Source organism: Heptranchias perlo, chromosome 38, assembly GCF_035084215.1.
Source record: "Heptranchias perlo isolate sHepPer1 chromosome 38, sHepPer1.hap1, whole genome shotgun sequence".
Lineage (NCBI taxonomy): Eukaryota > Metazoa > Chordata > Chondrichthyes > Hexanchiformes > Hexanchidae > Heptranchias > Heptranchias perlo.
Genome location: NC_090362.1, coordinates 7871862 through 7974831, shown reverse-complemented (window position 1 = coordinate 7974831; position 102970 = coordinate 7871862). Strand labels below are relative to the sequence as shown.

Sequence of the window (102970 nt, the reverse complement as noted above, 5' to 3'; positions counted from 1 at the left end):
TGACCCTGGTGATTAGTGACAGGAAAGCCGCCCTGGTGAGGATTGGGTACTGCTCAATCAACGCTTTTCAGCAGGTGATTGTTCAGAACGAACTTGCATTTATATAGCGCCTTTCACGACCTCGGGACATCCCAAAGCCCTTCACAGCCAATGAAGTACTTTTGAAGGGTAGTCACTGTTGCAATGTAGGAAACGCAGCAGCCAATTTGTGCACAGCAAGATCCCACAGACAGTGATGTGATTATCTGTTTTAGTGATGTTGGTTGAGGGATAAATATCGGCCAGGACACCGGGGAGGACTCCCCTGCTCTTCTTCGAAATAGCGCCATGGGATCCTTTATGTCCACCTGAGAGGGCAGACGGGGCCTCGTTTAATGTCATATTGTTGAATCAGTGTACTGAGCGGATACAATCGATGGGCCTTGTGTCACTGATTGTTTTAATAGTCCAGAAGATAAGGCAGGCCATCTATAACAATGAATAAATGACCAAGACTGCAAGGCTTCTGGTTTCTTTCTCGTTTTTAATTTCAAGTTTTTGTACAATAAATTAACCTGCCGAAGCAGTCCTGTAAACAGCAACGTAATACTGCACAACCAAACAGCCATAGGAAAGACGACACTCAGCAAAGCAACAAGGAACTAAAGTAGTTACTAATGAAACACAGCTAAATGCATCAAGAAAAGGGCCTCTCTCTCACCGGAAACCCTAGGGAACAGAGGAGGAATCAGGATTTCATTACTGTCTGTATGTCGCCGTTACCTCATTGCAGCTGTACGATATCACGACTGTGGGATTATCTCTGTGGTTTCACTTGATCCGTTTGCTGAGAAGGTTCACTGGCACCTGATGTGACAATCACTTAATATCTGCACCGTGTTTGTGGGGACCGCTGTAACACCAGCTCGGTGACGGTACGAATGGAGAAAGAATGTTACTCTGGTGATTAACACCAGTGACACTCGTGTGCACAGTGGGCCTCTCTTGGTCCCTAAATAAAACAGCACTGCACTGCCATCGATCAGATGTCCTGTACTCCTTGTCAGTGAGTGACGGCACTGCCATTGGCACAGGTAATAAATACACAGTGGGGATGGCGCCAGCGCAACACGGGATCAAGGAGCTCGTTAATACCACGTGTGTCATGCAGTAAGCGGACATGGAAAATTCAATCACCTGCTCACTAGGCCACATATCACTTCCCAGTGTCAGTAACCCAAGGAGGCATGAAACTGTCCCCGTCCTGCTTGGGACTCCTTCCCTCGAGCTTCCGATCTTTTCTTCCCTCCCCATTTTGTTTGGAGGGGGGGGGGGGGGGGGGGAAACGCTAAGATTCCGTGGGCGTTCCAGCAAAATCCCACCCTGAGTTCAGGAAAAGTCACAAACTCGGTCAGTACCTGAATCCGCTGGGTCCCTGACACTGGGGTGAGGATTTTTGGGAGGGGCTTTTGTGGGAAGGGGTTGGGGGGAGGAAACTCACACCTCCCCCTACATGGTCACTGATGTAAGAGGGGGCAGGGACTCCTGCACCCCGGCCCTCAGTTGGGACCCGGCGAAGGGTTGGCGCAAGTATGTTTGGTCGTGCCAGGTTTACATACCAATGCAGGGAGGGGAAATGTGGGGCCCACCTGGAGATCTAGGCAGAGTTCGGGGACTGAACCCCTAATATCGAGGGATGGAATTCATTATTTATTTTTACAGTAGCCTATTCCTCTTTTGCTGGGGGGGGGGGGCAAGGAGATACAGAAATTCCCCCCACCCCCAACATCTAACCAGACTTCCTGGACACTGAGTGTGTGGGGGCATCACAGATGTGCCCCAATCTGTTGAAGAACCACTACCCATGGCCCATCCACCTCACCACCCGGAAGTGGCAGGGATGGAGGCTACAGACGGGCACATTCCACCCCCCCGCAAATTTTCTCGGCCTTTATTAGGATCTCTTCACAATCTGTAAATTAAAGCTGGGCCTTTCAGGAGTGAAATCAGGAAGCACTTTTTCACACAAAGGGAAGTGGAAATGTGGAATTCTCTCCCTAAAAGCCGATGTGATGTTGGGACAATTGAAATTTTGAGATCGACATAATTTATGAGGTGAGGGTATCAAGGGAGATGGAGCTAAGACGGGTAAATGGAGTTGAGGTACAGTTTGGCCATGATCGAGTTGAATGGTGGAGCAGGCCCGAGGGGCTGAATGGCCACCCCCTGTTCCTCATGTTTCCTTGCTCTGGTTAGAAGGTGAAGTACAATTTTGGATGAATAAAAAGACAATGTAGAAACCATCGTATAGGGTGTGCAGATGCCATGTTTGAGAATTTGTACTACAGTGTACGACATGAAAACCAGTGCACAGTCTTACTCTTTTTGCAGAAGGAACTTATACTCGACCGTTAAACGTTTGGCCAATTCCCCGGTTTCATTTGCAATTCATCTTTGTAACAACCAGCTCCGTGCAATAAAACTTTCAATTAAAAAGTGTTACTAAAAGTCCTACTTGTCAAGAGCTTAAATATTTTGTTCGGAGGGATATTCTGCTCGCACGTTATGTGCTTCTGAAGAACTTCGCACGAGTTAAATAAAATCAAATTAAAAGAGAACAGAATAAAAATTTGCAGTCTTTCACAGAGATTGGATAAGAACAGTGTGGGATATTTGTCAGGTATTTTCATAGTGTTCTATACTCCGATAACGATCTATAGATTAAAAATAGTGCATCTGCACACATTTCCTGCCAACTTTTTCCATTATATCATTCCCTATTTTCCACATTTATGATGGTAATTGCCTTTGCAAACTTGTCATGTTATATTTCCACGGACCCTCTGGTGGAGGCTGCAGTGCCCCCGCTGGTGGGAGGGTGTAATTACAGAGTGACATGTTTACATAGGCAGCTTCCATCACCAATGAAGACAGGAATTTACAATGGAAACATAAAAATGACAGAATGTATGACTGTAAAATGGGGACTAAGTTACATCTACATGGCTTAGTCCAATTATCCCCACTCACCAACCCCACTTCATCTGAACACTTTGGTTTTGACTCCCTTTGTGCAATGCCACAGCTGATTGACTGGTATTTTATTAAAAGCAGTGAGTTAGGGTCTTCTGGTTGTCTGATTGGACAATTTGCCCTGCTCTCATCTAGAAATCTATTTAGTCCCTGGGAACGCCACAATTTTAAAATTCTCATCCTTGTTTTCAAATCCCTCCATGGCCTCGCCCCTCCCAATCTCTCTAACCTTCTCTAGCCCTACAATCCTCAGAGATCTCTGCGCTCCTCCAATTCTGGCCTCTTGCGCATTCCCGATTTTAATCGCTCCACCATTGGCGGCCGTACCTTCAGCTGCCTGGGCCCTAAGCTCCGGAATTCCCTCTCTAAACCGCTCCACCTCTCTACCTCTCTCTCCTCCTTTAAGACGCTCCTTAAAGCCTACCTCATTGACCAAGCTTTTGGTCACCTGACCTATGTAGCTCGGTGTAAAATGGTGTGTGATAACCCTCCCCTGCGAAGTGCTTACTACGTTAAAGGCGCTATATAAATGCAAGTTGTTGAATCATGTGATCCATAATTCCATTATTATAATGATCTTATTGGTCAGTGGGAGCCACATGGCTGAGTATCATCAGTCAAGTGAATGCCAGGGACCAATCCTGACTTTCCTGCTCCCTGTAGGCCTCTTGGCCTCTCTCCCAGCCCACCCCCAGGCAGGCCTCTTGCCCAGGTTCAGGGCCTGCCCCACAGCTTTCCCTGATGGCACTAGCCTGCAGCCTCCACCCAAACCTACCTCCCCCTGCATCCGGTCCCAGCACCCACCCGGACCTACGCTCACTGATTCTCCCATTACCCTGCCTCTTCGATGGGTCTCTCCCCACTGGGTCCCTCCTAGAGGGAGTGGGTGTTTCCTGTCACGGAGCAGTTCAGATGGCCGCCTAGCGCCAGCAATCCAAGGAGGCATCTCGGGGGGATAGGCACATGCCCATGATAGCTCCTGGCTCCTGTCCAAGTATAGGCTGCTGCTGGAGAATAACAAGGCATCACCCGAGGAATTCTCAAGCTGAGAGGAAATTGAGAAATGATCATCTCAAAAAACAGATTCCCTCAATAAATGCAGCAACATTTTTATAAATTGCTGCTGCAAAAACTATTAAAACATTTTGAGCCTACAGCGACATACAGTATTTTCAGGTCACTAGGCAACAGTTAATGAGTTTGAGGCTCTGCTTTGCTGACAGTGTAGACTCAGTTTGATATGTATTGCTGGGAACCAGCGTTCAGTTGTGCATCAAATATCCCTCTGACTGAAAATGTTCAATTGGAAAGTGCAGCATTTCATGTAAAATTACTAATAATGATTAATTTTGAGCATCACAATTTCTGAACAATCACACTCCTACAGGCAGACCAGCCTAGCAGATTGATTAAGATGGGGGGGTGACTAAAAGCTTGGTTAAAGAGGTAGGTTTTAAGGAGGGTCTTAAAGGGAGAAAGAGAGGTGGAGAGGCAGTGGTTGAGGGAGGGAATTTCAAAACAAGTAAACACAAGTGATTAAAACCCAATAGAATTCACCTTGATCCCATTGCTGCTCGCTTCTCAAACAGAACCAGGTGGGGGGGTCAAATCCTGAGAGGGAAATTAAATGCTAGTCCAATTGAAACAGGGTCAAATTCTTAAATGGAGTGGGGACAGGACAAAGAATTGACTGCTCGTCTTTAAGCAGTTTCAGTGCTATGAATCCATCGCTCGTCTTCCCATCACTAAGTTACTCAGGGTCCCATCATGCAGTATAGAAGGGATACTGGAGAAGGTTCCCTTCTAACTGAGCGAATGTTTTCATTTTTGTGTCTGTTTTTCCTGCAGTCAGTGGTTTCTTGAGCGGCCGGGTGCTGCCCAGGGTTGCGGAGGTTGCAAGAGCTGAGAGGGAGGCCCCGTCGGATCGAGGGGCACGCGAGGTGGATCACTGGGTCAGTGCCAGCATTATGTCTTTCACCATCATTGTACCAATCACCATCTTCTCACAGTTTACAGTCAGCTGAGCGGCACCGCTCTCCTTGGTCACCACGGTAACGAGAACCAAAGCTCCGCCACTCACTGTCTGAGCGGCAAACCTAACGGCAAAGAGGAGACAAAGCAGGTCAGCCTAAGAAACGACAATTTGGTTTTGCATCAAATACCCCTCTGACTGAAAATGTTCAATTGGAAAGTGCAGCATTTATATTTAAATGTAAAACTACTAACAATGATTAATTTTGAGCTTTTAAATAATTACGGCTACTGCATATAGTTGCCGGTACTCAACACCAACTGTGCTTGTAGCCGCAGAGGTTTACAGCACACGAGGCCATTCAGCCCATTGTGTCTGTGCCAACTCTTTGCTAGAACGATCCAGCACTAATCCCACTCCCCTACACTCTGCGTCCTCCTCTGCCTCAACCACTCCCTGTGGGAAAAACTACATACCCCACCCTCACATAAACACCATCTAGAAAACTGCATTCATTATCGCTGATTGTTCTATTCAGTATAGGTCAGCAGGCAGCCCAGTTTTTGACCAACTAGGAGCTTGCATCATGAAGACTCGGGGTAATGCAGTAATTTATATCCCACGAATGGGCAAACCATTCTCACAGTGGAAAGAATTAATAGACCACCGTTATCAGTCTCACACTCCTGGAGGGCAAATTTCCATTGCTAAGGGGGCATCAGTGTACTGTTGTGATCAATCTCTCACTATTTGGGTATATTACCACCATACCACTGTTGTGACAGAGGCCAGGGCAGGACTGCTCTGCTGTAATTGATCCATGTTAATTTCCTGCGTCCATGCCATCTGATTCCGTTGGAAAGATTGGATGGTCATCTCTCTGCGGGTATCCCTTTCTAGTTTTCCCCTCTTAATGATGTTCGCTTCTAACCAGTTATAGAGTCATAGAGTCATAGAGTTATACAGCACGGATAGAGGCCCTTCGGCCCATCGTGTCCGCGCCGGCCATCAGGCCCTGTCTAATCTAATCCCATATTCCAGCATTTGGTCCGTAGCCTTGTATGCTATGGCATTTCAAGTGCTCATCCAAATGCTTCTTGAATGTTGTGAGGGTTCCTGCCTCCACAACCCTTTCAGGCAGTGAGTTCCAGACTCCAACCACCCTCTGGGTGAAAAAGTTCTCTCTCAAATCCCCTCTAAACCTCCCGCCTTTTACCTTGAATCTATGCCCCCTTGTTAAAGAACCCTCAACGAAGGGAAAAAGCTCCTTAGTATCCATCCGATCTGTGCCCCTCATAATTTTGTACAAGAGTACACAGTTGCTAAGAGCTGTGTAACGATAGATGGACTTTTCCCTTGTCCCTAGAAGGAAGGGCCTGGCCTCAGCCTTGAGCCTCCCCATATGTTACAGCCAGGATCAGGGATTTACCATGTGGTGACCTTGTGGTCCATGGAACATTATGGTGCAGCTTCACTGTCCAGCCAGCAAGCCACCTAGTTCTTTACTGATCTCCTGACTTAAACCTTCATCACCATTTTCGATCTGCCTACATCCAGAACATTTCTCGGCTCATTTGAAATCACCCCCCACAGGAAAACATGCTGTTAAAGTAAAACTTGGGCAACTGCGAGTTTGATTCAGGCCCCTCCGTTTACCTGTACTCATTGTCCAGTCCACAGGGCACGCGGCCAAGGTTAGCGGTGGACATCACCCGCTGGACAATGGCTTGGTCACTCCGGCACTTCTCCAGGAGGGTCAGTTTCTCGTTGATTTCATTCATTCCCATCAGTTTTCCTTTGAAGGGTCGCAGAAAGGAGGCAGATAGGTTAGGCCACTTGTAGAATGCCTGTATCTCAGCATCAATTCCCCCTCCCTCCCCATAACAAAAGAGGGATGCTTTCCTGCTAGAAAATTAAGTTAATGAAACTCAGGGCTGTTCTGGGTGAAGCTGAAATTCCTCAGCACGCTCTAAACAATCAAGGGAAAGTTTAGTATGTCACGTATATGCTCGCCATTGTCCTCTGTCTAGTTTGTCTAGTTATGCATTATTCCTTGGCTAGGAAGGACCAGGCCATTGCTGGTAGCACGGCCGAGTTTGGGGACTCACTGTGTTCCTGTGGTACAAGTTGCTGGAGAATCAATGTACCCACTAGATTTAGAGCCAGCGAGAAGGTCCAGCAGTGTAACTCGGTTGGTGCTGTACTTGCAATTGGGCAGCGATGGGTTCATATTTTGGTGGGATCTTGGTGGGATCTACCAGCCCAGTTCCGAATAGTTTGCCTGGTTCTCAATGAAGCTTGAAGACAGGGAAACACTTGCTTTCACTTCCGGGCAGGGAAGATTGTTTTATTGATTATTTATATCTGAGGGCGAGGCTATTTGTTTAAAGTATTCCCCATTGAATGTTCTTCCTGCATCTCCTGCGGCTGAGTGGGCAGATGGACAACCTGCTCCCAGGGATCCCTCAGTGTTCCTCTGTATGCAACCAATGCAAGGTGCACAAGAATGGCCCTAGAGAGTGTATCTGTGTGTCTCTCCCTCCATATTCCTTTCCCATGGTGGCCTGTGCCTGGTACCCCCCCCCTGCCACAATGGCTTGGCTGAGATTAGGAATGTCGCAGAAGCACAGGCATCAACCTGTACCCCCATCAGCTCTATGCTGCAGTACGATGGGTCTTCCAACCTGCTGTGCCACTGCACCGCCCTCCCCGATTCCACTCCTGAGGAGGTTGTAGGATGGTTACAGCACGGAAGGCGGCCATTCGGTCCGTCAAGCCCGTGCCGGCTCTCTGCAAGACCAATCCAGCTAGTCCCACTCCCCCACAGGCACATGGTTCTGAAGCAAGTGGTGTTGGGCTGCGGATGACAGACTGATGGCCAGGATTGTTCCAGTGCTCTGTTATTGATCCCATCTCCATTGGGCCACGGGCGTAGATGGGATCAATAATAGAGCACCGGAACAACCCTGGCCATCAGTCTGTCATCCGCAGCCCGACACCACTTGCTCCAGAACCATGTGCCTGTGGATTCAACTCCCAGCGATCAAGGCTGTCTGCCAGATCGATCGGCACTGCATTTTCCGTGCAGCTTGGTCCTTAAGGGCAGAGATTGCAAAGAATCTTACGCCCAGACCAAGGAGGTTAAGAAATGGGCACCGTGGACCATAATCTGGTAATGGTGGTTTTTGGATTTGGGGGGGGTGCAGGTAAGAGTTGCTGAAAAAAGAAATCAAACAACAAAGTGAGAAGATGAGCTGGTCTCACTCAATGAACTTTTCCTCTTTTTTTAATTCTTGGGTTCTCATCAAAAACAAACATCGGAGATCCGTGGGAGGGAACATTCCGTAAAGTAGATTCCTCCCTCCCGACCCTGGTTTTACAAACTTCACTGCTGTTTAAAGAGGCCGTTACGCCTGGGAAATGAGAACAGCCAAAGAGCCATGCATCATTTACCTCACCGTGACACATGCGCAAGCAATGCAATGACTTTTCCGTGATGCAGCAAAACACATCACCGCGTCCAAGTGTTTGTTAAACCAACCGGGAGAGAAAAAAAAGGGATGTTTGCCAAACACCACTGGATTAAAGAACAGAGCTTACCCTTTTAAGAAAGTATAAACATGGATCAGGTAATGCTCTACTACTATAAAGCACGGACATTACAGACAAACACAGCGGCGGTGTGAGAAGCAGCAATGTGCAGCAGGATTTACATCCACATGTTTACACGCTGAGCCTCATTGTGCATCTACTTACCGGCGCTGGTATTTAACAGCTGTTCTACGAGAGCAAGTGGGGAAACAAAGTGCAATGAGGTAAAAAAATATATATCGAACTGTGGAACGATATAAAGCAAGCCTCCGAAATCAGCCGTCGCCAAGGGCAGTACTCCAGATTGACGCGCAGCCCCCTGTTAATGCCAGGACTGCCTGTGCTGGGTTCTCAGCTCCGATCATATAGAATCATAGAATGATACAGCACAGAAGGAGGCCATTCAGCCCATCGTGAAAGAGCTATCCAATTAGTCCCACTCCTCTGCCCTTTCTCCATTGCCCTGCAAATATTTCCCCTTCAAGTATTTATCCAATTCCCTTTTGAAAGTTATTACTGAATCTGCTTCTGCCACCCCTTCACGCAGCGCATTCCAGATCATAACAACTCGCTGCCTAAAGAAGTTTCTCCTCATCTCGCCTCTGGTTCTTTTGCCAATTACCATAAATTTGTGTCCTCTGTTTACTGACTCTTCTGCCACTGGAAACAGTTTCTCCTTATTTACTCTATCAAAACCCTTCATGGTTTTGAACACCTCTATTAAATCTCCCCTGCTCCAAGGAGAACAACCCCAGCTTCTCTATATTTATATAAATAAATATAAATCTGTTTATATTTGATTTGAGGGCGAGGAATGCCAGTTCCCAGAGAATGGAATACTTTTCTGTATTCTAACAGTATTTAGCCGTCTCGGATCAAGTCTGGCAAGGTTCACATTAAGACCACAGCTTTTGCTAAACAGCCCCATCGATCATTTTCGGATAAGGCCATTTTCATGTTTCCCTCCTGTCCGATTGACGAGTATGTTCGTTGTGATTCGAACTGAATCCCAGCCTTGTTCAGTGGGCTCCAAAAACTGCCCAGATTTCACTTCAGATTCTACACCGCGAGATCAGAGTGAGAGCACCTTCGATCCCTTAGGCAAGAGTTCAAAGTCAGGCCCTGCGTCCTAGCCCATTGACTCCCCTTCAGAGACGGGAGGACCTTTGCCCTCACTGTGTGAGTTGAACTTCAGTCCTAAAGGTTAAAGGGCAGTGTTCTATCCCACTGCCTCACCCAGTACCCCCATCAATATTAAAGTGTCAGCCATGGCTCAGTGGTAGCCCTCTCGCCTCTGAATCAAAAAGTTGTGGGTTCAAGTCCCACTCCAGAGCTGTGAGCACACAACCTAGGCCGACACTACCAGTGCATTACTGAGGGAGTGCTGCACTGTCGGAGGTGCTGTCTTTCGCAGGAGACATTAAACCGAGTCTGTCCTCTCAGGTGGACATAAAAGATCCCAAGGCACTATTTTGATGAAGAGCAGGGGGAGTTCTCCACAGTGACCAGGCCAATATTTATCCCTCAACCAGCATCAATAAAAAAAAAATTATTTAGTCATTACCTCATTGCTGTTTGTGGGACCTTGCTGTGCGCAAATTGGCTGCTGTGTTTCCTACATTTACAACAGTGACGACACGTCAAGTGTACTTCATCGGTTGTGATGCGTTTTTGGACATCCTGAGGTCATGAAAGGCGCTATATAAACGCAAGTCTTTTTTTTTTCACTCCTGTGCAGCAGTGACTCGATTGTCTTACACGAGCTTTGCCTGGAGCAGTTATGGCCTGTCGTATTAACACCAGCCTGAGCCAGAGCGAGATCTCGCACCTCATCTCAAAACATTACCCGCTTGCTGCTCAGCTGGCCTAGAAAAATACTAATCGGACCAAATTACCATCGAGTCCGAGCAAGGGATAACTGGATGGGATCTATTCACTGGTGAGTAAAGAAATAAATCCTGCTCATTTACTGGCATCTCAGAGCTCTGAGCCATCAGGTTACAGGCTCGGAGGGTTTCCAAAGGCAACTTTGAAAATGGATTGATGTATTTTCTGCCAAAGGAGCGTATTAATCAACAGTGGAGGAAGGAAGTGATTAAAGAGCAAATTCCATCATCAGGACCTCTCAAGAAGCAATCGGTTATCAGGAATTATGATTAACAACCTCGAGTTGCGCCCCTCCCCCCCCCCCCCGTTACTTCTGTTGATTTGTTGGACAGTTTTATTTAAACACTCAGTGCTGATGTCTTCTTCAGAGCAATTGAAACCGTCAGTGCAATAGAGCTGAATGGACATGTACAATCGAAACGAAAATCAGTGAAACACTCTGGGTTCCCTCACATTACAGGATTCAGTCATTCCTTGCCAAATTCCCTCAGTTATGTCTTCAGCACTCGCTGTCTTTTTTTGCCCTCCTGTTAGGACCATGGGAACTGGTGGCGAAGAAAAGTCAAGGCCCATCTAGTTTGCCTTCTACCATCCAGGTAATCACATGATACAACGACAATGGAGTTGCTGACTAATCATAGCAATCAATCTCTCTCAATAAGTCTACAACAGACCCAGACACGAGGCGAGGTAAACCCCCCGTGGGGGAGAGCTTTGGGAACCAGAGGTCCAAAGTCACCTGTTCCTCCCAAGCCTGTTACACTCAGCACATGTCACGCCTCAAATTACTCATATAATGTGTCCCGAGTGTTATTGTCTGAAAGAAATCTCGCTCATTTATATTCGAATTAATCAATACTAACTGCTTCCGAGGCGGCCTGTTCCACAGATCAACCACTCGCTCACTGAAATGACGTTTCTGCAGGTTAATTTTGAATTTACCTCACTTCAGGCCGTGTTGAAAGTGAGACTCCCTCTTTTTAAGGAGAGCCCTGAGGGAAGGGACTCCCCTTCCCGGTCCTCAGGAAACACTGGCATCTCCTTTCAGCTCACCACTGGAGTGTGGCTGAGATTGGTAACAGCGTGCGACAGGTCATGGGGGGACATGACTCAATATCTAACCACCCTGCACTGAGGCTCCAAAAGCAGTGTGCCACAACACTGCCGTACCAGCCAAGCCACCGCTAATCTATATTACATTAAATGTGCTATGTATGCCACTCGCTCCTTATTTGGGCATTACCATTCCGTGTCACGGAGTCACGCTTGCAAATGCAAACATCTACCACTAGATGGAGCGTCAGAAGCAGCAGGTCCCCATACCTAAACCTACAGCTTCACTCATGCACTCTGAGGGAAACTCGCTCTGTCCTGATTTTCCGTGGGCAATGCCACGGGACATCCACATTAAAACTGTAACCTCGGCGGAAATCCTGGAGAAACGGTGCAAGTGGCCATTTTTGGCTGTTTCTTTTGCGGGAGGGTGCAGGGGGTTGCGGGGGGGGGAGATTTCTGCCGATCTATCTCTGGAGAATTCCTGCGGGAAATCCCAGATATGGGCGTCTAATTGGACAGACCCCATCCTTTAATAGTAAGAGTTTAAGGCGAAACATTGCCACATGGGGAAAACAATCGAGAGCGGATTTTCCTGGGTCTGTGCCCAGGCACACTAGATCATCTGGACCCAGCGATTATGGACAACCGGGTGGGTCAGAGCGCCCACCTGTAAGAGAACCCACTCGATCTTCTTGCGCTGACCCAGGAAAATCTCCCCATAAACGGAAATTACCTCTTAGAAATACCATGGAAAAAAAAAACTTAGAATCATAGAATCTTACAGCAGAGAAAGAGGCCATTTGGCCCATCATGCTGGTACCAGCTCTTTGAAAGAGCAATCCCATTAGTCCCACGCCCCGGCTCTTTCCCCATAGCCCTGCACTTTTTGTCCCATTTATACTTCTCTCCTTGGATTCGATCAGTATATAAGATGGCCCACATTGGGTATTCTAGTCAAAAGAAAAAATGACTTATCTTGTCCATCAATTAAACAAACGGCGGGAGTTTCCTCGGACGCTCCGCTGCAGTACGCTTGCCACAAGTGGGGCGGAAACCCCGTTTAACGAGATGGAGACGGGATTTCCGCCGCGCTTTCTGGCCGAGTTGGGGCGGCGGAGCAGGAGCTGCTCAGAGGAAATTCCGGATCGGGGGGTTTCCGGCAAAGAACCTCCGAGCAGATTGCCAGCCAGTGGGGTCAGTCGGGGCATCCCAAGAGCTGAAGGCTTCCTTTGGGGAATGCTGTAGACAAAACCCTTGCAATCCCTGTAACAACAAGACGTGTGTGTGTGTGTGAGTGTGAGTGTGTGTGTGAGTGTGTGAGTGTGTGTGTGTGTGTGAGTGTGTGAGTGTGAGTGTGTGAGTGTGTGAGTGTGAGTGTGTGTGTGTGAGTGTGTTGGAGGGGGCGGTACATTGGGACCACTGAGGTCCTCTAGGATTCCACGAGGGTAATTTTAACTTTGGACGTAAGTGTAAAACGGGCGGTGTCGAATTAGCTACAAGTTATACTTCTGTCCGATTTCCCCTTCCACTGACTGGAATTGAATGGAAGATCCAGGTGTGGTGTCTAAACAGGCGGCTAATTCTATATTGCTCGTTTTACACCATCGCCCAATTTAAAATTATCCCCGCCCACCCCCCCCCGCCATATGACTGAAAATGTTGAATATTGCACACTAGAGTTAGTTAGGTCGTGGTCGGGGGTGTCTCCTCTCTCCTTCACCCTCCCCACTTACTGACGAGCTGAGATAGACTCCCGTTTTATACGCTTTTACTTTGCATTGAGGTCAGATGGGGGTGGGGGCGGCAGGTGAAACGGACGGTCGATCTGATCGCGTCAGTTTCCCGCCGGGTGGGTTCGGTTGGAATAACCCCGTGGTGCCGTCCTTGGTCATTAATATAGACACAGGCAGGAGGAGGCTTTGCTGTAGGGGTGACCTGCCTGGAACCTAAAGTCAGTCCGCTCAAAACCCCTGGATCAGAAACAGTTTTAGCTTCACTTTGGATAAAGAAAGAAAAGAAAAATCCATGTGCACACATCCCATAATAGGTGCACAGCAGTATTCTCTGAGCTGCTGTGGTGCACAGAGTGAGTGGGGGGGTGAGGAGGGCATTTTTCCCCATTTTGCAGCGTTCCTGCTATCGTGGGGGTGACCGTGAGCGGGTGAGCTGCTTATTAGTGGCTAAAGTCACCGCAAGAAAGATTGGCACTCGTCAAACAAACCATTTAAAAACCGGGCCCTGGCAGTCGGGTTGGGAGGCGATCAAATCGGGATGTGGGTGTCATTGGCAAGGCTGGCATTTATTGCCCATCCCTAGTTGCCCTGGATACAATTGTGTGGCTTGCTAGGCCACTTTAGAGCGCAGTTAAGAGTTGATCACGTTGGTGTGGGACTGGGGTCATATATCAGACAGACAAGGTAAGAACGGCAGATTATGGCCAGTACCTCCGCAATTTCCACCCTTACTTCCCTCAGCATCCTAGGATGCATCCCACCCGGACTGGGTGACTTATCTACTGTGAGTACAGCCAGCCTTTCTGGTACCTCCTCTATCAATTTTTAGCCCATCCAGTATCTTAACTGCATCTTCCTTTACTGAGATTCTGGCAGCATCTTCTTCCTTGGTAAAGACAGATACAAAGTACTCATTTAGTACCTCGGCCTCTATCAGTACATCTCCTTTTTGGTCCCTGATCAGCCCCACCCCTCCTCTTACTACCCGTTTACTGTTTACATGCCTATCGAAGACTTTTGGATTCCCTTTTATGTTGGCTGCCAGTCTATTCTTGTACTCTCTCTTTGTCCCTCTTATTTCCTTTTTCACTTCCCTTCTGAACTTTCTATATTCAGCCTGGTTCTCACTTATGTCATCAACCTGACATCTGTCATACACCCCCTTTTTCTGCTTCATCTTACTCTCTTTCTCTTCTGTCATCCAGGGAGCTCTGGCTTTAGTTGCCCTATCCTACTCCCACATGGAAATGTATCTAGACTGTACCCAAATTATCTCCTCCTTAAAGGCCGCCCACTGTTCAATTACAGTTTTGCCTGCCAATCTTTGATTCCAATTTACCCGGGCCAAATCTGTTCTCATCCCATTGAAATTGGCCCTCCTCCAATTGAGTATTTTTACTTTAGAGTGGTCCATGTCCTTTTCCATAGCTATTCTAAACCTTATGATACTATGATCACTGTTCCCTAAATGTTCCCCCACTGACACTTGCTCCACTTGGCCCGCCTCATTCCCCAGAACCAAGTTCAGCAATGCCTCCTTCCTCATTGGGCCGGAAACGTACTGGTCAAGAAAGTTCTCCTGAACACATTTCAAAAATTCCTCCCCCTCTTTGCCCCTTATATTATTACTATCCCAGTCTATATTAGGATGTGGAGATGGACTGGGGTTGACAATTGTAAACAATTTTACAACACCAAGTTATAGTCCAACTATTTTATTTGAAAATCACAAGCTTTCGGAGGCTTCCTCCTTCCTCAGGTGAATGTGAGGAAGGAGGAAGCCTCCGAAAGCTTGGTGTTGTAAAATTGTTTACAATTATATTAGGATAGTTGAAGTCCCCCATGCAGCTATTGCACCTCTCTAATTTCCCTGCAAATTTGCTCCTCTGTATCCTTCCCACAAGTTGGTGGCCTATAGAATACACCCAGTAGTGTAATGGCACCGCTATTGTTTCTTAACTCTAACCAAATAGGTTCTGTCCTTGACCCCTCCAGGACATCCTCTCTCTCCAGCACTGCAATATTCTCCTTAATCAATACCACCACTCCCCCCCCCCTTTCTTCCCTATCTTTCCTGAACACCTTGTATCCAGGAATATTTAGTACCCAATCCTGCCCTTTTTTGAGCCAGGTCTCCATTATCACCACAACATCATAGTCCCATGTGCCTAACCGCACCTGCAGCTCTCCAACCTTGTCTACCACGCTTTGTGCGTTTACACACATGCACTGTAAACCCATTTTAGACTTTCTTGTACTCTCTCTTAGTCTGGTCCCATCTACTACTGTACTATTTCTTGCTCTAGTGCTATCTTTTATGACAATCCGACAGCTTCCTGGTCACTTTTACTGATACTGGTTTTTTATTAGCAGATTTTCTTCTAACTGAATTCAAATTCACAAAGTGCCGTGGAGGGAATCAAACTCACATTCTCTGGATTACTAGTCCAGGTCCCTGGATTACTAGTCCAGGTCCCTGGATTACTAGTCCAGGTCCCTGGATTACTAGTCCAGTAACGTGACAGTACTGATAAACTGATTGGTTGACTCAAGGAGTGGGGGGAGGGGAAACAATGGGGCAATGAAGTCAACGGGGAGTAATATTGGGCGGGGAGTAAAACTGGCCTTTCACCCGATCCTGTGGGCTTCCTGCTCGATGAGTTAAAATTAAAATGACCCTCAATGTGATAAATCCTGAGTTCAGGCAGACACAGTGTTAACACTCCCCACGGTTCAGACAACACAGTGTTAACACTCCCCACGGTTCAGACAACACAGTGTTAACACTCCCCATTGTTCAGACAACACAGTGCTAACACTCCCCATAGTTCAGACAACACAGTGTTAACACTCCCCATTGTTCAGACAACACAGTGTTAACACTCCCCATTGTTCAGACAACACAGTGTTAACACTCCCCATAGTTCAGACAACACAGTGTTAACACTCCCCATAGTTCAGACAACACAGTGTTAACACTCCCCACGGTTCAGACAACACAGTGTTAACACTCCCCATAGTTCAGACAACACAGTGTTAACACTCCCCATGGTTCAGACAACACAGTGTTAACACTCCCCATTGTTCAGACAGCACAGTGTTAACACTCCCCATAGTTCAGACAGCACAGTGTTAACACTCCCCATAGTTCAGACAACACAGTGTTAACACTCCCCATAGTTCAGACAACACAGTGTTAACACTCCCCATAGTTCAGACAACACAGTGTTAACACTCCCCATTGTTCAGACAGCACAGTGTTAACACTCCCCATAGTTCAGACAGCACAGTGTTAACACTCCCCATAGTTCAGACAACACAGTGTTAACACTCCCCATAGTTCAGACAACACAGTGTTAACACTCCCCATAGTTCAGACAACACAGTGTTAACACTCCCCATAGTTCAGACAACACAGTGTTAACACTCCCCATAGTTCAGACAACAGTGTTAACACTCCCCACGGTTCAGACAACGCAGTGTTAACACTCCCCATGGTTCAGACAACGCAGTGTTAACACTCCCCACGGTTCAGAAAACAGTGTTAACACTCCCCACGGTTCAGACAACACAGTGTTAACACTCCCCACGGTTCAGACAACACAGTGTTAACACTTCCCACGGTTCAGACAACGCAGTGTTAACACTCCCCACAGTTCAGACAACACAGTGTTAACACTCCCCACGGTTCAGACAACAGTGTTAACACTCCCCATAGTTCAGACAACACAGTGTTAACACTCCCCATAGTTCAGACAACACAGTGTTAACACTCCCCACAGTTCAGACAACACAGTGTTAACACTCCCCACGGTTCAGACAACAGTGTTAACACTCCCCATAGTTCAGACAACACAGTGTTAACACTCCCCACGGTTCAGACAACACAGTGTTAACACTCCCCACGGTTCAGACAGCACAGTGTTAACACTCCCCACGGTTCAGACAACACAGTGTTAACACTCCCCACGGTTCAGACAGCACAGTGTTAACACTCCCCACAGTTCAGACAACAGTGTTAACACTCCCCATAGTTCAGACAACGCAGTGTTAACACTCCCCATAGTTCAGACAACGCAGTGTTAACACTCCCCACGGTTCAGACAACACAGTGTTAACACTCCCCATAGTTCAGACAACGCAGTGTTAACACTCCCCACAGTTCAGACAACACAGTGTTAACACTCCCCATAGTTCAGACAACACAGTGTTAACACTCCCCATAGTTCAGACAACGCAGTGTTAACACTCCCCACAGTTCAGACAACACAGTGTTAACACTCCCCATAGTTCAGACAACACAGTGTTAACACTCCCCATAGTTCAGACAACAGTGTTAACACTCCCCATAGTTCAGACAACACAGTGTTAACACTCCCCATAGTTCAGACAACACAGTGTTAACACTCCCCACAGTTCAGACAACACAGTGTTAACACTCCCCACGGTTCAGACAACACAGTGTTAACACTCCCCATAGTTCAGACAACACAGTGTTAACACTCCCCACGGTTCAGACAACACAGTGTTAACACTCCCCATAGTTCAGACAACACAGTGTTAACACTCCCCATAGTTCAGACAACACAGTGTTAACACAATCCACAGTTCAGACAACACAGTGTTAACACTCCCCACAGTTCAGACAACACAGTGTTAACACTCCCCACGGTTCAGACAACACAGCGTTAACACAATCCACAGTTCAGACAACACAGCGTTAACACTCCCCATAGTTCAGACAACACAGTGTTAACACTCCCCACAGTTCAGACAACACAGTGTTAACACTCCCCATAGTTCAGACAACACAGTGTTAACACTCCCCATAGTTCAGACAACACAGTGTTAACACAATCCACAGTTCAGACAACACAGTGTTAACACTCCCCATAGTTCAGACAACACAGCGTTAACACTCCCCACGGTTCAGACAACACAGCGTTAACACAATCCACAGTTCAGACAACACAGTGTTAACACAATCCACAGTTCAGACAACACAGTGTTAACACTCCCCATAGTTCAGACAACACAGTGTTAACACTCCCCATAGTTCAGACAACACAGTGTTAACACAATCCACAGTTCAGACAACACAGTGTTAACACTCCCCATAGTTCAGACAACACAGCGTTAACACTCCCCATAGTTCAGACAACACAGCGTTAACACTCCCCACGGTTCAGACAACACAGCGTTAACACTCCCCACAGTTCAGACAACACAGTGTTAACACTCCCCACGGTTCAGACAGCGCAGTGTTAACACTCCCCACGGTTCAGACAACAGTGTTAACACTCCCCACGGTTCAGACAACACAGTGTTAACACTCCCCATAGTTCAGACAACAGTGTTAACACTCCCCATAGTTCAGACAACACAGTGTTAACACTCCCCATAGTTCAGACAACGCAGTGTTAACACTCCCCATGGTTCAGACAACAGTGTTAACACTCCCCATAGTTCAGACAACACAGTGTTAACACTCCCCATGGTTCAGACAACAGTGTTAACACTCCCCATAGTTCAGACAACACAGTGTTAACACTCCCCATAGTTCAGACAACAGTGTTAACACTCCCCATAGTTCAGACAACAGTGTTAACACTCCCCATAGTTCAGACAACAGTGTTAACACTCCCCATAGTTCAGACAACAGTGTTAACACTCCCCATAGTTCAGACAACAGTGTTAACACTCCCCATGGTTCAGACAACAGTGTTAACACTCCCCATAGTTCAGACAACACAGTGTTAACACTCCCCATAGTTCAGACAACAGTGTTAACACTCCCCATGGTTCAGACAACAGTGTTAACACTCCCCATAGTTCAGACAACACAGTGTTAACACTCCCCATAGTTCAGACAACAGTGTTAACACTCCCCGTAGTTCAGACAACACAGTGTTAACACTCCCCATAGTTCAGACAACAGTGTTAACACTCCCCACAGTTCAGACAACACAGTGTTAACACTCCCCACAGTTCAGACAACACAGTGTTAACACTCCCCATAGTTCAGACAACACAGTGTTAACACTCCCCACAGTTCAGACAACACAGTGTTAACACTCCCCATAGTTCAGACAACACAGTGTTAACACTCCCCATAGTTCAGACAACACAACGTTAACACTCCCCACGGTTCAGACAACACAGTGTTAACACAATCCACAGTTCAGACAACACAGCGTTAACACTCCCCATAGTTCAGACAACACAGCGTTAACACTCCCCATAGTTCAGACAACACAGTGTTAACACTCCCCATAGTTCAGACAACACAGTGTTAACACAATCCACAGTTCAGACAACACAGTGTTAACACTCCCCATAGTTCAGACAACACAGCGTTAACACTCCCCACGGTTCAGACAACACAGTGTTAACACAATCCACAGTTCAGACAACACAGTGTTAACACAATCCACGGTTCAGACAACACAGTGTTAACACTCCCCACGGTTCAGACAACTTAAATATAACAGTGGAGCTATTGGCAGCTAGTACCACAGTATAAACAGAATAGGGAAAGGGATCAATTCCTTATAGCGAGAGCACACATCTTAATTGTAAAAAGAACTAAATATCCAGAACAAACTGAAATGGCAGGCTGCAGTTTAACCGAAGACTTTGCTTGATAAAGTAGTGAGACTATCACTCACTAAATGTGTGCAGTGCAGCAATTACCATTGACCCATCGAGACTCCTCCTTCACAGTGATTTTCTGAGTGTTTCTATGGAGACACTCACCTTGCTCCTTTCTAAAAGAGTTCTCAGTCATGAAGACAGGCATCATCAGCTCTCCCACCGGCGGCTGGATCGACATATAAAACTGCCTAGTCTGGGAGCTGAAAAAGCACCAAAACAACACCACTCAATAGTGCAATTCCAGAACAGCCTCTACTGGCACCGAGTAAAGACTGTCGCGTTTTACTCTGGGCAAAGGTGGAGGGGGGAGTCACTATATCACCGATTACAGTGACAAAACTCAGAGCTCCCAGCACAGGAGATGTAACACAGACCTCTCTAAATATCACACCAGCTTCACGGCTCGGTCTCAGTCTCTCAATAAGAACATTTTTACACCTACACCAAGCATCTGTATTGGCTGAATCCTGCAGTGAACTTTACTCCTGTGGGATTGTCCAAATTTCTTTGCTATCCCAGGTATAGGACAATATTTGAATGCACTGCGCCACCTTGTCCGTCATTAAATATGTCCCGAGAGCAAAGTCAGTTTAGGGTCATCCTGGGGGAGTGACAGGCACTATATAAATGCAAGTTCTTTCTTTTAGCATGGCAAGTAGACTTTGCTTAAACATGGGCAATGCTGTATTAGGACTCAGCAAATAACTCTGCAATCATATAACCTGCTGTCTTGCATTTTCAATTACCCACTGGACTGCACTCTCGCCTCTGAGACAGAAGATTGTGGGGTTCAAGTCCCACTCCAGAGACTTGACTGCTGTACTTGCAGGAGATACATGTTCATCATCATCAACAACAACAACTTGCATTTATACAGCACCTTTAATGTAGTAAAACGTCCCAAGGCGCTTCACAGGAGTGAAATCAAACAAAATTTGACACTGAGCCACATAAGGAGATATTGGGACAGGTGATCAAAAGCTTGGTCAAAGAGGTAGGTTTTAAGGAGCATCTTAAAGGAGGAGAGAGAGAGGTTCAGGGAGGGATTTCCAGAGCTTAGGGCCCAGAAAGTTGAGGGCACGGCCGCCAATGACCCATTATACACACAGCCCAGTGCAGGGAACTGTACGATATCATAGAATCATAGAAGTTATAACATGGAAACAGGCCCTTCGGCCCAACATGTCCATGCCGCCCAGTTTATACCACTAAGCTAGTCCCAATTGCCTGCACTTGGCCCATATCCCTCTATACCCATCTTACCCATGTAACTGTCCAAATGCTTTTTAAAAGACAAAATTGTACCCGCCTCTACTACTGCCTCCGGCAGCTCGTTCCAGACACTCACCACCCTTTGAGTGAAAAAATTGCCCCTCTGGACCCTTTTGTATCTCTCCCCTCTCACCTTAAATCTATGCCCCCTCGTTATAGACTCCCCTACCTTTGGGAAAAGATTTTGACTATCGACCTTATCTATGCCCCTCATTATTTTATAGACTTCTATAAGATCACCCCTTAACCTCCTACTCTCCAGGGAAAAAAGTCCCAGTCTGTCTAACCTCTCCCTGTAAGTCAAACCATCAAGTCCCGGTAGCATCCTAGTAAATCTTTTCTGCACTCTTTCTAGTTTAATAATATCCTTTCTATAATAGGGTGACCAGAACTGTACACAGTACTCCAAGTGTGGCCTCACCAATGCCCTGTACAACTTCAACAAAACATCCCAACTCCTGCATTCAATGTTCTGACCAATGAAACCAAGCATGCCGAATGCCTTCTTCACTACCCTATCCACCTGTGACTCCACTTTCAAGGAGCTATGAATCTGTACTCCTAGATCTCTTTGTTCTATAACTCTCCCCAACGCCCTACCATTAACGGAGTAGGTCCTGGCCCGATTCGATCTACCAAAATGCATCACCTCACATTTATCTAAATTAAACTCCATCTGCCATTCATCGGCCCACTGGCCCAATTGATCAAGATCCCGTTGCAATCCCAGATAACCTTCTTCACTGTCCACAATGCCACCAATCTTGGTGCCATCTGCAAACTTACTAACCATGCCTCCTAAATTCTCATCCAAATCATTAATATAAATAACAAATAACAGCGGACCCAGCACCGATCCCTGAGGCACACCACTGGACACAGGCATCCAGTTTGAAAAACAACCCTCCACAACCACCCTCTGTCTTCTGTCGTCAAGCCAATTTTGTATCCAATTGGCTACCTCACCTTGGATCCCATGAGATTTAACCTTATGTAACAACCTACCATGCGGTACCTTGTCAAATGCTTTGCTGAAGTCCATGTAGACCACGTCTACTGCACAGCCCTCATCTATCTTCTTGGTTACCCCTTCAAAAAACTCAATCAAATTCGTGAGACATGATTTTCCTCTCACAAAACCATGCTGACTGTTCCTAATTAGTCCCTGCCTCTCCAAATGCCTGTAGATCCTGTCCCTCAGAATACCCTCTAACAACTTACCCACTACAGATGTCAGGCTCACTGGTCTGTAGTTCCCAGGCTTTTCCCTGCCGCCCTTCTTAAACAAAGGCACAACATTTGCTACCCTCCAATCTTCAGGCACCTCACCTGTAGCGGTGGATGATTCAAATATCTCTGCTAGGGGACCCGCAATTTCCTCCCTAACCTCCCATAACGTCCTGGGATACATTTCATCAGGTCCCGGAGATTTATCTACCTTGATGCGCGTTAAGACTTCCAGCACCTCCCTCTCTGTAATATGTACACTCCTCAAGACATCACTATTTATTTCCCCAAGTTCCCTAACATCCATGCCTTTCTCAACCGTAAATACCGATGTGAAATATTCATTCAGGATCTCACCCATTTCTTGTGGTTCCGCACATAGATGACCTTGTTGATCCTTAAGAGGCCCTACTCTCTCCCTAGTTACCCTTTTGCCCTTTATGTATTTGTAGAAGCTCTTTGGATTCACCTTTGCCTGATCTGCCAAAGCAATCTCATATCCCCTTTTTGCCCTCCTGATTTCTCTCTTAACTCTACTCCGGCAATCTCTATACTCTTCAAGGGATCCACTTGATCCCAGCTGCCTATGCATGTCATATGCCTCCTTCTTCTTTTTGACTAGTGCCTCAATCTCCCGAGTCATCCAAGGTTCCCTACTTCTACCAGCCTTGCCCTTCACTTTATAAGGAATGTGCTTACCCTGAACCCTGGTTAACACACTTTTGAAAGCCTCCCACTTACCAGACGTCCCTTTGCCTGCCAACAGACTCTCCCAATCAACTTCTGAAAGTTCCTGTCTAATACCATCAAATATGTTCTTTAACTAACCCCATGACCTGACTTTGTAAAGAATTACGCGCTGAATTCTAACACAACAACTTTCAGACTTCTCTTTGAAAGTTCTCTCATTTATTTTGTCTTCATTCCTAGCTTAGAAGTGGTTTTTTTTTGGCTATTCACAACAGTGCAAAATGAAAACGGAGATCTGTGAAGGGCCAGATGTGCAGCTCCGTGGATAATGACCATCTCAGTGACTGTCACTCACCACAGCTGGAAGTTGGCAGCTTGAGTGGAATCGCAGAAGTCGATGCCCAGCGTCTCCGCGACCACCTCACCAGGCACAAGAATCTCTGTGGACGTTGGAAAGAGAAACAGAGTCTCCTCAGGGTGGATAATACAAGAAAGAAAAAGAGACTTGCATTTATACAGTGCCTTTCACGACCTCAGGATGTCCCAAAGTGCTTTACAGCCAATGAAACACTTTTGAAGTGTAGTCACTGTTGTTACAGATACGATGGGCCAAAAGGCCTCCTTCTGTGCCGTGAATTTTCTATGTTTCCAATGTAGGAAATGTGGCAGCCAATTTGCGCACAGCAAGATCCCACTGTGATAATGACCAGATAACCTTTTTTAGTGATGTTGGATGAGGGGTAAATGTTGGCCAGGACACCAGGGAGAACTCCCCCGCTCTTCTACAAAATAGTGCCATGGGATCTTTTACGTCCACCTCAGAAGTCAGACGGGGCCTCGGTTTAACGCCTCATCTGCAAGGCGGCGCCTCCGACAGTGCAGCACTCCCTCAGTACTGGGAGTGTCAGCCCAGGTGATGTGCGCAAGCCTCTAGAGTGGGACTTGAACCCACGACCTTCTGTCTCAGAGGCGAGAGAGCTACCAACTGAGGTGCAGCTGAAGGTAAACTGCACTTGCAACAGTAAGAAAGGTAACTGGATTGTTGCAAACTATCCGTGTATCTTGAGGAAGGGAGAGCGTGGCCTTAGGTGGCAGAGGGAAGAATTAAAGAGCCTGCGCTCTCTTTCTCTGGAGTGGCAAACTCCTTTCACCCGGCCTGCACATCTTGTCATATTAAATTCACAAAGCCAGTTACGATGGTTTCATTGGGAGCTGAAACCGTTGGGAGTTGAAATGGTGCATTTAATCCGAGAAGGGAGAAGCAGAGGAGGCTGAATGAGCAGCTCAGCTGGGCCCTGGAGACCGAGGAAAGGCTGCTCACCGATGGGGGATTTAGGCCCACCAGGGAGCAGGCTTTTTACACCAATCGGTACTCCATCCCCCAGAGTCGTCTTGGTTTTCAAGCTTTGCGGGAGGTGAAGGGTGGGGGAGAAGGAAGGAAATGAAGACAGAGGGACACAAGGATGACACGGGGTGGTGAGGGGGGGGGGCAATGGTGGGGAGAAAGACGTGTGTCTGGACTGGTGAACAAGGATGAGGGCGAAGATGGTGGAAAGAGGGGGAACAGCTTGAATCTGTTTGGATTTGGAGGCTTGGAATGTTTGTATTTGGCGGCGGGGGGGGGGCAAGATTTTACTATATGGGGGAGTGTGGCTTTTTGTGTGTACGTTTGAATTCTCATGTATGGGGGCGTTTGAATTTTCTGTGCATTGGGCCTTGTATTTCTGTGACATCGTGTGGTCCACTCACTCGTTTCAACATGAGGATCTGGTCCAGCTCCAAACAGTTGGATGTCACTGCTCGAGCAGCTCTCAAGAGGAATCTTCCTCTACGCCGCAGTCAAACCCTACACCCCAATACTACTGGATGCTGCTTGAATCTGCCCGTGAGTTAGATAATTATTTTAAATGCAGTTGGCTGGAATTCCCAGTTACATTTAGAGAATGATACTGAGTGTTTATTTATAAAAAAAAACTCCATTCAGGAAAAATCTAAACGAATAAATCTATTGAAAAATGAACCTGCATTTATATAGCGCCTTTAATATGGTAAAACGTTCCAATTCGCTAGCAAACAAATTTGACACCGAGCCACATGAGGAGATATTAGGACAGGTGACCAAAAGCTCGGTCAAAGAGGTTTTAAGGAGCGTCTTAAAGGAGGAGAGATAGGTAGAGAGGCGGAGAGGTTTAGGGAGGAAATTCAGAGCTTAAGGCTGAGGCAGCTGAAGGCACGGCTGCCAATGGTTGAGCAAAGGAAATTGGGGATGAGCAAGAGGCCAGAATTGAGAGGTGCGCAACAGGGTTGTAGGTCTGGAGGAGGTTACAGAGATAGGGAGGGGCGAGGCCATGGGGGGGATTTGAAAACAAGGATGAGAATTTTAAAATTGAAATCAAGCGGATTAAAATTTTGTACAGTGGATTGGGCCAGAGGAAATGCAGCAACAGATTAGCTGTAGACAAGGTGCCCAGTGACGACTCCTTATGAGGGGGTGTTGTGCATCACAGGTGCCTATTGCTATATCAGTCCTGTTGGAACCACGGACAGGTGACCTCTGCAACAACGCAGCTTGGAGTTTTTACCTGATCGAAGTCAGGAAGAAACTTCAGAACATTTTCTTCCTGCAAGGTGTTACTCAAGGTGATTCACCTCCTTCAGGAGTTTGACTCATTTGGGAAGCTAATTCAGGTTGTACAAAGTCTGTTGGTTGGGGCTGGGCCCAGTGGGTTGAGTGGGCCTTTTGTGTTCTAGAATATCTTGGTGTTACATGAAAATGTCTGGTCATTGGAGAGTGAAGTGCTACACTTCCAAAGTATAACAAATGTCCTCAGCTTTCCCCGAGACTCTAGTAAAGCAAGCTCAGTGCAGGGCCTTGTAAATACACACATTTAGACTCATTAGATTTCCATCGACGACTCTGTCCCCCAAGTGAGTTGCAGATTTGAATCAACCTTTTTGGCCGTATATGTAACTTAATAGTGATGTCACAGCATCAGATATAATCATCGGCCATTACAAGGGGCTGAATTTCAAGCTTGTGTGAAGCACACGGTGGGTTTCAGGGATATTTTCTTAAGACTTCATTCACCGCTACCTTTTAAATCTGGAAAATGTAATCTGTGGCTTGACTAATCTGGGTAATCTTTGTATAGGTTGTACCGGTACCATTTCAGGGTAATCTGTCTTGTACTGCACAGACTCCGTCATAGTCATTTAGCTGTTACGTTTACATACAGAAATCTTTGAAAGTGGCAGGACAAGTTGAGAAGGGCTGTTAAAAAAGCATATGGGATCCTGGGCTTTATAAATAGAGGCATAGAGTACAAAAGCAAGGAAGTTATACTAAAACTTTATAAAACACTGGTTAGGCCTCAGGTGGAGTATTGTACCCAATTCTGGGCACCATACTTTAGGAAGGATGTCAAGGCCTTAGAGAGGGTGCAGAAGAGATTTACTAGAATGGTACCAGGGATGAAGGACTTCAGTTATATAGAGAAGCTGGGATTGTTCTCCTTGGAGTAGAGAAGGTTAAGGGGAGATTTAATAGAGACGTTCAAAGTTATGAAGGGTTTTGATAGAGTAAATAGGGAGAAACTGATTCCACAAGCACAAGGGTCGGTAACCAGAGGTCACAGATTTAAGGTAATTGGCAAAAGAGCATGAGGAGAATTTTTTTTTAAACGCAAAGAGTTGTTATGATCTGAAATGCACTGCTTGAAAGGGCGGTGGAAGCAGATTCAATAGTAACTTTCAAAAGGGAATTGGATAAATACTTGAAGGGGAGAAAATTTGCAGGGCTACGGGGAAAGAGCAGGGGGGAGTGGGACTAATTGGATAGCTCTTTCAAAGAGCCGGCACAGGCACGATGGGCCGAATGACCTCCTTCTGTGCTGTAAGATTCCACGAACTAAGAACTGTAATCGCCAAATGTGAGGCTTATCTATTCACTCGTGGATCTCCTGTAGTATTGGTCATTGTGAGTCAAAGGATAGACAATCTCCAATAGACTGGTGGACGACTTATCTCCAGGGTATCTGAAGGCACTGCAGGAGGCCTGGGAGGAACCTAGATTCTCAACCCCTCTGCCAGAGAATGGTTGTTGGTAAAGCGGAGGTGGGGAATTAATGAAGGGGGCTGGAAAGGATACTCAGAGAGGAGCTTAAATCGCCATTGCTCAGACTCTTACCAATCTCCTTGAATCCATGCATCCTCATTCCCGACAGGAGCTTGGTCTCGCTGATGCGGAGGTTCTTGACTTCCGTTTCGGAGTTGTTCGTGAACTGCATCCGGACAGAGACCATGGCCGGGTCTGGGCTGAACGGCCTCCTGTTGAAGTAGTACTCCACCGACAGCCCCTCCCCCGTGATGCGGTGCAGCAGCTCGTAGGTTTTGACTCCGCTGAGCGAGGGGCTCGACGCCTGAAACAGACGACAAGGACTAGCTCCTGAACGGGGCATCACATCGGGTCCGTCACACACTTACTGCTCTCGGGATTCCACTGGGGCAGCAAGGCTGACGGCAGACGATGCATTTGACACACACACACACACACACACCTAGATCAATGTCCACTCTACAGAATTACAAACATAGGAACAGGAGTGGGCCATTCAGCCCTGGAAGCCTGCTCCGCCATTCAATTAGATCAGGACTGATCTGCACCTCAACTCTATTTACCCGCCTTGGCTCCATATTCCCTTGATACCCTTACCCAACAAAAATCTGTCGATCTCAGTCTTGAAAGTTTCAATTGTCCCCCAACATCCACTGCCTTTTGGGGAGGGAGTTCCAAATTTCTACTGCCCCTTTGCGCGATAAAGTGCTTCCTGATTTCACTCCTGAACGGCCTGGCTGTAACTTTAAGGTTATGTCCCCGTGTCTGGATTCCCCCACCAGAGGAAATAGTTTCTCTGTGTCTGTGTGATCGAACCCTTGTATCATTTTAAACATCCTGATTAGATCACCCCACAACCTTGTGTAATTAGTCGCATCCCCTTAGGGTGGGGGCAGGGGAATTTACATTTTAAATATTCATTCACACGTCAAAGCAACACTGTACACAAGGAACATCTAGCGTTGCTATGGTTTTATTGACAGTTATTTGGGCAGATGAATTTCCAGTGGAAAACCCCAGAGGCACTGGCAACTGGTGGGGAGCCAGAGGAAGGGCTCCCCTCACCCCAAATTCAAATGGAATTCAGGCGGACAGGAAGATTGGCCTTAAAAAGAAAAATGCAAAAATAGTTACATGAAGGTTTCACCGCTCGGAGATTCGGCAGATCCTGCTTGTGAACATTCGAAGTTACATTAGCCACGTATCAGCCTAACCTCTCCCCCACTGAACCTCAGGGTACGATAACACTCACCTCAGAGGGTAGGGTAGTGTCGGACAACGTTAGCCCCTGAAGATCCAGATTGAGACTCTTGGACAACGTGTTGGGTGATGGGCTGGTCTGGAGGGCTGAGGGGCAGCTGACTGCGGAAGAGAAAAGGGGAGGGGCAGGGGGGTGAAAGAGAACCATTAATTCCGGATATCTTACGCGACAATGCAGTTGCGGAAATAGCCCTCATCGAACGTCAGTCTGCTCCAGTGCTGGCAAACTGAACGGGCGCCTCTTTGGACCTGCTCATTACGTAGCGATGTGTGTGGCTACTGCCACAGCAACTGTGATTCCTCGCACGCCAAGCTACTGATCTTGACAAGACCGCCAGCGGAATGCCACAGAGCACTAAACGATTCATAAGAACATAAGAAATAGGAGCAGGAGTAGGCCAATCGGCCCCTCGAGCCTGCTCCGCCATTCAATAAGATCATGGCTGATCTGATCCTAACCTCAAATCTAAATTCATGTCCAATTTCCTGCCCGCTCCCCGTAACCCCTAATTCCCTTTACTTCCAGGAAACTGTCTATTTCTGTTTTAAATTTATTTAATGATGTAGCTTCCACAGCTTCCTGGGGCAGCAAATTCCACAGACCCACCACCCTCTGAGTGAAGAAGTTTCTCCTCATCTCAGTTTTGAAAGAGCAGCCCCTTATTCTAAGATTATGCCCCCTAGTTCTAGTTTCACCCATCCTTGGGAACATCCTTACCGCATCCACCCGATCAAGCCCCTTCACAATCTTATATGTTTCAATAAGATCGCCTCTCATTCTTCTGAACTCCAATGAGTAGAGTCCCAATCTACTCAACCTCTCCTCATATGTCCGCCCCCTCATCCCCGGGATTAACCGAGTGAACCTTCTTTGTACTGCCTCGAGAGCAAGTATGTCTTTTCTTAAGTATGGAGACCAAAACTGTATGCAGTATTCCAGATTCCAACAGGGAGGGTCAATGGAGCTATTCTACTACAGCAGGCATCACAGATGAGCTAGACACTAGAATTGTAACAGAAGATCTTAATTTGCCCCACTGGCGGTCGCCATGTGTGAGCTGCATTGAGGATTAGGCCCACTGTTGCCCGAAAGACACTTGGGTCCCTGTGCGTTATTTTTTTTAAGCTGAGGAACCAGGACCGCGCACTGGGCTAGATTTCCGCCTTTTCCGCCCCGAGTGTTCAGCATCGCCTGACGGGGCGCAGGGAGGAAAGTCGGCAGGGGAGGGCCTCACCCGTGTTGCACAGCCCGCCCATTTTTAATTCTTCCACTGATGGGTGGAAAAATCAGGCAGATTCTATTCCTGACGTGCGATGCTACCCCCTCAATAGGGTAAGGAAAATATTTTTCTTTCCGTCTCCCCAGAGATCTTCGAGCCAGGAGGCTTCCCTCTCACACCGTCCCGTGGTCGGGATGACAGACAGGCCTCCTCCTACGTCACTATCAATCTGGCCACTAATGGGGGTACAACGGGGATTTGGAGTGATCTTTCTGCCTATTGCCTCTCCTGCTGTGAGGCAGCACATGGCCTGCGTTTGATGTAACTGCACATGGGAACTCCCAGTAATACTCTGCCACTGCTCCAACATTGGTGTATCTGAGACAACGCCCTGCACACGACTGAAAATCTAAATCTATATATGGCTCCAAGATGGCTCAATATATGGGCAAATCAAAGAAGTCAAGAGATCAAAATGTTAAAATGTATTAAAATTTTAAAAACAAATGTAAAGAGACATCCATAGCAAGAAGTCTCTATATTTTTACTGCATTAGTGAGCAAGAGTTAAGATCTTGGAACTGTCCAATGCTACTCAATGTTCCCCATACTATTATATTTCAGCACCAAGGACAGCTCCATCACAAAAATACCACAGCCCAGAGATGGGGGAGAGCTCCAGCCCAGAGAACGTGGCAATCAGCATGTTGGGATTAGCACTCGACTATCCAGAGGAAATTCTGGTGTAATCTGGGTTCAGACTCTCACCTCTGAATCGGAAGGTTGTGGGTTCAAGTCCCACTCCAGAGACTTGAGCACAAAATCCAGGCCGACGCTCCAGTGCAGCGCTGAGGGAGTGCGGCACCGTCGGAGGTGCCGTCGTTCGGACGAGACGTTAAACCAAAGCCCCGTCTGCCCTCTCAGGTGGATATTAAAGATCTCATGGCCACTATTCGAAGAAGGTCAGAGGAATTATCCCCGGTGTCCTGACCCTCAACCAACTTCACAAACAGATGATCTGGTCATTATCACATTGCTGTTTGTGGGAGCTTGCTGTGCACAAATTGGGTGCCACATTTCCGACATAACAACAGTGACCACACTTCAAAAAGTACTTCATTGGCTGTAAAGCGCTTTGGGACGTCCTGAGGTCTTGAAAAGCACGATATAAATGCAAATATTATTGTAAGGGAACACATCCAGTGCAGCCACATCATTTTCCAAAACCAAAATAATAAAATGTTTGAGAATTCTTGGAATCCTTTTGCAGAGTCCTGTACCTGGATCTTGTATTAACAGAACATCGAACGCTACAGCCCCATGGAGTTCTGTCCAAATCAAGTGAAGATATAGTTAAAAGCCACAGTAAGTATACCTAGTCTAGGCAGGATCTTACACTTCAGATTGAAACAATTCCTTCAAAATGGACAAACGACTTGCAGGAACCTGTGGCAAACCAAACATCACCATCTCACGGTCGGTCATAAGGGATGGGCAAGAAATGCAGCCTGGCCAGAGTTGGCCGCATCCCAGGAATAAATTAACGAACAGTCCCAAATCCTCTCTCAATAGCCTGGCAATCGATATGAATTTTTTCTATGTCCTGGGTGTATGAGAAGTGGAAAATGGTCTCGAGCTGATTACCAGTTCAGGCGTGAAACAAACAAGAGTTTTTGTGGGGCCAGTTAGAAGTATTCAGGCTCCAACTGGCCCCACAAAAATGTCCAAACCCCCCCTCCCCCCCCCCCCACTGCAATCCTGAAAACGGACCCTTTTTCTGAGCGGCCCTTTAAGGGCCTCTGGTTAAGCAGCTCTATGCCTGGCACCAATGGGTGGGGTATTTGTACATCACAGGTCCCCGGTTAGCATATCCCATCTGAAGCAGGCAGGTGCCTGAGCCACCCACTCAGAGGCTCCCAGGAAAGTGCCAGCGAACGGGAATGATGCTGGAATGGGGCGGGAAGTACAGAACGGCAATACTCGTGATGCTACCGCTCTGTTCCTGCCCCGGCGGAGAGACATAAAATCGGACACTTGGAGGGGGGAATTTTAACCCCCCCAGGACAGGCGGGGGGAGGAGAGTGGCAGAAAAGAGGGTTAAATTCTTAACAATCTGAAACAGGACCCCAGCCTGCCGCGAACGCACTCAGTTCCCGGTTTAACCGGACCGGGTTGGGGGATGGGCGAGTGACCTCTCGGGTCAGTAATTTAAGTATGTTAACGAGGCTGCGTCTCTCAGATTTTACCAGACTTTTACATTTAACAGCTGCGGGGCCGGGTTTCCAAAGGCTCGGGAAACCCGGCAGCTGAAGGGAGGCGAGAACTGCCGGATCCAGCAGCTAAATGCTGCTTGTGGGCCAGGAGGAGTGTTTCTCCCCCCACCGCAAGCTAATCTGCATTGATCGGCCTCCCTCCCTACGACTGGACGACCCCCGCCCACCTCAATATCGGACGACCTCCCTCCCCCTCCCGCCGCAATCAGCCGATCTCCTCTCCCTCCCGCGATCTCAAGGCTGACCCGTGATCTCTTCCCCCCCCCTCCCTGGCCTCCCCACAAATATCACAGAGTTTCAAAAGGAACGGGTTCAACAGAGACATTACGGAGTAATTTTACCCCCTTTATTAACTATTCTCTGAGCTACTGAATGCAAAAGACTCACAGTCGTCCAGGTCAAGGAGGGAGACCTCCTTCTGTTCGGCCTTGAGTCCTCTGGGACCTGGTTTAGTAGTGGAAGACTGAAAGAAAGGAGAAGAGCCATCAGTAATCTGCAAAAGGCCAATCGAAGCTTCAGGATTGGCCTGTCTCTGTTTACGATTCCTGCACCTCATTTTCAGTCACTGCTCCCTCCCGCATCATGCACCGCTCCTCAGCCTTTCCCAAAACTCGGGACTTGGACCTGATATTTTTTGACCAGACTCTAAGCCCAATTTGGATTGTCCAGTCTGAACACGCATCTAATTTCCAAAGATGCACTGTTAAACAGGGCTTGTGCCATTTACGATGCAACAGAGATGTTCACCTTGGGGCGGGGGGGCGGCGAGGGGGAGAGGGAGTCGGGGGGGGCGGCGAGGGGGAGAGGGAGTCGGGGGGGGGGGCGGCGAGAGGGAGAGTGTCGGGGGGGGGGGGCGAGGGCGAGAGAGTCGGGGGGGGCCGCGAGGGGGAGAGAGTCGGGGGGGCCGCGAGGGGGAGAGAGTCGGGGGGGGGGGTGAGGGGGAGAGGGAGTCGGGGGGGCGGCGAGGGGGAGAGGGAGTCGGGGGGGCGGCGAGAGGGAGAGTGTCGGGGGGGGGGGGGGCGAGGGCGAGAGAGTCGGGGGGGGCGGCGAGGGGGAGAGGGAGTCGGGGGGGGGGGGGTGAGGGGGAGAGGGAGTCGGGGGGGCGGCGAGGGGGAGAGGGAGTCGGGGGGGGGGGGGGGGCGAGGGCGAGAGAGTCGGGGGGGGCCGCGAGGGGGAGAGAGTCGGGGGGGGCCGCGAGGGGGAGAGAGTCGGGGGGGGGGGTGAGGGGGAGGGGGAAAGCTCACTGTGATGCTCTCTTGGCTTTTAAAAAGTCAAATGCTGCCAGGTTTTGAATCTGGCGGTTTCCTGGATTGTGAGTTTACCCCCTCCCTCCCCACACACACAAGGCCTATAGTAAAACTGGATGACACATGTGGGCAGATGTGTACGGATCGCCTCAAATCCAAATTAAATTTTGAAGGATAGGAATCAGAGGCGGGTAACCCAGTGTAAATGGACCCCACCCCAATGGCTGATCCCGCCCACACCAGATAATGGCATCTTTCTGCTGAATACTCTGCTGAATTCGGGGAACTCTGCTCTTCTCACCAGGCCCAACTCGAGTCAATTTGGAAAAACAGCCGAGAACAGCCAAGTTCCCCCAACCGTAATCTGTTGAAACTTTGGTGAAAATTAGGCTCTCAACCCTAAAAGCAAACTTTGAAAGCCATGACAAGTCTGAAGGGAGAAAGTTCTCCACTTGCAAGAACATCTTTGAAAGGGGTGGGGAGGGCACGAGGCCAATGGGAGAGGGGAAAATCTGGGCACGTGTGGTGGGCAGAGGGGGAGGGGGTGGGGGAGGGGACTTGGAGATCATTTTTTAAAAAAAATTTGCTCTTGGGATATGGGTGACACTAACAGGTAATATTTATTGCCCATCCCTAGTTGGACTGAGGGCACTAAGGGGGTAAATTTCCACAGGGAATCCCTCACTTGTCTGCTGTTTGCACAGTTTCCCTGGGGGTTTCCGATGTTTGGGGGTGAATTTCCACTCTTCCGCCAAAAGAGTCACCCAGGTGGGCAGGGCCTAGTTAAGGATACCATGCAGGACATTAGTGAACGAATTGGACGTTTAGAACAATCCGGCAACTTTCATGGTTTATTTTCTTTTCTGGTGCCAGCCCACAAAAGACCAGATTTATTGAGTTTAATTTCGTAGTTTGCCTCAGTGGGATTTGAACTCTCGACCTCTGGGTTGTGAGTCCAGTAGTATAGCCACCGGTTTAGTGCATCCTCCTAAAGCACACACTCAACTTGCTCACCTTCTTCCTGGTCTTTTTACCAGTGTCCGATTCAGAGTCTTCCTCTGACTCTGACTCCGATGAGCTGTTCTCGGATGAGCTGTCCTCGGAGGAGGAGGAGGAGGAGGAGGAATTCGATTCTCCCTCTTCTTTCCGCTGCTGCTTCTTCCTCGCTGCCTTTTCTTCGCCTTCACTTTGCCCACTGACAAACACAACAAGGTAAACACAGGTTACGCCTCTTCCAGTTACCCGATGTGAAACGGAAAGCAGTTTCTCAGTTCACACACACCCGAAGAGGTCACAGGGTTGAGTCCCAGCTCTACATTAGAGAGATCGGAGGAGCTCTCAAGAGTTCTGCAGTTTATCACAGCAGACAGACCAATCTTTAAACAACAACTTGCATTTATACAGCGCCTTTAATGTAGCAAAACGCCCCAAGGCCTTTCCCAGGAGCGTAATCAGACAAAATTTGACACCGAGCTACATAAGGGAGATATTAGGACAGAAAGCTTGGACAAAGAGGTAGGTTTTAAGGAGCATCTTAAAGGAGGAGAGAGGTAGAGAGGGAATCCCAGAGCTTAGGGCCTAAGCAGCTGGAAGCTACTTGAACAGACTTCCCCTGCAAGGTTCTCCCTGTGGGTAGAGGCTCCCCTGAAAATTTGAACTTTGGTGCCAAACCCATTTAACATCTTATTTGCCTTCAAGCGAGGTCCACACATGGCCTCCTCTGGTCCTCACCTAATCGAGCACCATAACGTGCAGAGCACTACCAATCGGGCAAGCAGGATTTTCCAGTCCACGCCTGGATTAGGACGATCGGCAAATCTCAATTTCCTCCAGGAATATCAGAGTGGATCGAGTGCCAGCTCCGGATAAACGGACAGAATGGGGGAAAAAAAAATCTACTCTAATGTAATTCCTCCAAATGGGACGGACTGGGCAGTGGTTTGGTCCATTGAAATTCGATAACATGGGTGCAAACGTGAAGTGATTTGGGAACTGAATTGAATTCTCGAGAGTGGAGTGATGGGAAGATGACTTTGGGAGGCCATTTGGTGCAGTGGAATTAGACGGCGTGGGAAGCAATCATAGGCTAGAAGTTACCATTGGACGCATGCTTAACTCATTCTTACAACCCTCCTCTGTCTGCTATTTTAATGCAGGTCAACTTGTTTATTTTAAATGGGTTAACACCTCAGCTACAAAAAAAAAAGACACAGCCTCACAAAACAGTGAGCTGAAAATAGAGACTCTACAATACACAACCTCACCTACCTGTCCTCGCTCTCATCTCTCCTCTTGCTCTTCTCCTTCCCTGCTTTCTTCTTTTTCTCCTTGTCCGACTTGGTCTCCTCGTCGCTCTCTTCTTCACTCCCCGAACCGGAGCCGCTCTCGCTTTCAATTTCACTCATGCTTTCAGACTCGCTGGCAGTCGGGGACTCTGCGAACAATAACGGCCGTTTGTTCAGAGGGCTCCCTTCTGGTAATCTGACGGCACGGTGCAACGCTGTGGGTCACGGAGGGGTATCGGGCCAACTCATGCCCAATAGAGTAGACTTTCCTTTTCATTGAGGACAACACCCAGGTGCAGGGAGCAGGACATGGGGAGGAGAATGGGGGGTAGGTGGAGGGGGGGGCAAGGGTTGGGGGGGGAAGAAGAGAGACCCTATTGTCTGGTCTGCACTCCCACAACACTGCCCGTTGACTTTTCTGGGTGTTCCTCCAATGAGTGGGAGTGGGGTTGCATCTGCAGCAAGTGCAAGCCCAGCGTTGAGGTGCTTAAAATGATAAAGGGATTTTAAAACATCGACACAGAGAAACTACTTCCACTGCCGGGGGAATCTAGAACAAGGTGCCCCAACCTTAAAACTAGAGCTTGGCCGTTCAGAAGTGAAATCTGGAAGCAGGGGAGGGCAATTCTGAAACTCTTTCCCCCCAAGAGGCCCTGGATCAATTGACATTTTCAAGACTGAGTGCGACAGAATCTTATTAGGTAAGGGTATCGAGGGATATGGGTCAACGGCGAGCAAATGGAATTGAGGTACAGATCAGCCATGATCTATTTCCAATGGACGGAAAATCCTGGTGAGTTCGTCAACTTTCATCACCGATTCCCGACCTGCACTCCCAGTGGGTGAAAATCCAGAGCTGGAATACGATTCATTCAATTGCCCCCATCGTGCAGAACTCCCCTCTGGTGTGACAATGATGAGTTTCCCTGCCTGAGACACCACGCATTCAAACCGTCTGCTTCTCGTGCCTCTCCCTGGAGGCGTGAAAACAGATGACCTCGATCCACCTGAAGCCACCGCGCGCGGCCCAGCTCTTCAGTGACAGCGCGACGTCTTTCAGTTGGACGTTGTATTTTGAAGTTGTCTCCTTTTTGGGGCTTGGTCAGGTTTTGGTCACAAAGGAGGTCCGTTCTACACGATGGATTGAATGGATCGTGTTCCAGCTCTGATTTTCACCCACTGGGAGTGCAGGTCGGGAATCGGTCATAGAAGTCGATGAACCCAACAGCATTTTCCACCCACTGGGATTAGATCATGGCTGATCTGCACCTCAACTCCACTTAACTCACTTTTGACCCCTAGCCCTTGATTTCCTTACCTAATGAAATTCACGGTCTCGAAAATTTCAATTGATCCAAAGCCTTTTTGGGGGAAGAGTTTTCCAGATTTCTACTACTCGTGTGAAAAAGTGTTTCCTAATTTCACTCCTGAATGGCCGAGCTCTAATTTGAAGATGATGCCCCCTGGGTTTTGTATAGAGACAGTGAACAGATTCACTGGGCTCTGGCCTGACGATCACCATTCTTGATGTCAGCAAACCCCTACGATGTGACGTCAGGAAGAGCCTGTCCTAAATGTTTGCTCCCTGGGTCCTTTTAACCAAAAGTCTTAAAGCATTTAAAACATCGTAACCCGGGTCAGCACTAGATTTCCTGAAATGGTCACTGGGCAGCAAGTGAGAATCACGGAAGCACAGAATGTCACAGCACAGAAACATGCCGTTCAGCCCATCAAATCTGTGCTGGTGTTTTTCTCCAGATGAGCCACCCAGTCTAATCCCACTCAGCTGCTCACGCCCCATACATTAGGAATGGGAGGAGGCCATTCAGCCCCTCAAGCCTGCTTCGCCATTCAATTAGATCATGGCTGACCTGCACCTCAACTCCATCCATCCACCTTTTCTCCTTGTCCATGGATACCTTACCTAATAAAAATCTAGCGCTCTCAATCACGAAAGCTCCAACCGTCTCCCAGCATCCCCAGCCTTTAGAGGAAGAATATTCCAGATTTCTACTACCTTTTGAACATAAATAGGAGCAGGAGTAGGCCATACAGCCCCTCAAGTCTGCTCCACCATTCAACGAGACCATGGCTGATCTTCGACCTCAACTCCACTTTCCTGCCCCATCCCCATAACCCTTTATTCCCCTATAGTCCAAAAATCTATCGATCTCAGCTTTGAATATACTCAAAGACTGAGTATCCACAGCCCTCTGGGGTAGAGAATTCCAAAGATTCACAACCCTCTGAGTGAAGAAATTCCTCCTCATCTCAGTCTTGAATGGCCGGCCCCTTATCCTGAGACTATGCTTTGTGTGAAAAGTACTTCCTGATTTCACTCCTGAATGGCCTAGCCCTAATTTAATTGTGTCCCCTCGTTCTTGATTTCCCGCATCAGAGGAAATAGTTTCTCTGTACCTACCCTGTCGAATCCTTTCAACATTTTAAACACCTCGGTCAGACCACCCCTCAATCTTCCACACCTTTCAATATTTCTCTTTATTAAGCAACTAATGAATTATTGTAATATTAAGCCCCGATCACAAACAGTTTAAGAGATTGCCATACAAAATAAATTACAACCAGTAGAGGGCGGGGGGGGGGGGGAGGGAGGGGTTAAACGATGACTTGCATCGAGCGCGAGTTACATCACAAGTTACTTACGACTGTCTGCAGATTCGGTCGGCTCAGACTCCCCCTCTGAATCAGAATAGAATGGTTTCTCCACCTTCTCTTTTCTTTTCTCTCTGCCACTGGGTTTCGTCCATTCTGGAACCTGGAAGGGGAGGAAATAAATAAATAATCAATCATTCACCCGAACAGCACAGAACGAGAAATGGAAAATCAAACTAAACTTCGGGCAGGGGCTTCAGGTCAGAATGCGATGGGAGGATTGGGAGACTGGCTTGTAATTGCTAAAGTCTGTGAGCTGCTATCCTCTATGCAGATAGGCACAGTCAGTATAAGATATACAAAGCATGGAAATGTAGGCTATATGATGCACTGAGAAAATTAAACAGAAACTGCAGTAAACTTGCTCATGATGTTTCCACATCAAACCTCATTTGGTTTATTTATACGCTATCGTTATTTAACGGAGCAGTGAGCTTCATCTTTGTTTGTTTTTAATGTCATTTTAACTGGCCCTCATTACTTCTGCAATATATGGGACTGGCTGATCTCCCATGGCATTGCTCGCTGTGAGTCAGAGGTCGAAGTGTGACTGGGAAAAGTGGTGAAGAAAGTGAGACACTAAGAGAGGAGGCTCTGCACGAAACGTTTTTAATAAACTGGAAGTAATTAAGTGGCTGCTTAAATTCACTCTCACACCAGCTGGTATCACTTCCCCCAGGAACAGGGGGTCTGCAGAAATCGTAACTGTACAGAGATGGCAGCAGAGATCTGTGCGATTCCCCAGTTACCTTATATATTTAATTTAATCTGTTAGAAGATGAGAAGGGTTTATGTCTCTGGTGGTAGAATCTGATTATTAACCCTCTGTAGAGGTAAAAATAACTAATTCTGCCCCTTTAAGAATTGACCTGCAATATGTCTCCCCCGCCCCCCTCCTCCATTTTGTACTAACAGAGCATCAAAATTAATTTTGAATTTGTGCGATTGTGTAAAACGGGTGTCAGCGAATCGACTGCCCGTTTTACACCGCTCCCTGATTTTTATTTCTATTTACTTCACTGGAAATAAAAACGGGGACGAGCGAAGAAACCTGCTAGTGACTCACGATCGCCCGCTTTACACTATCGCACAAAGTCACAATTACCACCCCCCCCCCCCCGACCCTGATATTTAGTGCAGCTGCACCGGTCGATCTGCCTGACATTTCACCCGTGCAGGAGGGCAATCTGTGGAAGGTGGGGAGGGGGACTGAACTCTGGAAAATCCAGTCCGAGGGGTTATGGGCCCGGCGCCCATATTCGTGAGACTGTTAAAACCATTAGAACTTTCCAGTTCTGCCAAATACATTGACGATTAAATGCTTAGTTCCCATGGCAACTGCAGGTGTTTGCAAGATGCGGCACTTTTGAGCCTGTGTTTTTGGTTATTATTTAATTAAAGTAAGAATACCCTTGAATAAATGATTTAGAGTGCAGGAATGAATACCCATCTCGGAGTGTAAATGGGACCATTTAAAGTAATAGCCATGTTCTCAATATGTCTGTCCAAAGGACTTACCAGCATGCAGGTAACAGGACACACAAATTGCACTAGGCCCCACACTCCCCTTCCCAGGACACATGCGTTAGCTTGGATACAAAGTGGTCAGCCCAACTCTGTACAGCTCGTTATAGTAACACTCAGCTCAGTACAGTACTAACTGATATGGTACAGTATTACCCAGTTCAGCACAATAACACCCAGCTTGAGTACAGCAACACCGAACATGGTATAGCTCAGATCAGCAATAACCGTCTCTCGGCAGTACTAACCAGTTGAGTATATAACCTCTTCCCTCCCCACCCAGCTGGTGTATTACAGCATTAGTCGACTCAGTAGACTAGCTCAATAAAATGTTAGCCAGTTTAGTTCAGGTACATGCCGCTAACTCAGACTTGCTTTCTTTCATCAGATGAGTTCCATGATTTTCTGTCAGTCAGACTTGTTCCCCTTTGTTTGGGAGCGGGTTGCCTGATTATCCTCTCAGTGATAGAAAGTGGCCTGGAGGAAACATTAGGGGGGGTTGGGGAGGAGGGTATATTACAAGGTAATAAAACTTCAAACAAAAGTTGGGTGATATACTGCACTGAGCCGGGCCTCACTGGAGTGAGCTATTGTAGTGAACGGTTCATGATTGGAATGACCTGCATCACACTGTGCTTAACTGGGTACTTACCTGATTGAGTTTGGTGATGTTAGATTGACCTGGTACACCTAGATGGTTGATGCTGGTCTAAGGCGGCCATTACCAGACCAAGCTGTACCTTATTGGAATAAGCTTGTTGAAACTGGAATGAACTGGGTGTAAGCTGTAAGATCCTGTGCTGAACTTGTTTTTGAGTTGTGCTGAGTGACACCAGGCTGAGCTGGGCATTGTTTTGACAAGGTGAGTAATATTGAACTGAGTTCAGTATTGCGACAAGGTGTGTAATAGTGAACTGAGCTGGGAGTTGTTGTGACAAGGTGAGTAATAGTGAACTGAGCTGGGAGTTGTTGTGACAAGGTGAGTAATAGTGAACTGAGCTGGGAGTTGTTGTGACAAGTTGAGTAATAGTGAACTGAGCTGGGAGTTGTTGTGACAAGGTGAGTAATAGTGAACTGAGCTGGGAGTTGTTGTGACAAGGTGAGTAATAGTGAACTGAGCTGGGAGTTGTTGTGACAAGGTGAGTAATAGTGAACTGAGCTGGGAGTTGTTGTGACAAGGTGAGTAATAGTGAACTGAGCTGGGAGTTGTTGTGACAGGGTGAGTAATGGTGAACCAAGTTGGACAATACTGGTGTAAGATGAATAATATGATACTGAGTTGGGGATCAACTGTACCAAGTAGGATGACGTCAGGCCAGGCTGTGTATTATTGCACTGAGCTGTGTGTTACTGAACCAAGCCGAACATTACAGGAGCAACCTGGGCATAACAGTACACAAGTTGGATTGGGTGTCTTAACCCAAATGTCAACATAGCAACACAGCATTATCAGGTCGGATGCAGATTGCGAAGAGCAGCTGTACGCGGAGATATCGATGAGTGAGGATGTGTGCACAAGACTTTTGAAAATGGACTGAAATGCTATGAGGTCTACCAGCCAAAGTGTGAACATTTTAACAAAATCAGTCTTTGATGTGTTTCGAATCAATCCCTTTTGACTTTGAGTCGTTACCTGGGAGCAGCTCTCCTCTTCAGTCTTTGACAGGGAGAAAATAAATCAATGAGGAGGTTTTGTATCGGTGAATTTACAGCCCTTCATTCGTGACTCTGTACTAAGTAAACACAGGGGGTCAAACAAACCAACGACTGACTTGAAACTCCCAGTATCGTTCACTTAGAGAACAGAACAAGTTGCGTCTAATTCCTTCATTGTAAAAAATATTTTCTTACCCTTTAGGGACAAAACGATTGGGTCCCTGCCCTGGTTTCACACCTGCCATAAAGGTTTGAGAGATTTTGTTTCAAGAGGATCACACAATATGAACACAAGAGACAGCGTCCCCAATGGATCCAAATAAATAAACACAAGACAACAGCAAATGCACAGTGCCAGGTGACCAATGGCCATTCTGCCGGTGAGGGAGATGAGTTTACATGCTTAGTGCCAACTTCTATTCCTGCCAGACCTGTTAAGGGGTGATCTCAAAACAAAAACCTACAGTTAAAACACTTTTCCTTCAGAGGGATGAGGTGTGTGGTTTTTTTTTGTTAGCCCAAAACTGGTAGAATTCTTATCTGATCCCCTCAGTTTGTTCTCACAAGGGCCAACTCTGAAGGACACTGAAGTTACCAGCAACGAGTGGTCCCACTGCTCTGCGGTTCTCCCACTGGGAGGGGGCTTAGCAAAGGCTGTTGAATGTGGACAACAGGGCAACCGATAAGAGTCAAAGCAAGTGAACAGGATAAAAGCTTTATGGCGGCATGGCGGTCAGGACTTGCGCAGCTAAGTGACGCGAGACTGAACGACACGCGATATGAGGGAGGGGATGGAAAGCTTTGTTTTGGAGCAGAAATAGTGACTGCTGCGGCCTAATTTGTCCCACCGTGGCCAATTTCATGGTATCTGTCCCACAGTTACAGGGTGCGCTAGACTCAACATTCAGGAACGCTCAACCAATACACCCTTTAAAAACTATAGCTCTTGCCCAATGACCAGCATAAGATTGTATAACATACTTTGCTGTATTGTGCTGTAGTGGTAGTTTGATGGGGCAGTGGGGGATTGTAATTTGAGCCCAGATAAAATGAGTTTCATCTGGAATCCAACACCAGTGTCTTGAACATCACCCCTTCCGTGCAGATGCTCGAGTGACTCAGTAACCGGCTGTCCCTGATGTAAAAGCACACAGCACTGCAAACAATGCACACCCACACCTCTTTCCAGTCTCCCAGCAATCCGATTCGCACCTCCGTCTCCGTGAACACTTCCTCCTGTGGGTAGCATTGCAGAGAACACTCCCAGTCAGACAACTACTTATCGGGCCTGCAATTCAGAGCCAACAAACTGCAGAGCAACAGCACTAGAATTACTGCCCCCCATCCACCCCCCCAACACTTCTCAGACTCGGGATGGTCACCACTAAGTCAAGTAATCTTTTTTGTCTTTACTTTGGCCAGTGTTGTGATTATTAATCTTGTTTCAGCCTAATTACCAATCTACGTTCCTTCGTTTTAGTCCAGGAATGTTGGGGGCAGGAGTCGGCCATTCAGTCCTTCGAGCCTGCTCCGCCATTCAATTAGATCATGGCTGATCTAGCAAGCCCAGCAACTGTCCAGGAAATGGATCACTTGGTTGTATTGATCCTCGTACCTTTGGCCTTTATTGTCACTGTCAACCCTCGGCATCACCTTAAATCACTCCGAATCACTGCTATCCCGACTTTCGTCCAAGTCCTAAGATGTCACTGCTGGGATTTGTCTGTGGAGCAGTGCCTCTATTTTTCTGGTACGACACAGTCAAAACCGATCGGGATCATACAGAAAATCTGATCAGGGAGGGGATGGAGCCATTTAGTCTATCACCCAGAGTACTTGAAGCCGAGACAGCAGACAGGAACAGTAATTGTATGGTATATTATGCAGAAGTTATGAAACGTCTTTATGCTTTAATAAATGTTGATCAACTTAAAAAAATAGAGGCGGAGCTCCTCCCTTAGATAGGGCGGCCTATGCAGTTTCGACAGCTAAACCGTTACAAACACATTCTAATATGGCCGGCATGTCGATCAATAATGTATTAATCTGCAATAATAACCGGCAGTATCTTCACCCCAGGTCCTTACATCCCCTACAGCCGGAATCCTGTCCACATAAAGCACTGGATAGGACAGAAACAATCATTAGGTATCGATGCTGCTGACTGGCTGGGGACTGGGGATGAACGGTTACTAAGAAGGGGCCTGTTCCACTTCTCCACAGAGACACTAGTGGGAACAGACAGGCTGAAGGGAATGTCAATTCGACTGAAGTTGCGTTGCCATCATCTCAGTAATAGAGAGCTTGCTCACTAATGCGATTGTGAAGGAGTTCTTTTTTTTTTACAAAAGTGAAACATTATTTATTTTTTTAAAATGTCCTTAATGACTTTGCTGTCTTGCCTCAGTAAATCAGTAAAAGGCCCAAAGCACCAAGGAAACCGATTTGATTTTTTCTCTTCCTGATGTTATACCAGTATTAACAGGTCGTTTTATTAATGTGGCTGTGCTCTCTTTGTGTATATATAATGGACAGAAGGTGAAGGACCAAACAGGTCCTTTCAGGGATCAATTAGGTCGAAATACTATAAAGGGGAAAATGGACTCTTCGCCAGAGCTGTCACCACCGGGAAATTGCTGAGTGCAAAATTTTCAGTCTCAAAGTTGGCACAAACACAGCTAATAGTATCAAACTGAGTCCCCTTTTTATTTTCTCCTAACTTCAATTAGGCCATAAAGTCTAAACTGTTGTTAAGTAAACACACAGTAAGGTCACCCAGAGTCTAATTGCAGACTGGGAGATCCTTATAAATTTCAGGCTCCAAGTCAATGGCTGGTTTTCGTCCTCATTTTGATAAAAGACTGTTTTTGCGTCTGTAACAAAACGTAACATCTAGGGTGTACTAGCTGCAAGACTTTTATATGTATTTATTTCTGTGCTGTTCTGGACTAGAGCCTGAAGTACATATCCGAGTGATCTAGGCCTGCCAATGTTTCAATCTAAATTCGCCATCCGGTTCCCGCTGATGCAGCCTGTCTGAGTCACTCACTTTCTTCAGCTATCGTTGGAGAATGACTGAGTCGTGTCTCCTGGTAAGGCCAACAATGGAGGGCCTGCGAACCAATGCTCCATACACGTGTTTGGGTTTGTGGGTGGAGAGCTCTGCCGTAGCCAGCGTCAGCCGTGAAAACATGGCTCCCACTTAATCTGCTCGGACACTGCATCCGGAGTGTCAATGGTTTTAGTGTATTCGTTATCTCTCCTTCTCTCTCTCTTCCTCATTTCCTTCTATCCGTCTCATTCATTTCTCGCGACAGCCCGTGGGATTTTCCCTTTGTTGCTGTGTATTTTAATAGAGCATTTTCAAACCTGCCGCAGATGCTTGGAACGCCCCACCCTCCGTACGGGAACACAGGAACAAGAGTAGGCCATTCGGCCCCTCGAGCCTGTTCCGCCATTCAATTTGGTCATGGCTGATCTGCATCTTAACTCCACCTACCCGCCTTGGTTCCGAAACCCTTAATACCCTCACCTAACAAAAATCTATCAATCTCCGTTTTGAAATTTTCAATTTACCCCCAGCCTCTACAGCTTTTCGGGGGAGAGAGTTCCAGATTTCCACTAGCCTTTGTGTGAAGAAGTGCTTCCTGACATCTACCCCTGAACGGCCTAGCTCGAACTTTAAAGGATATGCCCCCCTTGTTCTGGGCTCTCCCACCGGAGGAAAAAGTTTCTTTGCAATTCTCTACTCATCGCTACCCACAAGGGCAGTGCCAGGACAGTCTCTCTTTCCATACGTTCCCCAAAGAATTGCTGCAGGAACAAGCCAAGTCCAAATTCTTCGCTGCTCCTTAGTGCCTGTAAAGAATGCTCTAACCCAGACTCTGCCCATCTCCATGCTCTGTCCTTCACTGAGCTCTGCTACAAGGCACAAGGCGATTTGAGGACCACACCATCTGCATGGCGACCCATAGTTGACCCCTGGGCTGCCCTTTACCTCCACGTTGCGGACCGATGGGTCAGGGGCAGACTCCGGCCAATCCGGGAGCTCCTGGTATCCTCCGGCCTTGCTGTTGAGCAGGTGGGACAGCGAACCGAGCTGGAAATGATCCCGATCTGCGAGAAAGACAAATCCCAACGTAGTAAAACTGGATCCCGTACAAACTGACACCCTGTTAGACTCACATCAAACGCTGACCAGCATTTCAGAGACTGTATTGAAAACCCAGTTTACTCATCTTAATGCATAGACCCTTCATTCAAATTTATTCAAAACACTAAACTCCCACTTTGCGACATCCAAATTATTGGATAATTCAATTTATTTAGATAGCAAATTAACAAATTATCAGGAGTAAACTGTATAGGTTTTTAAAAAAATATTTTAATTGAGAGTTCCAGCTCCTGATTTACACCTTTGTTGAACTGTTCAAGTTTTCCTGGTTTGTTTATCTTAACAAAGTAAATTTGGGGGCAGAAATTGTGAAGATTTGCCCCCAGGGTAGAACCTCATGAGATGTGAGCGCAGGCCAGAGATGGGGCTACAACATCGTAGCCCTGATTCTGTGCTCCAAGAGTGGAGGAGCCCAGAACAAGGGGGCATAAACTGAAAATTCGAGCTAGGCCGTTCAGGGGTGATGTCAGGAAGCACCTCTTCACACAAAGGGAGGTGGAAATCTGGAACTCTCTTCCCCCAAAAGCTGCAGATAAAAATTTCAAAACGGAGATTGATAAGATTTTTGATAGGTAAAGGTGTTATGGGATATTGAACCAAGTAGGTGGAGTTAAGATACAGATCAGCCATTATCTAATTGAATGGCAGAACAGGCTCGAGGGGCTGAATGGCCGACTCCTGTTGCTAACATCAGCACTGGAGCCTCCATAACATCTGCCCTGATCAGCGCACTAACCGGTACAACATGATGAATAGGGCATGTTGTGGGGAATCCTTATCAGCCCTGGGTTTTTTGTTTGCTTTTTGCCTCTACCCTGGACATTACATAGCACTGGGGGTGGAAGTGAGGGAGGGAGTTCAGGGGGAGGGAAGAAGTGTTTAGTCATCATGGTCCAGCCAACACGAGTGTGGGGCAGGCTTGATGGACCAACTGGTCTTTTCCTGCCCGTTTCGCATGTTCATAATCACCAGCCTCCAGCACCCCTGAACAGTCAGACTGGGGTTCACTCACGCGCAATGCATACCCATCTCTGCCTCTCACCATAACAAACACAAGACAACGACCCCAGCTTTAGTACTCTCCTACCTTTGAAGGAAGACTCGAGGACAGGAGCTGGTTTCTGAGCCAGGAATAGCTTCTTGGCATATTTGCTCAACACTCCGCTTTTCTCGGTGGGAACGATGAGTTGGCGGATGAAACGAGCTCGGTCTCGGATGTCATAGTTCTGGTCATATTTGGCCAGGTTAAGGACATACTGAGTCAGAAGTTTGGTCTAGATGTAAAAAATAAATAAATAAGAAGCCCAAATTGAGTATAAAGGAAGACGACAAGGCAAGAGCAGAGCGAGATCGACCTCTTATCAAAGCCTGTAAGCAGGGCGACAGAATGACGCTCGGCGGGAGGTAACTAGGCCATAAAGGCAGATGTGCAGAGACTGCAGCTTGCAGGTGAACGTTGTTTGATGCATTTACACCCTTGATGCATCTGGCACTCCTGCAGCACGTACCATGGAGCCAATTATACAGGGGTGGGGCATTCCATGGAGGATGTCCGAGGTCCACAGCCCGAGACGTCTAGCCTGTGATCATGTGGCCAGACACTGCACACAGCACTAGGATATCCCAGACACAAGGCTCATTTACCGCCCCCCGACACCAAAAAATTAGTTGGCCTCCCCAAATGCAGCTGGAACCTCCAAGCAGTGCTCGAGTCTCTTGAGTGCCAGTTTGGGATAGAGTTCTCCAGGGGGAAGCTTGGATGGGAGGTGGGGGGCGGTGGTGGAGGGAGGAGGGAGGAGGGAGGGAGCCCTCCCTTATGATGAGGCCCGTTTCCTTCCTCAATCAGCAGCTCTCACCCACCCGGCGGGACTGGAGTACCCAACGGCCACAAAGAAATAAAACATGGCGGTAATGTCTGGGCAGCCAGCGGCTCTTTACCGGCTGCTGGTGCCAGATATACTGGTCCCACCCGCGTGATGCCCCCAGTGAATAAGATGGCCTCAGATTCGTTTCTGTGTGGGCGGGAGTCCCCAATTCACAGCGGTCCCAGAGACGCTGGGCCGGGGCTGCTTTATTGGCCCCTACGAGTTAGAACCTCAAGACCTTCAAGAGGGAGTTGGACCAGTTCCTGATTGGGGCAGAGATTGGACCCAAAGAAGATAAGTATCTTTATAGATAATACTTGGTCCGTGTGATCTCCTGAACTGGTTTCGATCACCTGAGGGGATCGGAGAGGAATTTTCCAGTGTGTTCTTTCCCTTATTGGCCCTGGGTTTTTTTTCCCCTGTTTGTTTTGCCTCTCCCAGGAGGTTGCGGTGAGTGGGTGGGGGTGGAGGAGAGGGGTGAAGGGGAGGGGTGGAGAAGTATTTAACCACGATTCTCCGGCCATCATGGTGTGGGGGGCAGGCTTGATGGACCAGCTGGTCTTTTCCTGCCCATCAATTTTGTACGTTCGTAAAACGGTTTGATCCGTGTTTGGGGTGGGGCTGATCAGGAAAAGGGAGCAGTCGATATTTTTCCCCATTAGCTGGTAATCCCAGTCAGTTCAGTCCTTTTATTCTTGAGAATGAGGCTTGATCAGCAATTTTAATTCAATAGAACAAACTCTTAACATTTTCAAAAAGCCTTTAGAATGAGAGATTTGACCTTCGCAAATGAAGTGTCATTGGAAAAAGAACTGCAAGGCCCTTATTAAATGCAACAGCACAATTATGCAGCAACCGTGAGCTCGGAATTGTGAGCAACTCTCAACGTAACTGCCCCTGCTCCCCCCCAAACCATGGCTATGTATAAAACCGCATTGGTTCATTCTGGGTGTACGAAGGGATAGACCAGCACCTGTTTGGAGTTGGTGAGGTAGAGCTTGGCGGCCAGGTTAATAATTTGCAACTTAACAATGTCTTCCTCATTGGTGAAGGATTTGGCCATTTTTCGAAGCACGTCCGGTGCGATCTTGGGCACGTGTTCGCAGTACTCTCCGATAAGCCACAGGATGCTGGCCCTTGCCATAGGAACCTGCCCAAAGAAAGGGGGGGTGGGGGGGAAAAAAAAAATCGGTCAGATCGGCCTTTTGTGTCAGTAAACAGGCTGTTCTTTGAGCGTTATCAAGTTGTGTTAGCCGTGGCTCAGTGGGTAGCACTCTCACCTCTGAATCAGAAGAGTGTGGGTTCAAATCCCACTCCAGACACTTGAACCTACATCTGGGCTCACACCCCAGTGCAGTAGTACTGAGGGAGCACTGCACTGTCGGAGGTGTTGACTTTCAGGTGCAATGTTAAATTGAGGCCCCTTCCGCCCTCTCAGGTGGACATAAAAGATCCCATGGGACTATTTGAGAAAAAGCAGGGGAGTTCTTCCTGGTGTCCTGGCCAATATTTATCCCTCAACCAATACCTAAAAACAGATTATCTCAATGCTGTTTGTGGGAACTTGCTGTGCATAAATTGGCTGTCATGTTTCCTACATTACAACAATGACTCATCTACCAAAATAGGAAGCCATTTGGCCCAAAGAGCCCGTGCTGGCTCTTTGTTAGTCCCATTTTCCCCCTGTAGCCCTGCGAATTATTTCCCTTCAAGTATTTATCCAATTCAATTCATTGGCTGTGAAGCGCTTTGGGATGTCCTGAGGTTGTGAAAGGCACTATATAAATGCACGTCTTTCTTTCTTATAGTGGACTGATGCTTCGATGAGATGAGATTATTAACTTCAATGTGGATTACCATTTTAGACATTTTGTAATGTCAGGATATTCCTCCGGCAGGATTTGGGAAATTTAGATTCTCAGTTCAGGCTTCATGTTTTTAAAAAAAAAATACAACTGGCAAATCACCAGTGGCATTGCTCACAGTGAGAGGCTACTTTAAAGGGTGACCTCTAAAGTGTGACAGGAAGCAAGTGCAACACTTATATAGGAAGTGTGCGCTTCACACAAGCTTTATAAAAATATTAGAGAAGTCACAGATCACAGGATATACATATATTGGGGAGAGGGGCATTGTGTTGGCATGAGGTGAATTAAGAGTTAAAATGAGCCCTATTGTAGAGGAACCCCTGATTATCTACACACCTTCATTATTTCCATTGCATCACTGAACCTTTTCGCCATTGTTACGAATGAATGTAGTGAGTGATCAAACAGAAATTTTACACCATGGGGAATATTTTCTTCTCTCTCTCGTGTGGGGTTAAATAACTTGGTGTTCAAGACTTGTGGAATATTATTCCATTATTATCCAACTCTCGTGTTCAATAATAATTTGGTTCAATCAAAATGGCAGATTATCCCCATTTTACAGTAGCCGACCTCGCGTAGGGAGACGAAGGACAAATATGGTTATGAATTCAAGGCCCTTGGAATTATTTCGGGGAGAGCAGTATGTAAATGCTTCACGCCCACATGCCCGGCCCCGACACTCACCATGATGTTGTCAATGAGTTTTGCCATGTGTTTGATGATGTCGCTGTGCTGCGATGGCTGCATCTGCAACAACTTCTTAATAACAACCACGGACTCGGCCACCACCAACTCTAATACAAAGAACAGCAGTGATTAGAAATCAGAAAAACACAGTAACAGCCCCCTCAGTCTTCAGTACCGTGGGGCAAGTGGGCACACAGCACAGGCACAATATGAGGGACGAGCGAGGGACGAGCGAGGGACGGTTCCTCACTGCGCAGATCTGTTGCGAGACGGAAACAAAAGAATATTAGAGGGATTGCAAATTGAGACACCGGGACAGGGAGATCGCAAGTGTAGGAAACCACTGAGATTACAGGAAGTGGAAAATACTTTAGAGGGTAGAGAAAAACGGACGGTGAGATTCTACTGTAAATAAGAATGAATCTATCAGAGGGTCTGTATCGTGACCTATACTTTCTACTGGTCTTACGTTTGTCACTGATACATAAAGGAATGTATCTTAAATTATGTATCACATGCAAAAGATTTTGCTGTCGGACTGGTCAGTATTTGCTTTAGGCTATTGGTTACTTGGACCTCACCGTCTCTATTGGACAGCAGTTGAACCAATCCATTGAGGCAAGTGTCCCGGACTTCGTCAATGTTGGTGGCACATCGACCAATGGCCTGTATGGTGGCAGCCACAAAGTCCTTGTCCTGGCTCTTGATATATGTCTAAAGAGAAAGTGAAAGAGAAAGAGAAAGAATGATGACAGTAAAGTAATAATCATGGTTATAGTATTAGACTCTTCCAACTCTGGCCTCTTGCACATCCCCGATTTTCATCGATCCACCACTGGCGGCCGTGCCTTCAGCTGCCTGGCCCTAAACTCTGGAATTCCCTCCCTAAACCTCTCTACCTCTCTCCTCCTTTAAGACGCTCTTTAAAACCTACCTCTTTGACCAAGCTTTCGGTCACCTCTCCTAATATCTCCTTATGTGGCTCAGTATTAAATTTTGTTTGATAGTCGCTCCTGTGAAGCGCCTTGGGACGTTTTACTATGTTAAAAGGCGCTATATAAAAGCAAATTGTTGTTGTTGATTCCAACCAATGTTACAGCAGGAGATCAGAAAAACCCGTGCAGAATTTCAAACACCCTCGGAGAGACCCATGGCACGACCGGGACGGTAGGAGGCAAACCAGGTGGACCTTGGTCTTTTCTCGTCTAGCAATTTCCTATGTTCCTCCGGAATTCTACCCCAAACCCCCCAATATCTGAATCAATCACTTAAACGAGATCTAACGGTGATTAAAACGATGTGTGAATCTTACTCCCATACAACAAATAAAAAAGTCGACAAATTTTTGTGAAGAAAAGCACCCTTTCAAACTCCAGAGGACAGAACACCCACCAACTCATAGACCATGCTGCATTTTATACCAGTGGTCTGGTCTGTTACCCCGGAGACTGGTGACTGTGGGTTGCCAACTCTGGCTGGACCTGTTCCTGGAGGTTTCATCAAAACGCCCCACCCAGTCAAACAGCCTTTTTCCCCCCCATCGCCAATAGTTTTATAACTAAGGAACGCAAGTGTTAAAAAAAAAGGGGAAAAAAAAACCACCATTTCTTTTTCAAAGCCTCAATGATTTTTCTCCCAGGTTTGCTTACAACAGCTTCCAGGAGATTAATCGTCAATTCCTGAGCACTCCAGGGCAATCCTGGAGGGTTGGCAACCCTTATACGAGCCAGCTCCCCGTGTTTACACAGCAAAATCAGGCTTCCTTATCGTGCTGGTAGACTCATAGAATCAGGGAGCTCGACCTCCCTGAATCCATCCTGAATATGCAGCAGAGCTGTCCGGACGTAGCTCCTTGGCCTGCTAGAGATTGTCCATTGTACGGCGCAGCCCGCTTACTTAATTCAGCTCACATTTCAGCTATTTGCCACCCGACCTCGGCTTGACCTCTTGTTTTCAACAAAAATGACTTGGGACAGTCAGGTGATAAAAACCTCCACAGGTCCCAGGGGTCAGCAGAAGGCCATCTGGTCAAACAAGAGAGTTTATTAGGAATGTTTACGACCTGAGGCCCTTGTGTTTATTGTTCTTTTGAGGCCACAAACCCGGGGATCTGGGATTTTGTGTGGGGGGGTTTTTTAAACTGGATAGCTAGAGTGTGAAGAGGAAAATGATCATGTTACCAGACCTGGCATTTCTGACAGTTCACCAAGGGCTTGTGTACTGGAGGTCAGCAGACTCTCGACTCAAGGACTGGATCCTGTGTAACCGTTTATAGACCAAAGTTCTTCAAATAGAATTGACAGCACAGAAACAGGCCATTCGGCCCAACTGGTCTATGCCGGCGTTTATGCTCCACACGAGCCTTCTCCCACCCATCCATCTAACCCTATCAGCACATCCTTCCATTCCTTTCTCCCTCATCCAGCTTCCCCTTTAAATGCATCTCTGTTAATTCCTAACTCTTGCGCACATTGGTCACCCTGACACATTCTCTCACACATCGACTCCTCTGTTGAATTTTATTACGAGCGACCAGGGTTAGGTCACATGACTTCAGTAAAAGGCTACACATGCTGGGCAATTTAGTTCCTCAGATCAGATTTCTAACCCTGGGTGGAGACCACAGGACGTGTTCCTAACGGAAGATAACGCAATTCAATTTCCGCTGGTTGGGGAGTCGAGGACTAGGGGACGTAGCCTAAAAATTAGAGCCAGGACTTTCAGGAGTGAAGTTAGGAAACACTTCTGCACACAAAAGGGTGGAACTCTCTTCCGCAAACGGCATTTGATGCTAGCTCACGTTTAAATCTGAGATTGATAGATTTTTGTTAACCAAAATGTATTAAAGGATATGGGGCTGAGGCGGGTATGTGCAGTTAGGTCACAGATCAACCATGATCTCATTGAATGGTGGAACGGGCTCGAGAGGCTAAATGGTCCACTCCTGTTCCTAAAGCTCAAACATCAGAAACTTCCACATCTGAATACAAGCCTTGCCCAGACAGAGAGACACACAATTAATCACGTGGGGTTGGAGCTTGGACTGTAGGAAGCCTCGAGCTTTGAAGTTGCAATCATAGAATGTTACAGCACAGAAACCATTCAGCCCATCAAGTCTGCGCTGGCGTTTTTCTCCACATAAACCACCCAGTCTAATCCCACTCTCCTGCTCACTCCTGATACCCTTTAATATCCCACCCAGTCTAATCCCATTCTTCTGCTCACTTCCCATTCTCTCCAGATTTTTTTGCACAACCCTCAAATTCATGGACTCTGCTTAAACAACGGTTTGTGGCTCAGGATTCCACATTCCAAACCCCTGTGTGTAAAGAGATTTTTCTAACCTCCCCACCCCATTCCAATCTCCAGAGTTGACGTTAATCCAGTCATGCGTCGGAAGATCAGCTGAGTTGGAGTGGAGGGATATCGCCGCTCCACTGGGAGTGCGCAGGGGTGGAGGGATATCGCCGCTCCACTGGGAGTGCGCAGGGGTGGAGGGAGGGGCAGAGTTATCGACAAGGAAAGTCTGGAGGGCATTGGTTGTGTTGCTAAAGGCAGTGTGGATGATTCTGGAGCTTAATACACTCTGCCTTACACAGAACAGGAACAACAGTGACACAAATGCTTGGTCCCTCCTTACCTGGAATTCCCGGAGAATAGTAGATATGTTTGTCTCATTGGCGAGATTGGTCAGGACTTCCAACTGCATGAGACAAGGGAATAAGCATCAAGTTGCTGTAGTGGTTTGATAGCGTGTAACAGAGAGAGAGACACCGAAGCCAACACAATCTGTGAATACTGACCCACCTTCAGCACTTTAATCTGGGTTGGGTCTGTGGACCTGATGTAGAAACTCTTCAGATGGGGTTCAAACATTCCCTGAAAAATTGAAGTCAATTTTAGTCATGTCACTGCCCAATAATAGTAAGGATTTGGCTGCTTATCGGTACCCACGGCAACGCACAGCACGTGGAGAGCCATGCGACAAATCTTCACTATTCCTCAGTCATTTTCGTCGTTATTCACATTTCTGTTGCTCCGCCCTCACTGTTGGCTCGGCCCTCACCGTTCCTTCTGGCTGCTCCTTATACCTCGTTACTCATCATCCTCATGCTTATCTAACCTCACAGTTACTCACCGTTACTCGTGATTACCCATCCTCATTGCTACTCACCGTTCACTCGCGCAGTTATCAAACGCTTGTCGCCACCCTCACGGCTATTCAAATTAGCTTCGTCAACTCTGATTGGATGTAATCCTGAAGGTTTACCCGCCATTGGTCGCCCGACATGTCCATCATCACGACACACTGCCTTCACGAGCCAATTGGAAGGCGCATACCCTTTCCCACCGCCCCCTACCATCGCCAATATTTTTATAACCAATAAATAAAAGTGTTAAAAAGAAACTGAAAATAAAACGTGTTTTTTCAAACACCCCTATGGTTTTTCCTCCCGATTTGCTTGCAACTGTGTCCTGGAGATGAGTCTTTAATTCCTGGAGACTCCAGGACAATCCTGGAGGGCTGGCAACTCTAATTCAGGTATACGAGCACAAGGCCAAATAGAACCAGGCAATTCTTCCGTCTCCAGCTCCACCACTACGGTCTCAAGATGCCTTGATGTTGTCAGTCAGACGAGACACGCGAGCAAATGGGCTCCTCTCATGCATGTTTATAGCATCAATATCAGCAGATTAAACCCATCAAAGTGACACAGGATTTACGAGCACGGTTACACAGGAAAGCATCAAATTACTGAAGGAATTGGAAGAAGCAGGTGCAGCGACTCACCCTCCGTTTGATTGACATGGTGGCGACATTCTGCAGCACAACAAACTGCACCTCACTGTACGGAGAAAAGAGAGAGAGAGAGAGAGAGGAATGGCAGTAATTCATCGCACTGGAGACAGATAATCTCGCTCATCAACCACAGCCAAACTCGACCCAAATATTGTGGTAATGAGACCCGATACACTTTACGACCGTCTTTAGTGCGAGTGGGGAGGCACCGGGAACTCGGGGTCAAAGGTGAGAGTTTCGGATGAGACGTTAAACCGAGGCCCCATCTGCCCTCTCGTGTGGGTGTAAAAGATCTCATGGCACTATCCGAAGAAGAGCAGGGGAGTTCTCCCTGGTGTCCTGGCCAATATTTATCCCTCAACCACTAAAAAAAAACAGATTATCTGATCATTTATCTCACTGCTGCGTGTGGGATCTTGCTGTGCGCAAATCGGCTGCCGCGTTTCCTACATTACCACAGTGACTACAGCCAATGAAGTGCAAAGTGTTTTGGGATGTCCTGAAAGGTGCTATATAAATGCAAATTCTTTCTTTCCGTTTATTCAGTGGGAGAGTGGGAGTGAACAGCCTGTCAAAGGAGGAGTTTCCAATAATGGGACTGCTCCGGCGTGGAATGGTCGGACGTGGTCCTGGATCTCAGCCGTGTCAGCAGCGAGCACCGCTGGGCGAAAGGGTCACCTCCAATAAAGGCTCTGAAGTCACCCGGTCCACTCTCGCAGGGGGCAGGTGACCAGAAAACAGGTCACTTGCCACGAGAAATGGAACTGGAAGAATAAAACTTACGACTGTTTATTTTTCAATCCTTTTATTGTCTGCTGTGCCTCACCTCAAAGTCAAGGCCTGCAGCTGAGAGGTCAGACTATGAGCACGAGGCTCTCCGTGACATCGTGGCCGGTCAGTGTTGCGTGGGGTCAATATTGAGCTCCCGGGGATATTTTTTTAGACTCCATCACCAATTGATCTCAGATGATACCAGGAGGATTTCATAACACTGCTTCAACCAGAATCAAAATTCAGCTGGAAAGGGAAGGTCATTGCACAATTCAAGAAAGTTCAGGAGGAAAATGCAGAAGAGGAGGTTCGAACATGTGCAAGGCTATCACGGGATGTGACCCCCGCCTCGCCGCGCACAGGGTGGGCCCGGGGGGTGGGGGGGGGGGGGGGGGGGGGGGGGGGTGGGGCCGCCTCTCCAAACAGGGTGGGCCCAGGGGGGGGGCGGGGGTGGGAGCCGCCTCTCCGCGCACAGAGTGGGCCCGGGGGGGTGGTGGGGCCGTCCTCGCTGCGCACAGGGTGGGCCCGGGGGGTAGGGGGGGTGGTGGGGCCGCCTTGCCGCGCAGGGTGGGCCCGGGGGGTGGGGCCGCCTCGCCGCACAGGGTGGGCCTGGGGTGGGGGCGCCTCGCTGCACACAGGGTGGGCCCGGGGGGTGGGGCCGTCCTCGCTGCGCATAGGGTGGGTGCTGGACAGGGCATTGTGTTTTTACCTATCCAGTTGATAATGAGTTGCTGTGAGTTTAAGAATGGACATCAAAGGCTCCTTGAAATTTCAGTGACAGATTGAACTCTGGTTTGAAAGAAATCTGAGAATCCAGTCATTCCTCCTTTTACAATAGACGAAGGAGATCGACCGCTGCCAGTGTCTCTGCTGCTTCCCCCTCTCCTCCGCTCCCTCCCCATTTTGATGGTTGCAAAATACTCAGCGCACATTTAATGTGTGTCCACAATGAAAAGGGAGACCCTTTGACCCATCCAAATGCAAAATAATTACTATCCTTAATCTGGTACACACCCCTCGTCGTCTCCCCACCACAAGTGGGACTCAGAATGCTTTTTTATATCTATGATTGACAGGTTATCCCATCGCCCGGAGTAAGTTTCCATCTTTACATAGAATGACACAGAATGTGCAGCACAGAAACAGGCCATTCGGCCCAACTAGTCTATGCCGGTGTTTATGCTCCACACGAGCCTCCTCCCTCTCACCCTATCAGCATATCCTTCTATTCCTTTCTCCCTCATGTGTTTATCTGGCTTCCCCTTAAATGCATCTATGTTATTCGCCTCAACTACTCCTTGTGGTAATGAGTTCCACATTCTAACCACTCTCTGCGTAAAGACGTTTCTCCTGAATTCCCTCTTGGATTTATTAGTGACTATCCTATATTTATGACCCCAAGTTCTGGTCTCCCCCCCCCCAACATTTAGCGCCCGGGGAGCTGTTCAGCCAGGAGCATGGCTCATCCCACGGGCCCACCATCTATCATCCATTAAAATTACCGGGCGGAAACTCGCTCCCAAATTCCCGATCGGCGTTCCTGGTGAGTGAAGCACTAAGGACGGGAATTTATCCCGGAGTCTTATCGGAAACCCTGGCCGTTCAGGAGGAGCAGAGCTGGTCCCTGGCAATTCCCCTCATGCTCCGAGGAAGGCTGTGCCTCGTGGGCTGAAAGCGCAGGGTTCCTGGTGACTCCAGAGCGGCCCCTACTCTGGACATTGTGTCTTTCTCACCCTTGCAGCAGAGGCGCTCCTTACCTGTGGCTGCGGAGCAGACGTACGAGGGCCTTGGCTATGACACCGACCTCCGCTTTCGGCGCGAGGTGAAAATAAAGCTGTGCCACTGCCATCACCACCTGAGGGGCAAAGAGACAAAGGGAGACCCTCAGCATCGAGCGATGGAATCCTTGCAGAGTCCCACATCAGAGCCAAGGCAATGGTGGAAAGTGCTGCAGTTGCGGAAATGGGTGATGCACGTATCTGCTCCCTGGATCCCCAGTCAGCCTTTCCCTTTTGCTTTGCCAGCGGTCAAGGCTTTTCCGAGTGTAACAAGAACTCCCAGCTGGTCTTTCTCCCCTATTCTCTCCCCCTCTGAGACGGAGGCCCACACTCCCCCCCCCCCCCCACCACCTCCCCACCACCAATAGGACATCCCTCCTCCCAGCAGCTAAAATGGAAAGCTCCATCACCGAGAGGGGTCCACAGGCGAAGATATCTTCTTCACCTCCCACTGCCCCCCCCCCCCACTCACTGGGAGGGGGATACAGGCTAATGGACGCCCCCCCCCCCCACCAGTCAGGCTGCTCCAACGTTAAGATGTGCTACAACGAAAACTCATTCCCTGCTCCGTGGAGAGCTCCCTCGCCGTGAGAGGCACAGGGTCACATGATTCTGGTGTTGCGTCAGGTTGGGATGTGACTCTAAGACGATCTGAATGGAGTCTAATATTTTGCTGCTGGAGCGACTGGGTGAGAGAGGGGGGCGGGGGGGGGGAAGGCTGGGACTTAAAACTGGAGATCATGTGGCTAGGGTGGAGCGGGATGGGAAAGGATGGGAGTGGGGCGGAGCGGGAGGGGATGGAGCGGGATGGGATGGGGCGGGGCGGGATGGGATGGGGCGGGGCGGGATGGGGCGGGGCGGGATGGGGCGGGGCGGGGCGGGATGGGGCGGGGCGGGATGGGGCGGGGCGGGGCGGGATGGGGCGGGGCGGGATGGGGCGGGGCGGGGCGGGATGGGGCGGGGCGGGATGGGATGGGGCGGGATGGGGCGGGGCGGGGCGGGATGGGATGGGGCGGGGCGGGATGGGGCGGGACTGGGGCGGAGTGGAGCGGGACTGGGGCGGAGGGGGATGGGATGGAGCGGGGCGGGATGGGATGGGGCGGGACTGGGGCGGAGGGGGATGGGATGGAGCGGGGCAGGATGGGATGGGATGGAATATCTGTTTTTAAGGAACATGGGCCTGTGCAAAAGCTGATTCAAACAAAAACAAATTAAGTTGATTCTGCTAAGCTCAATGACTGAAAACATCAATGAAAAATCATGTTAAAAAAGGAAGAGAGACAGAGTTATGGAAGTGGGCGAAGAGATAACTTGGGAAGGAGAATTGGGGACCTCTCCCCCCCCCCGCCAGAGCCAGAGATGTGGGATAGTGTAGTGATCAGTGTAATGGAGCCTCATTATAAACTCTGATCTTACACAACATCTCAGTAAATCAAACTCGGTGACTAAGATGAGCTCAAGCTGCAAGGGGACGCTTACTCCTGTCAGGCCCAGGCTAAGTTTGCAGCGTACTGGCACCGTTCCACATTCCCCCCACCCCGCACCCCCCCACACCCCCCAGACGTGGGGAGCGATCAGTGATCTTACCGCAGCATTCCTGCTCTGTAGAAGAGGTTTGGTGTTGCGAAGAAGCAGTCGGTGATCAGGATCCATCACATACGGCTTCCGTTTCGGAAGCGCTGCCGCGTCCATTTTCTCCTGCTTGGAATCTTCCTCATCAGAGCCGTAAAACGCTTTCTCCGGGTTTTCCTCCAGCAAAGACTCCTGACCGCAGCGGAACGCGGAAGAAATGACATCGTTATTGATAAACTAATGTATTGGACAGGGCAGCGTCAGAGACCAAACACTAAATTATGGAAGATACTAACAGGGGTTGGCTGACTATATGTTACACATGGGGAGCTACATTACTACATTTCCAAAGACCTTCATGGGCTGTGAAGCACTTTGGGACATCCTGAGGTTGTGAAAGGTGCTATATAAATGCAAGTTCTTTCTTCCCTAGATGTTCGGATCAACAGGTGAGCAGCATGGATCTATTAGCAAATTGTGCAGGGAGCTGCATGGGGTGTAATGTGTATTACACACGGCAGTGTCACAATACAAAACACACAAAAACAACAGGCAGGAAAAGGCCAACCGGTCCATCAAGCCTGCCCCACACCCCATGATGCCTGGAGCATGATTAGACACTTCCTCCCTCCCAGAATTTATGCAATCTCCTGGGAAAGGCAAAACAAAACAGAAAAAGAAACCCAAGGCCAAAAAGGGGGGGGGAAATATCTGGAAAATTCCTCCGAACCCCCCACCCCAGTCGTCTCAGGTGATTGGAACCAGTCCAGGAGATCAGATGGACCATCCATACGTCAACTGATGAAACACTTATTGTGATCTCTGCCCCAGCCAAGGTTCCAACTCCCTTTTGAAGGCAGCTGTGCGCAGTTTAGGACATGTCCATGGAATAATACCCTTCAAACAGATCTTAGAGAGTACAGAAGCACGAGGAAGAGGACACAGATTTAAGGTCATTGGCGACATGAGGAAAAATGTTTTTACGCAGCAAGTTGGAACGCGCTGCCTGAAAGGGTGGTGGAAGTAGATTCAATAGTAACTTTCAAAAGGGAATTGGATAAATACTTGAAGGGGAAAAATCTGCGGGGCTGTGGGGAAAGAGCAGGGGGAGTGGGATTAATTGGATAGCTCTTTCTAAGAGCCGGCACAGGCACGATGGGCCGAATGGCCTCCTTCTGTGCCGTATCATTCTATGGTTCTACGAACCGCCTTCTGTAAGTGACTTACAGCGAACAAATATTGTTCTAACTGCATCAGAAATTTTAAAAGGCAAGCTTGTCCGACACAAGGAACAAAGCGTCTCTGTGCGAGGCAGCGATCTACGCTGAGAAATAGCCTGCGATGGTAATATACCCGAGACTCACGAGGAAGGTATATTGGGAGGGGCAGAGGGCCAGCACTCACGTTGTGGTTGGGGTTGAGGAACTGCGTGCGTGCGTATCGTGTGAGCATGTTGATGATGACCACCTGTCCCCACTCCTCCACGTCAATCAGAAGGTTGCAGAGCTTGCGATAGTTCTTGTGGATCAGATCAATGCGCTCAGGGCAGACTTCTTCGAAGGCCATCACCACACTCCCTGCAACCAGCTGCACACAGACAGACAGACGGACGAAGAGAGGCAAGAGAGCATTAGCGAGCAATTTTCTTTTTTTAAAAAAAAATTCACTCGGGCTGTGGGCGTCGCTGGCAAGGCTGGCATTTACTGCCCATCTCTACCTGCCCCGAGAAAGATTGAGACAACTGCGTGAGGCCACGCCAGAGGGCAGTTAAAAGTCAACCACGTTGGTGTGGGGCTGGAGTCACATATAGACCGGACCAGGTAATCACAGCAGGTTTCCTTCCCTAAAGGAGATTAGTGAAGTTTTTTTTTACAACAATCCGACAGCGAAATGGTCACTTTTACGGATATCAGCTTTTTATTTTCAGAGTTTTAAACTGAATTCAAATTTTCAACCTGCCATGGTGAGATTTGGACTCACGCTCTCTGAATTATTAGTTCAGGCCTCTTGATTACTAGTTCAGTGACATAACTATTATTCTTTTCACTCAAAGGGTAATGGAGCTGTGGAATAATTTACCAGGCATGGTCACTGAAGCAGCTGTATAAGGCCTTCAACTAAACGTATTTCAAGGGCGGTGAATATTATGGAGGAAGGTAACTCCAGATGTGGGGTCAGTGAATGTTGTAAGAGAAATAACTCCAGTTGTGGGGACAGTGAATGTTACAGGAGAAGTAACTCCAGATGTGGGGACAGGTAATGTTACAAGAGAAGTAACTTCAGGGGTGGGGACAGCGAATGTTACAGGACAAGTAACTCCAGATGTGGGGACAGGTAATGTTACAGGATAAGTAACTCCAGATGTGGGGACAGTGAATGTTACAGGACAAGTAACTCCAGATGTGGGGACAGTGAATGTTACAGGACAAGTAACTCCAGATGTGGGGACAGTGAATGTTACAGGACAAGTAATTCCAGATGTGGGGACAGTGAATGTTGTAAGAGAAATAACTCCAGTTGTGGGGACAGTGAATGTTACAGGAGAAGTAACTCCAGATGTGGGGACAGGTAATGTTACAAGAGAAGTAACTTCAGGGGTGGGGACAGCGAATGTTACAGGACAAGTAACTCCAGATGTGGGGACAGGTAATGTTACAGGATAAGTAACTCCAGATGTGGGGACAGTGAATGTTACAGGACAAGTAACTCCAGATGTGGGGACAGTGAATGTTACAGGACAAGTAACTCCAGATGTGGGAACAGTGAATGTTACAGGACAAGTAATTCCAGATGTGGGGACAGTGAATGTTACAGGGCAAGTAGCTCCAGATGTTAAAGGAGAAGGTGACTCCAGATGTGGAGACGGTGAATGTTAAAGGAGAAGGTGACTCCAGATGTGGAGACGGTGAATGTTAAAGGAGCTGTGAAGGTTCGATTTTCTGTTGGAAGGACAGACGGTTGGAAGTTTTGCCCAGATTGACAGTTCTCCCTCAGCAGAATAACACAGCTTTGAATAACCAAATATCAGCGAGGCTCTTGTTCTTCCACAAGGCCCTGGACTTCTCGGCACCTCCTTCTTACCGTTGTTTTGTCGGCCAGCAGCTTCTCAATCACCTCGATCAGCTGGTCCTTCTGATCTTGGTCCAAACTAAAACAAGAGAGAAGCAAGAGATCAGGGTCAACTTTAAAACTACAAAACTAGGGGTCATAAATATAAGATAGATACCAATAAATCCAATGGGGAATTCAGGAGAAACTTCTCTACCCAGAGAGTGGTTAGAATATGTAATTCATTACCACGGAGTAGCTGAGGCAACTGGAATAGACGCATTTAAGGGGAAGCTAGATAAACACATGAGGGAGAAAGGAATAGAAGAATATGTTGATAGGGTTAGATGAAGTAGGGAGGGAGGAGGCTCGTGTGGAGCATAAACACCGGCATAGACCAGTTGGGCCGAATGGCCTGTTTCTGTGCTGTAAATTCTACATAATTCCAAGTAATTTAGTACAAACAAAGGCTCCTGGAAATAATCGTGTGGGGTTCTCAGTTTAACTGGACATCCAAAGGGAAAAGGAAAGAAGTGGAATATCCTTTTGGGAAGCGCTGATGGTGAAAGTCCCTGAAATAGGTGAAATGAGGGGATGGGGTAATTGTCCAGAACATCCCACATGGAATCCCGCCCACCCAGCATCGCCGCATCACCGACGACACGCCCATTAGTTTCTGAAATTCACTGGTGCGGAGCAAAGCTTCCCGCTCCCAGCGTGTGCTCGGAAAGGTCAGACTGACGAGTACAAGCAGACACGGCACACCTAGCCCTGGGTCGGGTTCGTGTCGTGGTTCTGGCACTGGACTAGATTAGGGACCTAGTGATCGTCACTTCAAATCTCACCCTGGCAATTTGTGAAACTGAATTCAATTAGGTTGGTCATTGGAGGGCCTGCACCAGGAAAAGGGACCAGGAGAGCTGCCAGATTGTGGTAAAATCCCAACTGGTTCACTAATTCCCTTTAGGGAAGGGAATCTTTCATTCCCACCTGGTCTGGCCTCCACCTGACTCCAGTCCCACTCTAAATGCCCTCCGAAATAGCCCATCCAGTCACTCAGTTATAAATTCTGCCTGGCAAAGGTCATTCTTGGGGCAACTCGGGATGGGCAATAAAATTGGCCTTGCCAGTGTCACCCACACCCCGAGAATAAACAAAATCACTCCACTCAACATCTCTTGGTCTTTTGGACTAAAATATAAAACATATTTGATTGTCATACGAGAGTCAATTAGGACGAAAAGCGACTCAAACATGGCCGCGTGCTTCTAAACCCTCTCCTAAAAACGTGGAAGCCAAGGCTAATAGTTTAATGATTTCCATTTTTTTTCTCTCTCCCTTCCAAGTCCATTTGAGACACAGCTACTATTTTTTTTATAAAACCGTGCTGGCTCGTCTGCATTTTTAGTCCATCCTTGAGAAGGTGGTAATCGGCCTTGTTGAAGCATTTATTGTTTGTATAAGTTGCTAAGCTTCTTCGAAAGGGCACTTTGTATGGACTAGAGTCGAGGTAGGCCAGACCGGGTACGAGTTACAGGTGAGCTGCTTCTTCCTGTCTGTGTATCGCTGTGTCTCAGATGGAGGCCCAATCGTCCTTGCAACGAGCTGCCTGCCTATCTGTGTACCGCTATGTCCGAGAGACAGACAAACAGGGATGGCACTATATGTGCACTACAGAGTCTGTACAGACTATCGAGGCCTTAAATAACATCGAAATTTAAGTAACAGGCTTTAAAATTTCCACAATAAAAGTCTGGTATTGATTTTTTAAAAATTCTCAGTCATTTCTGACATGATAATACATTGGCCAGGACACCAGGCAGAAGTCCCCTGTTCTTTTTCGAAATAATGCCATGGGATCTTTTACGTCCACCTGAGGGGGCTTCAGCTGAAAGACGGCACCTCTGGCAGTGCAGCATTTCCTACCGAGTTGTAGTGTCAGCCTGGATTACAGACACGTGATTCTGCAAACCCGGCGGGAAGCTGTGCTCCTGGAGGTCATGGGTCGGAGAGTTGGGCCTACGATGTTGCAGTCCCATCTCCAACCTGCGCTTCCAGTGAGCACATAGTCATGGAATCCCCATAATAAGGATGGTCAGAGAGACCGATTTTTCAAATGACTCAATTGAAAAAAAAGAGGCTTATAAAACAAAATAAAATATAAGGGGAACAAAAGGAGGAAGTCCAAAGGATAAAATTAAGAAGAAATAAGATAAGTACGAGGGAAAAACCATTCCTGGGTTCACTTGCTCTCCAAACCGTGGCCAATTGTCTCCAAACAACCAGTGTCCAACTCCGTTCCTCCCCCTGAAGCCTGGGGGAGATCGGAGAGATGACTGATCATAGACCCACACTCTACTCCCCTGTGTTTCTCAGAGAGAAGAGAGAGAGAGACAGACAGACAGAAAGAGAGGAGAAACATCACACGACAGGTGGACCTGGTGTTTCTTACAGGGCGGGACAACAGAGACATAGAGGCAGGTCTCCTCTCCATCCTCCCAGAATAGGGATGCTGCACGACTTAAGAGCGCGAGAAAATGAGAAACGATCGAATAATAAATATATTGCTATATAGTCAGCCGTGGCTCAGTGGGTAGCACTCTTGCCTCGGAGTCAGAAGGTTGTGGGTTCAAGCCCCACTCCCGAGACTTGAGCATAAAATCCAGGCTGACACTCCAGTGCAGTATTGAAGGGTAACATTAAACCGAGGCTCCATCTGCCCTCTCAGGTGGGTGTAAAAGATCCCATGGTATTAATTGTATCTAGGCAATTTATATCAATTAGTGTTAATTGTATTCAGGTGGTGGGTATCAACTGGGGCCTCTTGTATCCATTTATAGGAGGGAGCTTATCTAGAGGGTGCACAATGTGTAATGTGGATCTCTGAAAATAAAGGCTTGGAAGCAACTGAAGACTAGGCTCTAGTATTCGATCCTTCACCACCTGGCTATCCGACTTTTTACACACGGCACTAGTTGAAGTGTCCTGGTTGACATTTATCCCTCAAACAGATTATCTGGTCATTTATCACATTACTGTTTGTGGGATCTTGCTGTGCGCAAATTGGCTGCTGTGTTTCCTACATTACAACAGTGACAACACTTCAAAAGTACTTCATTGGCTGTAAAGCGCTTTGGGAGGTCCTGAAGTTCAGCTCATCCAAAACTCTGCTGCCCGTATCCTAACTCGCAAGTCCTGTTCTCCCATCACCCCTGTGCTCGTTGACCTACATTGGCTCCCGATCCAGCAACGCCTCGATTTTAAAATCCTTATCCTTGTTTTCAAATCCCTCCACGGCCTTGCCCCTCCCTATCTCTGTAACCTCCTCCAGCCCTACAACCCTCCGAGATCTCTGCGCTCTTCCAATTCTGGCCTCTTGACATCCCCGATTTTAATCGCTCCACCATTGGCGGCCGTGCCTTCAGCTGCCTGGGCCCTAAGCTCTGGAATTCCCTCCCTAAACCCCTCCGCCTCACTACCTTTCGTTCCTCCTTTAAGACGCTCTTTAAAACCTACCTCTTTGGCCAAGCTTTTGGTCACCTGTCCTAATATCTCCTTATGTGGTTCGGTGTCAAATTCTGTTTAATAATCGCTCCTGTGAAGCACCTTGGGACATTTTACTACGTTAAAGGCGCTATATAAATGCAAGTTGTTGTTGTGAAAGGCGTTCTATAAAATGCATGTTCTTTTTTCTTTCTATAAGTCTCTGAGCATTCCAGTAGCCTATAAACTGGACTAACTGAAATCTGTAAAGATGCCTGTTCCTTCATATCTCAGCTCCTCTCAGTTTCTCCACTTCTAACAAGAGTTCCCAGTCAGGCTGCCAGAACCCTAGCGTTTAAAATACTTCACGGATTTTTGTATTTACTGAAATGCTTCAAAAAGGACAGAAAGACAATTCGCAGCATTCCCACGTTCTGGAGGATCGAAAGGTCGCAGGGGACGTTTTACCTGTACAGCTTTGGAATGGCGTGGGCAGCAGTTTTCCTGACGTAGGGAGACATATCAGAGGCAGCTTCCTTTATAGCCAACATCATTATGGGGACAATGATCGTGACGCGGATGCTGGAGAGAACGCGGAGGGCGCTGGCTCGTATCAGCTGATTTGGATCCTGGAAATAGAAGAATAAAAAAAAACCCACACAGAGTTCACCTGAGCATCAACCCTGAAGCTGGTTCTGTGACTCGGTCCAGTGCGTTCAGCTCGATTAAAAGTTTCAAAGCGCCGAGAATTCAATTTGTCCCTCTTTCGATTCACCATCTCTGTAACCTCCTCCAGCCCTACGTTCTTCCAACTCTGGCACGTTGTCCATCCTCCCCTTCCTCTGCCTCACCATTGGCGGCCGTGCCTTCAGCTTTCTAGGCCCTAAGCTCTGGAATTTCCTCCTTAAATCTCTCCGCCTTTCCTCCTTAAAACCTCTCTCTTTGGCCAAGCTTTGAGTCACCTGTCCTAACGTCTCCTTCTGTGGCTTGGTGTCGATTTTTGTCTGATTACGCTCCTGTGAAGCGCCTTGGGTCATTTTACTACATTAAAGGCATTGTATAAATGCACTTTGTTGAGCCTTTTTTTTCCTGATCAGAACAGCAGTCATTAAAGAGCTGCAGCAAGAGGTATTGTTTCATTGCCTCAACAGCTCTCTTATTGGCTGCACTTTTAAAGTGTCAATCGCACAGCCGTTTATACCATTTATACAGACAGCACATCCCCAGCAATGGCCTTCTCTTCCAGTTCCTGCAAGTTCCATCACCCCCCCCCTTCCTAATTCAGATACTGCCCCGTAGCGACAGTGGAAGGTAAGAGGTGAGTTTCCAGATATACGCTGACCACTGCACCACTTCCCTTGACCCTACGGCCACCTCTGTACCGTCAGACTAACCGGCTAACATTAAGACATGGACAAGTCAACGTTGACTCCAACTGAACATCTGAAAGATTGAAGCCGCATTCTCCGCTCCGTTGCCGCTGATTCTCTTCCCCCACCTTGGACAAATTGGGTTGCCGCAACCCGTGTGAAACCTTAAGATTCCTGTTCACCCCAGAGTCGAGCTCCAAACTCCACATCCTATCCTAAACCGCTTACTTCCACCTCCGCAACATCACCGGCCCCCAGCCCTACCTCACGCCGAAACCTGTCAAAATCCTCATCCATTTTAGATAAACGTGTTCCAATTTTCCTCAGCTGAGATGCCCCTTTCAGTGATACCTCTCATTTAATTCCTTCCCTTGGGACGTTTTTAATCTTCATCCTCAGCTGTGATGATTTCCAGATCATCATGAACCTTTACTGGTTCCCAAAGGCTCTCGGTTATAAATGCTGTCCCGATGCTCAGGGGAACCTGGTCATGCTCACGGTACTCCTAGTCGAGTCCTTAGTGCGTTGGATCAAGGGGCAGTCATGTACTGATTCCTATTCCCAAGCCCCACATCCATTGGAAATTCCCACTTTCTGTCGGGTTACTGAAGTCACCCGTGATGATCACGTTATTGTCAGGATCAAGCCTTTTGCATTTCATCATAGACAGTGTTGTCTTCATCCTTACCCTGGCTGGGGCAGGAGGGTCCATAACAGATCGCTATCCTTACCTCGAAGCTACACGCGGCTTGTCCATTCAAGACAGACTATTTCATTCTCCCTCTGACATCACTTCAGCATTTCTTCCCCACTAAGTTACCTCGAACATAAAAAGCAGAGGATCAGGAGCCGGCCATTCAGCCCCTCGAGCCTGTTCCGCCATTCAATTCCACTTACCCGCCTTGGTTCCGTAACCCTTAATACCCTTGCCTAACAAAAATCTATCAATCTCAGTTCTGAAATTTTCAATTGACCCCCAGCCTCAACAGCTTCTTGGGGGAGAGAGTTCCAGATTTCCACTGCCCTTTGTGTGAAGAAGTGCTTCCTGACATCACCCCCGAACGGCCTAGCTCCAATTTTAAGGTTATGCCCCCTTGTTCTGGACTCCCCCAGAGGAAATAGTTTCTCTCTCTCTACCCTATCAAATCCTTTAATCATCTTAAACACCTCAATTCGATCACCCCTTAATCTTCCATACCCAGGGGATTACAAGCCTAGTCTATGCAGCCTGCCCTCATAATTTAACCCTTTTAGCCCCAGTATCATTCTGGTGAATCTGCGCTGCACCCCCTCCAAGGCCAATTTATCCTTCCTGAGGTGCCCAGAACTGAACGCAGTTACTCCAGATGCGGTCTGACCAGAGCTTGATACAACTTCTCCTTTTCTGCCGTGCTTCTCCCATTTTCGAGATTGATTCTGTCATTTGCACTGAGATAAAGACCAGTCTGAAACTGTGAGGCTTCTCTTCACAGTGAAAGGCAAGGAGACCAGTTGCAATCCAACTGCAGGAAAGTGTAGATAATTAGTTCAGACTAGTTTGCCTGTAAAGCACGTCACACGGTGACAATGCAATGATTACTCCCAGGTCAATATCTCCCCCAAGCATTATTCTGGTGCGTCTTACTGGGGACCATTACTGCGTCGAGTGCACCAGAAAAAATGACTCAGACACCAGCCTGCTGTTTAACAGAGAGACGAACTGTCACAGGTAACGTCAAATAACAATCACTGGAATACTTGGGAGTACTGACCTTTAACCCCCTCTGGAAGGTGCTGATGGAGAGCAAGGCCAGATCCTGCTGCTCTTCTGCGTATCGGACCAGGTAAACGTAAACCAACTTCTTCACCTGCGAGGGACAGCGTGAGTAGCAAAGACCAGACACCAAACTGGCAAAGGGATTCAATTCACGTCCAAGAATTTCCCGATTGCCCACCTCCCCTTTACCCCTTCACCAGGTTAGCTTTCACCCCTCATCAACAGTGTCTGTGGTGTAGGTTTAATGCACTGGCAAAGGGTTTTTTTTTTGTTTGATTTGTTCTCGGGATGTCGCTGGCAAGGCCGCATTTATTGCTCTTCCCCTGGTTGCCGAGAAGGTGCCGTTGGGCCTCCTTGAACGGCTGCAGTCTGCGTGGTGACGGCACTCCCTCAGTGGCGTTAGTTTTGCAGCGATTGTTTCTACAACCAACTACGCTTGGGAGAGTGATAAGTGCGGGACTGGAGTTACGTGTAGGCCAGAGCAGGAAGGTTGGCAGGCTCCCATCAGCGGTGGACCAGTTGGGTTTTTATAACAATCCGGTGTGTATGAAGTAGGAACGTACGCGTTCATTTCACGAATGGACGTCCCAGAGAGGAGCGGCACTTACAGGGGGCGTAAGGCGAGGGGAGTACGGGTCGGTGCTGGAGCGGGTCAGTGCGGGCCTGTCGGTCAGTGCGGGCCTGTCGGTCAGTGCGGGCCTGTCGGTCAGTACAAACCCCTGCCTGTTGCAGTGAGCCAAATCTCACGGTTTTGTGAGGTTCTGGCTTGGTGCCCGAGTTTGGTGAGGGAGCAGTGGGTGAGTGATAGCCATGAGTACAAAAGAGCAAGTGGAGGTAAAGTTTTATAGTGACAGATACAAGCACTGGGCAGAGGATGATGAAGATTACAATGAAGTATTGGGACACCACCCATGTGCATCATGGACACACCTTTTAAAAAAAATTAATTCTGGGGATGCGAGTGTCGCAAGGCTGGCATTTGTAGCCCATCCCTGGTTGCCCTGAGAAGGTGGTGGTGGGCCTTCTAGCAGTTTGATACAACTGAGTGTCTTGCTAGGCTACTTCAGAAGGCAGTTAAGAGTCAACCACATTGGTGTGGGACTGGAGTCACATATCGGCCCAGACCGGAGAAGGACGGCAGATTTCCTTCCCTAAAGGACATTAGTGAACCAATTGGGTTTTACGACACTCATGGTCACTTTTACAGATACCAGATTTTTACTTAGAACTGAATTCTAATTGATTTCCATTCACATTCTCTGGATTATTAGTCCAGTAACATAACCACTACACTACTGTACCCCTCATTTGACTGGTGTGCTTTGGGAGGCTCCTCCTGGATATCCCATCCTGTTCACGAAGGAGATGAGAAGCTTTGCTTACCTCGATGTTTTTGCAGGCAACGTTCTTCACCACTGCAGGGAAGAGCTCGGAGGTATTCTTTCCTCTGGCGATCATCTGCAAGCAAAATAATAAGCACGCAACCCATTACTATCGCTGTCGAGGAATGGTGACATTATACATGCGAGATCAGGGTGTTCAACCTGCAGCCCGAGGGTCACAAACAGTCCCCAAGCCCTGGCAATCCAACTCAAGTCCTCTTTACAATAGTGACTACATATCAAAAAGAATACTTCATTGGCTGTAAAGCACTTTGGGACGTCCTGAGGCCACGAAAGGTGCTATGGAAATGCATGACTTTCTTTTGTGCTTTTATTTCTTATTATTGGTGGTTTGCCCTGTTTGAATTTTGAGGAGGTTTGGATGGGCCTGATTTTAGATGCATTGGTGGATAAATCCTAAATCCGAACACACAAAGATCTGCTCGTATCAGCGGCTCGAGATAAAGTTTATCTCAGGCTTCTCCCCACCCCCGGAAGCTCCGCGATACACGCCTATGTGGTCCGTAAAGGCAAAAGCTTAGACGCTCCTGAGCTAGTTGAGAGCGGAAATGAATCAGACGGTTGGCATCGTCGGAGTCCATGGATGAGCAAAGGTCCATTAATCTACAAAACATGGCGGAGACCCATATGAACATGTTACAGTGTTACCCATCTAACAATGGGCACCTTGAATATCGGGTCAACAGGTCGTGTCCAATGCTGCAGCCCCACTCTGCTATGCCATGGATTTGTGTCACGATTCTCTCCCAGACTGAGTGTGAGGAGATGTGGAGGGGCGGTCAGGCACTTTGGAGGGGGGGGGGGCGCGGGCAGGGGGTGGAAGGAAGTGTCAAAAGGGGCAGTCGCTCCTAGGTCCATCTCATGGGCTCTAAACACCCAGTAACGGTGTGGCAGAGATCTGGGTGGGTCACCTGGAATGGGTAGCTGGTCTCCCCCACAAACCCGGCCACAGATGTTATGCATCATGAGAAAAATCAGGGGTGTTTGAAGAAAAATAGCTTAAAATTGAGGCAGTCTCACCTCCCACCACACCCCCTCCCCCCCGAACTCCATTAAAAATCAAGTCCACCATTTTAATGGGTTACCACCGCCATTACAATCAGGCAGTCAAAGGCAATCTGTTTAGAGCCATTTTCGAAGTTGAAGACCTTGAAGAGTGAATGTGCAAGTCATCAGTCAACACGTTTGTGTAAAGTAATTTCTTATTAAAAGAGGACACAAGGTCCTGATTCAGCTCCCATTTGCTGTTACTACAGGTCTACGCTTTCCGAGTTTTGACCAAGTGTGACTTTAGCTGCTGAGACTCACATCTTGTGATTGATGTCCTTCAAAAAACATCAGAAACAGCATTTTACTTTATTGACACTTTTTTCATTCAATGTGCCTTCAGATTTTCTCCCCTGAATACAAGGACTCGTGAACACGCAAAGGATCACGAAATAACCTCTTGTACGTCAGCAGGGTCAGAGAATCAGGGGCTAAAGTATTATAACCATCTCCGACCTGCGCTGACTTCGAAAGCATCTTTCTCGCTGGGAGTGGAAGATTGTGGAATTAACCCCACAGCCCCAAAGCTGCTGCCAGCTGTCCAGTATCTCAGTCACATGACCCTCGGTCTCTTCCTCCTCCCTCGAATCCTCACTCGTGCTAAACTCAAGGCTCATCACACAGCCTCTGACTCTAACTGATTCTCCTCCACCATCTCAAAACTGTGCAACTCCTCACCTCCCCCAGCCCTTCGGTCGTCCCTTCTCAGCCCTTCTAAAACTCAAGTCCGGAGCTCCTCAAGGCCTCGGTGAATAATGGTCATGAGCGAGAACCCGAGTCCTCTTTTCCCCCTCCCTAATCAGGATACAGAGGCCAACTATAGGAACGCAGTGATGTCCTGGTTATAAGCTAATTCAGAACAGACCAGGAATCAAACGTAGGGTCTTTCTTTCCTCAAGAGCTGCGTGTGTATTAAATACTGGTCTGGGTGGCACGGTCAGAACCCCAACTCTCGTTTCAAATCTCGGGGCCGTTTTCATTAAAACAAGAGGAGATTATGGGGTGATTTGACAGAGGTGTTCAAAATTATGAAGGGATGAGACAGGGGTAGATAGAAACAGAGTTTGATGAGTCTGCAATAAGGGGACAAAGATACACGGTTAATGCAAGAGATTTAGGATCAAGAGCAGGAGAAATCTTTTTCTTTTTTTTAAAAAACAGAGGGTGTGGAATGCACTACCAGAGTTAGTGACTGAAGCAGAGACCAGGTCAACTTTTAAGAACACGATAGGTAGGTGGTTGAGGGAAAGAGGGATAAAGGGATACGGGAACAGGGTGAGCACATGGGATTAGGATTACTACTCGTTTGGAGGAGTGTGTCCACGTCGTCAAAATCCAGCCCTGAATAGTGCAGTGGGATGTTTTACATCCAACAGGGAGAACAGGCCTTGGTTTAACATCTCATCCAAAAGGTGGCTCCTCAGACAGTGCAGCACTCCCTCAGCACTGCACCCGAAGATCTGTCCCCATTGATTCATTCTGTTGTTCAATTTGACAATATGTACAGAAGAAATTATTTACTTTTCTTCAGCACTTCATCACGTCCTCAGGATGTCCTAAAGCACTTTACAACCAGTGGGTTACGTTTGAAGCGCATTCACTGTTATGTGGGCAAATGCAGCAGCTAATTTGTGCACAGCAAGGTCCCACAAACAGCAAATGAGTGAGTGACCAGATTCGTTGTATTTTTAGGGATAAATGTTGGTTAGGACACTGGCAGAACTCACTGCGTTTCTTTTCCAGAAATGCGTCCCCTGGAATTTGGTTTAACGTCTGATCCAAAAGACAGCACCCCCGGCAATGCAGTGCTCCCTCGGTACTGCACCGATCTGTCAGCCAGGATTACATGTTCAAGTCCGTAATGACACTTGAAGTCACAAGTTCCTGACTCAGAGGTGAGTGCTACAGCTTAGCCAAGCCGACACTTGGTTTCCAGTGTTTCATTTGCACTTAGACCTATTTTTATAACCGTAAGTTTAGGGCGTAAGTGGAGTGGGGTTGGACAAATACATAAAATAACATTAAAATGAATCATCTGATGAAATTGAAATCCTTCTTGTCTGTAGACGAGCTCACTGGGATATTTTTAATCGGCCTTTTATAAACTACATTTCACAGCGTCATCTGCAAAAGGCCCAAATCGAAGAGAAACTATTTTTTTTTTAAATGAAATATATTCTTCACGTATCGACTGAAAAATAACACCAGAATTCTTCATTTACAACAGGTACAATCACCGAGTCAGTCAGTCCAACAGATCAACCAATACATAGCAAACACTTCTCTCACAGGCCAAGTGTCCCTTTTAATCAGTGAACATTTTCTGTTTCACAGCAAAGAATAAACTTGCATTTATATAGCACCTTTCACAACCTCAGGATGCTCCCAAGTGTTTCACAGCCAATTAAGTACTTTTGAAGTGTAGCCACTGTTGAAAAGGAAACACGGCAGCCAATCTGCGCACAGCAAGGTCCCGCAAACAGCAACGTGATAATGACCAGGTCATCTGCTGTTAGTAACGTTGGTTGAGGGATAAACGTTGACCAGGGAACTCCCCCGCTCTTCTTCAAAGAATGCCATGGGAACTTTTATATCCACCCGAGAGGGCAGATGGGGCCTCGGTTTAACATCTCATCTGAAAGACGGCAACTCCAACAGGGCAGCACTCCCTCACCAGTGCACTGAAACATCAGCCGAGGTGATGTGCTCATGTCCCTGGGAATGGGACTTGAACCCACAACCTTCTGACTCAAGGCTTGATCTTGATTGAATTTAAGAACAGATTTGGCGATCTAGGCCGCTTTGGGTGAGGCCCATCTGAAGGCTGATCTGCCTCATCCCACCGGAGTATCACACCGAGTCCCGAATCAGACAAGGAAGCACAGTTCCGCCTTGTAAGGTTGCGGGCAAAGATTCAGAAGTACAGTGACTCAGCACAATCCCTTCCCCGTTATATTCAGGGCCGTTTACTTCAAAACAGTGACAGAAAAAAGTGTTACTCGAAAATTGTGACAACAGGAAGTGCACGCGTGGACAATATTTATAATCTAATACCAGTCACACTCCCGTGGCACAACTCACAGGGAATCAAGATCAAACAGAGCCTTCAGGCGAAGCAGAATAGAGGACAGAGAGTCATTGAACCAATGTGCACAGATGTAAATCAGTCCGCATTTTAAAATCATATATTCTGTCCTTTTTTCCCTAATACATATTTTCATTATAAATGTTTATGTCCACATTTATAATGAAAATACCTGTGGAAACTTGCCAGCACAGTGGTGTCTCCACAGGCAGGATGGTGTAATTATAGGGCGGCCAGTTTACAGAGGTAGCCTCCATTATAAACATGGACACAGGAATTTAGACTGGAAAGAGTTGAAAGGAAGTTTGCGCATACATATCGAGAGAGAGGGAGAGATAAAGGATCATAAAACAGTGGAGAATTGGGCCCTCATGGGCAGCCATTCATAAACCCAGGGAAATGTTACCTGTAACAGTTACAAGGCAAAGCTACTGTCAATATCACATTACAACTCAACATAAATATTCATTATTTGTGCCGAGAAGCTAAGGTACCATCCATGCACAATCGAATTGCGTTTTAACTTTAGGCGTTAGGACTTGGAGTTTTATGGCCCTCTTTCATGCCCAAAAGAAGTTCTTGTCTGGGAGGATTGCTGATAGGGAGTGGAATGAACTCTTGATTCTGTTTGCGCATCATGGCGGGAGCTAATTAGTAAATAAATAAATAAAACCCGGTATAATTTGGTGTAAATAATGGAGTAGGCGCAGGGCTGGGGACTGACATCCACACCTCCGATAAATATTTAACAGGTTCTTTCTCCGTCCCCACCAGCTGTGAGCTGCAGCTGGCATTCTGGCACAGCCCCACTAACGAGCGGTCGCCATCACACAGGAATCTCACAGGATCCGAGGCGAGGAGTCACTTACGGGAAACGGGTGGGAAATGAGATCGGTCGACATTATCTCATGTCATCGGGGTGTTGCGTCGGTGGGGAAGCGTAGACGGTGCGACTGAACACGGGCTCACAGGCCACTTTCCCACGTCCCAACTTAAGCCAAGCCATTAGATAACACCACCAAATAGTGGCAAAACCCTTCCTTAGAGGGAGGGTCTGTCTGTCTGAAACAATACGTGTCTGCACGTACTTCCTGTGAAATTTTTCCATTGTAATGGGAATTGCCTGTGTAAACTTGTGACTCTGTAATGACACTCAATCGGAAAATGAGTCAGCCCAAGACCTTGCTGGTACATCTCCTAATAGGGTGGGATACGATGGCAGAGGCCCTGGTGTAGATTGTCTGCTTTCCCCTTGGCTGGGCACATGGCTCAAGGAAGAAACAAAGAGGCCTCACAATCTGTGCCTTCATCATTTTTTACATCAGTATTTCGGAGTCAACTATAATTCGGCCTTTGAATCCAAAAATAATTGATTCTGGAAGGGTGAGGTATTAAACATTAAAATAAAGTAGTTGCTACAAATTACAATTGGCTTGGTTTTTCCTTCCATCAGCAGTAACACCCAGTGACTATAACACAGCAGACCCACCCTGTGTGCATCTGCCATCTCTGAATGGTGCAGTAACGACGCAAGCAATAAACAGCCCCGGATTCCACAGACAGGGGCCTCTGTTACAACCGTGCAGGATAAACATTTCAACGCATCTTACACATAACGAGATTGATCGGCACTGGCACTTTGCTGCCATTGATAAAAAAGACGGGGAAACTATCTGCCTCACCACTAGTGACCATGCCTTCAGCTGCCGAGGCCCCACGTTGTGGAATTCCCCTTCCTAAACCCTCCACGTATCCAACTCCCTCTCCTCTAACAATCCATCTCTTTGACCAAGCCTTTGGTCACCCCTCCTAACATCTCCTTCTTTGTCATAGCGTCCATTTATGTCTGATTACGTCCCTGTGAAGCACCTTGGGAATGTTTTCTCCATTAAAGGCGCTATATAAATGCAAGTTGCTGTTGTTATGCTTATTCTCCCTATTGGTTGGTCCTGAAAGCCTGTGTTCAGGATCTCCAGGTACTGAAACGAATCAATAATCGGGTCAGATGGCCTTTGTTTCTTCCAATCAATACTTTGAGATCCCCTCGACCTGTGCATAGGGTCACCGGCCCATATCCCACTGGTTGGCCCCTTCTTTAAGATGGTGAGTAAACCACACTAGATCCCCCTGCGAGTCTGTCAAAATCACAATCCTATCCGTGAAAAGGAGCACCAACAAATTCTCTCGGAAATGCCCAGGACAGATACTCCGAGGTCACCTCATCCACCAAATCATCAACGAAGACATTGAGTTGGATGGCTAACCATGGACAAACTTGCCTTACTCCTCTTTCGAGAGAGAGGTATGGGTTCAGCGAGTCTTCCATCAAACAGCCACAATGACCAGCAAAAGTTATATGGAGTGATTCGGCGGGTCTGCACTGCTGGTGGGAAGCCACTCTGTTAACCTTTTCCTCATGTTTAAATCTCTTCATGGCCTCCCCCCACCCCCAGACTCTCCGTTCCTACAACTATGGCCTCTTGTGCATCCCTCACTGGGGGGGCGGGAAGAGAGAATGAGAGAGAGAGAATGAGTGAGAGAGAGAGAATGAGTGAGAGAGAGAGAATGAGTGAGAGAGAGAGAATGAGTGAGAGAGAGAGAATGAGTGCGAGAGAGAGAGAGAATGAATGAGTGAGAGTGAGAGAGAGAGAGAAAGAGAGAGAGAGAATGAATATGAGAGAGAGAGAGAGAGAGAGAGAGAGAGAAAAGAGAGAATGAGTGAGTGAGTGAGAGAGAAAGAAAGAGAGAATGAGTGAGAGAGATGTGGAGACATGTGGGATATTGTCATGCTCAGAGTGAGAGAGTGAGAAAAAGAGAAAGAGAAAGTGGGACAGAGACGAAGGCCTGGAATTTCTGCGGGGGTTCACGTGAGCTCCTGTTGTACCTCTGGTGGAAGATCAGCAAAAGCTCAGGAGAAATGGTCTGAACAGTCACTTATGCCCTTCAGAGTTTCTACCGATCTGGCACCACTGGGAGATCCTCTGGAAATTCTACCCGGGAGAGAAACATTAACCACACTAAGCTTTTTAACAAAACACTTCTTTGCCAGTCTGCCTGGTCGATCCACCAGCTTTTCACAGCAAACAAACTGTTTATAAGGAAGATTTTAAAACAATTTAAGTTTCCAATTCTTTCCTACCATCCACTTTTTACAGACTGTAGACGTCTGCTGTCTCACCTCCATGGGCCACTGATGTGAGTCACTTTATGTTTGAACCATGGACTGCCTCGGGTACCAGGACATGCCTGGACAGATCGATAAGATTTTTGAACTCTAGGGGAATCAAGGGACATGGGGATCGGGCGGGAAAGTGGAGTTGAGGTCGATGATCAGCCATGATCTTATTGAATTGCGGAGCAGGCTCGAGGGGCCGTACGGCCTACTCCTGCTCCTATTTCTTATGTTCTTATGCGCAGACAATTCCAATCCCCGTATAGTCTTCTCAATGCTAACAATGTACTCAGCGCCATCTTTTGAATTAACATTGCTCTGATTGGCCAGTATTGTTGCTGTGGTTTATAGTCAGCCATCACAGCACAGGTCGGCCACATTCATCCACATCGCCTCCTCCTGTGCTGGCTGGAAATATCCAAGCAACACAAGCAGCGTTTCACCCCGGGTTGAGAGAGTGCTGCACTGTCGGAGGTGCCGTCTTTCTGATGAGGCAATAAACCGAGGCCCCGACGCTATTTCGAAGGAGAGCTAGGGGAGTTCTCCCAGGTGTCCTGGCCAATATTTATCCCTCTCAGTGCCCCCGCACAGCCTCCCACCACAACAGGTGAAATCGGGAATCTGTCCTGTAAAAGCTGTGGACATAATTCCATCATGGATGTGGGGTCACCACACTGCCAAATTCAAATGTTCCTTTAGCTCCAAAATATTGCAAACCATGTCATTCCACGAGTGTATTACAGCCCATCCTACGAAACCAAAATACAACTGAAATCTAGAGGGCACTCAATTCCCTGAATACTGGATACAATAAAATGGACCCCAATAGGGTGCTGGTTAAGATCAATTTTCCACTAATCATTAATGCCTCTGTTAGATATCAGACTCACCGCTACAATCCTCTTCATTGCCTCCAGCTTCAGTGAGTCCTTATTACTGTCCAGCATCTCCTTCAGGTCATCGTGTCTGGGAAAAGTGAAAACCACATTAGTTTCTGGACTTCTCAGGAATTTAATCGTCCGAACTCAGCCGCACAGAGCGGTCATCTGCTGTCAGAACCGCACTGAGGAGTGGGGAGAAAACCACAGCACCGCACTCCAGCTTTAGGTGAGGGCTCAGATCGAAAGCACGACCAACGGCCAGCCTCAGAAGCACATTGCCAGACGTTGCCGGTCACCTTCTCCCCTCCATGTAGAAATACGGATCGCCGCACTCACTACAGGGGAGAGGTGGAACACCAGCAGGGTCGGGCCTATCATTGGAAATAAGCTCTCTGAGGGGGGAGAAGAACAAGGAGCACCAGACCGGACACTGAAAAACTTCCTGAAGTCAATGGGTAGAGATGTAAAACTGGCTGCCGATTTTCAATCACCTGTTTTACGTTATCGCACAAAGTCAAAATTACCCCCGTTGTCTCATAACAGAAGAAAGTTTCTCAATGTGGGGTCAGTTTGACTTTGTGCGATAGTGTAAGAGGGGAGATAGCGAATCGGCAGCCCGTTTAACATCTCTCCCCGAGTTTATTTCCATTGAATCAATGGGGAGAGATGTAAAACCGGCCGCTATCACCCCTCTTACACTATCGCACAAAGTCAAAATGACCCCCCCGCATTGAGTTGACCTCCCCCTTCTCCCTCAGGATTCTCCAGTTGTTACCGAGTGTGAAGTCCCACATTAATGCTGGATATCACAGCCTTCACATTCTCCCAGACAAAGCTCCAAATATAGTCATGTACGTAGAAGAGGGTATTTAATGACGACAGGTGATCACAATACAAGCCAGCAACTGGAATAGCACTTCACCTCTCTCTGCCCACAACTTCCTGGCTGTTGCTTATATACAAACCTTCACCCTCCCCTTCCTCAGGGGTGGGGGGAGCCAAAGCTTCACCTTCCGGCAGCCCAATCATAGGAACATAGGAATTGCTGGTCGAAAATAGCCCAAGGTCCATCTAGTTTGCCTTCTACCATCCTGACGATATGATAATTGAGTTGTTGACTAATCATCAATCAGTCTCTACAATTAGTCTACAACAGACCCAGATATGAGGTGAGGACAATCCCCAGTGGTGGAGAGTTTTGGGAACTAGAGGTCCAAAGTCAGCTGTTCCTCCCGAGCATCTCTCAGATTGTTACATTCTTCCACATCTGGTAGTTGCATAATGATCCAGTATGAATGTAATGTATTTCTCCATCTCCCAGCTCTGCTGCTTTCTTCAGTAACCTTGAAGAATAACCAAGGTCACAACTGATAACTGAACTACAAGGGGTAAAGGGCAAAGGGCTGAGGACAAAGTATTCCAATCATTGGAATTCCCCATAGGACACAAGATTTATTAATCTCCTCCAATCCCATCCCATACCTATGAAAGTCTTACTGGACGATCCCAGCTCTGCAACGTCATCCCACCCCCACCCACTGGCAGTATCTGTTCACCGGGCATTCAAAAGTGACACAGAATGAGGAGGATAAAGACGAGAACTGCTCCCCCTCCAGAGTAACCTCAGGATTTCACACTGCCATGTTGTCGCGTCCTCCATAAACGCTACCCCCGCCGCCCCCATGTCCAGGATGGAAGTGCGTCACACGCCAATAGTAATCTCCGGGTACCAAACCTACCAATAGTGACCTGACTGGTCTCCAATAATTTCCCAAGCACCCTGCACGGACCCCAGTCCTGGTAATCCTTCAAGGTTACTGAAGAAAGCAGCAGAGCTGGGAGATGGAGAAATACATTACATTCATACTGGATCATTATGTAACTCCCAGATGTGGAAGAATGTACCAACTTGAGGGATGCTTGGGAGGAACAGCTGACTTTGGACCTCTAGTTCCCAAAACTCTCCACCGCTGGGGATTGTCCTCACCTCATGTCTGGGTCTGTTGTAGACTAATTGATAGAGTCTGATTGATGATTAGTCAACAACTCCATTATCGTATTTGTCTTCTTTATCCCTGAGGCTGGTCAATAAATTTGGAACCCGTTACTCCACTTCTGCCTGATCAGAGATGGGTTTTGTGCTGAACCCCTCTCCCTGGGAAACGCCTGAAGGTAGTCATAACTCTTTCCCTGTCTGTAACCTTGCAGACTATGGATAATGCTACCTCTTGAGAGGTGGGGGGTGGGGGTGGGAAACGTTCCTGAGGCTTTGTACTGCAATGTAGATAGCCATGGTTTGTGAGGCTGGTTTACACCGCCGCCAAAACATTTCAGCCGCCAGTCTCTTGTCACACATTCCAACATCCCTCAGAATGACTGGCATTGTGAATCTGAGAGATACTTTGCATCCTTGTAACACCAGCTGAGGTCTGGTTGTCAGTGTCTCTGTGAAAGGGTGGGGAATTGGATGGGGTACAGTGTCTGTGTGTGAAAGGGTGGGGGAATTGGATGGGGTACAGTGTCTGTGTGTGAAAGGGTGGGGGAATTGGATGGGGTACAGTGTCTGTGTGTGAAAGGGTGGGGGAATTGGATGGGGTACAGTGTGTGTGTGTGAAAGGGTGGGGGAATTGGATGGGGTACAGTGTCTGTGTGTGAAAGGGTGGGGGAATTGGATGGGGTACAGTGTCTCTGTGTGAAAGGGTGGGGGAGTTGGATGGGGTACAGTGTGTGTGTGAAAGGGTGGGGGAGTTGGATGGGGTACAGTGTCTCTGTGTGAAAGGGTGGGGAGTTGGATGGGGTACAGTGTGTGTGTGAAAGGGTGGGGGAATTGGATGGGGTACAGTGTCTGTGTCATAGGGTGGGGAGTTGGATGGGGTACAGTGTCTGTGTCATAGGGTGGGGAGTTGGATGGGGTACAGTGTCTCTGTGTGAAAGGGTGGGGGAATTGGATGGGGTACAGTGTGTGTGTGAAAGGGTGGGGGAGTTGGATGGGGTACAGTGTCTCTGTGTGAAAGGGTGGGGGAATTGGATGGGGTACAGTGTGTGTGTGAAAGGGTGGGGGAGTTGGATGGGGTACAGTGTGTGTGTGAAAGGGTGGGGGAGTTGGATGGGGTACAGTGTGTGTGTGTGAAAGGGTGGGGGAATTGGATGGGGTACAGTGTCTCTGTGTGAAAGGGTGGGGGAATTGGATGGGGTACAGTGTGTGTGTGAAAGGGTGGGGGAGTTGGATGGGGTACAGTGTGTGTGTGAAACGGTGGGGAGTTGGATGCTGCCCTACAGAAGCCAGGCATTTCCCCACAAAACACATCCCCTGGACTGTGTCTCTAACCGCGACATGGTGTGGTATTTATTAACAGCGAACGGTTACCGGTGGATCAGATGGGTATCAGTGCGTGTCCAAGGCAGGGAAGAGCTGAAGAATAATTGTGTGGAAAATGAAATAAACTAAATTGCTGTGTCACCTCCAGCTCTGCCGGTCCCTAACCTCACTTCACTCTTTAATAGACTCCCATTACAGTCTCTGCCAACCCACATACATCAGCCGAGTGATTCATGCCTTGTAACAGACACACATTCAGTGACAAATGTAGAATGACAGTGAGAACGCCAGAAACAGCAAGTCCAATTTATTAAATCGTTCGCACAAGTGGGGAAAACCCTTCAATATTAATGAGTCATCCAAATGAAGGCAGAGACTCACAAGGGTAAATTTTCCGATCGGGCCCTGTGTTAGTTGCACCCACCTGCCTGATTTCCAAGGGTTAGCTTCAGGTACTCGGTGTGGGTGAGCTCCCAGCACGTATCAGATCTGGTCTGGGGAGCTCACCAGAAAAAGAGGGAGGGAGGAAATTTAAAGGGCTGTGGCCACTTAAAGGTAAGTGGTTGCATATGGGCAAAAATGTTGGCAGTCTTTATAAAGGCTAACATTTTTAATGTATATTTCAGGCTTTGCAAAAGGTACAATCACCAAGTGATGGGAGCAACGCAACACTCGAACCCTTGTTTGGTGGCTGCTGAAGTGGAGCTGGTGTTGACTGGTAGCAGGGAAGGTGGCAGGGAAGGTGACTCAAGCACACCCTCCCCTTAAGGCAGTGTTACCACGCCATGCCACGAAGGGGGCAGAGGGCACGGCTGACAGTTTCTGCCATCGGCACTGCCAGCCCTTAGCTGCACGTTAGCCAGAGGCGGTAGCACCACTCTGCTCCAACTCTCCACTGACCCGGAGCCTCTGGAGCTGTTTCCAGGTGCTCATTGTCAGGTGGGTGCGTCAATTCGGGCGGGAGGGCACCAACAGCTGGGCACTTTCAGCCTCTGGTGCCACCTGACCTCCCGGCAAACCCTCCATTACCCCTCTCTTTTTCCTCCAGAAACCATATGGGGAATTCCCATTGGGAAGCCCAATCTCCAACTCCATGGGGCATGTCAAACAAAATGGCAGTTCCAAAACACTTGGCACAAAGCCTTTTGACCAACTAAGTTGACACAGGAAAGAAACAAAACAAAAGGATGAAGTAAATTGAGAGGGGTTTTGATCGAGTCGATAGGGAGAAACTGTTTCCACTGGAAAGAGGGTCGATAACCAGAGGACGCAGATTTAAGGTAATTGGCAAAAAAGCCAGGGGGGAGATGAGGAGAAATTCATTTACACAGTGCGTTATGATGATCCGGAATGCGCTGCCTGGAAGGGCAGTGGAAGCAGATTCAACAGTAACTTTCAAAAGGGAATTGGATAAATACTTGAAGGGGGAAACATTTGCAGGGCTATGGGGAAGTGGGGCTAATTCTCTTTCAAAAAGCCGCACAGGCACAATGGGCCGAATGGCCTCCTTCTGTGCTGTAGGATTCTATGATTCTAGGGGTCAGAAATAGCTTCAAAGTTCTGCTGCAAATTTCTCTTCAAATCCACTTCCCAAACTTTGCCCCTTAACAGCCGAGTTACCCATCTTCTCCAAGCAGGTCGAGGACTGAGCACTGTCCCGGTGCAAATGCCAGGAAATTGTGTGGACAGCTACATGATGTGAGCTGGGCCCAACTTTTAATATAATCAGCTGCAAACTGGCAGGTACTTCTGGAGCAATTAGAGAACACAGTCAGGAAACTGGATGGGGCAATAAACGGTGAAAACCCTGTCCCAGTGGATCTCCACCCACCGGCTTTGTGCCTGTCCACCTACCTTATTCTACCTTCGACAGGCCACTTTACCCACCCCAAAAACAGTGCAGATCGGGATCAATTACAAGGACGGTGCATGTGTGACAGAATCGATATCACGGAAGGAGGAAACCAGCAAAGTCTTACTTTCATCTTGATGTTGATAAATTTGTGCATGTTCTCAGTACATTGCCCTGTATCGTGTATTTCATAAATAACCAGAATTGACAAATCATCTTTTCCACCAAAACAGCAGCCCTTTAAAGGCAGCTGGTACTCTGGAGTTTCAGGTTAAATAAATTCCAATTACACAAACCTGAAGAGTTGGGATAATTCAAAATGGTGGCCAATGTGTGAATTTGTCACTGAAGACGTTTGTGGATCTGTTTTAAAGCAGAGAGAGTATCAAAAAACTTGAACTCTGAACCTGCTCCAAAACAACAAACAACTTGCATTTATATAGCGCCTTTGACATAGTAAAACACAATCTGACACCGAGCCACGAGGCGATATTCGGTCAGGTGACCAAAAGCTTGGTCAATCAGGTGGGTTTTAAAGAGCGTCTTAAAAGGAGGAGAGGTGGAGAGATATAGGGAGGGAATTTCAGAGATTAGGGCCTAGGCAGCTGAAGGCACAGCCGCCAATGGTAGAGAGATGAAAATCGGGGATGCGCAAGAGGCCAGAATTGGAGGCGTGCAGAGATCGCGGAGGGTGGTAGGGCTGGAGGAGATTACAGAGATAGAGAGGGGCGAGGCCATGGAGGGATTTGAAAACAACGACTGGAATCGAGGCGTTGCTGGACCTTGTTCAGTATAAAATCTGAAAGTAAATAAAGAAGGGCAAAGTGGTGTAGCCTGCTGTGCCAGGGGGCAGTGGGACACAAGTTCACACCTTCACTTTCCCCATACAACAAATTCTTGCTATCTGATGCTACTGGGAGAGATACCAAGTGGATTCTAGATGCTTCCACACAGGGAGGGAGAGAACATTGCAGAGTAGGTTACCCTGGACCACTCTGTACCACCGAGCAAAGGCCTTGAGAATGGTGCATGGCACAGGGAGACTGGAAAAGGGGAGAGAATTTGAAGTGTTTTTCTTTATTCGTTCATGAGATGTGGGCGTCGCTGGCAAGGTCAGCGTTTATTGCCTATCCCTAATTGCCCTTGAGGTGGTGGTGAGCCGCCTTCTTCTACAGGGAGAAGAGGTTTTACTACTTTAAAGGCGCTATATAAATGCAAGTAGTTATTGTTGGTGAGAGGTTCAAAACAGCAATGTAGGCCAGAAATTACAGCTGGCCAAAATCTCAGAGGGCGTTTAAAGCGTTCATGTAGTATTTCTCCGGCTGTTATTTTAATGGCGGTGTGAACCCGCGAATATTAAGTGGGTTAAAGCCTCCGCTCGTATGGTGGAGAGGAAGATCAGACCAATGCACTGAGTTTGTCGCTATTTCAATTTCAAACCTCGGGTTTAAAGATTTCTTTTTGAAAACAGTCTAAGTTTGAAATGCGCCAAGAGGCTGATCAGCATCGAAAAACGGGGGAGAAGTCTGGCTGGACCCCTTCACCAGAAGCCGGTTCGAAGATTTTGTTTCCATGACGATGAATCTGCCTCATCCCTCCAGGAACTGCTTAAAAATTACATAGAATTTTACAGCACAGAAACAGGCCATTCAGCCCAACAGGTCGATGTCGGTGTTTATGCTCCACACGAGCCTCCTCCCACCAGACTTCATCTCACCCTATCGGCATAACCTTCTATTCCTTTCTCCCTCATATACTAATCTCGCTTCCCCTTAAATGCATCTATGCTATTCACCATAACCACTCCATGTGGTAGCAAGTTCCACATTCTCACCACTCTCTGAGTAAATGTCATTATCACAGTGCTTTTGTGGGTTCCTTGACAGGGCTGGACAGACTGGATGCAGGGAGGATGTTTCCCCTGACTGGGGGAGTCCAGAACGAGGGGTCACAGTCTCAGGATACGGGGTAGGACATTTAGGTCTGAGATGAGGAGAAATTTCTTTACTCAGAGGGTGGTGAACCTGTGGAATTCTCTACCACAGAAGGCTGTGGAGGCCAAGTCACTGAATATATTTAAGAAGGAGCTGGATAGATTTCTAGACACAAAAGGCATCAAGGGGTATGGGGAGAGAGTGGGAATATGGTATTGAGATAGAGGATCAGCCATGATCATACTGAATGGCGCAGCAGGCTCGAAGGGCCGAATGGCCTACTCCTGCTCCTATTTTCTACGTTTCTATGTTTCTTGCTGTGCGCAAATTTGCTGCCGTGTTTCCTACATTATAACAGTGACTTCACTTCATAAAAAATAATTAATTGGCTGTAAAGCACTTTGGGACATCCTGAGTCGCTATATAAATGCAAGATCTTTCTTTTTGTCTTTCAGGAAGTTTCTTCTGAATTCCTTATTGGATTCATTAGTGACTATCTTATACTTATGGCTTTTAAAAATCAGAATATCCCCAATCCACGGAAACGCAGAACAGGAGCATGTGCGACAGTAAGCCCATTAATGTCTAGTCAATTGTTTGTTGGAAAAGCTGACAAATTATTGTTATGAAATAAGCTAGGCCCTGTAAAGTTGTATCGAACTCCTTACAAACACTTTTTTCTCCCCCCCCCCCATCTTCAAAATATCTGTAAACTTCCAGGAGAAATTATTTTGGGCTTGAAATGCAGAATTACAATAGGCTTTGAAAAAAAGCACCAAATAAAGTATCAAAAATCAAAGCATTCTGAGGGTCTTTGCTCCCAGACTCTGCTAGAAAACAAATCAACTCAAATCCCCTTTCTGAATCCGCCACTGCTGTAAACTGTGCTTCTGTGTCCACTTCAGGTTTCTACCCTGCAGTAAAAGTGAGAACATTGACTATAACTGCAGCTTAAGTTATGACAAAACCCATTCCCGTTACACTTCCAGTGAACCCTTCATGTGTCAGAAGGCCTGTAGTCAGGATAACTTCGTTTGCGGTCAAATTTTCTGTCAGTTTCTTTGAAGCTGTCGATGACCATTTGCTCACTCTCAAGATTGGTCTGGATGTCTCAGTGCAGCTCCGCCTATCCAGGAGATGGTGGGGGGGACAGCAGGGATGGGAGGGAGAAGGGAGATTCAGTTCCCCTTTGAAGCCATCACAGAAGGCTATTGCTGGGAGGAGATGGGGCTAATGTCGGCTGTTAGCTTGGTAACTGGGTGCGGGTTATATATTTAAAGGAGGTGTGTCCCAAACATTTGGGGGATTATTCTTGCCTCCATTATCCTGCTGCCTTTAAAAGACTTGCATTCATATTGTCCACAAAATGCAGGACAAATCCAATGCGGCCAATTACCGCCCCATCAGTCTACTCTCAATCATCAGCAAAGTGATGGAAGGTGTCGTTGACAGTGCTATCAAGCGGCACTTACTCACCAATAACCTGCTCACTGCTGCTCAGTTTGGGTTCCGCCAGGACCATTCGGCTCGAGACCTCATTACAGCCTTGGTCCAAACATGGACAAAAGAGCTGAATTCCAGAGGTGAGGTGAGAGTGATTGCCCTTGACATCAAGGCAGCATTTGACCGAGTATGGCACCAAGGAGCCCTGGAAGTCAATGGGAATCAGGGGGAAAACTCTCCAGTGGCTGGAGTCATACCTAGCACAAAGGAAGATGGCAGTGGTTGTTGGAGACCAATCAGAGCATTGCTGCAGGAGTTCCTCAGGGCAGTGTCCTAGGCCCAACCATCTTCAGCTGCTTCATCAATGTCAGAAATGGGGATGTTCGCTGATGATTGCACAGTGTTCAGTTCCATTCGCAACCCCTCAAATAATGAAGCAGTCCAAGCCCGCATGCAGCAAGACCTGGACAACATCCAGGCTTGGGCTCATAAGTGGCTAGTAACATTTGCGCCAGACAAGTGCCAGGCAATGACCATCTCCAACAAGAGAGAGTCTAACCACCTCCCCTTGACTTTCAACAGCATTACCATCGCCGAATCCCCCACCATCAACATCATGGGGGTCACCATTGACCAGAAACTTAACTGGACCAGCCATATAAATACTGTGGCTACAAGAGCAGGTCAGAGGCTGGGTATTCTGCGGCGAGTGACTCACCTCCTGACTCCCCAAAGCCTTTCCACCATCTACAAGGCACAAGTCAGGAGTGTGATGGAATACTCTCCACTTGCCTGGATGAGTGTAGCTCCAACAACACTCAAGAAGCTCGACACCATCCAGGACAAAGCAGCCCGCTTGATTGGCACCCCATCCACCACCCTAAACATTCACTCCCTTGGTACACACAGTGGCTGCAGTGTGTACCATCCACAGGATGCACTGCAGCAACTTGCCAAGGCTTCTTCGACAGCACCTCCCAAACGCGTGACCTCTACCACCAAGAAGGACAAGAGCAGCAGGCACATGGGAACAACACCACCTGCACGTTTCCCTCCAAGTCACACACCATCCCGACTTGGAAATATATCACCGTTCCTTCATCGTCGCTGGGTCAAAATTCTGGAACTCCCTACCTAACAGCACTGTGGGAGAACCTTCACCACATGGACTGCAGCGGTTCAAGGCGGCGGCTCACCAACACCTTCTCAAGGGCAATTAGGGATGGGCAATAAATGCCGGCCTCGCCAGTGACAACCACATCCCATGAACGAATAAAAAAAAATATGGTGCCTAACATGACCTCGGGACGGCCCAAAGTGCTTTATAGCCAATGAAGTACTTTTGAAGTGCAGTCATTGTTGTAATGTAGGAAACATGGCAGCCAATTTGTGCACAGCAAGATCCCACAAACAGTAACCCTATAATGACCAGATAATCTATTTTAGTGATGTTAATTGAGGATAAATATTGGCCAGGACAACGGGGAGAACTCCTCTGTTCTTCTTTGAATGGTGACGTGGGCTCTTTTACGTCCACCTGAGAGGACAAACAAGACCCTCGGTTCAACATCTCATCCAAAAGGCGGCACCTCCGACAATGCATCCCTCCCTCAGTACCAGCCTAGTGAGAAAATGAGTATCTGGAAAAATTCAGATTATGGGAGACTGAACTGGCTCCACAGTTTACTGAGAGGTCACACTCAGGCTAGTGATTTGCTGCACTGCAGTTGTCCTGAACGTTAAACTGAAGAGGGGCCCTCAGGTAATAAGCCAGCTGGCAGCAATGGCACCGTGGCCTCCCTACCCAGTAAAACATTCATCAAGAGAGCGTAGACGCTTATCTGCAAATCTGTGATCAATCTCACCTCTCTGGACACAAAGACGCTGAAGCCCCCCCCACCAGTCAAAGGGAGGATTATAAAAGGTACAGCAATTGTGTGAAATCTAATTCACACTGCAGTATTCATGATACCAAACACTCAACATGAATAATGGATCTGAAACCCATGGAAAAATCCTACTGACCCAGCAACAAACTCCCTCATCATTCACACACCTACCCATCAATGCGAATTGGGTTCGAGCCCCACTTCAGAGACTTGAGCACATAATCCAGGCTGACACTCCCAGTGCCAGTACTGGGGGAGTGCTGCAATGTCGAAGGGGCCGTCTTTCGGATGAGATGTAAACCCGAGGCCCCGTCTGCCCTCCCAGGTGGACGCAAAAGATCCCATGCAACTATTTCGAAGAAGAGCAAGGGGAGTTCTCCCCGGTGTCCTGGCCGATATTTATCCCTCAGCCAACATCACAAACAGATTATCTGATCATTATCTCATTGCTGTTTGTGGGATCTTGCTGTGCGCAAATTGGCTGCCGTGTTTCATACATTACAACACTGACTACACTTCAGAAGTACTTAGTAGGTTGTAAAGCGCTTTGGGACGTCCTGAGGTCTGATAGGCGCTATATAAATGCAAATCTTTCTTTCTTTTGGATTTTACAGGACAAATAGCTAATATCCAATTACAGAGAGGACAGTAGGAGAGAGACAGAGAAGGGCCTGCTGACCCACTAATTATCAGTAAACATGCGCTCAGTTTCCATCTGTATGTTGACGACACACAGCTCCACCTCTTCACCATCAACTCCAGCTCCATCTGTGGGGTCAAACTGTTCTGCTGACATCAAGCAGTCAAGGATTCAGAATCACCTACCACTGAACACCAGGAAGGCCAAACAACATTTTCATTCGGCTCCCAACCAAAAAAAAATCTGTACCCCTTGCTCCCCGACTCCATCCCCCCTCTCCCTGGCTGCTCTCTCGGGCTGAAACCCCACACCTTACACATCACCGAGACCATGTACTTCCACTTCTACAATATCCTCTGCCTCCACCCTTACCTCAACCCTGCTGCCGTCGAAACCACGTCACAGCCAGGATCTACAATACCCACCCTTGCCAGCCTACCACGCACAATCGCCAACATCGTCCTGAACTCTGCTGCCCACGAACAGTCAACGACTTGCATTTATATAGAGCCTTTAACCTCTTAAAACGTTCCAAGGTGCTTCACAGGAGCAATTATCAAACAAGAGTTGACACCAAGCCAAAGAAGGAGACATTAGGACAGGTCACCGAAAGCTTGGTCAGAGGTAGGTTTTAAGGAGCGTCTTAAAAGGAGAGAGGCTGAGAGGCTTAGGGAGGGAATTCCCAATAACGGGGCAAAGGAGGCAGGGGATGCACAAGAGGCAGAGTTGGAGGAACGCAGAGTTCTGAGAGGGTTGTAGGAGATTGTAGACTTAGGGAGGGGCCAGGCCCTGGAGGGATTTAAACACGAGGTTGAGACTTTTAAATTTGAGGCGTTCATGGACCGGGAGCCAATGTAGGTCAGCAAGCACAGGGGTGAGGGGTGAACGGGACTTGGTGCGAGTTAGGATAAGGGCAACAGAGTTTTGGATGAGCTCAAATTTATGGAGGGTGGAAGATGGGAGGCCAGCCAGGAGAGCACTAGAAGAGTCAAGTCTGGAGGTACCAAAGGCACGGACGAGGGTTTCAGCAGATGGGCTGAGGCTGAGGCAGGGGCACAGATGGGCGATATTACAGAGGTGGAAATAGGAAGTCTTGGTGATGTCCCACACTACATCCCCGATCCTCGCCAGCCTCCAGTGGCTCTGTCCGCAGTTCTTCAAATTCAAAATCCTTGTGCTCATGTACAAATCCCCCTCGGCCTCACCTCACTCCATCTCTGCTCCCCGTTCCTGCACCCCAGTGCAGGCCCCTCCTCACACCTGCTCTACTGTTGGTGGCCAAGCCTTCAGCTGTCCCAGGCCCACTCTCTCCCCAAGCCTCTCTGTCCTGCCACCTTCCTCCCTTCCAAAACTTCCTTAAAACCTCTCTTATAGACAGTGCTTTTGGTCATCCATCTGAACTCGTACTGCATGGTGAAGCACCCTAGGACGTTTTCTACATTAAAGATGCTAAATAATTGCAAAGTGATGTCTTAAATCAATCCGGGTGCAACCAATCACAACAGAAATAAGCCACATTGTCTAATTGTGAGCCAATCACAACATGGCGATATGATCATATGATTTTGCCTCATGGAACACCACTGGCCAATCAAAACACAGCAGTCATGTCGCAGAATCTGCGGTCAATGCACTCAATTACAGAACTCAACCTTGGACAATTTACGTCTCTGCACGTAGTGATTGGTTAAGTGGCTGTAATATGGTAATGAGTCCCTCAGAATGCTGGGGCTCGAGGATCCAGCACCTGCTGAGTGAATACAACAGGTTCCATTTTGACTTACTTCATAAAAGTGGTGAGAAAGGAGCAATGGAATGCTGGTGTGACAGAGGTATGTGTCTAAACCTGCCTCACGCTTCCCCCAATTAAACATCGCAACTATTTCGTCCATCACCCGCTCATACATTCCTGCACAGCTGCTAACATTTGAACCCGAGTTTCCCTCAGATTAAGTTGGCCAACCGACCAGATGTTCCTCTTACAAGAGCACTAGATAGTTACAGACAAGGGAGCCCGTTCACTCGTCTCAGCTCATCCATCCAGAAAAATATCCGACAGTTCCCCCTCCGTACCATCCAACTGCTTCTTAGATGATTCCTGCGCACTTGCCATCACTACACTGCCCAGATGTTCATTCCACATGTTGATCGCGCTTTAAGGAAGAAAAAAAACACTTGAATTTCAAAAGTGTCTTTCACGACCTCACGGTGTCCCAAAGTGCTTTACAGCCAATGAAGTACAACACCATCTAGCATTTATTTAGCGCCTTTAATGTCGTAAAACATCCCAAGGTGCTTCACAGGAGCGTTATCAAAAAAAGTACACTTTTTGAAGTGTAGTCACTGTTGTGATGTAGGAAATGCAGCAGCCAATTTGCGCACAGCAAGCTCCCGCAAACAGTAATGTGATAATGACCAGATAATCTGTTTTTAGAGATGTTGATTAAGGGATAAATATTGGCCAGAACACCGGGGAGAACTCCCCTCCTCTTCTTCAAAACAGTACCAAGGGATCTTTCTGTCCATCTGAGGGGGAGACGGGGCCTCAGTTTAACGTCTCATCCGAAAGACAACACCTCCGACAGTGCAGCACTCCGGTGTCAGCCTAGATTTTGTGCTGCAGTCTCTGGATTGGGATTGAACCCACGATCATCTGACTCAGAGGCGAGACTGCTACCAACTGAGCCGCGGCTGACACCCGACTGGGTAAGGCCTTGCTAGTTTGCACCTGTGCTCGCGTGTGCTACGGTTACAGTTTAATTTGAACTAGTGTATTGGATTTCATTTTTCTCTTCCACTTATTATCTTTTATATCTCTCGAAAGCCAACTATTGGCCAGGACACCGAGGATAGCTCTTTGAAATAGTGCCATGTGATCTTTTACGTCCACCCGAGAGGGCAGGCGAGGCCTTGGTTTAACGTCCCATGAGGGAAAATATATGAGCGAGCAGAACGACAGCACATGAAATTTAAAATGTAATTTCTCCATGAATGGTGTGAAATAGTTATATTTGTAGTTGAAGTCGAGAGGTTTTTAGTAGATTAAACACTCAACATGGCCAATCACTGTGGAGCAGCAATCAACAAATAGAATGCTGTACTCGCATTTGTCACACGACTTGCCCGTGAGAAAAAATTTCCTCCAACTAAATATTGGGAAGACCAAAGCCATTGTCTTCAGTCCCCACCGCAAACTCCGTTCCCTAGACACCAACTCCATCCCTCCCCCTGGCCACCGTCCAAGGCTGAACCAGGCCGTTTGCAACCTTGGCATCCTATTTGACCCTGAGATGAGCTTCCGACCACATATCCGTTCCATCACCAAGACCTCAGTAACATCGGCAGTCTCCGTCCCTGCCTCAGCTCAATTGCTGCTGAAACTCTCATCCATGCCCTTGTCACCTCTAGACTAGACTATTCCATGCTTTCCTGGCCGGCCTCCCATCTTCTATCCTCCAACACTCTGCTGCCCGTATCCTAACTCGCACCAAGTCCCGTTCTCCCATTACCTCTGTGCTCGCTGACCTGCATTGGCTCCCGATCCGGCAAAGCCACAATTTTAAAATTTTCATCAGTGTTTTCAAATCCCCTCCCTATCTCTGGAACCTCCTCCAGCTCTACAACCCTCCGAGATCTCTGCGTTTCTCCAATTCTGGCCTCTTGCACATCCTCGATTTTAATCGCTCCACCATTGGTGGCTGTGCCTTCAACTGCCCTAAGTTCTGGAATTCCCTCCCTGACCCTCTCTCTCCTTTAAGACGCTCCTTAAAACCTACCTCTTTGACCAAGCTTTTGGTCGCCTGTCCAAATATCTCCTTATGTGGCTCGGTGTCAAATTTTGTTTGATAATCGCTCCTGCGAAGCGCCTTGGGACGTTTTACAATGTTAAAGGTGCTGTATAAATGCAAGTTGTTATTGTTGATAGATTTTTGTTAAGCAGGTTATCAAGGGAAATGGATCAAAGGCGGGTAAATGGAGCAGAGGTACAGATCAGCCACGGTCTAACTGAATGGCGGGGGCAGGCCCGAGGGGCCGAATGGCCTCCTCCTGTTCATATGTTCCTAACTGGGCACAGGGATTTCTTTTTTTGGACTTGGCAAACCATTTGACCTTGAGCAGAATATTCGCATTCAGATAACGTATGGATCCCCCACATGCACTGAAACATTGTTTGACCCTGACTTGGGCAGACACACGCGCACACACACACACAGAGTCAGTGTACGTTTCCCCTCCCCGGTACACGGTCAGATCCAGAGCAGGATAAACACTTGATAAATGAAACCACTTTTGAAGGTCAGCAGGTCATTTGCTTCTTAGAAACTAAATCATGTAACAGCTTTTGGTTAAAAGTTTCTGTTGGACTGCACTCGGAAGGGAGGGCACTGCTCACTGCATATCTCTGTGGAGTGAGCACTGAGAAGGAATCTTTGGTCGACAGGTAATAAATAACCCACGGGCTTCAATGTCACATTTCACCGGGCTGTGCCGTGGAACGGAAGGCCAGGGTCGGCCAGGGCATCCACCAATCCTCAGCCAGCTCCTTCGATCCCACTGTGCTGTCAGCAGGGGGGGGGGGGAACGGCGAGTCGAGGCAAAGCTCGACTCCATGTCGGGGTCGCCAACCCTCCAGGATTGCCCTGGAGTCTCCAGGAATTGAAGACTAATCTCCAGGACACTGCTGGGAGCAAAACCGGGAGGAAAATCGGAGGGACGTTAAAAAAATAACTCTGCTTTTCTTCATTATCTTTGAACATTTCGGTTTGTTAGTTGTAAAAATATTGGAAGATGGGAAAAAAAGTTGTTTTGACTGACAGTCAAAAATCATCCAATTGGCTGTGGGAAGGCTGGACATGTTGGGAGTGTGGGGGAGGGGCAGCCAAAGGCAGAAGGTCATGTGATGAAACCTCCGACCAAAGTTGGCAACCCTAACTCCATATGAGAGAGGAGATGGGAAACGAAATCCCAAGTGAGCTTCACCTCACTGGACAACAACAGTAACTAGCATTTATATAGCACCTTTTAATGTAGTAGAACGTCCCAAGGTGCTTCAGAGAAGTGTCATCAGACAAATTTTGACTCCGGGCCACAAAAGGAGATATATGGGGCAGGTGACCAAAAGCTTGGTCAAAGAGGTAGGTTTTAAAGGAGTGTCTTAAAAGGAGGAGAGAGGGGTAGAGAGGAGGAGAGGTTTAGGAAGAGAATTCCAGAGCTTAGGGCCTAGGCAGCTGAAGACACGGCCGCCAATGGCAGAGCGATGAAAACCGGGGATGCCCAAGAGGCCAGAATTGAAGGAGCGCAGAGATCTCAGAGGGTTGTAGGGCTGGGGGAGGTTACAGAGATAGGGGAGCAGAACAGAACCCAAGGAGGTTGCAGGCAAAGGATGGCAGCAGGCTGCCTGGGAATTGCACACTGGTTTCGGGCCCAGGAAAAGGAGGAGAGAAAAAAAATTTAAATCACAGACGCAGGTTCTTCTCCCACAATTTTTCACCCCCTCTCTCTGCACCCCCTCCCCCTGAAGTCAGCGACTTGGGCTTTCTTTAAAAAAGAAATTGAGAACTAGAAATGAATGCTCTGGTTGGTGCCGTGACCTTTTACATGGTGACCTTTCACCAAGGAATCTGGGTTTGAATCCAGGCCAATAATAACAACAACTTACATTAATATAGCCCCTTTAACGTGGCAAAATGTCCCAAGGCGCTTCACAGGACAATAAGATGCAAGTCGACTCTCTCTGCTGGCTGCAGGGGTCCTACGTTAAATGAGTCTGGGCACATCAACCAAGCTCCAAATGGATGTGTGACCACAACACAGGACTGCCTCCAGTTTTGCTAAAGGAAGAGTACGATTCCCTGGTGGTTATAGTTACAGCCACCCAGGGGTCGTGAGTTCAAATCGCACCGTGGCAGATTACATTGTGGTACGTTGGTCATTTATGGGCTGCCATTGTGGGAAAGGAAATGACCATGAAAGCTGCTGAATTGGGCTTTTTATGACCAATGGTTTACTGACGTCCTTCGGGAAAGGAACCTGTCAATTCTTCTAGGTCTGGTCTTCGTGACTCCAGTCCCACATGACACGTCTGATTCAAGGCACGGGCAATAAATACGGACTTGCCATTGTCGCCCACATCCTCAGAATTAAACAAAATTGCCAATTTCACTCCTAGAGGCCAAGGGGCTGAATTTCCTGGCTCCCCCTACCCCCATCCGGGTTGCCCCATTTCTCTGAGCCCGGGTACATCTGAATTTGCTGGGCCGGGGGCTTTAGCGTGGCCCTCAGGCAGGTCCCCTGCCCACCAGCAACCCCACCCCCACAATCCCCTACCTCCCAGCAGGGCCTTGTGGCAGGATTCATGGAGCAAACCAGATCGGAAGTGCAGGCCTGTTGGCGAACCACAGCCCGAGGCCCTCTGGCTCGAAAACAAAGCAAGGCCTGCTGAAAAACAAAAAGACTGCCCTCCTACCTTCCGGCCTCACTGCCAGGCTCCCCCTCACAGCCCCCAATCTGAGGGCGGTCACCGGCTTCTTCCAGGCATCCATGACAGTGGGCGTCCAACCAAGAGAAGAGAATACTGGGGCAGGAGGGCTGAGAGCATTGTCCCTCCTTCCCCCCACCACCTCATTGACCTGACATTGTTGTGTCCACGTCAAATATAAATGCAGGCCCATCTCTGACCCTCCCACCTTTCCCCAGGGAGCCCTGGAAATCCCAGAGTAATGTGAAGGGTTGGAGGGGGGAGGGGTGGGACAGAGACCCAGTGTTATTTGGATCTCCTCCCCTCGCTACCCCCCACAAATCCCCTTGCGCCCGGGCATTGGACGCCACCCAGGAGACAAAAGCCAGGAAAATCAGGCCCCCGTTAAGGTTGACCGGTGTCAGAAATAGCAAACGTTACCCTCGGAGGTTGGGGAACGAGTCCGGGGAGCTTTGCTCTGAATCTACTGTTGCCTCAGGTCAGCACCAAGTTCTCCGTGACTAGGGAGTGCTGGACGTTGCCCCTAGGGGACAGAAAACTGGACCTCAATTCTCCTCAGCATTGACAACCTTCTCAAAAGCGCACAAACGCAAAATTAACTCCAAAAACAAATTAAAAAGGGAGGGTTTGCTGCTCGGGTAGTGTCAGGGCTGAAACACACGGTTACCCGTCTCACTGATACCATGACGACGATTATATTCACATCTTAATACAGGAAGAGTTATAATAAACCGTGTCTTATGCCCTAAGTCTATGCAAAGTAGTGTAACAAATTGTGTTATGTGCTTTTAATAGAGTTATGGGGAATGTTAATGGCTGTTCTGAGAAATACAACAGATTTGCCTTATCCACCCTCAGTTGCAGAACATTCCAGTTAATTGCAGCCCTCTTCCAGATCTGGGTGTCCGATTAAACGACTCGTGTGGGTCTGACTGTTCACGAGCTGACAGTGATATCGATGCAATCGTGACTGTGACTGAATGCTGGGAGATGACAGGATGTAGTTACAGTGACTCTGACTGGACGGTGTTCACACAGGCCTGTATAAGGCGCAGTGCGGTCAGCACAGCAGAAAGATGGCAGAGTTGCTGAAAGAGATGGAGGCCGTGGCTATTCCGGCTCTGAAATGGCAGTTCTGCGACAAGGTCGTTCATGGCTGTTCCTGATGCCCAAGCTCGCGAGTCCGTGCCTGGCCTTTCCCTTCTGGAACCACCGGAAGAGTGCCATCGAATAATTTCCCCCTGAACTGTATGCCTTTAAAGGGGCGTGGGGCAAAGTCACCACGAGGCAAGAATTCCTCTGATCGGTGTATTTGTAAAGATCTCCTCTGCTCGCTGTTTCTGGTTAAACCGTACGGAAATTTTAAAACAAAACACTTAGATTCTCGGTGGAAATATCCCTATTTAAGTGTCTGAATTGTCACATTTGGAAGTACTTTCACCTCAGAGTCAGTAGGTCGTGGGGTCAAGGCCCACTCCAGAGACTTGAGCACAAAATCCAGGCCAACGTTCCCAGTGCAGCACTGAGGGAGTGCAGCACTGTTAGAAGTGGCGTCTTTTGGTTGACTCGTTAAACCAGTTGAGGCCAGTCTGCCCTCTCGGGTCGGTGTAAAAGATCCCAAGGCACTATTTGAAGCAGAGAAGGTCACTTGAAGAAGAGCAGGGGAGTTGTCCCAGAGTCCTGACTGACATTTATCCCTCAGCCAACACCAAAACAGGTTATCTGGTCATTTATCTCACCGATATCCATGGGACCTTGCTGTGCGCAAATTGTGTTTGCCTACATTACAACAGTGACTGCAAAGTACTTGGGGACGCCCTGAGGATGTGAAAAGCGAGGTACAGATCAGCAGTGATCTAATAGAATGACAGAACAGGCTCGAGGGGCTGAATGGCCCTCTCCTGTTCCTATATAAATGCAAGTTCTTCCAGTTATTTGGGTGCTGTAATTTACTCGTAGCTCCACAGGCACGGTTGGCTATTCCCCTGTAATACCCAACAAAATAAAACTCGGCGTAACTTTAATTCGGATTGCATGACTTGTTGACAAGAATCAACAGTTTGTTACAATCTGCCAGTGACGCCCATCGCCGGCGAACGAACGGTTTGCCTTAGAAAACGGGAATGAAACCACCACTCGAACCTGTAGCCGTTACCACGGGTAACACAGGCTGGAGTCAGCTTCAGGAACACGACACATCGCACAGGGGAGGGCAATGCGGTTGATGTTGAGTATATGGACTTTCAAAAATAGGCGTTTGATCAAGTGCCGCATAATAGGCTTGTCAGCAAAATTGAAGCCCATGGAATAAAAGGGGCAGTGGCAGCATGGACACAAAATTGGCTAAGTGACAGGAAACAGAGAGTAGTGGTGAACGGGCTGGAGGAAGGTATACAGTGGTGTTCCCCAGGGGTCGGTGCTGGGACCACTGTTAATTTGATATATATTAATGACTTGAACTTGGGTGTACAGGGCACAATTTCAAAATTTGCAGATGACACAAAACTTGGAAGGGTAGTGAACAATGACAAGGGTAGTGATAGACTTCAAGAGGACATAGACAGGCTGGTGGAATGGGCGGACACGTGGCAGCTGAAATTTAACGCAGAGAAGTGCGAAGTGATACATTTTGGTAGGAAGAATGAGGAGAGGCAATATAAACTAAATGGTATAATTCTAAAGGGGGTGCAGGAACAGAGAGACCTGGGGGTATATGTGCACAAATCTTTGAAGGTGGCAGGGCAGGTTGAGGGCGTGGTTAAAAAAGCATCCAGGATCCTGGGCTTTATATTGGAGGTTTTGAGTACAAAAGCAAGGAAGTTATGTTGAACCTTTATAAAACACTGGTTCGACCACAACTGGAGTATTGTGTCCAATTCTGGCGCTTTAGGAAGGATGTCAAGGCCTTAGAGAGAGTGCAGAAAAGATTTACTGGAATAGTTCCAGGGATGAGGGACTTTAGTTACGTGGATAGACTGGAGAATCTGGGGTTGTTCTCCTTACAACAGAGAAGGTTAAGAGGAGATTTAATAGAAGTGTTCAAAATCATGAAGGGTTTCGATAAAATAAAGAGAAACTGTTCCCATTGGCGGAAGGGTCGAGAACCAGAGGACACAGATTTAAGGCTGCGATTGGCAAAAGAACCAAAGACAACATGAGGAAAAATTTTTTTAAGCAGAGAGTGGTTATGATCTGGAATGCGCTGCCTGAAAGGGCGATGGAAGCAGATTCAATCACGGCTTTCGAAAAGGAATTGGATAAATACTTGAAGGGAAAAAATTTGCAGGGCTATGGGGAAAGAGTGGGGGAATGGGACTAACTGGATTGCTCTTACAAAAGAGCCAGCATGGGCTCGATGGACCGAATGGCCTCCTTCGGTACTGTAACCATTCTATGGTTCGTCGTTCAAATGACACCGGAAACCAGAGCCCTCGATAATTGAGTGTCGGCTGAGGCTCAGTAGTAGCACTCTGGCATCTGAGTCCCACTTCAGAGACTTGAGCACAAAATCGAGGCTGACACTCCAGTGCAATACTGAGGGAGTGCTGCACTGCCTGAGGTGCCGTCTTTCGGATGAGACGTTAAACCGAGGCCCCCGTCTGCCCTCTCGGGTGAATGTAAAAGATCCCACGCCAGTATTTCGAAGAACAGCGGGGGAGTTCTCCCTGGTGGCCTGGCCAAGCCAATATTTATCCCTCAGCCAACATCACAGTTTATCTGGTTGCTGTGTGTGGGATCTTGCTGTGCGCAAATTGGCTGCCGCGTTTCCGACATTACAACAGTGACTGCACTTCAAAAAAAGCACATTGTTGGCTGTAAAGCGATTTGGGACTTCCTGAGGTCATGAAAGGCGCTACATAAATGCAAGTTCGTTCTCTCTTTACTGCCTCGTGACCCAGTCCGTAAACGCCCGAGGGGAGGGGGAATGGGGGGACTTTGCTACGTGCTGCGCGTCTCCTACCGGATGGGTTGTGTCTGACCCGCGTCGGCCGGCTCGCCCCCCTGGTGCTCGGGCTCGGGTGAGGATTTCAGCAGCCTCAGCTCGTCGGGCTGCACCGCGTTGTACCAGGCTTGCTGGCTGCTGTCCGCACTCAGCACCGGGCTCTTAGCTTCCTCCTGGCACAGTGGCTTGATCAGGTTCACAGCCGACGCCGGGAGCTGCAGCAACTTCTGCATCGGTTTCATCCTCTGCTGCTCCCGCTCTCCGGCCAATGCAACAGTCTCTCGCCCAGCACACAGTGAAGGAATTCCACTTGTAGCAGCCCCTGGAGTGATGGAGGCTCACCGGCACATCGAGCTCCTAAATTTCTCTTTGTGGTTTGCACAGCTCTGTTTTTCTATCTTTCTGACTTTCTGTGTCTCTCTGTCTGTGTGCGTCTGTGTGTCTCTCTCTCTCTGTCTGTCTGTCTCTGTCTCTGTCTGTCTGTGTTTCTCTCTCTCTCTCTCTGTCTGTCTGTGTCTGTGTGTCTCTCTCTCTGTCTGTCTGTGTGTGTCTCTCTCTCTCTCTCTCTCTGTCTGTGTCTGTGTCTCTCTCTGTCTGTCTGTCTGTGTGTTTCTCTCTCTCTCTCTGTATCTGTGTCTCTCTCTGTCTGTCTGTCTGTGTCTGTGTTTCTCTCTGTCTCCGTCTGTCTGTGTCTGTGTTTCTCTCTCTCTCCGTGTCTGTGTGTGTCTGTGTGTCTCTCTCTCTCTGTCTGTCTGTGTGTTTCTCTCTCTGTCTGTCTGTCTGTCTGTGTCTGTGTTTCTCTCTCTCTCCGTGTCTGTGTGTGTCTGTGTGTCTCTCTCTATCTGTGTCTGTCTCTCTCGGTCTGTCTGTATGTCTCTCTCTCGGAGCTGCTTCTCACTCACTGCCCCTGCCCGCCTGCTTCCACTCTCTCAGCCACGTTTACAGGCTCTCCCCTCGTCGGCTCTTCCCACTGACGTGTGAGTCAGCAAACACAGCGTGAGCAGCCGCCTCCTTCACCTCCCAGCACAGCCCCAGCCGGCCGCTAGGCAGGGGAAACATTATGCCAAAATCTGCCTGGAGGAAACCCGACACCACACACACACCACACACTGACTCCATCAGGCTGATAACGCAGCTGTCAAGAGGAAGATTAGTTCAGTCTCCTCCATGGGGTGGAACTGCCGATCAGAAAAATGCAGCAGACAGATTCAAAGCCCTTTCCATTCAGAGACATTTCTGCCCCTCACAGTCTTCAGTCAGACCAGACTGGCTCTCGGTGGAGAGTTACTGTTTAATGGTCAGTCTGAGACAGTCCAAGCTCAGTGTGTGAGGTTCAGCCAGTGGGCCCCACCAGCTCACAACCCCCCCCACCCCCCCCCGCCACCTCGTTTCAACTTAGTTTCTACCAGTTTCAAAACCTTAAACATCAATTGAGATTTTGCGACGCTCGACGCCCCCTCCTCTCCCCACCCCGCCCACCCGACATTAACCCCGACGCTGCCATCGTCTCCTCGAGCTCGATCTCAGAGGGGAGGGAAGGTGGTGCCCACTGATGTTTGTCTGTGTAAATGACCATCGGAACCTGAGGAGAATGTGGGGTCGTAGGTGCCAGGACCGGGTATAGTGAGCAGGAGGCTTGTGATCAGGGCTGGCAATAGTGAGCAGGGGTCTCGTGATCAGGGCCGGCAATAGTGACCAGGGGGCTTGTGATCAGGGCCAGGTATAGAGAGCAAGAGGCTTGTGATCAGGGTCAGGGATAGTGAGCAAGAGGCTTGTGATCAGGGCCAGGGATAGTGAGCAAGAGGCTTGTGATCAGGGCCAGGGATAGTGAGCAAGAGGCTTGTGATCAGTGCTGGGTATAGTGAGCAAGAGGCTTGTGATCAGGGCGAGAGATAGTGAGCAAGAGGCTTGTGATCAGGGCCAGGTATAGTGAGCAAGAGGCTTGTGATCAGGGCCAGGGATAGTGAGCAAGAGGCTTGTGATCAGGGCCAGGGATAGTGAGCAAGAGGCTTGTGATCAGGGCCGAGTATAGTGAGCAGGAGGCTTGTGATCAGGGCCAGGGATAGTGAGCAAGAGGCTTGTGATCGAGGCCAGGTATAGTGAGCAGGGAGCTTGTGATCAGTGCTGGGTATAGTAAGCAGGAGGCTTGTGATCGAGGCCAGGTATAGTGAGCAGGAGGCTTGTGATCGAGGCCAGGTATAGTGAGCAGGAGGCTTGTGATCAGTGCCAGGTATAGTGAGCAAGAGGCCTGTGATCAGGGCCAGGTATAGTGAGCAGGGAGCTTGTGATCAGTGCTGGGTATAGTGAGCAGGAGGCTTGTGATCGAGGCCGGGTATAGTGAGCAGGGAGCTTGTGATCGAGGCCAGGTATAGTGAGCAGGAGGCCCATGTCGGACGGCCATTTAGTGCCGCCTTACAGATGTGATCAGCAACTCCACATGTGGGGTTGGGGGAATAAACCTGCTTCTTATCACTCCCACCCACCCACTTTTAAGTTTATCTTGTTCACCGGGTGTTAAGTGTTAGAAACCACACAACTATTTTCAAAGTTACCAGGAAAGTTCCACCTATGTCAGCAGCAATACAAACACAAGGAAAGAAAGATCTTGCATTTATATAGCGCCTTTCACGACCTCCGGACGTCCCAAAGCGCTTTACAGCCAATGAAATACTTTTGAAGCGTAGGCACTGTGGTAAATGTAGGAAAGGCAGCAGCCAAATTGCGCACAGCAAGATCCCACAAACAGGAGACTGGGATAAGCCAGGAAATGATAAACCAGTTATTCTTACTTCAGTCGTTAAAAGATTAATTCGAGGTTAAAATATTAAGCACTTAGAAAATCGCGAGCTAGTCAGGGCCAATTAGTACAGATGTTGAAAGGGCAGGAACTACTCGATCAACCTTACAGAATTCTCTGAAGTAACAGAGGATAAATAATGGAAATGCAATGGATGTGGTTTGCATGGATTTTAAAAAAAACATTTGATAAGGTCCCACTTAAGACAAAGATCAGAGTTAAGGGGAATGTGGCTGTAAGGATTAGGAGAGATGGTCAGAGGGCAGAAGGCAAAGAGCAGGGGTAAAAGGAATGGAAAGGTAAGGTGAGTGGGTGTACAGAGGGCAGTGTTGGGGCTGCTCCTATTTACTGAATACAGAATTGATCTGGACTTTGAATTGAGGGAACACTATGGAGGTTTGCTGATGACACCAAATCGGGAGGGGGTGGCAAATTGTAACAGAGACTGCGAAAGACTGTAGGAGGACACAGGCGGGTTAGCAGGATAGGTGGATTGGTGGCAGGTGCAGTTTTTTTTTAAAAAAGGAATCATTCTGGAGATGTGGGCGTCACTGGCAAGGCCGGCA

The 102970-nt window shown here is 48.0% G+C and overlaps 1 protein-coding gene across 3 annotated transcripts; it reads right to left on the bottom strand.

Moving 5' to 3' along the window:
* Nucleotides 1-503: 503 nt before the first annotated feature.
* LOC137304701 (AP-3 complex subunit beta-2) lies at nt 504-100526 on the bottom strand. 3 transcript variants are annotated; one of them, XM_067973366.1, is made up of 29 exons: nt 99626-100526; nt 78119-78194; nt 69905-69979; nt 68517-68612; nt 65864-66024; nt 61946-62012; nt 60269-60451; nt 58880-59056; nt 57272-57369; nt 54735-54789; nt 53750-53821; nt 53583-53645; nt 50524-50656; nt 49940-50049; nt 48358-48534; nt 46607-46793; nt 45343-45461; nt 42525-42581; nt 38157-38268; nt 35476-35641; nt 34222-34402; nt 32348-32423; nt 28461-28570; nt 27281-27512; nt 23450-23534; nt 20008-20105; nt 8741-8764; nt 6641-6779; nt 504-5108 (listed from the first exon to the last, which is right to left on the bottom strand). In XM_067973366.1, the coding sequence occupies exons 1-29, from the start codon at nt 99847-99849 to the stop codon at nt 4958-4960; spliced, it is 3504 nt and encodes a 1167-aa protein (XP_067829467.1). In that variant the 5' UTR covers nt 99850-100526; the 3' UTR covers nt 504-4957. The 3 variants fall into 3 exon arrangements, with proteins under 3 accessions (XP_067829467.1, XP_067829468.1, XP_067829469.1); XM_067973367.1 differs by lacking the exon at nt 8741-8764; XM_067973368.1 differs by lacking the exon at nt 42525-42581.
* Nucleotides 100527-102970: the final 2444 nt, after the last annotated feature.

Bases quoted from the DNA above. Each gene is read 5' to 3' on its own strand.
- LOC137304701 (XM_067973366.1), bottom strand. From the start codon at position 99,849: ATGAAACCGATGCAGAAGTTGCTGCAGCTCCCGGCGTCGGCTGTGAAC. The intron at 50,657-53,582 runs GTAAGGAGGGAC...CTTTCTCTTTAG, and splicing joins CTATTCTCCGGGAATTCCAG to ACATATATCAAGAGCCAGGA. The intron at 23,535-27,280 runs GTAAGAGTCTGA...CAACGTCCACAG, and splicing joins GCATGGATTCAAGGAGATTG to AGATTCTTGTGCCTGGTGAG.